The sequence below is a fragment of the Urocitellus parryii genome, chromosome 11, assembly GCF_045843805.1.
Source record: "Urocitellus parryii isolate mUroPar1 chromosome 11, mUroPar1.hap1, whole genome shotgun sequence".
In the NCBI taxonomy this organism is placed as follows: Eukaryota; Metazoa; Chordata; class Mammalia; order Rodentia; family Sciuridae; genus Urocitellus; species Urocitellus parryii.
In genome coordinates this window covers 64405048-64549226 of record NC_135541.1, presented here as the reverse complement: position 1 = coordinate 64549226, position 144179 = coordinate 64405048, and the positions used below count along the sequence as shown (strand labels likewise).

At 37.9% G+C, this 144179-nt stretch overlaps 4 protein-coding genes and 1 pseudogene across 6 annotated transcripts in view; 2 read left to right on the top strand and 3 right to left on the bottom strand.

Annotated features, from left to right (window-relative positions):
* Dnase2b (deoxyribonuclease 2 beta) overlaps positions 1-12207 on the bottom strand; it is a 12834-nt gene extending 627 nt beyond the window's left edge. The window contains exons 1-5 of the mRNA XM_026406173.2: positions 12092-12207; positions 10035-10212; positions 6534-6615; positions 3147-3308; positions 1694-1891 (exon numbers count right to left, since the gene is read on the bottom strand). Of these exons, the coding sequence (XP_026261958.2) occupies positions 1694-1891; positions 3147-3308; positions 6534-6615; positions 10035-10212; positions 12092-12204 (733 nt within the window). The 5' untranslated portion in view covers positions 12205-12207. The remainder of the gene's footprint in view (positions 1-1693; positions 1892-3146; positions 3309-6533; positions 6616-10034; positions 10213-12091) is intronic.
* An 808-nt stretch (positions 12208-13015) lies between these two features.
* Positions 13016-44668, top strand: LOC113194887 (uricase). Of its 2 annotated transcripts, none has more exons than XM_026406170.2 (8): positions 13016-13082; positions 25871-26089; positions 27911-28027; positions 28126-28204; positions 38201-38387; positions 40063-40186; positions 42077-42160; positions 44188-44668. In XM_026406170.2, exons 1-8 carry the CDS (start codon positions 13053-13055, stop codon positions 44260-44262), a joined length of 915 nt encoding a protein of 304 aa, XP_026261955.2. In that variant the 5' UTR covers positions 13016-13052; the 3' UTR covers positions 44263-44668. The 2 variants fall into 2 exon arrangements, with proteins under 2 accessions (XP_026261955.2, XP_026261956.2); XM_026406171.2 differs by lacking the exon at positions 44188-44668 and adding an exon at positions 43552-43602.
* A 13761-nt stretch (positions 44669-58429) lies between these two features.
* On the bottom strand, positions 58430-115840 carry Samd13 (sterile alpha motif domain containing 13). Of its 2 annotated transcripts, none has more exons than XM_026406147.2 (4): positions 115777-115840; positions 110999-111083; positions 75144-75255; positions 58430-59553 (listed from the first exon to the last, which is right to left on the bottom strand). In XM_026406147.2, exons 2-4 carry the CDS (start codon positions 111049-111051, stop codon positions 59410-59412), a joined length of 309 nt encoding a protein of 102 aa, XP_026261932.1. In that variant the 5' UTR covers positions 111052-111083; positions 115777-115840; the 3' UTR covers positions 58430-59409. The 2 variants fall into 2 exon arrangements, with proteins under 2 accessions (XP_026261932.1, XP_026261933.1); XM_026406148.2 differs by lacking the exon at positions 115777-115840 and adding an exon at positions 112591-112676.
* On the bottom strand, positions 63762-64403 carry LOC144249124 (dnaJ homolog subfamily B member 8-like). Its single transcript, XM_077791323.1, has one exon. It carries the CDS (start codon positions 64401-64403, stop codon positions 63762-63764), a length of 642 nt encoding a protein of 213 aa, XP_077647449.1.
* Positions 103617-104116, top strand: LOC113194880 (elongation factor 1-beta pseudogene; annotated as a pseudogene).
* Positions 115841-144179: the final 28339 nt, after the last annotated feature.

The following is a 144179-nucleotide window of genomic DNA, read 5'->3' as shown; positions in this document are numbered from 1 at the left end:
TAAGGCTAGAGAAGTAATCAGAGGCCAGTTCTAGGGATCCTTATAAGCCATGAAAATATATTTGAATTTTCCTGAACTAAAAGCGAAATTTTTAAAGAATGTTAATGGAGAATTAATAAAAACTGATTTATGACGAAAGATATCAATTGAGAGGCTGTGTGCAGGATGACTTGGGAAGAGTGGGTTAGAAAGGAGATAGGAAAAATGTAAGATTGTCATAATAACTACAACAGTAAACACAGGCATGGACTATGGTGGTGGCAGAGGATCAGGTAATTGTGAAAGTTATTAAGGACCTGGAACTGATGGTGGGTTTGATAGAGTAGTTAAGAAAAAGAAGGCATCAAGGAAGCCTAGGTGACTGTGCAGAATGCCAGAGAATGAGTGAGTCTGTGGGGGAATGAATGATGAGCTTGGCATCTTTATTTGGTGTGGTTGTACCACCTCCAGGTAGAACTGTCCCGCTGACTATTGAATATCTCACTCGGTACAGAGGTCTGGGTGGAAATCTAGACTGGGAGTCACGTGAGGACTTGCCGGAAAGGCCTAACATAGAATGTAGACTGAGATAAGGAATGACAGAGGACCACTTGGCCATTTCATCACCTACGGAGTAGTCAGAGGAGGACGATGTGTCAGAAGACACCTAAAAGAAGTGGAAGGAAGACCAAGAGATGTACCCTCACTCCCAATACCAGTGAAGTGTTTCAGGAAGTGTTTCACAAAGTGCCAAATTTGCAGAGACTATTTCTATCCTGTTAATTTTTGCATCTCTAGTGCCTGACATAGGGCTTGGCAAATAGGCGTTCTATACATCGTATGCAATCTATAAAAGAAGGAAGGAAGCAAATAATCAAGGAAGTCAGTGAGGGAATACACCATTTGGCATGGGCCTGATAAGAACTAAAGTAAGAAGTCAGATCACCTAGGGCAGCCACTGTGGCAGGTGGGGTGGGGTGGGGGGGTGATTGGTATCTATAGGCAGAAGAAAGACTACAGTGAGAGAGAGCTTTGAGTAAGTAAAGGCTCTGACCAGAATTTTCAAAGATATGTAGGAGAAAAAGAAAAAAAGAGAGCTGTGGGAAATTTTGAATTGAGAGAGGGTTTCCATCATGTTTGTATGTAAAGAACCTGAGTAGAAGCCTCGAAGTAGTAGAGGCAAAACAGATCAAGGGGACAAATCAAGGTATGTTGAGGCTACAATGTGTTCCAGAGGATAGGGGGTATAAATGCTTCTGTTGGGATGGCAGAAAATGTGCTAAAAAGAAATGAAGACTGGTAAAAATGTTGGGAGGCTAGGGTGTGATACTGAAGTATTTTTTTCCTAGTGAACTTTGTTGTCTTTATGGGTAAAGGGGCTCAGTAGTGTAAAAAACTTGACAATAAGGAAGACTCAAAATAACCGCTTAGGGGATGGAAGAAGGAGAGATGTGTTCAGAGGGAGACTGAATTTTCACTGGCCCCTGGCTGTATGGTTGTGAGATAGCTCTGGGGTCTGTACCAGCAATTCTGCTATTGACGTGATACAGGAATATGTTTAAATTGACCCTTAACTTCCTTTTCCCTTTCCTTCTTCTTTTTTTTCTTTCTCCTTCTTTTCTCCCTGCATAATCAAGTTGTTTTCTCTAGGTAATCCATAGTGAGTCCAACAGCAGAGTTACACAGCATATCATTTGATGATGGTCTTTCATACCATCAAGAAAAGAATCCGATTTTGCAAAATGGAGGAAGTTTTGTCCTCGGGATGACTGAAGTGTGGCGAGGTGCCGGCCAGGAATCTTTGATGAGCTCGACCTGGCACACAGCTGGGGCATGTGGACAAGGTCCCTGTGAAAGGTGGCCGGGATGGAACAGCTATAGACATTTGGGTTGCAGATCAAGAGCTGAGAATCTGAATCAAGAAACAGCAAAGAGAAGTTGAGAACTTAGACACAAAGGCATATGGAGATTATAGATCTTGTTGTAGACAAATAAACAAACAAAAAACCCCATACACAGGCATTCCCCCTTTTGAAGCAATGGCCTTCAAATGGCTTTTGTTTACAGTAACTGGCACCTATTGAGCACTTCATACTTTCCAGACATTGTGCCATGACTTTTATATCATTTTACTCTTCTCATCCTCAGAGCAAACTTACTAGTAGGTAAATTCTGTTGTTATCATTATCCTCATCTTATATATGAATTAACTGAGCCTTTATGTCAAATGTACATGGTTATAGAAGTTAATATTCAAACTCAGATAATCTGGCCTTGAAGGCCATATGCTTTTTCTCCTATATATACATATACAAAAAGTAGAGAACACCTTGTTTCCAGAATAATTAATTCATCAGTGCGTACATCCTGTATCTACAATGTTTAGTTCTCTAATCACCACATGATGCTAGCTAGATTAGGATGTGACTTAGGTGAAAGGCTCAGTGATCCTTATAATAAGATAGAAATTTGATGGGAAACATTTTCTAAACCTGTATCTGAAGGCAAAGATGATGTTGATGTTCACTGCTGTTTAGCCGCTTTCTCAGTAAAAAGTGATTGGTAAAAGCAGTGTTCCTACTTTTTCTCCTCCCACACCATAGTTTGCCAAACGTAAGTATTTTTGGCTATTTGAGCTTGAGATCTTAAAAGAAGTTTATCTGGCTCAGATGTGTCATGTTGGCAGGGTACAGGAAACATTTGGTCTGCAAAGTTTTCTTTCTTTTTTTAAAAAATAAGATTGAACCCATATTTGAAAATCAGGATCTCTCTTTCTCTTTCACACACATATACCACATACCCTAGGTTTCTGGTTCCTCAGGAGAAATTTATAATCTGTGGGCCTGTATTTCCTGAAGAGCCACAATATGATGGCTCTGAGGCCTTTGAAGCTTCCAGGGGAAAGTCAATACCCCAACTTGTCATAGTCCCCAGTGCCATGCAATTCATTTAAATGAATCCCTAAATTCATTTAAAACTACTGCCCCTGATGTCATTGGTAGACCAGGAACTGAGGACTAGTAAGCTTTAGTATGGCAGAGGCAGTATTAGAACACAGGTATCAGAGGGTCTATGAATAGATTAATAAATGAAGTGACATGTTTATTAATACATTTCTCAGTTCCTTCTCCAACAGTGCTATCTCCTTTCACACGTTCTGGTATTACCTATTGCTTCATACTGGTTGTACTTAAAAGTTACACAGATGCCAGTTTGTCCATTTCGTCTCCCAGTGGATGGATAATCATAGCCTTCTTGAGGAATTGGAGGAAACCGGGGAATAGAATGAATCAGCCAGAACCCCTGGATTCTGTTCCACAGCAATAAACCTACCCAAGATACATTTAATAAAGATAAATTAGAAAAAAAAACCACTTCCTTTTAAAGTAGGGTTCAAAGCTGCAACATTTATTCCTGTTTATGTTTTAGTCTAATGTTTTATTAGGCTAATAACACATTTTTTTTAAGGATGTCAGAAGCAAGTTACACACATATCACAATGCGTCATTACTGATGATAAGCCACCAATAAAGGGAGGCAAGGGCAGCCATTCTGTGAAGAGTTAAGAGGAATTTCATGTTGAACTACACGGAAAATTTGTTTTGGCAGAATGCAAATTTGCTAAATTGGAGTTTGACCTTGTTAAACTATATAATCACCTGACAAGCTTCAGATAGTCTTTACTGCTAAGCAGCTAACATTTTTTTTTCCAAAAGCCTGCTAACAAACAGAGGTAAAGGAGACAATATTAAATGAAGAAATGTACTTGTAGTACTTTGTTTTAAGAAACTAATGCTCATTTATTGGAGAAGAGTCACCCAGTTCGACAGACACAATAAAAGGGAAAAGTAAAAAAAGCAAGCCATACTAAAGTATCCTTATTAATTATGTTTAGTAAAAGTCTCTAGAGCTTAATAATATGAATTTATTCATGTTTTCCTTACTAGAGTGGAAACCAAATGCCTGCTAATTATTTCTTTTTCAAAGAGTATACCTTTAAAAAGCTTGCTTTTGGCTAGGTACAGTAGTACATGCCTGTAATCCCAGATACTTGGGAGGCTGAAACAGGAGGATTGAGAGTTTGAGGCCAGTCTCAGAAACTTAGTGAGGAGATCCTGTCTCAAAAAATAAAAAAGGGGATGTGGCTCAGTGGTAAAGCACCCTGGGTTAAGAAAACAAAGCATACCATTGCTCTTTGGGAGGAAAAAAAAATCAATACTTACGTTTTGGTGAAACATGTTGACAGTTCTGTTGCCTAACAGAGCTGGATGGCCTTCAAGTACTCCCCTCTGCCCAGATAAATGTGCTGTTTTGCTGGAATCTCAACCTCCTAGTATGAATGCCACAAATGTTAGGGTATCTGATGGCAAAGAGAATCCCTTGCCTCAAAACTTAACATCAAACCTCATTTTCTTTTTCTCCAAACTCTTGCAGCAACTAATAAGGTGGAGTAGAAATGACAAAAGTTGCTGGAGGAGAGGTTGGAGAATGTGGTGTGTTATAAAAATTGTGGGTTCCATGTAAATAGGGCCTTCAGGAGGGCAACTTGACAAAATTAAGAGCTTTCAATGATCATGAACTTTGAAAACCACTACAAATTATATCCTTAACCAGACATTGCAAATTAGCAGTCCATGGACCAGATACAGACTGAGGATATATTTTATTAGGCTTGCAATGTATCTTTTAAACATTCAAGTCATTGCCAACACTTAAAACCTTTAGGAAACTTCCAAAAAATACTAATTTTCAACATTTCCTAAAAAAACTGCAAGGTGAGAAATAATTACACCCTTTAGTTTGTGTATATACCTCTTGGTTCAGCCCACTACACTTATCTACCTGCTCCCTGAGGGTATTTGAGTTTGTAACCTTCTGAAGAATATTGTCATAGCTAGTTATTCATGACATATTTTTAAAGTAGTCATTATGATAGCTTTATGAAATGGTTTAAAATAAGTATTCTAGAAAGGATTAAGTCTGTTTATCTAATGGGTATTAGGATTACAGATTTTTTTGTTTACTTGCACATTGAATTTTTTTTATAAAAATGTATATGTATAGTTCATCAATAGAAGAATAACAAAAGTCACTAAAACAAAAATCACTATATATAATAACCAAATTATGAGACCAACCTAGGTGTCCATCAATAGATAAGTGTGGTATATATACACAATGGAGCTTTCCATAGCTATAAAGAAGATCAAAATCATGTTATTGGTAGGAAAATAGATGGAACTGGAGAACATCATAGTAAGTAAAATAAGCTAGACTCAGAAAGTCAAGGGCCTATGTGTTCTCTCATATGTGGGAGCCAGAGGAAAAAAGGGGAAAAGAAAAGGGGATCTCATAAACACAGAAGGGAGACCAGTGGGATAGAGGAGGGGGATGCGGTGAGGGAGGGAGAGACAAGGGGGGTACTAAGGGTTAAATTGACCAGGTTATGTTACATATGTATATGAATATATCACAATGAATCCCATTATTATGCATAATTATTATGCAGCAATATGAAATTTTAAAAGGATTGTTTTGAAAAACCCAACTATTAATTAAAATTGTAACAATACAATTATGTCCATTGACTGCATCATAAAGACATATGTTTTTGTTCGTTTGTTTCTTTGACACTGGGGATTTAACCCAGGGCCACTTTACCATTGAGCTACATCCTTAGTCCCCTTTTTATTTCGTATTTTGAGGCAGGGTTTCACTAAGTTGCTGAGGATGGCCTGGAACTTGTGATTCTCTTACATCAGCCTTCTGAGTCAACTATAACACAAATTTTAAGCAATAACAGAGTAGATTTGAAGTTTCATTTGTTCATTTGTTTGTAACAAAAGATGACAAAATACCTTTCAAATTACTATGTATAGTAGCAATATGTAATAAAATATGTTACAAATTACTGTGATGTAAAAACTAAAAATATTTTTTTCAAAAATGTTTATTTCTAATGGGACTATACATTATAAAGAGTGAATTTTACTTGATATGTATTATACTTAATATACCTAACTACAAAGTGTGTGTGTGTGTACACATATTACCCACACACACATAATATAGACTTCTTGGGGTATGTATGTATAAATATAGAGATATAGATGTGTATATAAATACATGTATAGTTATACACTAACTGGTATTCCCAGTGGTCAGCACTTGGATTTTTGCTCTAAAACACACACACACACACACACACACACATATCTATCTATCTATCTATCTATCTATCTATCTATCTATCTATCTATATATCTATATATATCTTAACATATATATATGTTTCTTAACTATATATATATATATATATATATATATATATATATATATATATAATTATATTCCCAAAAAGGATACTGCCAAGTCAGATTATATAATTATATTATAACCTGTTATATGGAAATCATATATTTCAATTAATCAAAATAAACCATTAAAAACAAAGGTTATCTATTTAATATGGAATGTGAGTGCATTCACGATGAAAGGTTTAAGAAAATGTCAATTTCTAATAGGAAAGAGAATCAAGAGCTGTTTCACAATACCTTTGGTGTGTCCATATTTTCTGTCATAATTCACAGATGTAGGGACTCCATCATTGTATATTAGATAGGCGGTGCTGTTACCCTGCAGGAATATATTAGGGTTATAATGGCATAAATGCTCACAATATTTCTACCAGCTAGTCATCCTACAATACAAAGCTTTTGTTAATACACATGAGAAGTCATCCATTCTCTTATTAGGCAGCTCTCGCATCAATATGAATTCTGTGGCATGTGAGACTGTGGGGGTGGAGTCCATTCTGAACTATGCATGGTTTTGACTCACATGACAGGGGTGCTGTGCATTATGATCTGCATGTGAGGGTATATTCCTATTTCTCTTGGTTGTTTTGGAATCAGATTCTTATTAAGGAAGCAGTGTATGATAAAGGAGTGCTGAATTATTTGTTCAGGAAATGAAGTAGGAACAACCAGCCAAGGATTACACCTGTGTTTTGTTTTTTTTTTCCCCCATTGGTATTATAGGCACAGTGCAGAACAGGCTGTCAGGATATGATTTCCTCTGTCTCCTTTGTGCTTCGCTGCCTGGTCATAGCTTTGTATTTAATCAGGATTCCTCATTATCTGCTCCCCTTCTTCTCTGATACAGGAGGCTTTTTTTCTTCAATCCGTTTCTCAGTGTCACTTCACCTTTCTAACTTGATATTTCCCTGCTTCAAGAGAGTGGTGAAATTTAATGTGTGATATTGGATTTCCTCTGGTATGGCAAAATATGAGACAATTCTTAAGTTAGCCAAATCTCTGAATCAAAATAAAGCTACTATTTTGATAGTGTCTCTTCATCACCTTTAAGCTTACTTATTATTGTTCTGTGTGGTTCCATTCCATTTGTGTCGGTGAATTTTATTGAAGCCAATAATGTTGATATTGAAAAAAAAATCTCAGTGACATAATAATAAAAGCAGGAGAAGCCAATTCATCTCCTTTAAAATGCCCTTTCTTTTCTTTCATAAGAAAGGAGTCAATACCGAGTCTCTTGTAGTTATTTAATTATTTTAAGGAATCTAAAAACATTTTTTAAAATGTGCAACATGGGTAGCATTCTTGGCTACTGTACTTAGGCAAATCCAGAAAGTGAGATATTTTCTTACCATCATTTTCCATAATCAACCATAGCTACAGAATGTCATTTGTACCATTCTGTTCTCTGGAGATCTCTGGCAGTTGTTTTATGAGCTGACAGTGAATGTAGTAATGAGGCCATTTGTGTGCCTTTTGGGGTGCAATGTGAGGGACTCTGGGAGGATATGGTGTGAAACTATATTTTTATAGTAGATAAAATTTCTCATTCTAACCAGGAGTGTAACAGCCAGACTAGGTTAAATAAGTTGTAGCTGTGGTGGGAAGAAAGGCTATTGATAACAGGAAAGATCATAGACTTAAGAATAGGTAAACACGGTGTATTTCTTTGGACAGTTTTATTATTTTTTAATATTTTCTTAGTTGTCAATGGACTTTATTTATTTATTTATATGTGGTGCTGAGAATCAAACCCACTGCCTCACGCATGCTAGGCAAATTCTCTACCACTGAGCACCAGCTCCAGTTTTATTCTTTTAATACATACAGAATATGGTTTTGATTACTGAATGTTGAACATCTCTGACCCTAGACTAGCAGGGAATCACTTTAGAAAAGCACAGGCAACCGCAATATAGTTTGATCAGTGTTATTGTGGCATCTGGAGGGTTCTTATTTGCAAAAGCAAAAGAATGGAAAAAATTCCAAATGTAATCCCATTATTGGCTTTGATTACCCTTGACATTTGAGATTTAAAATTATTTGTTTCGATCTTGCATTCCACTCTCGGTTAGAGTTCAGTTCCAGGTCAAGGGACAGGAAAGTTATGTTCTCATAGTCCCTTCTGACACATAGTTCCAGCTTCCAAAGGATACTCAATCTTACCTAGCTATCATCCACTGCTATTGCTCTGTGCCAATCAGACATGGAAACCCGCCCCTTTCCTGTCATTTTCTTCTCAAAACCAATCATTCAAGGCATTGTGCTTGAACAGGTTTTACTGAAGGTAGGAAACATTGAATGGTTTCTTTTATGCCACAATGTCCTATGCAATCTCCCTCTATGTGTCTCACACTTTTTAAATCCTTGCGTTCTTCTACTATTTTTTTTTTTTTTCAAAGCAGTTTAGTTCTTTTTCCCCTCCTAGACTCTAGGCCTGCCTTTGTACCTCCTAAGATCATTATTGGATTCTGCCAAACTAAGTGCCAACTACTCCAACAAAGATGAATGACAGGCTTGACAATGTTACTTTTCCTCTTTCCTGCCCCAGCAATTCCTGTGATGGGGAAAGGAACAATGTAGGCATTTGTTTTGTCTCTGATGGCTTAAGCTCCTGGTCCCTGTCCTCAACCTTGGAAAGCAAAAGCAGCTGCAGGCTGTTTACATTTTGCGTAACCATCTATTTATTCAAAACAGAGTTGTTGTTGAGGTTAAATAATTTTTTAAAACACCTAGAACTGTGGTTGGCACATCACATGTACTCAAACAGCCTACGAAGTGGTATTAACTTTGAGATTTCTCTCTGAAGACTGCTTTTAATGGCAGGTGAATAAAATGAGTATTACTTCAAACAGTGACAGCTCCCTGCTTATTCTGAGTAAATATTCAGACCCACACAGGCAGTAGTGCTAGAGGCGAAAGCAGTCTTGTAGTGAGCATTAAATTACTTGCCATATGTAAAAGCCCAGCACAGAGTCTGGCATATTATAGTTATTGTTAGGAAATGCATACGTGAGTGTAATTGGATGTTAATTATTGCTTGATTTTACTTGTCACCCTTGTTGGAAAGCAATTGCTGTGCAACAGATGGAGCCTGGAATACTGGGAGGCTGCCCACACTGAACCAGTAGGCCTGCTTACCTATGTCTTTGACTGGCTAGCTCATTGCCTGAAGAAGTCCAAACAGTAGATTTAGTCTCCATTTAGGCAAGTTCTAGGACCTTGAAACTTAAATCTTAGCTGTCAGCCTGCCATCTTGAAAATAATTAATTGGAAGAACCAGTGGAAGCCTTTACTTGGATTGTTGCTGCTTATCAGCACCATGGCATGAACAACCCATAACTCATAGCATATTGATCACAGATCTATATTACCTTGTAGCAGAGAGGGCTCTTCTTCCTTCTTCTATTAAATGGATGAGATGGCAAGCACTGAGGGACTGGCAGAGGTTTTGGCAGCCAGAGACTTTAATGAGCAATTAGTTTGATACCATTGGACATGGTACCAAATAAGCCAGCAATTTGGCATAGCTGTTGCATATGATGACTTATTTCCCAAGGTCTTGGTCAGGTTGGTTCATTTAGTTGTTCTGGAATAGTTATGGGCTAGTCTATTTTTAACTACTGGGATTGGGGTTTAGATGTGTAAGTAGGGAAAAAATCTTCACACCTGCTTTTGGAAGCTTTGAATTGTGTTTTATGCATTTTCTGTGATTCAAATAAATGATTAACTGTAACATACCTTTGAGGCATATGCTTCATATAGCTGTTGTAATGTCCTTCCCAATGCACTCTCAGTGGTATTCATTAACTGCTCACTCCTCCTCCAGCTTCTGATTGTGGAGTCTAGGTATAGGTACTCTAGCCCAGTCTCTCCAGTTTCCTTGTCTTGCCTTTTGGGCAATTTATAAAAGACAAACCTAAGGAAGGAAATATTTATGAATTATTATGACTTATTGATGGATTTCCTGGTTGCAATCTGTATCAAATACTTGCTTATGTTTCACAGAAAGCCCCTAAGGAAAGGGATTTGCTCAAGATCTCCACCTTTTCTTCCACCTTTTTCTTTGCTCCTCCTCAGGGAAGAAAATATGAATCTGATCAGATATGTTCTAAGACAATAGCTGGCCTAGTGGATGGAGTCCTTGAAATGAAAGTCCCTGCACATTGAGAGAGGCTCTCTCTGATGTTTGCACAGTGCTTATGACTGCAGTAGGGAGAAGACCAAGGTCCAGGCCTGGACTGGAGAAGTCTTGGGTTCTCTTCTGCTACAAGTGCTTGGCATTCTCATCGCTTTGCAGCTGGCTGGGTATGAGATTTGGAAGTTGGCTTTCAGAGCAGCTGGAGGTTCCTTTGAGACCCTGGCCCAAGTCTCATTCTTCAGCTCATTTTATCTAAATGTTTTACATGGAGGATTTGGGCCCAAGACTAATTATGTAAGCCCTTCTTTTCCTTTTCTATTGTTTCTTGTTGTATATGTCCTTTGGGTATCCCACAGGGAGGACAGGTGGTAGGGCCCACATAGCACTCAGGCAGTCTTAGAACATCTATCCCAGAGTTTGTTAGTGTTCTATCTAGGTTTTGAGCCAGACCATTCTTTGTTATGGGGGCTGTCCTGTGCATTGTAGGATCCCTGGCTTCTACCTGTTAGGCCCCCCAAATTGTGATAATCAAAATCCATGTTGCTTCCTGCTTCTGCATTACCTCATTGCTCCTTTATTGGCCAGAAATGCCCTTGAACAGCCCTAATTTTTTCTAGCTACTCATGACTGTTCTTAAAACAGCTCAAAAACTACTTCCTCACCAGGCACAGTGGCTTGGGAGCTAAGGCAAGAGGATTGCAAGTTCAAAGCCAGTCTCAGCAACTTAGTAGACCCTGTCTCAATAAATAAGTAAATAAGGCTGGAGATGTGACTCTGTGCTTAAGCACTTCTGAGCTCAATCCCTGGTACCAAAACCAAACCAAAACACAACAAAACAAAAAATACCTACTTCTTCAAAGAAGTCCTTTAGGCTCTATGCTACCCAATATCCTACCAATGCCTTTATGTGTGAACTCTTTAAAGGGAGGAAGTATGTTTTGTTTATATTCTATCTTCAAAACTCAGCATGGGGCCTAGTAGGAGCTCGTAATGGAGTTTATCTATGTTCTCTAGCCTGAAGTTATACAAAGTTTGATGTCATCCATAATGGCAAACCTAAACACCTTGACTAAAAAATGAAGAAGTGACCAAAGCTTTAGGAGAATCCAACTATAATGCAATGCTATGTTGTGTCTCTTTTGACACTGTACAAGAAGTCAATGACCTCCCACTCACCCCAACAGTTGCCTAACAAACCAAGGTTAACTGAACAGGGCTGTGTAGAACCAAATCCTCCTTGTCCTCCTAAGGAGAAACACATACTCGAATTTCAGAAAAGGAGTCTTCTGCTTTATCTCCTGTGTCAATTTTCTTTGTCAAAAGAATATTAAAAGGGTTCTGTTAGGAAAAGCCACATGTAATTAAAGAAATTGCCAATTGTCAGAAGTTGTCATCTCAAGCCCACTTCTGCAATGACCAGCTCTCCCTGCTGAGAGCACTGAATTAGTCCAGAGGGGCTGCTCAGCTCTCATTCCAGGATGCTCCAGCTTAAAAGCTGTGTGGGTATTTAGCCCATTAGCACATTTTAAGTGCTTTTCTTTTTAAAGGAAGAGAGTGAGGCGAAAGTTCTCCTTAGGAACATCACAGCCAATCAGTCTGCCTCCTATACTTTGGCTTTCTATTTGCATACACCCATCCTTTCATTTCATTTACCTACCAATCCACAGCTTCACCTTCTTCATTTCTGCATGATATTGTTGATGCCTTCAGGACCCCAAAGAGGCCAAGGGAGAGCAAAGCAAGGGTTGTTCTTAGAAGTCTCGCTGTCATTTTCTTTCTATTCCATGCCACAGCAGGAAACTTTCTCCATAGATGGTGGAGTCTGAGTTTCAAGTCTCTCTCAGGCTGTGCTGACTCTGACATTTGATTCCATTTACCTCTGCTCTTTGCTGCTCAGGCATTTTCAGAATGGGATGAATCCCATGTAATCGTGTGATTCTGTCACAACATCCCAGCGTGACTCTGGATGCTTTTGTGCTGAATTGTTGATGAGTTTGCAAAGTCATCAAAAAGTTCTAGAGAGACAATAAAGGAGATATATATATATATATATATATATATATATATATATATATATATATATATGTGTGTGTGTGTGTGTGTGTGTGTGTGTGTATACATACATATATTTAAAGTGAACATTGTGTATATAAAGTTCGGTGGGCAGGGAACTTCATTTTGATAAGCAGATGTTTAGTTAACATTCTCATGTTTTTCCCATTCTGAATGAGAACAAATGTATAAGCTTCATACGTTAAATAGAAATGACAAAAAACATTACCTTAATAATAATTAGGATTTGTTGCTTATTATAATCTCTATCTTAAGAAAATAATTGCTAGATATCACTTTAAAAGATTGCTCCAAAGTAAGAGCATATTCAGTTTGCTGAATTTCACCGAGTGTTGACATATCTTCTCCACCTCCCTGGTTTTGGCCACTCAGTGTGGTGCTTTGCTTTAAAGAGGCTTTGCTGTCTAATTGACTACTATGCAATCAGGCAAACATATTGACCGCCTATTCTTCAGATTAAATAAAAAATCTTACAAACACTCGTTTTGTCCAAACTATTCTTTCTCATTCTTGAAACTGCATCTGAACTTGAAGGCCAAGGGAAAATGACCCATTACCATAACGACTCTAAAGAGGTGAGACTCATCTATTTTGGGAAGAAAGAAGGAATGAATAGACATCTGAAAAGAATTTCTTTAAATGCATGGTGCTCTTGAATCAATTATTAAAGATGCTGTCATAGTAAATAGCAGTTAATGTCAGTTCTGGAAGTCACAATGGCTCTAATCTGTCTCTCTGATTATGGATCCAGATCAGAGTCATTTAGAGGATCCAGATCAAACAATTCCCTTGCAAATTAGGCTGTTTTTATGGCCCAATGGGCACTGTTGGGGGTTCTCAGAGTTCTTAGGAAAGAGAGGACTTATGGTTCTACTTCTCCCAAGACAATTTTTTGAGGAACACGCTGGGCTACTGACCCACATTATGTGCAGTATCTGCAAAAAGGGCAGAATTCTGAACCTAATCTTCAATCTGCTGAGTCAGAATCCTTCCAGTTGGGCTGAGAAATAGATATTTTTAATGAGCTTGTTGTTGAGGCTGGTGCACCCGCCTCAACAATGGCCCAGCTGTACCATTTCTGGTAGACTAACAGCCTTCTGCATGGAGCAGACTAAATTGGCTAAACCAAGAAACATTTTTCTTACCATTTCTCCATGGATATTGTCTCATTTTATACAGGTTTCTGCTTTGTGCAGAAAAAAAGGATTTCCAAAGAACAGTAAAAAAAAATATGGCATAAAGATAAATTTTCTGTTAAAGTGGAGTGAAATTGAGTTTATTTGTTTATTTTATCTTGCAAAAATTACAATGGTGAGCACCCAGGTATAGGGTGTTAATTAATATATTCAGAAAATATAAGCAACTTATTTTCAGTATGTGGGCTAAAGACTACGTTGAAGTAGTTGAAAAGCATATACACAATTCCTGCTTTCTTTCCCTCGTTACATGCTTGGCACAGGGCCTGGTAATAGTAAATGATACTTAAATGTTAACTAAGGTTATTATTACAGTCTCACAAAGTAGGATGTGGAAAATCTGTGTTAGGATGCTATTTGCTAAATCCAATTTTATTTAAAGATCTGGAAAGACGCTATTAGATTGGTTTCTTTCAGCTGCCATTTTCAATAAACTGTCATCTCCTGCTTTTTCTGACTCAGACATGCTGGTTGTCAGTAAACAACCTTCCTTTTATAGTTGTGATTGTTGAATGCCATAGACACTGAGGGTCTCCAGGGATTTTTAACAAGGCCTGAAGCCTAGATTCCAGTGTGTCCCCATTTTTACTAAAAATAGCGAAGTAATGGTATGGAGAGAAACTCCTGAATTTGGTGAATGAAGAAAATGCGAACAGGAAAGAATATTTTTCTCAATATTATCTGCTTTTGAAGTCCAAGTAGTATAAAAGTATGAAGACAATGGCTCCTTCACAACTCAGTCACTTCTAAAGTAATATAAAATGCTTTAGCTGGATCTTGGCTCCATATGGCCGAAAAGAAAGGATTCTTCACTTTGTAACAGGTTTCTGATTTCATAGGTGAAGGTTTTCATTTACTCATCCAATATGGAAAATTCCTGTGTCGATCTCTTTAAACAGTGCGTCTTCCACTTTTGCTTCATCACATCTTTCTAGTACATTCCATGTCTCTTCTATCTGCTTTAGCTCCTTGTATGACTGTATTAGTCTTTGATTCCTTATTGGGAGCCATCTTCTTGTTCTCTAATTCTCTATTCAGGAACATTAATCCATTGCTTAACTTATCTCTTCCAAATAATATTTTTTTTTTTTTTTGCGGGGGGTACTGGGGATTAAACTCAGGGGCACTCAACCACTGAGCCACATCCCCAGCCCTATTTTATATTTTATTTAGAGACAGGGTCTTACTGAGTTGCTTAGCATGTCACTTTTGCAGAGTCTGGCTTTGAACTTGCAATTCTCCTGCCTCAGCCTCCTGAGCCACTGGGATTATAGGTGTGTGCCACCATGCTCGACCCAAATAACGTTTTTTTGAGTTGTATTTAATCTGTTTATTAAGCCATTCTTAATGCATTTCTACAAGTTTTATTGGTTTTTGTCTTTTCTAGATTTACTTGTCTTTTTATGGTCTCTTGTTTCTTGATCATATACTCAATCTTTTATTTCTATCAAAATATTGAATATATTATTTTATATTTTGTATTTAATTCCAATATCTGAAGTGTTTGCAGATCAGATTTTGTTGTTACTTCTGCAACTCTTTCTCACAATACTTTACTATTGTATGTACTTTTGATTTGGGGCTGTAAATTCATGTTCCTTGAAACTTTATCTGTGAAAGTTGTTTTTTTTTTTTTTTTTAGATTAAGATAAAGTTGGGTTTTTTTCAGTTCCTAGTCTATGCTGTCTTCATCAAAGTACAAACATCCTGTGAGGACTTCCAGGAGTTAGGAGTCAGGCTGCTGGATTTATTTATTCATTCACTTGTTTGTTTATTTTGGCTTTTGAAGTATGATGAACATATCATAAAATTTATCTGTTTAAGTTCAGTTTTCTTTTGCCAGACTTTCACAAGACTGTTGGTGGACCAAGTGAAATCTAAAATGTAACATACTGAAGGAAAAAGTTGATGTACTTATGTTAGGAGGAAGTGGGGAGGACTTAAATTATTTTGATAAATAGAGATAAGAAAGTGTAAAAAAGAAATAGTCCATGAGAAATGTAATTTAAAGAACACAACTAAAACTAAGAAGAGGGAATGATGACTGAAAAATTGTATTTGGTCCATCACTAGCCTCCTCTTGGTTGCCCTGAGAATGCCCATTCTTCCTGGAAGCCATCTTGATCTCCCCCAATCCGACTTAGGTGTCCTTGCGGTATATCCCCAAAGCTCACTGTACTCTCTCAATTAGAATAACTAACAAAATGTGTTACTAGTTAGTTTTGTGTTTTTTCCCCCTGCATCTTCCTTTAGATAGTAGTGGTCAGAACACTCTTGTGAGCCACAGCTTACTTTTAAGATAAAGTTTCATTGGAACATGGCCACACCCGCTCAGTTATGTGTTATATATAGCTACCTTTAGGTTATAATGACAGAGCTGAATTGTTGAAACAGAGGCCCCACAGTCTGAAAGGGCTAAAATATGAACTACCTGTTCTTCACTGGCTGGTCTAGTGTGTAAGCTCAATGAGGGCAGCCTGGTGTCTGCCTCGCCTGCTCTTGCATCTCCAGACCTACCACAGTGCCTCTTACATGAGGTATTGGATGAGAAAGGTTTCAGAGACTTCTATCTGGAGAGATGTGGAATTTAGAATGAATTAAATGGGATCACAGAAATAAACAAATACAGATATGTAGTAGGCAAAACCCATTATAAATAATTTAATTCTGCTGTTTATAAATCAGGGAGGTAGCTGTGAGGACCAGGCAGCCATGTATGTGATTTCTGACTGCACTGAGCTTCAACTTCCTTTGCTGAAGATGGGCCTCCTGTTTTCTACCTTCATAGAGAGCCCACAGGCTCAGTGAAGTGCTCCTGCCTGGCATATAACTGGTGGCACTGAATGCTGGTTCCTTCCCACTTTGTTTCTGTCTCTTCCATGACAAAGTAATTTCCTTTTCCTTGCAGATAGATTTAAAACAGTTTTAAATAACCTCAAATAAATCAAATAAATTTCAGTGTTTTTTTTTTTTTCCAGATGAAAGTCAGTTGTTCAACTCAACCAGGAGTTAGGAGTCAGGCTGCTGAATTTATTTATTTATTCACATATGTATAAATTGTGATATTTATACATATGTGATGGGTCCAAAATAACTAACATTTTTGTATCTCTATTATGGAGGGTAGACATTATCCTTACAGAGACTCTTCTAAGATTTGGGAGAAGATTCTGTTAACAAAGCTTGAAGCTGGACTTTCATCCCAAAGGGCTGAACCCCTCCCTTTTCCTCCTGCTGACAGCACAAACACAACTCACATGAACACAGAATCCACCTGAGCTCAGCCTCCCTTGCAATCACACAAACATGACTATTGTGCTAGCAAATGGGATGGTCTGGGCTGGGGCATGTCTTGTGTTGATGAGTTTCTGCCTATGATAGTGTTTATTTTAGTCTATAGCACTCTCTGCTATGCCAGTCTGCCTGTCCCTGTGTCCCTGTGTGACACTGGGCAACTCATTTAACATCTCTGCACTGCTTTATTTTAAAACAGGGATTTTTTTTTTTTTTTTTTTTTTTTTTTTTTACCAACTCACAGAGTTGTTGTGAGGAATAGATAAAACAATGTAGGTTCCAGTGGGTGGGAGATTAAATGGGAAAAATGGTATATAAATGCAAGTATCTGGTAGAATGATTAATTCTCTCCTTCTGTTGGGATCAGCATATTTTCTTTTTCTCTTTAATGAGTGTGATTCTAGCAGCATTCGTCAAGCGGATCAAAGTGGGTGTAGGGAATGTGTTCCACGGGGAAAGAACGTGTCACTTGGAGGCCCAGGGACTGGGCTCTCATCCAGCCTCTATTACCTAGTATCTTTGTGATCTGGGATGTTACCTAGCCCTAGTGTCTTCCTTTGTTAAGCTTGGATAATAATACTGACTGCACAGGGCTCTCATAAAGGATTAGAGGAAATAATATGTGCACATTTTCTTACATATATCAAACCCTCAATATATGGTTGCTGCTGTTATTTTTAATTTCAGGACTGTACATTTAGAAATAAACATCTTTCAATATAGGCCTTTCAGTAAAATTGTCTTCTACACACATTTCTGGAAGTCTTCATCAATTCCTTGAGTCGGAGTTTCCTGCCCCTCTTCTAGAAGCTTCTGGGGGCCTCTTCAGGGTCCCTGCCCTAAACCTGTTGGTTCAGTGGAGAAGTTGGCAGGAGAATTAGCATCTCTCTTGGCATTTGGTGATGAGTTTCACTTCCTTAGCAATAGTTAGAAGCATTAACACAAACTGAGTACCTAATTGGAGTCTTTTTTTAGGTAATAGGTTATCCTTTCTACCATAATTATGCAGATACATTATTATACTGCTCTTGAAACATCTACATCCCTTCAGAGTTGCATTTTAAACATAATACACTTTCCTCCCAATAACAATAAATCATTCTACAGGTTAAAGCGACATGTCATTTTTTTTTTATTGAATATCAACATTTTCCTATCTAACATTTAGTAGATTCTAGGCAGCCAAAAAATTAAAATAAAAATACCAGCTGTCTCTAAGATTATTACTCATTGTTATTGTCCTTAACATTATTACGCAATTAATTTTTTTTATTGGTTGTTCAAAACATTACAAAGCTCTTGACATATGTTTCATACATTAGATTCAAGTTGGTTATGAACTCCCATTTTTACCCCAAATACAGATTGCAGAATCACATCAGTTACACATTCACCTTTTTACATAATGCCCTATTAGTAACTGTTGTATTCTGCTACCTTTCCTATCCTCTACTATCCTCCCTCCCCTCCCCTCCCATCTTCTCTCTCTACCCCATCTACTGTATTTCATTTCTCTCCTTGTTTATTTGCCCGTTCCCCTCGCAACCTCTCATGCGTGATTTATTATTATGCAATTAAGATCCACCAAACTGATATTAAGATTGCAACAAATATTCCTTTTTCTCATATTAGTTCAGCATGTTTCTCTGAAGTCTTTTTGTTCACAAATGCTCAAGAACACAGTTAGGCAAAGAAGAAACCTAGGCAGAGAATTAGAAGAACCTCTCCAGCACATTCCAAAGATAAAGAGGCCATCTTCATGCACAATTCTTCCCCCTATTCTAGCACATTGCAACTGAATTGTGATATTTATACATGTGTGATGGGTCCAAAATAACTAACATTTTTGTATCTCTCTCTATTATGGAGGATAGAGATAATCCTTACAGAGACTCTTCTAAGATTTGAGAGAAGATTCTAGTCACTTTAAAATTTAAATTTATGAATGTTTCTCCTTATCTGGACTAATATTTTTCCAATACTTTCCCTCTAATTAAAATCTACTTATATGAACACATGCTTGATGAATACACACACACAACAGAACAAAATTTATTTTGTTCTGTTATTATTTGAAAGAGGGGCTGGGGATGTGGCTCAAGTGGTAATGCGCTCAGCCTGGTATGTGTGGGGTGCTGGGTTCGATCCTCAGCACCACATAAAAATAAAATGTTGTGTCCATTGAAAACTGAAAAATAAATATTAAAAAATTCTCTCTCTCTCTCTCTCTCTCTCTCTCTCTCTCAAAAAAAGAGCTAAAATTAACAACAACCTTAACTGAAGTATTTTCCTCTGCCAGCAGAACAGAGAAATTCAATGGTTGGAACATGGCATACTGGAATCAAAAACATAACACCACAGCTAAGAGAAGCCACTAAAATGAAAGAATTCTTTGCAAAAAATAAATGAGTTTGTATAAGAGGTTAAAATAGTTGGAAATTGTGTCATAATATCACTACTTCTGACAAAATATTAAGTTATATAGAAAGGCTCATGGGTGGTTTCACAAGGGTTTTTATTCTTTTAGACTAATTTAAACACACAAGTGACATAAGCAGATCTTGTTTCTTCTCTCTGTAAGAGTTCTTATAGGGTAAATATAGACTAGTGTAGGTTGGTCTCCTTCCACCCTCCACTTCATCCTGTAACTTGAAAATATGAACCTAAAGCAGGATTCATGGAGTGACTTAATACTGGAATAAAAATGTTTTCCCTACTAAAATAAAAATGACTTAAATTTTCTGAAATACTGTGCAAACTGAGGGAGCTTGTTCCTTGGTCAAATAGTCTGTGACAATTTATAAAGCGCTGTCAAGTGACTTGATGGTGCCTTCAGATCATTGCATTGGCAATACTAAGACACGCACATAGATAATAGAGGAAGAAACTGACCTCGATAGCTAGTGCCTGTTCACCCCAGTGCGCTGTAAGGAAAAAGACAAGAGACATGCTTTACAGAGGAGTTCAATGTGAGATGAGCTGCAAGGCCTGGAGAGAGCACCTTCCAGGCAGTGGTACTGATGGGTGGTTAAAATCTCAGACTTGAAGTCAAATCCCAGCTGAATGGCCAGGGAAACATAACTTCTTTCTGTCTTGGTTCTCAACTAGAGAATGAGGAAATTCATTTGGGAATCTGTTACATGTAAGTATGAGTGTGTGAACATTAGTGTTAAAAGGAAGCCTGGATAAATGCTAAAAGGCTAGAAAGCATGGTGCACAGGAGAGAAGAGCACCAGCTCTAGATAAATATTTGCCCCCACTGTGTATAAACAAGTGGGATTCATTCAAAATATGATTTTTTTCTCCCCTGTATTGGGCATTGAACCCAGGGATGCCCTACCACTGAGCTTTATCCCCAGCCCTTTTTTATTTTTATTTTGAGACAAGATCTCAAAATAAATTGCCCAGTTTGGCTTCAAATTTGAAATCTTCCTGCCTCAGCCTCCTGAGTCATTGAAATTATAGTTGTACACTGTAATATAATTCAAAATATGATTTATATTATCAGGTACTGGTTTTGTCAGTATCATACCACTATAACAAAGCAACATGCACCTGTGTGGTATGATATTGTCAGTCCTGTTGATCAAAAGAAAGAAGGCTGTCTCCCTAAATTTAGTGATGGAATTGATATCAAAATGTTCTAGCCACTACTTCTTGTCAAATTGGCAGGCCAGATAATGATGATAGCTGACATTTAGTGACACTTACTAAATGCTAGTCACTGTTCTAAGTACTTACTTTCAACCTCACAACTACTGGTAATAGGTACTACATTATCCTATTTTTCAGATCAAAAAGGGAAGGAATCAAAGGATTCAATAATTTTCACAGGACCACATAGCTAACGGGTGGTGCAGGTCGGCTGACACCAGGGCTCACATACTCTTTTACTCTCTTCTTACAATACTGCTTCACTGCATCCAGGAGGCTGTACACCAAGAATGTTCAAGTCACCTCCTTTGTGCTATCTCATGGCCAGTTGGAGGATGGCAAGTTGACCAAAGTGTTCCCATAATTTGGACCCACCTTACACAGGGCAATGTTTCTTAAACTTTTATGAGTCATGAACTCCTTTGGAACCTAATGAAATATACACGTGCATTCCCCAGAAAAATCCACCATGTGCCCTGCAAATGCATAGTTTTAGTGACAACTTCATAGAGGACATACTTCCACCCAAAATCCATCTTCTGGGCCTTCTGGAAGTTAACAGACCCCAGGCTAAAAACCCCTTGACCTGTCATGACAATCTCATCATTGTAAACATGGCTTAGAGATAAGCAAATGTCGTGTCCCATGACAAACATCCCACAAACATCCTGGGTCATTCCAGGTGAACTGGGCTGGCACGAAATAATCACTCAGAGACAGAGAAATACCTTCTTCTTTGGGTCCTGTGACAGCTCCTCCGACCTTAGGGGTATCCGAGCTGGGACAACACCCAAGTCACCACGAAATCTAGTGATTGGTCAGAGCCCGGTGCTTCAGGACAGGAAAGCGTGGTCATTCGGAGCGACTCCCCACAAATAAATGCTAAATGATCTCATTGCAGAAATGAAAATTGGTGTCATTTCAAATCCTTGAGGTCCCTCCACCATTACTTTGTAGACAAGTATAATTCTCTATCCCTTTATATTTTAAGATATGTGTAGGAGAGGAGATTCTTCTTGTGTAGAGACAGATAAAAGATTTATTCCTGCAGACATTTTGTGCAGAGCATTACTCTAGGAAATTGAGTTTCCTTTTATTTTTTTCTCCTGAGATTGAACCCAGGACCTTATGCATGCTAGGCAAGAGCTCTAGTGCCGAGCTACCCACCAGCCCTTGAATTTCATTTTGTAAGTTGATTTCCTCAAACCACACACTGAGGGCTGAGGAAGGACAACCAAAGGTATGAGTATCAGTGATCATGAAACTTTAAATAAGGCCATTATTACCTGAGTGTAGACAGGTAGAAGTAGCAGCCATTTGATTTTACCTACCCCAGCTTTGGTTTGGTTTGGCATATACTCTACTTATCTCTACAAGTAACTAGAAAGATCCTTTAATGTAAAATTGGACATACAATTATTATTTATCAGTGATAATTATAAAATTTATTGAGCACTTATCTTTTTTTCCCCTACAGCTTTATGTTGTTCTCCTGTACTCCTCACTTCAATCCCAAGAGTTGGACACTACTATTACTCCCTTTTTATAGATGGAGAAATTTGCTTCTATTCAGAGTTAATAGGTGTCAGAACAAGGATTCCATGTGGGCTTCCTGACTTCAAAGCCCAAAGCCCATCCTCTCAGCCTCGTGCTTGTCCAATCCATGATCTATTGTCAAATCTTGCTGAGAGACTCTTTGGGGTGTTCCATCCTGGACTTGTTCCATCCTGCTCCAGGCTCAGATGTTTAGGTCCATTTTATTTTGACTCATTGCTCAGTAAAACTTGCTTACTCGAGCTTTGCTCTGGTCCCAGTTTTTCTTAGCTTCATCCAGGCTCTTGCTAAGAAGTGCTGACCCCTCCCTGATCTCAAACCATCTCTGGCCTGGGATGGCTGCCTTGCACTCAGCAATGGGAACACTTTGCTTCATGGACTCCCTGTGCACTTATTTCTGTCCTTCCTGGGTCTCTGCTCTCTGTTCAGGCTGCAGGAATCAGAAGGCACAGTTCCTATCTCCACTTTCTCAGGAAGAGGAAGTTCCTGATGGGGTCCTGGCTGAAGCAGCTCTTCCTGTATTGAAATCTTTTGTGTATTTTCGTTGACGATTCTGTGTCATCACACAAGCAGCGGAGGTGGTTAGCAGCAACATCCATTCATTCATGACACATTTATCAAGCACCTATTTATGTTCCAGGCACTGTGCTGAGTGTTGGGGTTGCCATGGCGACCAAGAAAGAACTTGTTCCTGCTTTCATAGTTTACTGTTTTGGAATGAATCAGGCACAGGAAAAGGCAATTGCAGTACAATTTGACAAAGATTCTAAGGCAAATAACAAGTATTTTGAGAGCACATAAAAAGAGGTACCTACTCCAGACTTGAAGGACGGGGCAGAATACCTGGAGGAAGTGTTATCTGACATCTGAAGTTCAACTAGAAGAAATGAGGCAGGCGAAGCGGTTGGTGGTTGGGTAGCAAGAAAAAGAAAGAATGTTCTAGAAAAAGGGAATAACAAATTCAAAGGCCAACAGGCAGAGGAAGCTTGCCCAGCCTGGGCAGCACAATTAGCACAGGATTGGGCAGCACAATTAGCACAGGATTGCTGAAGTAGAGTCTGAAGCAGGGTGTGAACAGGCAGGAAGCTGGAGAGGTGTGGATCTGAAGGGTGGCTGTCATGTAATCTCTCTGCGTCACATAGATACCACTTTACAAACTTGTCTACCACAGCGCTTGGATATTCACTGCAGGGGATGGGACTGAAGACTACATTGTGCTGAGTCCTGCTGAATGTCGGAGACAATACTGATTTCAGAGATCTTTGACTCTGGACCCCAGTTCATGCCACTTAGGGGTTCCAAGCAGCCAAGTGCCTTTTCCCCCAGGTAGAACACCTTCTGGCTCAAGACTTGACAGAGTCTTCCTCATACTGCTGCCAGCTGTGCTTTCCTCCCCCCAAATTGGTGCCCCTGATCAATGTGCCTTGGCTGCTGTGGCTTCCACAGGCGGGACTGTCATGGTCAAGGTTGCTGCTCAGAACAGAGTCAGACCCTTATTCGCCAGCAGCCTACAGGTAGAGGTGGTTATCTTCATTGATGCAAATGGGAACACGAAGGCTCAGAGACATTAAATCACTTGTCACAAGCCACCAAGCTATAAGTGGTGAGCAGAATCTGGAACTGGCCTGACACCAAAGCCATTATAATTACACAAGAGTTTCTCCTTCCCTGTCGGCATTAAAATTCTTATTACAATGTCTCAGATATGCTGTCAGGTTCCTTATCTACCCTTTTCTTGATTGCAACTTTCCTGAAGGTTGGATTCGAGGCCTTGGAGGGGCCTTTCCAAGAGTTTCCCTTCAGTTTCCTGGCTGGGAAGGACCAAATCCAGCCACCTCACCTCCACTGCCAGTGTTGTTATAAGACTCACAAGAGCCTGCTTCATCCAGTTCCATCCCCAGAATTTGAAACAGCCTTTCATGCCACAGTTTGATTAAGGGAATAGCAATAATTTCTGTTCCCCTCAGAGGAACCCATAATTTTTTAAGAAAAACAATTTCTTTTTAGGTGACCCATTGTGTATCTGAGCATCTTAACTGTGCTATTTCAGTGAGGTTCCTTGTCTTCCTACCCAGACTCCCACTGTGTGCTGTTTTCTGTTTATATTCATTTCTGTCACTCTCATTACCATTTTAATGCTCAATTTCCATGCTAAATGAAATAGGTTTTTCTCTCTCTCTCTCTCTGTTCCCTCCTTTCAATCACCAGTAAAGCCAGTGACAAGTCTTGTGGATTCTACCAATGGAGATGAACGTGTTCATTAGCTAAAGCTCCAGCTTCAGACTAGCGTCCTAATGAATCACCAGGCTTTTATTACGTCTCTGTGCTAAAAGCATAGTTCTCTCTGCAGCCAGGTGGCTCTGGCTCTGCGCTCCTGAAGGTAATCTGGACCCTGTCACCAATTACTCTTCTCCTTCCTGGCAGCAAATAGAAAAGGCAATTTTCAAATTGTTTCTATTGATCACAGGGCATTTTCTCCAGAATATCACTTTCTATATAAAAGGGCCCAGGATTATTTCCAGTTAACATAGCCAAGAAATTTTAGAGACAGAAGGCAATTTACATAGTGGTCACTTTATAATTTGGAGTCAACAAACTTGAGTGTGAATCCTAACTGTCTTTTACTACTATGAACTAGAGGAAGATGTTAAATCTCTTTGAACCTCAGTTTTTCCCTTTGTAAACCAAAAGGATTAGTGCACAGATCTGTTAAAAGGATTAGATTAGTAGGAATTACCTATACAGAGAAAATTAGCATAGTTTTGACTCAGAAGTTTCTTTTTTTTTCCCTACTTATCATTATCACTAGAAAGGTCATCTACCTGTCTGTCTTCAGGGTAATCTGATATATTTCACTTTCTTTTGGGATTTTTTTTCTATATAAGTTCCCATTCTTCCTCAAAGATAGGATGTGATATTGCTTTCATAACTACTCTGGATCTTTTATAATTGCATGATAAAATTAAAGCTTAACAGTATGGAGATTGTTCAGAAAACTTAGAATGGAAACAAGTTAAACTTGGCTATCCCACTCCTTGGTTTATACCCAAAGGACTTAAAATCAGCATACTACAGTGACACGGCCACATCAGTATCTATAGCAGCTCAATTTACCATAGCTAAACTACGGAACCAACCTAGGTGCCCTTCAGATGAAGGGATAAAGAAAATGTGGTATATATACACAATGGAATATTACTAAGCCTTAAAGAAGAATGAAATTATGGTATTTGCTGATAAATGGATAGAGCTGGAGAATGTCATGCTAAGTGAAATAAGCCAATCTCAAAGAACCGAAGGCTGAATGTTTTCTCCAATATTCGGATGCTAATTTACAATAAGTGGGGTGGGATAGGGAAGAATAGAGGTACTTTGGATTCAGCAGAGAGGAGTGAAGGGAGAAAGGGGGTGTGGGAGTAGGAAGGATAATAGAATGAATTGGGCATTATGATCGTATGTGCATACACGACCAATGTAATTCTACATCATGTACAATCAGAAGAATGTGAAGGTATGCTCCATTTATGTATGATGTATCAAAATGCATTCTACTGTCATGTATAACTATTTAGAACAAATAAAAAAATTAAAGCTTAAAGAAATTTCAGTTGACTTTTTGTTTTCATTTAGCCTTCTTCAATAAGATGATTATGTTTTCATTACAGAACGATGAAGTGGAGTTTGTGCGAACAGGCTATGGGAAGGATATGGTAAAAGTTCTCCACATTCAACGAGACGGAAAATATCACAGCATTAAAGAGGTGGTGACTTCAGTGCAACTTACTCTGAGTTCCAAAAAGGATTACCTTTATGGAGACAATTCAGACATCATTCCTACAGACACCATCAAGAACACAGTTCATGTCATGGCAAAGTTCAAAGGGGTAGGCATCTTCATAGGTGCTGCCAATGTAATGTAGAATTCACTGTGAGACAGCTTGGGGGTGTTGCTTGATTTTTAAAGTTTTCATTACTTTTTCACCTATTTTTTGACATTTAAGCCATTTTTAAGATTTTCCTTTCTACCACAAGATTCTCAGTCTTGCAAAAAAAAACCCCCACTTATATTTGCTTTTTCTTTCTCCCTTTTCCTTCCTTCCTTCCTTCCTTCCTTCCTTCCTTCCTTCCTTCCTTCCTTCCTTCCTTCCTTCCTTCCTTCCTTCTTTCTTTCTTTCTTTCTTTCTTTCTTTCTTTCTTTCTTTCTTTCTTTCTTTCTTTCTTTCTTTCTTTCTTTCTTTCTTTCCTCTCCTCTTTATTGTCTCTTCTTCAATCTTTTAGACTAATAATCTTATAGAACAAATCAACATGTTATTGCTAATTACAGGGAAATCAGAATCCTGGGAGGATTTTAGAATGCAATTTAACACACTTTGTCATCTCTCTCTTTGAGCCCTATCATTTATTGTTTCTTTTAGAATAATGTGAATTTATAGTAGAAGGTAATATTTCTCTTCTTGTTACCCGGAAGAACATCTTGAGAATGAGATACATTCTTTTTTTATTGTTGAAATCTACTTTCCAGATTTTAACGCCTTCCTAGCTTACTCCCTTACCACTTATTTTCCACAAGTGGTGGTTAATTGTACTCTTCAAGAGTGACCTAGATCTGATAGAACATGATACTTTTATACTTCCACCTCCAGTTTCTTCAAATGTGAATGGAGCTGTGCTGGTGGGCAATTCTAAATAAGTATTTATTTGCCAAGAAGTCTAAAAGGCAAGAAATATAGACTCAAAGCTTATTTTTTTGCATGAAATCTATAACACATTAAATGAACATACTAATTGCAATATAATTGCTATAAGGCCTATTTCCACTCTGAACCTTTCTCTTGCAAATCACAATGGCCCAACAAAAGGAAAAGGCTATGGAAAAAGAAATTGCTCTTAAAAATTTTTTTGAATATAGGCCTATATTCTGATATGGAAAAGGGCCAGCTACCAGAGTTTCCTGTATTTTCTGTTCTGGAGAAAAGTGAAGGAATGGACCTGAATGTTAAAGCAATTTAAGTTTATTTATTAGAGATGGAGTGACCATATAATTCCTTATCTAAACCAAGATACTTTTGAATGTGAAATGAGATGCTATTAATAATTATGCTGGGACAAATACAAAACAGGATTATGTTGGGGAAACCTTCAAATAGACAACCTTAATTATATATAAAGCTATTAGTAATTCACAGACCATACTAGCACTTTAAAATATTGTTTGGAGATTAATATAGAGAATTTGTGAGAACATGGTGAACAGATTTCTGGGAGGGCAAAGCTGGGGATTATCAACAGAAGACCCATTTTCAAGGCAAAGCAGGTGAGATATTTCTTCATTGATATTTTTCCATGGGGAACCAGCAGACCCAGTTGCAGTGTTATGGAGGGTGCTGTGATTGGTGTAGGTGATAATTGAGTTTACTATGAGAAAAATCTGAATGACAAGTACCTTTTTGCTCATCCACTGCTATGTCCTCTCCTGAAAGACAGGTTTCTTTAAAAAACAGGTTGGACTCTCAGCTGGGGATGGTAATCTATGAACACTTGGGAGCTTCAGTGAGAACTTGGTATAGGGATCAGTTTGTCTTTCTAATTCTTTTTCTTTTATTCTATAAAGCAACTGACCAGGATAGAGCTCAATGAGTATTTTTTAAAATGTTTTTAAATGGGGAAAGTATTTGTGATCACTAGCATTTTGTTTCTTTTTACAGATCAAAACCATAGAAAACTTTGCTTTGAATATCTGTGAGCATTTCCTTTCTTCTTTTAACCATGTCCTCCGAGCTCATGTCTACGTGGAAGAGATCCCTTGGAAACGTTTTGAAAAGGTTATCTCAGTCATTTATGGTCCTGATTTAATTAAAGAGATTGGCTTTGTTATATATGCTAAAATTTTATTGAAACCAAAATTTTCCCTAATTTTCAGAATGGAGTTAAACATATTCATGCATTTATTCACACTCCCACTGGAACACACTTCTGTGAGGTTGAACAGATGAGGAACGGTAAGAAACCATTTTTTTCTGTTTTAATTCTGTGAAGGCAATAGCATATTATTTTTGGTCGTCTAAACAATTCTGTTTATTAACATGTATAAAAGCTGTAGAGAACATTTAAGAATTTTAAATCTGAAATGGGAATGAACATTGTGACTTTGGATTACATTAAAGAATTATCTACTTTTGCTTGAAAATATAAAAGTGGAACAATTAATTTTGTAACACAATCTGGAGGTTGAGTGAGACAGATGATTTTCGTTATCCAATTTTGAGGTGAGGTGGGGGGGGGGCCCAAACTGACAAAAACCCAAATCTCTGAATTTTCTCATCAATATTTTTTTGAACCATATCATGCTATAATTACAGTAATTTCTATAGGAAATAATTACTAAATAACTGTTAAGTTTTCTTGACACTTTATTTGTATAATAAACTGTTGATAATAATGAATCTTATTTAAAAAACAATAACCATTATATAATTCTAGTTACCAAGAAATTTATAAATTAATGGTAGAACATTATTACAATACAGACCTAATGAGTACTGATAATTAAGTGGAGCAAATATTAAAATCCCCAAATCCATATTCCAATAATTTTTTGAGGATGTCAGAGCAGAGTTAAATAATCCACTATGATTTAGACAAGACGACTTCTAAAACCATGGAGCCAAAGATGGAAGAAATATCTCTATCCCAATTTAAAAAGTAAGCTTCAATGATCATCATAAATTCATAGCATAGGCTCTGAACATTTTTTCTGAAATTCTCTTTCCTTTTTGTCTATGTCTCTGATATCATTCTTCTCTAGCCATCTTCAGTATGAATTTGAGATGGCATCTGAGAGATGTCTGAAATACTATAAGGTCAATAAAATGAAAGGTCTCTTTTCATTCTGAGTTGTATTGGAAAATACCCCTTTTAGAAAGTTCTGGTATACTAGCTATCATTTAATATTTTTAACACAATTCAAAGTCTAGATATAGGTAGGGCCTTCTCAGTGTTTAGTTATGGTTACATGAAAGATTAAACAGCTGTATTAAGTTGAAAGAAATGATTTTTATCCTCTGTGAAGTTGCATCATATAACTCTGTGTGTTGGGTTAAAATGGAAATAACTTCTGTTCTTCCTACCTTCTACTCCTCCTCTTTTTCTTCCTCTTTATCTTCCTTCTTTCCTTCCTTCTTTCTTGCCTTAGGAGGAGAGAGAAGAAACTTTTCTTGACTGTTAGGCCAGTGTTTTCCTACCCAAACCACAGTGACTACCCTCATAAAACAGAAACTGTGAACCAGCTCTGTCTAACTGAAATAGACTTCAAATAACATACATAATTTAAAATTTTTCTAGTAATCACACTAGAAAAACAAAAAAAAAGAGAAAAATTAAATTTGTTGATATATTTCATTTGACCCAAAATATCAAAAATATCTTTATGCAATAAATGTAAAAATAACAAGTGAAATTTTTTACATTCTTTAAAAAAATATTAAATGTTATCTCAGTGGCTTAGGAGGCTGAGGTAGGAAAATCACAAGTTCAAAGCTAGCCTCAGCTAGTTAGTGAGGCCCTAAGCAACTTAGCTAAGACCCAGTCTCAAAAACAAAACAAAACAATTAAGTCTTTGAAATCCTGTGTATATTTTATATGTATAGCACATCTTAACTCATACTCATCATATTTCAAGTGCTTAATAGCCACATGTGGCTAGTGGCTACTTTATGGATCAATGTATCTCTCAACTGGTTTTCAAAGATGTTCAGGACACTGAGCACAGTCCTCATTTCATTTTCAGTTATATAAAAATAACAGCAGGGGATAGAAGTAGACTTCAGGAAAGCTGATTAAAAAATTTTAAAAATTTATGAAATGTTTATGTAAAGAGTTTATGTCATTCATTCCTATATCATTCATTCAGCCATTAGATTTTAGACACATATTACATGCACAAGGGACTGTAGATAAAGAGATGAGCATTGCTGATGCTATTCCTGACCCTTGTAAGTTTACAGGAGATGAAGGGAGCCAGATCTATGAACAGATTCACTGCAATATGAGGGACTAAACACCACAACCTAGGGATTGAAGGAATGGTAAGGGAACAAAAAGCACAAGAAAGTAACTCTGCCCGGGAAAGCCGGGAAGTCTGACAAGGGAGAGGAAATATTCCAAATGACTTTTGAAAAATAATTCAGAACATGCTGGGCATGGAGAAAGGGGCATATAGGGAGAAGAAATGGGACATATACAGGTAGGATTCACAAAGAGGAGTAGAAGAAGAAAATTGAAATGTTTTGAGCACCAGCCTTAGGCAGAGCAGGGTGTTAGGCAAATATTTGATTGTTGAAAAGACAAAACATTTGAGGAACAGGAACAGGTTCAGTGGGTCTGGTTCCTAGAATGGAAGAGGTGGAGATGAGGATGAAGAAGTTGGCCCAGATTGGACTCTGAAGGGCTTTATGGGCTGTATTAACAAGTTTAGTGTAAGTCCAGGGCATTTTCCCCCCACAGTGGTTAAGCCCAGAGATCTTGGGGGCAGGATGAATTCTCTGAGCTCTACTAGCTAATAATTTTGTGGTCAGGAACAAGTGAGTTATACAATTTAAGTGAGTTTTTATTTGCAACATGTGGATGCCAGTGGCTAATCTATAATTGTCCAGAGAAATGAATGAGACAAGTATTAAATTAATTTTATTAATTTTATTAGAGCACTTAGTACAGTGCCTGGCCCACAGGAAGCTCTGCTTAGATAGTAGCCATAATTATTGCTTAGTATGACAACGGAGAACCACAGGAATCTTTAAGGGTCAGATGAGTGAGTGACGGTGCGTGCATGTCTGTGCTTTTGTTCAGTAACTCTGACCAAGTTCTGGTGAACAAGGCTGCCGGAGAAGGAGGTAGCAGTGAGACATTTGGAGAGATGAAGATGTGATGGGGTCTGAACGAAGGCAGTAGAAGTAGAGACGGAAAGATTCAGAGGTTGCTGTGGGCATCCTGTGAAGACGTGTGCAGTGGTAACCAGTGGGTCTCAGTGTTTGGGTAGGGCTGGGAGGTTGGAGGGAAGGAGGAAATAAAGAAGCCCCCAAAGGGGGAGGGCTGAGGAATCAACTAATGATATAGACGAGGAGGATGTTTATGGGGGAGGGTGGTGAGTTTCAGAGTATGAGATAGAGAAATATTTGGGGACCATCAGCACACTGAGAGATCAAACTTAGGAAAAGAGACTTTTCCAGAAAAGCACATTAGGTGAGAAGAGGAAAGATGAGGGCCTGGCAGAAATTCCTTAGGTGAAGGATGGGCCATTCAAAGAGTGAGACAGGAGAATGGTCAGAGAGGAGGTATGGGGCAATGATGTCATGAAAGCAGAAGAAAAAAAATATAATTCAAGAAATCAGGGACAGAAGGCATAACATATTGGTCTGTATGTAATAGCTCATCACAAGAAGCTTCTTTTTTGTATAAGTCAAGTTCAGTGTTCCTTTGTGGGAGCTCTGCTCCATGAAGTTATTCAGAAATCCAGGCTAAGGACAACTTTATATTTTTAGTCTTTACTTTTTGGGGTTACTTGGGAGTTGATTCCTATGCCAGGCAACTAGGGGAGGGAGAGGTGTTGGAGGAGAAAAAGGAAGGGGCAATGCCTCTCCAGCATCAGCACCAGGCCGGAAATGACACAGTGGCACAGAGCACTTTTACCGGGGAGGGTCAAGGTCACATAATCACTCAGATTGCAAGAGAGGCAGCAAAATGCAGTCTATTGTGCCCAGGAAGAAGAGGAAACAATTATGTCTCTGCCACAGGAGGGTTAAGAAGTTTGGAAGTTAAGAAGTTAAAAGAAGACCCAAACAATCTAAAAAACTCTGCTATTAGCAAATAGACATCATTGGTGACTTTTACAAAAAAAGTCGAAGTGAACTGGCCAATGATCTGTTGACCATTAAAAAAAAAAAGCTTTTTTTTTCCCCAGAATTACTTGGAATTATTATCCCCCTGAATTCTAATAACTTAGCTACTGTAGAATGGAAAACCTAACCAGGGCCATCAGGTTAAATCTTTTCTTCCTGCAGAAAGCTATAGAGCTTCTGGGGACTGGGGTCACTATAGCCTTGTTCCCAAAGGCTCCAGATTGAATCATCTAGAGCCTGGCCCTCCTCTGAGGTCATGTAGGGCTGGCAGGGATCAGGGTATGGAGGAGGCATCTTTTGCCCTAAGTATACACAGGTACATGTGTGCACAAGTATGTGAATGTGTGTGTCTTCCGGGGTTGTGATACAAGGAAAATGTTTGTACACGTCCCTCTTTGGAGAGTAGGGATATATTTTTTTTGATAGCCAAGTTTAATTCTTAATTTGCTTATTATCTAAGAGCTAAAACTGCAGGAATTGTGACCATGAGTCAATATTATAAGCATTGTCATAAGAAATGCTGTTGTGTGGGTTTAATAGAAGAAAATAATCATCATCTTAAACACACACACACATCAACTCCAATTGTGAAGGCTGCTGTTACAAACCTGAGTATTGTCTTTTATGGGGGGCTGACTAGATCATGAGAATTCTTCCCCCTCAAACACACACACTTAGTCACTCATTCCACGATTCAACTCCCAAAAGAGATTTTTTTTCCCAGCAGGATATGTCACTGGGCTTCTTCTGATAGAAGGGGTTCACTGCTATCTATCAACGATCAAATAGTTGTAGAAAGCCTACTGAGTCTCTGGTGCCATTTTAGGCCTTGGGAATTGCTCTAAGCCTCTCATTACATGATTTCCTCCTAGGGAATCTTGAAAGCCATGTCATTGAGCTGTATTTTTAGGTATTCCAAAGTCTTCTGGTTCATTGAGTAACTCTTGATGAGAGAAAGAAATTTGTTGACCTGAACAGCTGAGGGCTGCTCTTGGGTTGGTGACTTTCCCAATCTTGAGAGGGGAGCTGGGCTCTGCAGATGTGATGCAATCTGTTGGGTGAGGTGTAACAGAATCTGGATCTTCGACTTTCTCGCAGTGTCTCTGTTGGAACTACAAGCTTAGCTGAGCTTTGACATCACTGGGGTGGTTGAGTCACTAATGAACTTAATCAGCCTGAAACCTCTGCACTGTTTGTCTTAGAATTCATAATTCTTTATGCATCACATTTCTCCTATTCTGACACTAATTATAAAAATTCAGCTAAAGCATAGCTAAATAGAGAAATGGAAGATGGAGTAGGGATCTCAAGTAAGAGATACCGTCTTCTAGTAGTAAAGAAAAAAAATCACGTGATTCTGCAATCTGCATTTGGGGTAAAATTGGGAGTTCATAACCCACTTCAATCTAATGTATGAAATATGATATGTCAAGAGCTTTGTAATGATGTGAACAACCAATAAAAAAAAGAAATAAAAAAAAAGAAATTCTCATACCTTGTGGGTAGGAATGCAAATTCCATCAAACACTTTGGTGACAATGACAGCATCGAAGTTGAATACGTACATATCCTATAACCCTGCAATTCTAATTCTAGGTACACAACCTGTGGCAACACACAATGTGTAAGGAGAAACAAAAGAATGTAAAAAAAAAAAAGAAAAAAGAAAAAAATAGCAACACACGGTTAATTGATGTGAAGGGGTGGTGTTATGGCAGGGGGCTGATGAAATCAAAGTCCAGGAGGAGAACAGATTTAAGAGGTGACAAGCTTGACAGGTGGGGAGGGGAGAACCAGGGTGGAGATGGACTCTGCCAAGGAGCCTATTGATGTCCTTCTGGTATCAAGATGCAAGGTCTTCAGTTTCTCCATGAGAAAAGTTCTTGGCAGACCAAGGTCTTACAATTGCCTTAATTATTTCTTAGTTGTACCAAAGCCTGACTTCCTCCTGTCCAGGTGATGTCATCCCTCCCCATACAGAGTCACAGGGAAGGGGCTTTCATGCACGTTGCATGAGCTAAATGGACTCTCAAAGGCAAATGCAATTTAATTGATCTTCCTTTTTTTCTAGCACTTTACAAGTTTGAAATATTCTAGTAGAATGATTTATATAGTTTTAAAATATCCTCCTTTTAGCTATTTGTGTCCTTTTTGGAGGTGTTAAATGTGGAAGCAATTATCCTCTTCATGACAGTTTTTTTTTTTTTTTCTTTCTTGGCTCAGTAAAGCTTTGTGCTTTGTGACACCTGATGCGTAGGTAAAGGATTGGGCTTATTTTCTATTAATTTGCTGTGAGTTCTTTCCCTTAGAGAGCTAAAGGGTAGATGTATGCTTCTCTAAGAGATAAACTGCAGTCTGTTAAGTGTGTAGGAGGACACTAAGAGCTAGAAAAGATTATGTTCTAGCAAAGTAAAATGTGAAAAATCTTCCTTTCGCATTACTCCATAACCATGGCAGAAAGGAGGACAGAAGAGCTGATTAAGTGGTTTCACAGGAAGTAACCTAGAAAAGGACAGTCTTCTTGGTTGGATTACTTCTTGTTAGTCTAAATTGGAATCTCTTGGAGTGCGTGTGAGGCATCATATTTTTAGTTGATGGCCCCATGAATTTGAAAGCCTCAGGTCCCTACCAGTGTTTTGGAAGCTGGGGCACTGCCAAACAGAGGAGATAAAATAAGCTCTCTGATTTCATCCAGTGTGTCTAATGTGTGCCAAGAAAAAAAATTCTTTTAACTTTGAAGAGAATAGTTTTTTGTTGTTGTTGTTCATGAAACGATGGGAGCACCAGAGGAGATGGTTTGTGCTCTGCCAAAACTTGTGGCAACAGTTAATTGTTTGGGGGAACATGAGATATTTTATGCTGTGGGAAACTGTTGCCAAAACACACTACAAATGCAACCGTTTTCTCCATTTTCAGACTCCAGTGAAAAAACAGTAGATCGTTTTAAAGTGGCCTAGGGAGACTGACACTCCTCTGATATCAATAAATCTCATCTCAGGGCTGGCAGTGGACTGGATGGCACAGGAGAAGTAGTTTTCAGAACCCAGTGAGGCTTTTGAAAAGCATGGGAAACATTTACAGTTGGTTGAAGTCAGTAAGAAAAAGTCAGTTTTGGCAAAATCACCGCAATGACTTACAGAGTACCTTCTATATGCAGCTATCTATTAAGCCCTTCATATGCATTGTATCGACTCCAGGGAACAGGTATGATTGTCATCTCCATTTTACAGGTGAGAAAAATAAGGTAGAAAGAGGTTAGGTAATTTCTTCAAGGTTATAGTGCTCATAAAATGGGAGGTTGAAGAACCAGGAAAAAACTGAGATTTGAATTTAGGGAAATCTGAGTCCCAAAGCTGCAGAATCCACAACCACTTTGCAATGCTGCATTCAGGAATCCTTCTATGAATAAGCCCACTGGACAAGCCAAAGTCTAATTGGATTACCAGATGCAGACAATCAAGGCCATCTATATTGGAAAAGATGATGCAGGTTAAGATTGTCTTTGGTTATTGTTCACCTTTTTATCCCCATCCCATGGTTTCTACTACTTGTTTTAACTCCACTCTCAATTGCAAACCTATGTTTTATTCCTATAGGATTTTTTTTTCTAGGAGGATTTACTACTAGAGGTACATTCTATTTATTTACAAATGCTAAAGACAAATTATTATTATTATTATTATTATTATTATTATTATTATTATTATTTTGTGGTGCTGGGAATTGAATCCAGGGCCTTGTGCATGCGAGACAAGCACCCTGCTTACTGAGCTATATCCCCAGCCCTGAAGACAGAAATTTTTAAGGAATAAGAGCATTTCCAAGATAGAAGCCATTTCTAAAACTGATGCTTCAATCTCCATTTCAGATCAACAAAAATTGTATTTTCAGGCTGGGACCAGAGGCCCTCAAAGAATACAGGAAAATGAGAGGCAGCCACCTTTTCATCTCTTGGAAAGGCCTCTTACAGTACAGAAATGGGGAAAAAGAGTTAAAGGGAAGAGAAAACATTGCACAGATGGAGAGTGATATAAAAAGGGGGCAGAAAAGCATGGAATCTCATATGTGGTGCTGAATTTAAACTCCACCTCTGCCAGCTTCTAGCCATGTGACTATGGGCAGATGAATAAAAATCACCTGCATAAAAATACCTACTTTCTAAACTTCTGAGGATTAAGTAAGATAAAGACTGAAAAAGGCAACAGCCAAAGGCATGATAACTACAGACAGGACATTTTCAGCCAATATTGATCCTCCTCTCCTCTCCCCTTTCCACATGGTGTGTGAGAGTTGAAAGGAATCAGGAAGAGAAACAGGGAAAAATTGAGGGAAGTAAACTGTCTAGAAGAGAAAAAGACTAAGCTGTGAAACTCTTATTTCTTGACATGCATCAATCTTGCTACACTCATTTATTGAACAAATAACTATTGATGACTTCTTCAGTTCTCTTGGGTTTGATATTTAGACTCAACGCATTTAAAATACGCATTCTGTGGGGACCATGTCATTACACATTTAGGTCTGATAAACCCAGCCAACTGAAAGTGTTGAAGCATTGCTATCCTTCTCTTGATCTTTCTTCAGATGTAGCTCCCAATGAGAACTTCAGAAAGTGAAACGCTTATCATTTTATGTTATACCACATTATCCTGGAACACTCTGCACAGAACAGTTTATTTAATCAGAACATATTTAATCATCAGATCTACCACTAATTTCTGGTCATTGTGCCTTCTGGTAGGTGCACCCATATAGCACTAAAAATATCAAAATATGTCATTGTTTACCTATCTCTGAAACCCACACCTCCTTGGGGAACTGCAGTGATTAAATCCACAAAGGTGATATGAACCAATGGATGCTTAAGAACGTCCTAGTCTTATGGCTTCCCCACTGTTAAACTGCTAGACTTGTGCAGGCAAACTCTCTCACCTTCTGGCAGCATCAAAGGGCTGTTTGTCTCATGTGTGCTGAGGAAGAAGTTTGCACCCATTGGGTCAACTGCTACCTCTCTAGCTCTGCCCTGTTCTCTTCAGGCTCCAATAAAACTGCTGGAGCTTTTGTGGGTTCCATATAGAAAGAGAAAGGGAACACTCCTCTCCCTAATTCTGTGTCCCACCTGTCACCTGGGCCCTGAGCTGTAACTTCTTGGCACACAAGTAAAGGGTTTCCTTGGATTATGCCTGTTACCCCTCTACCTGCCCAATCACCTTATGAGAGGACAGTTAAGATGGGGGAGCCATACCATCCCCTCCATTTTTTCAACTCTCCCCTGTCTCCCCAAGGTACCCATGAACAAACCTCAGCCAAAAAAGTAAAGTCTTCTCCATCATCCAAATAAATAAATAAATAAATAAATAAAAAGTCTATGTGGATACAATTTAGGCAGATCCATGCCTGTGAATCACAGCCTCATCTTCCCAGTTTAAATTTAGGCTCAGCCAGGCCCACGCTGCTACCCATTCATGAAGTTGTCTGGATTTGTTGAGCTAATAACCACAGGGGTACTGAAACGTCACCAGGATCTAGTGGTGTTCCAAGTCACCAGCCACTGTAGATAGTCAACATGAGGGCTACCCTCCTCCCCATAAAGGGGTTACAGTACTAGAGAGAAGATCTGCTCCTGAGGAGCTTATTAATTTATTTCAGCATGATTTTTCATCAAATGAGATGGAGCTTAAAACTTATAATTTGAGGTCTTTGATTCTGGAATGAATGACTGGAGATCCTATTTCAAATAGAGAGGTAAGAGAAGATGAAGTCATAAACAGAACATTGCCTTCTTACTGACATCTAGCACCTTGTGTATAGCTGAGAATTATTTCTGTGGCTTTCAACACCATATGAGGGTTTATTCTCAGACTTTCAGTTTTCTTAAAGCAGGAGAAGCAGGGATTCATGGAATCCGGATATAAGGAAAAGCATAACAACCTTATCAATTTGAGGAGACAGGAAGACAGAAAACATGAGCAGAAGATGTAGTTCTTTGTGCAAACACAGTGTGCCACATTTTACTGGCCCGGGTCCACGGTGCTAGATGTCAGTAAGAAGGCAATGTTCTGTTTATGACTTCATCTTCTCTTACCTCTCTATTTGAAATAGGGTCTCCAGTCATTCATTCTGGAATCAAAGACCTCAAGATCTTGAAAACAACCCAGTCTGGATTTGAAGGATTCCTGAAAGACCAGTTCACCACCCTTCCTGAGGTGAAAGACAGATGCTTTGCCACCCAAGTGTACTGCAAGTGGCGCTATCACCAGAGCACATACATGGACTTTGAAGCTACTTGGTATGACTGAGTGTTAGGATGTGAAGTGCAGGCAGGTGATATCTGCCCTTTTCCCAGGGGCCTAGAATTCAGAGTCTTAGATATAAATGGAAAATTTAGAGGCCATTCAACTCAATCTCCCCATTGTTCAGAAATCCCTTCCGTATTTTGCTTAAATCAGAGTCTCTCTAGAGAGCATCAGAATCACCTGAAGGCTTGTTAAAATAAAGATCACTAGGCCTACCCCCACCGGTTCTGATTCTGCAGGTCTTTCGGGGGAGACTAAGAATTTGCCTTAGTTATAAACTCCCAGGTGATGCTGACGCTGCTGGACTTTAAGAAACACTGCATCACATGGAGATAATATCTAGCCTCAGTGCCTCACAGTGATGCTGAGATGGCTGAACCAGGGTGACCAACCTTTCCCAGTTTGCCAGGGACTTTCCTGGTTTCAACACTGAAATTCCCATGTCCCAGGCAACCCTTTGATCCTGGGCAAACTGGGATAATTGGTCAACCTAGGCTAAATGCAAAATAATAGGATATTCAGAGAAGTGCTCTGTAAATGGCAAATTCTTTAAAAAGGTAAAGGTATGATTATTATTATAATATCTTTGACAAGGAGTAATTAGGCTGCTGAACTCCCTGGGCTTGCTTTTTAACTAGGTATCTTATTTCTTCACTGAAGCTCTAATTGTTAGAAATTTCTACCCTGGGTTGAGCCAGAATCTGCTCCTCCCCCATGTAGTTTCCTCCCACTGGTATAGTTTTTCTCTGTTTTTTTTTTTCTTTTTAATTATGTGATAGGTTTTTAAATGCTTGAGGACAACTTCACCTCAGTCTTCTGTTTTCCCTTTTTAATTTCAAGTACTCCTCTAGGCATAGGCAGCAGGAGCCTGCTATATTTATGTTGAAAAGAGCATGAGATTAAACATGCCAAAGTCAGGGTAGTGTTCTGGGTCTTTCACTTAAGACAAAGACTCAGAGTAGATCACAAACTTTTGTACTCAGATTCATCATCTCTAAATTGGGGAGAATAGTAGTGTCTGCTTCAGCTACATTGAGAAGTCAATGACAATGTCCCATAAAATGCTTAAGCTGAAGTTTGGCAGGGAGTAAAACTCCAAAGGCAACAACAGTCAAGGAACCAGCCTATCAGGGCTGTGAGTGGGTTAGAGTATTTGGGTGTTCGCTTCACAGGTTCTTCAAACATGGTGAGAGATTTACTTTAAAAAGTCCATTAGGGGGGCTGGGGGATGTGGCTCAGGCGGTAGCGTGCTCGTCTGGCATGCGTGTGGCCCGGGTTCAATCCTCAGCACCACATACCAACAAAGATGTTGTGTCCGCCGAGAACTAAAAAAAAAATAAATATTAAAAATTCTCTCTCTCTCTCTCTCTCTCTCTCTCTCTCTCTCTCTCTCTCTTTTTTAAAAAAAAAAAAAGTCCAGTAGGCCCTGGTGCCAATCTAGTACATTCAGTGTTTGCTGAGTGGTATGTGTGTGTATGTGTTTGTATATCTGTAGGGAAATGGGAAGTGAGTTTTGTTTTGTTTTGTTTTTTGACTTTATGGGAGAATAATCTCTTATAAAACCATCAATACGATTGTTTTCTGGGGCACAGAAATGTCACTCCTTAAATAATGTGTTCTTATAATGTGTTTCCCTGAGAGTCCTTAGTCTCCTTCCCTGCGTTTCAGGGACACTGTTCGGGACATCATCTTGGAGAAATTTTCTGGGCCTTATGACAAAGGCGAGTACTCACCCTCCGTCCAGAAGACCCTCTATGACATCCAGGTGCTCACGCTGAGCCGGATTCCCGAGGTGTGTTTTGTCACTCGCCATTCTGAGGATTTGGAGAACTTGTGTCTCCTGTCAGCTCTGAGAAAGAGTTGAGAGTTAAAATAGGAAAGTGGAAGACACATGAAAAATGACATCTGTTGTTGTTCAAAAGCTTGTTATAGCAAGTGAGAAGAGAGCAAAAATGGAAAAATCTGCTCAGCCTAAAAACACAGGCCACTGATATAGTTCTTTAGTTTTGTTGAAAATGCTTTGAATCTTTTCAGCCTGCCACTTATTTAAGTCATTCAGGACACTTCAATGCCTTGATGAGATAATTAGATGTAGCTTCTGTGTTTTAGTGGTTCCAGAGAATGAAAGATAGTTGTAAAAGGGATTCATTCTATCAATCCATCTATTTATTTGATGTTATTGGTTATTATGCCTCTGGCAGTACACAAAGGATACAAAGATAAATTAGACAATATCCTACCCCCCAAAGTGGATAATTCAGTGAACAAAGAAAATCTGTAAACACACACTACAATAGAAAGGTAGATTATGATGGAAATACAGAGAATGCATTTAACTCAGGCATTGGAGACAGGGAGAGCCAGATTTTCCAGAGGGAGATGTGAATGTGTTCAGTCTTTAGGGACAAGTAGGGGTAATTTGGGCTTCTATGCTAGGGTGAGGAAGCAGAGTAGGTATGGCAGTTACAACATAATATTATTATTTACTACTAAGAGTCAACAATATATGGAGTGCTAGAACTAAAAATTCCTCCATGTGAGTCCTTCCTTCTACATATATGACAGAAACTAATCAAGAGGGCCTTTGTAGACTTATTTATATAGCCTTTACTTTATCCTGAGAGCCCTTAGGAGCCACTGAAGAGTTTAAGGCAGGTGCGGTGTGGCCTGATTTGCACTCTAGAAAGAATACTATGCCAGCAGTATAGGGCCTCAGGCAAGGGAACCTGTTGGGATGCAGAAATATGCAAGGGGCCAAGCCATGATGGAGTTGGAAAGGAGAAGTACACCCCTTAGACCTGGACAAGAGGGTCTTGTGCCACACGGGTCAGCACTTCAGAGACCCCCTTCAGACCTTCCTCTGGCTATGCCTCCTTCTGTTGGGTAAAGAGTTGGTGGACCCAAGGCAACAAACTCTGCAGAGGCTCACACAGTCTGCCAAACTTCCTGCCCAAATAGCTCGGAGATTCCTTCCAGAACCTGGGCAAATCTCTTCTAGAGACCTAGAGGGCACACGGTGCTATTGGTGTGTCCACCGTTGGACCTGAGAGTGGACAATGGGGCAGATGTTTGCAGGAGGTATTGATGGGACTTGGCATGTGATCTGGAGTATCTGCCCACACGAGTCCAAGAAAAAGGGTGGAGTGGTCAGGAGCAGAGTTGGCTCTTTCCATGTAGTGTGTTTTGAAATGACACGTCAAAGCACTGGAGGATTTGACATTAAAACCTGGCCTTCCATGTTGTTATGAAAGTATATTTGTCAGGTTAGGATAGACATATTTCACTTAACATTTTTAAGCTTGATTTATAACTTTTAAGTCTTTATACACATGGGGACAGGCTTGGAGAGGAGGGAATGGAATGAGGAGGAGTTTAGGATGTTGACTGGTCTGTTCCTGGAGGCCAGTTGGATGCTGAACAGTTCTCCTAGGTTTCTAACTTGAGGAGCACTTATTTTTTCAGAGAAGCAGGTTTTGTATACTGAGGGGAGAGAAGTGGGCTGCCATCTAATAATAGCACTAGCCAGAAAGAACAGAGTTGGGCAGTAGAGGAACACCAGAGGGTGTCTCGAGGACACAGCTAGAAATTGTATAAAGGTCTAGTGGGGGCTGAGGGGAGTGGAGTGACAGAGAGTGTGAGACTCACAGTTGCCCAATGTGATGCATGCTATTGTGGATTCCAGATCGAAGACATGGAAATCAGCTTGCCAAATATTCACTACTTTAACATAGACATGACCAAAATGGGCCTGATCAACAAGGAAGAGGTAAGAGAAGTTTAAAAAGACTTAAAGCACATTTCTGCTATCCCCTCCCCCCACCTTAATGCCTCTTTGTAAACTTGAGATGATAATATCACTGACTAAAACTCTTTAAAAGCTGTTGCTTTGGGGAATATTTATAGTTGCCACTGATTAGAGCCCTCTTAGACTATGGGACTTTCAATGCCTGAGGCTGAAGTACCCCAGAAGTGGACCAGTGATTACAGGGGAGGGTGGGAAGTTGCAGAGAGGACGAGACAAAGAAGGAACAGAGTGTGCCCAAGGAAACAGATCTGCTTCTCAGAAAACTGCCACACAAGGTCGCCGCTTCATTATTCCTCCATCACGAGGCAATGAAGAGAAGAAAAGATTCTATTTTCATTTTCTTTCATCATCTCTACCTTTTGATTAAGTAGTCAATTCAGCAGCACACAATACACCCAGGAAAGATGAAAGCGTATTTGTGTTTCTAGTTGCAATTACAGGAGGCAAGATGAGGAAATTCATCTATTGAAAGGAAAGTTTTGTCTTGGAAAATGCACTGGCCCTAATGTGCTTCAGCTATGGCAGAAGGTTAAACCACTCAGTGTGTCTGACTAGGCAACCCAATGTCCTGACTGGTGGTCTGTGTGGTCAGTTCCTGGGAGATTAGAACTGTCTCTCCCCCATGGGCCACTTTCAAAATGGTAGAATTTCTCCATTGCATTAGTCTGAAAATAGCATTTGGGTCATTTCTTTTAGTATATGATAGGGAGTGAAATAGGAAAGGGGCCATCTATTGGCATGGCTCTGCTGCTATACACTCACACTTCTTGGTAGACAAAGATTAATAAAAGGGTCTCCAGAAGGTCCCCCATTCTGGGCCTGCTAACCAGCTGCAGGTGGATGCTGGAGGATGACATTGAAAAACAAAGGTCACACTTAGGTATGTGTAGAGGTGATCTCAAGCTTGCTGTTGCAGGGGAGGGCAATTTTAGTTCCTTGTATTGTTTGTTCTACTAAAAGGAAAGGCAAAAATGTTTGCCTCAGAGGAAAGAATGGAAGATGATTTCCAGAATTTCATTAGTTAGGATTTAAAGTGTTATTCCTATGGTTATCTGCCAAAGGGCCAGAGGGAGATCTGAGAGGAATCCTGGTCACATCCACCAGAGGCAAAGCAAATCGGCCCAGTCAGAAAAAGCATCAGGTATCATGACTAGAGTTTAGCTCAGGATCCCAGGCAAAGAGAGGAGGGTTTCTTGGGTGCTCCTGAGCCTCAGCCCTGCACTGATCCTTCTAAGGGCTTGCTTGTAGGCTGAGGTCTCAGTCGCCCTCCCTCTGAGAAGTCAGACTCACAACCCCCTTCTAAATCCCAGCTGGGTTTCTGGAGGCCGAAAAGCCCAATTTACTTGGGTCAGGTCTCTGTATAAAGGCATCTGAATGGCTGAAGGAGTTGTCACTATACCTTGGGGATGACTGAAGCCACTCTCAGACCGTCACTCGGGTGTGTACAGAGTGGAGGCAACACACAAGAAGCAGGAAGTCAAGGCCCACGGACAGCAAAGAAAAGTGACAAATGACAGGGTAAGAATAAAAAGGAACTCAGAAATCAGAGCTGCCTGGAGCCCTTAGCACTGAGCTGGCAGTCCTGTGGACCTCAGATGCTCTCGAGGGCATGGCTGGATTGTATCATTGGATCATGATCGATATGCAAAGTGAGTCATCAAGAAAAGGTCAAATTGTATTAACTATACTCTACTTAAAAGCAGGGACATATAATGCATTTTAGAAGCATTTATATCCCAGTGATTACAAATTAAAAAAAAAAAAAAACAACTCTTTAATTTTCTGGGAAACTGACTCATCTCTCAACTAAGGCCAGAAAAAAATAAAGCAATACCATGCTTGAAGTGACTTTACTGTAGGGCATTTTACTGTTTAACAAATTGTTTTTGTTGTTGATTTAAAATTCATAGAAAGGAAAGGGTTATTTTGATGTCTCTGAAGTTACCGTGTGTGTTTCTGTTTTTTTTTTTTTTTTTTTTCCCCTACAGGTCTTGCTGCCATTAGATAATCCATATGGTAAAATTACTGGTACAGTCAAGAGGAAGCTGTCTTCAAGGCTGTGACCTTGTGGTATAGGAATCCATTCTCAGTTGAGAAACTACTTCATTTGCGATGCTGCAGATTGTAGGTGTTAGTCATTTAGTCATGCAACTTTTCAATGTAGTACATTAATTATTCACTTTCCTCCTGTACTTTTCTGATACTTGACTCAGCAAGGCATTTTGTGGATTACCTTATTAGTAATAATAACATGCTCTGTGGATAAAATTTACTGTAAAAACCTTGAACAGTATTAGAACAATCACAAATCAATATTTCTTTTTGGTGGTCTTGTGCCTTCCTGTCTTGGAGATTTAGAATCAATTCATTAATGAAATAATTATGAATTAATGGAGGTGCCACATCAATTAATTTGAGCATGAGTTGAAGAAGCAAATATTGTTTTCATTGTAGCAATGCTTTTGGGGAATGCAGAAAATATAATAAAAGCATATTGAAAAATATCATCATGGGGATGCCAATTAACTGAATATTTGAATTTTTAGAAATTCTTTAGCATAAGAATCATTGGTAGTTTATTTCTACTCTGAGTAGTTTTATGATCTTTTTAAAAATTTTTTGATATTTATTTTATTTTTTTTAGTTTTTAGGTGGTCACAATATCTTTATTTTTATGTGGTGCTGAGAATCGAACCCAGTTCCTCACACATGCTAGGTGAGCGCTCTACCACTTGAGCCACATCCCCAGCCCCTAAATTTTTTATTTGTTTTAATTAGTTATACATGACAATGGAATTTACTTACATACTTTGATATATCATACATAGATGGGATATAATTTCTCATTTTTCTGAGTATACATATTGTAGAATCATATTGGTCATACAGTCACATATATACATAAGGTAATAATGTCTGTTTCATTCTACTTTCTTATCCCCACATCCCCTGCCTTCCCCTCCTTTCACTTCCCTATTAATGTACTGATTTTGTTACTTTTACAATCCTTAGAGAATACTTAGTACACATTCAGATGTTAAAATAAGTATAAGGTTTTTTTTTTGAATAAGCATCCCTTTGGCACAAAGAGCCATATTTAATAAATGTTTAGTCAGTACATGGATGAATGTATATAGATATAGAAAAATGGAGTGTGTGTGTGTATATATATATATATATATATATATATATATATATATATATATATCAGCAGAGATGATTTCTTGATGAGATTGAGTGGACTTTTAATTTTCACCTTGTACTTTTCTGAATCTTCCAAATATTAACATTTATTGCTTTCATCATCAGAGCACTGATGCTCTGTATCTGATTGTACATGATGTAGAATTATACTGGTCTTGTAATCGAATATGCACATGGGGTCAAAATGTCGATTCATCCTACTATCTTTGCTACCCACTTACCCCCTCCCCTCCCTTCACTCCCCTCTGTCGAATCCAAAGTACCTCTATTCTTCCCTAGCCACCACCCCATGCTTATTGTGTAGCATCTCTATAGCTAAGATTGGCTTATTTCACTTAGCATAATATTCTCCATCTCCATCCATTTACTAGCAAATGCCATAATTTCATTCTTCTTTAAGGCTGAGTAATATCCCATCATGCATATATATATATACCACATTTTCCTTATCCATTCATCTGTTGAAGGGCACCTAGGTTGGTTCCGTAGTTTAGCTATTGTGAATTGAGCTATTATAAACACTGATGTGGCTGTGTCACTGTAGTGTGCTAATTTTAAGTTCTGAACAGACACGTCAGAGAAGAAGAAATACGAATAATCAAATGAAAAAATGTAAAATATGAAAAAAATGTTCAATGTCTCTAGCAATTGGAGAAATGCAAATTAAAACTACACTGAGATTTCATCTCCAGTGATAATGGCAAGTATCAAGCATACAAGCAACAATAAATGTTGATGGAGATGTAGGGGGAAAGGTCTACTCATACATTGCTGGGATTGCAAATCGGTGCAACCACTCTGGAAAGCAGTATGGAGATTCCTCAGAAACTTGGAATGGAATGATCATTTGATCCAGCTATCCCACTCCTTGGTTTATACCCAAAGGACTTAAAATCAGCATACTTCAGGTAGTATGGTTTTATTAGTTAACTTTTCATTACTATAGCAAAATACATGAAGCAATTAACTTAAAAACCAAAAGGTTTATTTTGGCTTATGGTTCTAGAGGATCCAGTCCAAGATCAGGTAGCCCTTTGCTTTGGGCCTCTTACAAGACCAGCACATCATGGTGGGAGCACCTGAAGGAGCAAAACCACTCATATCATAGTCAGGAAACAAGAAAGAAGAGGAGGAGACCCAGGTCCCACAATCCTTTAAAGAGTATGCCTCCAGTGATCTAAGGACCTCCCCTTTGGGCTCATCTCTCAAAGATTTCATCACTTCCTAATAGCACCACCCTGGGGACCAAACATGTAACACATGGACCTTTAGAAGCACTCATCCAGTAGTGTAGCAGTTAATCACACAAACTCACTAAGTCCCGACTCCAGCTTTTTCTATATATATGTGGTTCCTCATCTGTGAAGTGGAGGTGAAAATAGAAGTCCACAGGTAGGAATAGTCCACAGGTCTTCTGAGGATTAAATGGGATAGTATTTGTAAAAAAGCTATGGTAGTATATGACAAACAGAAATTTCTGTGTGTTTGTTGAATATAATAAATATCCTGTTTTCTTTTCATTGTTACTATACTCAAATAGGAAGTCATCATTGGCCTCTGTGGGTCCGGCAAGAGGTGGGTGACCTTCAAAGCAGCAAACCCTACCAGATGCGGGGGGCCATTCACAAGCTAGGGCCTGCTTGGAAAGAACATAGGATAAGAAAGATGAAATGATTTGATAAGGCCAGTTTGGGCTGCATTGAATACTCATGTTGCAAAATGTGCTTCTACATCATGTAACTTTCATGGCCAAATGGCTGGTACATTTTATTCCTCTGCTAATTTGATAATTCTGTTCTAGAGGAAAGAGACTAGCATGACTTTTCCTAAAAAAAAAAAAAAAAAAAAAAAAAACAACCAAAAACTGAATTAGGCCTCTCTTATTTGACATTTCCTTGTTCAAGTAAATTTTACAAACACTATTTTTTCATTATCAGAAAAGAAGCCTATATTTGAGCATAATCCTTAGAAATTATGGCCTATTTCTTACATATATGCAATTTTGCTTCTCCTGAACTCTTACTATACTTACTACAATAGATTACAGGTGAGTTATAGGATGTCCCATATGTGCGGAGGGAATGCCTGTCTCTGTCAAACTGTCAAAAACCAAGTTTTTTTTTTTTTTTTTTTTTTTTTTGCGTGTGAATGTTTTCTTGTGGTTAGAGTTTTAAACTGTGAGCTGAAAACGAGCTTTGGGTTTTACCTGCTCCTTTTGGCTCTGGAAGGCCTGAACTGTAAGCATCTACAAGGTAATTTGTATCCAACCCTTGGTAATTTTTGCTCCAGAAAGCTACAGGGATTCTGATAAAATTTCCTGGGAGGCAGAGCTGCTCTCCCAACACTGTCCCCTCTCCTTCCCCCAACCCCATCTCACCATGGAAGAGTAATGCAGGTGATTCCAAGGTCACGATTCCAAGGTCATGTACTTTGCATGGTATCTGAGAAAAACACAGGCTTTTATTTGGGGCTTGTGATTTTGGCAGCCAAGAATCTGGAGGCTTGCTCCATATGCTCTCATCCCATATCTTTCATGATCTCATTCCATAACTGTTCATAGCAACAGTCTCAGAGAATAGAGACCATTACTTACTTTCTTCCATTTTTATTTTGTATCAGGGATTGAACCCAGGGGCACTTAACTTCTGAGCCCACATCCCTTTTTATTTTTTATTTTGTGACAAGATATCACTAAGTTGCTCAGGGTCTCACTAAATTGCTTAGGCTGGCTTTGAACTTGCAATCCTCCTGCCTCAGCTTCCTGAGCGGCTGGGATTACAGGTGTGCGCCAGGGTACCTGGCTCCATTCCTTTCCTTTTTAGAGTCAGGCTTAAATTCATACCATTCTTTATGTTTAGAAGCCAATTTTTTTCTCCCTTAGAAATAAATCTTTTGAGACATGTTTTACTTATTTATCGCTGAAGCAGAATTTATCTTTTTCAATCATCTGTAGGTTTTAACTGCAGAAATCTGAACTTTTTTTCCTAACTTTTTCATGCTTTGTCCAGAGAAAGAAGATTGCCATTCCTTCAGACTCTGAGCTGTTTGAGTTCACCTTTGTAGGAGCCTTTGCAAAACCTAACTTCTGCCTCTGCTCTTGAACTTAGCTTGTTTCTAAAGACATGGATTTTTGAGTTTCCTAACCATATACATCTGCTTCCAAAGGTTTCAAACTCAGTTTTTTTTTTGTCTTTTTCAGTCTTTGCTTTTATTTTTTTTTCCTTCCTTACAGCAAAGTGGCCTCTCATGTTTTCACATGCTCAGACTCCCTTCTCAGAAATTCTGGAAGGGTGTTGGAGGCTATTGAGACAGTATTGAGAATATAGTGGCTATGGACCTGTTCCTAGCACACTGCAGAGAACCATAATTAGACCAAAATCTTACAACTTTTTATTGGGGGGATGAGATGGCAGCATATGACAATATTGTAAGTTTTAACTGAATGGTGAAAGGGAGCAGTGACACATATAACTCAGATCATTGCATTCTTAGAAAAATCATAAATAAACATCTAGTTGAAATAAACATCTAGTTGTTTTATTTTAGATAGGTGGCAACTGAAGAGGAGAAATGAAGAGACATGTGCAAGTTACCTGTCTCTTCACTACTGATTGTTCAGTAGCTAAGTCAGCAGCAGACTGGAGACTAGAACCCAGGTCTTCTGACCCCTACTCTGGAACGCCCTTCCTCCTCCACTGTGGATTCATAGCACCAGTTTTCCTTCTTAACTATGTATGGAATAAGCCTGTGTTAATTTACTCTACGTACTACATACTCACCACACAGAAGGTGTATGAGCAATCTACACTCTGGTGGCTGGGAGAAATCACCTCAGCATTAAAAATTCATTGTAGAAATCGGCCCCAATAGATAATTAAGCAGACTGCCTAACTGGCTGTCAACCTTAAATTAATGAATGCAACTCCACTCAGACTTTGCTAAAAACTTTAATTTTTTATTTTTTTGCTGTCTGTTATTGACCCATACCCATCTTCATTAAAATCACAAAGGTATCACAATCTTCCCTTCCTTAGTTTCACAAAACCACTTTGAATGCCATTGAATATTCATTTAGAATTCACCAGTGCCTCAAACTAACTTCTTTAGGTCTTTAGGGGCCAATAAAAACTTACACGTATTTTTTTTTCAGCATATTTATTTTAACTCAGCATAACAATTTTTTTAGGGGCTTAAATAGAGTAAGGTTTTTTAAATTTTATTTTAGTTTGGCTTTTGTGCCTTTATGAAGATAAAATAGTATGCTGATTTTAAGTCTTTTGTATATAAACGGAGTGGGATAGTTGGGTCAAATGGTGGTTTCATTCCTAGAACTACCTGATAGTGAAGGACCTAAGGAATCAGTACTATTTTATTTTTAGCAATATGAGCATGCATCAAATAAGCAGTGTCTGGGTTCAGCATACACTTGTTAATTTGTGACTGCACCAGACTTGAAGTGGAATGAGATCATAGTAATAAACATTTAAAATTTGATATTTATTAGTGCATTATAATTATACATAACTATGGAGTTCATTTTGACATATTCATAGAAACACATAAGATAGTTTTCTTCATTTCAATCCCTGATACTTTCTTTTCCTTGTCCCCCAACCCCCTTCCTCTACTCTAGTGGTTTTCCTTCTATTTATTGGTTTATTTTTATTTATTTTAAATTGTGCAGTATAGTAACATATAAAATTAGAGTGAATTGTGCTATATTCATACATGCACATAGCATAGGTTGACCAAATTAAAGCCACATTTTTAGTGTTTCTTTTTAGCTGTACCTGACAGTAGAATTCATTTTGATAAAATTATACAAGGATGGAATATATCTTATTCTACTTGGTGTATTCATATAAGTACACAAGAAAATTATTTTAGGTTCATTCCACTATCTTCCCTTTTCCCATTCCTTCTCCCTTCCCTTCATTTCCCTTTGTCTCATCTACTGAATATCTATTCTTTCCCTCTCCTCCTTTGTTGTTAGCTTCCCCATATCAGTGAAAACATTCAACCTTTGGTTTTGGGGACTGGTTTATTTCACTTAGCATGATAGTCTCCAGGTCCATCCATTAAAGGGCATAGTTTGGTTCCATAGCTTAGCTATTGTGAATTGGGCTGCTATAAACATTGATGTGGCTGTGTCACTGTAGTATGCTGATTTTAAGTCTTTTGTATATAAACTGAGTGGGATAGCTGGGTCAAATGGTGGTTCCAGTCTTAGTTTTTTTGAGGAATCTCCTTACCTCTTTTCCATAGTGATTGTACCAATTTGCAATCCCACCAGTATTGTATTAGTGTACCTTTCCCCCCACATCCTCATCAACATTTATTTTTATTAATATTCTTGATAATTGCCATCCTGAACTATAGTGAGATGAAATCTCAGTGTACTTTCAATTTGCATTTCTCTAATTGCTAGAGATGTTGAACATTTTTTCAAATATTTGTTGACCATTTATATTTCTTCTTCTGTTAAGTGTCTGTTCGGTTCCTTTGCTTATTTTTTGATTAGTTGGTTGTTTTTGTGGTGTTAAGTTTTTTGAGTTCTTTATATATCCTAGAAATTAATGTTCTGAGGTGCAGTTGGCAAAGATTTTCTCCCATTTTGTAGGTTCCCTCTTCACATTCTTGTTTCCTTTGCTCTGAAGAAGGTTTTTGATTTAATACCACCCTATTTATTTTATTTTACTTCTTGCACTTCAGGAGTTTTGTTAAGGAAGTCAGTTTCTGAGCATATGTTGGAGTGTTGTGCATACATTTTCTTCTAATATGTGCAGGTTTTCTGTTCTAATTCCTAGGTCTTTGATTCACTTTAAATTTTGTGCAGGGTGAGAGGAGTTAAATTTCATTTTGCTATATATGTATTTCCAGTTTTCCCAGCACCCTTTGTTGAAGAGGTTATCTTTTCTGCAATATATATTTTTGGCAACTTTGTCTAGTATGAGACAACTGTATTTTTGTGGGTTTGTCAGTGTCTTCTATTCTGTTCCATTGGTCTTCTTGCCTGTTGTGGTGTTGATACCATGCCATTTTTGTTACTATAGCTCTGTAGTATAATTTAATGTCTGGATTGTGATGCCTCCTATTTTGCTTTTCTTGCTAAGGATTGCTTTGGCTATTCTGGGACTCTTATTTTTCCAGATGAATTTCATGACTGCTTTTTCTATGTCTATGAAGAATGTCATTGGAATTTTGATGGAAATTGTCTTGAATCTGTAGTGCTTTTGATAGTATAGTCATTTTGATAATATTAATTCTGCCTATCCAAGAACATGGGAAGTCTTTCCATTTTCTAAGGCTTTTCTCTATTTCTTTCTTTAGTGTTCTATAGTTTTCATTGTGGAGTTCTTTAACCTCTTGTGTTAGATTGATTTCCAAGCATTTTTTTTAGATATTGTGAATGAGATGGTTTAAAACTATACTTTATTGCTCTTTTTATGTAATACCAGTGACTGTACCATGCACCCTCATTCAATTCCCTACCAGCCGTATGAGGTTGGCATTATAGAAAGACTGTCAGTTTTTTCAGTATATGTTCATCTGGACATTGGGCTGCCTGAAATAAAAAAGCTCCCAATCTCCTTGCAGCTAAGTGTCACCAAATGACTAAGTCCTTGTTAAAGGGATGTTAGTGGAAATGTTGTCATAGGAAGTGTGCTTCTCTACCTCTTCTTGGTTGGAATATAGCTGTGATAACTGAAGTTCAGGGTGCCATCCTGAGCTACCACAAGGTGGTCAGTGCCTTGCCAGGGTAATTTTTCCTGTTCAGGAGGGAATAAGCCACTTGAGGAAATAAAGCCTGAAATAATTAGTGAAGAAATAAGACAAAGTCAGAATTATAGTTTTCAGAAGCCTGAAGTACCTGATAGGTCCATCCCACACAGAAACTGGACCTGAACAATTATAAAATGGCTCCGGTGGTTTTATTTAAGGGGGTACATCAAAGGCAGAGGTAAAGTTTCAGGGACAGATTCTTATTTCATGATGTCTGGAGTCAATAGGTTGATTGGCATTTTGGCAGGCTACACCCATCTCTGAGAGGTGTGGCTACAGGAGGTCATTCTCTCTCCTGTGCTGTGTGGGACCTGGCAGGGCTGAATAGAAATTCACATGTATCTGGGCTGTCTTTACCAGTAGGATTGCCACTGGAAGTTCCCTGACACCAGATTTTCCTATTCACTGGGTGCGATGCCAGTTTGGTCCATACATAGTTCTTGGGTGGATTCACTGAGCCACATAGGAAGCTATGTATTGAGGGTAACAGAGCAACTCATTGAGAAGGCTGGGACCCAACCATGATGGAGCAGGCATCCCAGCTCTGGACTGCTTACCTTCAGACCTCATATAAACAATCAAGAAGTTCTATCTTCTGTTATCTTTGTTTTCAGCTGAAATTAATCCTAAGTGATACACTTGAGCTACGCTGTCCTGATTGAGATGTGCTATAGGTATAAAATACAGACTGGGTTTCAAAGATAAATTTTAAAAGAAATTGTGAAGTCTACCATTAACATTTTTTACATTAACTTTATATTAAAATTATAATATTTTTATATGTGGGCATAAAACAATATTGTCAGAAAGATTTCTTCTGATCCTCTTTCTTTTATTTTAGCACTAGGGATTGAACTCAGAGGTACTTTACCACTGAGGTACATCCCCAGCCCCCTGCCCCATCCCCCCACCCCCACCTTTTTTTGGGTACCAGGGATTGAACCCAGGGGTGCTGAACCACTGAGCCATATCCCTAGTCTTTTCTTTATTTTTTTAACATTTTATTTTGAGGCAGGTTCTTACTAAAACCTGCCTCAGCCTCCTGTGACAGTGAGAGTACTGGCATGTGCCACGGTGCCCAGCTGTCCAGCCCCTTTTTAAGTAGCTTAGGGTCTTGCTAAATTGCTGAGGCTGGCCTCAAACTTGCAATCCTCCTGCCTCAGCTTACAGTGCTGCTGGGCTCTTTCTTTCTTTCTTTTTTTACTGTGACTACTAGAAAATTTTAAATATAAAGGTCTGTGGTTCACATGATATTTTTATTGGGCTAGTAGTAATCTGCCTTGTCTCTGTATCTGCGTAAAGAATAGAAGAAGTCCTGGAGGTGAACAGGAGCCACACAACTTAACCGGGTTCCTATGTCAGGTCTGTGGTGGGCCTGCATTCCAGATCAGGTCTCCATGGCACGAGCCCAGTGTTCTCACCTCTGCATGTGGTGTCAGCCTCCCGAGTCACTGTGTTCAGGTGGGAAAGAGAGAATGCCACCCAGCGCTGATTCTAAAAGGCAGGAGCTGCTACTGCTTGAAGAGTTTCCCTGACTTTCTCAAATTATGTTTATAATCCGATGAGTTCTACAGTACCATTTCAAGTAGTTATTTCCCTGCATATAAAAATAGCAATGTAACCCACTGAAAATGGATATGAAACACAATTTACTGAATGACTCTGCTGCCTTTGATTCAGAAAGAAGACATTTAACTTGGAACACTTTGCCATAGATATAGTCTACAGATGTCAGAGCCAGAGGCCGCGGTGGCCAGACTGGCCATAGTTGTTTCACCTCACTTGTCTGAAAGCTTATGGTCTCTAATGCTGGTGACTAGGGATGCCCCTTGGGTGGTGTCTGGGTGATAGCACAAACCATCTCACTGCACCTTTCCTCTTATCTGATTCCATGGAGATCTGGCTGCCTTTGCCACAGCCTCCCCAACAGATAGTAGGTATGTTCAGGATTATTTTAACCTGTACTCACCGACCTTACCTCCTCCTCTGCTATGATAGAGTTAATTCAGGAACTAAGGAGGCTCTCTGCATTCTGATTTGAAGGAAGGGGGCCTGTTTTCTATTTGGAGATGGCCTAACATCCCCAGCTTTCCTGATTTCTCTTTAAAGACAACTGCAGACAGGACTACCATGACCTAACTGAGGTGAAGGCCCATCAGCTTCACTGCCTGCTTGGGGAAAGCCCAAAACTCTTCTCACTTCACATGCACGACCTTCCACTGCTGGGCACCAGTGCTAGGCTGCACACCACTCTCCCTCCAGGCTCACTACCTCCAAGTGATTCTAAAACACACAACAGCCACAGTCACAAAATGAACCTGGATGGGACCATTGCAATCTCTTTCTCTCTACTTAATGCTGCCACTATGGGCCAGAAATGGTACCCAGACTACTTAATTGCCTATGGAGCTACAGCACAAGACTAATGAGCTGTTCATTAATGCACCCAGTGCGCTCCCCTCTCCTTCTCGTGGCTTCTGTTCCTGGTTTAGAAGCAGAATTAACAAGTTTTCTCCTAAGAGGCGTATCTGTCCTGCAGCAGTCAGCTCTTTGAACATTTAACTTCATCCTCCAAATCATTACCGAAAACACTTAATGGCTCTGGGCCCAGACCTGACCCCTGCAGATCCCATTTGCAAGGATTGTCAAAGGCAGATGAATCACCACCAGTAAGTACTTTTTGCATTTGGCTTCCAAATACAGGAGTGATTGGGCAACTCTGGGTCATTAGATTTCTGCAAATTAAATTCCCTAAAGATATATGTCACTAATACAATCAAAGGACAATGTGTGTCCCTGACAGGATATGCTAATTTCAAAGGGACAAATTCTATATTCATGTAGGATATTTGTTGAGAATAGAATGAAGACACTACCCCCGATTGGCCTCTTTTGCTTCACATTCATCATCATGTCCACTAAATACCATGAATGATGCTCAAATCTGTTATACATTTTGATGCAATAAGCCAGCTCATTTCAATTAAATCTACCTGCAATCTCCAGTTCCTGGATTAACTTACTCTGAGGATGCTCTCTGTGTTTTTTGCTTTAGATTGGGCAGGGGAAGGGGAGTTTCTAAAACTTAAATGTCTTTATAGAGTGCTGACAGTTACTATAAAAGTATTAAGTTGCTGGTTGTGAGCATTAGAGAAAGGAAGATACTAACTAATTAAATGGAAAATTCAGTTTCCTTAGAAGTGTGTGAATGCCGAATAGAAAGCACACACATACTGCATCAGCCAAAGGAAAATATGTTGTTGGTTTAGATTCCACTGAAGAGTGGCCAGTTTGTGGCTTAGCTTTTAAATCAGTTTATTAGATTTCATACATAGGGTCAGAATCCAAAGTTCAAATGTAGCGTAGGGAGGGAAAAAGTGTAAGAGCAGGTATTTTTTAAAATCCTTTCTGGTTCTGAAATTCTGTCTGCCTCTTGGATTAATAATAATCAAATTCAACATTAATCAGTTCTCACATAAACCTTTGCCATAATATATACTGGCATCCGGTATGCTCTTTCCCACTCACATTCATGAAGTGATTCCCCACTAGGTAATGTAAATAAGATAGATGTCATCTTCTCTCTTATATAAATGTCCAGATCAGCGTATCTAGCACATGTATTTTCTACCAGCTACAGACAAGATCACATTAATAGAAATCCAATGTGATCTGAAAAGGAAGCATGCAACTTGCTTTCACAGCCGTCTGGAGACAAAGGCTGCCTACCTGCAGAATCTCAAGCTTCTCTCTGTGGCCTGTCTTGATTATACTGCTCTCGCCCTGGATAGAGGGGGATAGAAGCACCTTCCTCATTGCCAAGGCTCTCAGGCTGCCTGCTGTAGGCCTTATTCCTGGGTGTAAGAAAGGCAGACAATCTTTAATTTGCTGATTTTACACTAAAAGCTGTCATGAGGCTGAGCAACGATCTTACACTTTTCTGTTGCTTTTCAATTACTTCCCTTTTCCCCTCCAACAAAAACAGAGAGAGAAATCCAGGTCTGAAGTTTGAGTTAATGGAACCCATGTTTAATCTGGAGAAACATACAGTTTAAGACGCGCTTTCAGCATTATGTGCTCTGAGTGCTTAGGAGTCCACTGACAGTGATAACTCTGAATTGTTCCTAAATATCCCTTTGCCCTTATCTACAGTGTTAAAAGGGGAAAAACTGAGACCTGTTACATTTATTAAAGTTTGCTGGCACAAGAAAAAGGTTCCAGAACTGGGTAACATTACAGACCAAAAATGGCTTAGAATGCTTCTTCTTACAATGTGGTGAACTCTTTTTATAACCAGAAAGATAGGAAATGGCATACAGATTATCCAATTAATGGAATTTGGTGTTTACCTTATTTGGGCATAATCTGGCAAACTTCAGTTTGGGACTGGCTGAGAGGTTGGCTGCTGTAATTGACTGAGCCTTGGTTGCTTAGTTACAATGGTATATACTCGGGTTAAGTTGTAATTTGCTTGTATATCAAGCTAGGTTGTAGTTTACTATATATGGAGACTGCTTGGGGCCAAATTTTATCACTCATGTACAGAGGCTGGTTTAGGCCACATTTATTTCAGTTTAAGACCAGTATAAAGAAACTTGGAATTTTAGTTGAGTCAATGGTTTCCAAGTTAAAGAAATAAAGGAATATATCAAGCTTCCCTTGTAGCTCAAGTATGGCAATGAGATTGAATTCTGGTCAGTAAGACAGGAAGAAGTGGTTTGTATGATTTCTTGGAAGTGCCCTTAAACAAAGAAGATCTGTTTTTTTCCCCCTTCTTATTCTTGATTGGAATTCATGTGACGATGTCTATGGCTGAAGCATTCATTTTGGTCTGTGGAATAATTGTGGGAATGGAGGTTAATGCATGAATGGAGCACACAGTCAGCAGAAGCCTGTGTTCCTAATATCATAGAGGTCCATACCATCTTTGATACCCCTTATCTGGACATTTATATAAGAGAGAAGATGACATCTATCTTATTTACATTTCCTAGCAGGGATACACACACACTACTTGGCAAGTTTACAGCATGTCTCCTTAAGGACCAAAGATGCTACACTTTTGGAAGTTAGGAAAGGGTGGTATGGCATTTGAACTCTGTCTTACTTACAGACAAAGCTGATTGATTACTTACAGCCAGAGCTACTACAAACTAATACAAAGGTAGCAGGTAGATGCACAAAAGCAGGGCTTGGCCATTCCTCCTCTTTGCTTTTTGAGTTAGAGAGAGGTCAAGTATCATCATCACTTCACCATGGGAAACTCCTTTTATAAAAGTATGAATCAAGTCCTTCATTCCAGCCTCCTTCTCCTTGTCTTCTTACTTGGTCTTCAGAAGTTACTGCTGTCCTCTTTTGTGCCTGTCACTTCTCACAGCACCTAACTGACTGTGCCTTTGATTTGTTCTGTGTTTGCTGCCTTGGAAAGACTATGGGAATCTGAGGATAGATAATGTTTCTTTTGTTACCACCTTTCCCATTTACAGTTCGAAACAAAGTGTTACTTAAGTTTCAGACACTTCATAAACTTCCTAATTGGAGCAATTTGGAGTGTCTTTTTGAACCCACTCACTATCTATACTATTTCCTATGTCTTTTTATTCTCACCTTCCGATTTTTTTGTTCTCTGGAGAAACTATTTCTACAGGACATTGAATTATGATGCTCTAAAATAGGAACTCTTGAGGAGGAAGAAGAGGGCAACCCAGAGAGTCCATCAATTCTCTGTAAAGATTTAATATGTGGGAATATGAAATTCTGCCTGGAGAGAAAGTCTATTGCTTTTATCAGAATTAAAGAAAATAATCAGGGCTGGGGTTGTGGCTCAGTGGTACAGCACTTACCTAGCATGTGTGAAGCACTGGGTTCGATCCTTAGCGCCATATATAAATAAATAAAATAAAGGTCCATTGACAACTAAAAAAAATATTTAAAGAAAATAATCATGACTCTGGAAGGCAAATAAAAAAATCTTTGGTTAATTTTGATAGCTAAAATTGATTGTTGGGGGTGGGTAAGAGAAGGAATGAGATCTACTTGGATGATTCAGTTTATAAAAAAGACAAATTCACTTATAGATCCATGTATTTTTTATAGCTAAGCATTTTTAAGGCTTAATTTTCATTCTATGGTTTTGAAGAGACTTTAATCTTTAATCCCTAAAGAAGTAACCAGACAGAAGAAATCAAAGGATACACTAGAAATAAACTAAAGCAATGCTTTATTGCAACCACAAAGCACCAATTCAACAAGGCATTGACACACAGGGATTGGACAGTGTCTCTTTGAACAGAGATGTAGCAAGCCCACTTTTTCAATTTTTTAGGACAAGTACTCAAACCAGGAATCAAATAAAGAATCAGACAATTAAAAAAATATTCCAGCATCATGAAGGAATATATATAAAAATATTCTGTACTAATAACAAGGCTTTTATCTATAACTCTTGGCAATTTTTTTCCAGAAACAAATTATTATAAATACTAACCATAAAGTAAAAAAAAAAAGCTTTCGAAATAAAGAATCAATATAAGCAAATCTATGCAGAAAATACCATTACCCATATGACAGCTAGCTGAATACGGATGGATGTCCCCACTACACAACAGAGTTTCTCTATTCAGAGCTGTGACTCTGCTCCCAAAGGGGCCAAGATGCACCTCACTTCAAACATCGCATGTAGCAAATCCCAGTGAAACCTTAATAAGGTCAAGTGGAGGACCCTCTATAAAAAAAGGGTGTTGGCAAATCCATCCAAGTAACACCAGCTCTACAGAGCAGAGGAGTTCAAGGGAGACAGTGATCCCTTTCTATTTTTTCCCCCTCCCCAAGTACATGTGCTTTTACTCTAAGTCTGTAACCCAAAGATGCTTATTCCATTAAAATATTTTTAAAGGAATTTTGGGAAAGCAATCCATGAAGAAATGGAGAAGAAAATCCTTGATTTCAAAACCTTTGTGGGGAGGGGTATCTAACAGTATCAAAGATCATTCTACTTGACGAACTCCATAAGGAAAACCAACTGTGTATACCTTGTCCCTGCTCCTCCTGGCTGGTTTCAGGCCAGCCGATGGATTGCCTAGTCTATCCAATAGGATAACGTTTCATTTGATTGAAATTCTTTACATATACACATGTATGTATTCTGTTTACAAAGTTTCATTACATGAAACCAAATTATGTCACTGTATATTTTTTGAGGTCCAAGACCCCAAATGACTGCACTAGGAAGAGCTATTCTTCAAGTGCTTAGTCTGCAGAGGTTTTACGTGATATTCATAGATTTTCAGAGCAGGCCCCAATTTTAACTGAAGTCCTGTCAGCACATCATTCCTTGTCATCAATAGCAGGGATTTTCCATCAATTTCCTACAATGGAAGCAGAGGATAAAACCAATATGTAAGTCTAAAAGTTCAAGGATAATGAAGAACAAAGGAAGCTCAAACACAAAAGTCATACCAGTTGTCCCCAAGCTAGCAACATTGCTTTTTTTAGTAGTGCCAAATGCAAAAATCATAGGATCTTCTATTTTTATTTTTTCATCCATCACTTTTATTTTGGTATTAAACACAATCCATAGCTGATCTTGTTTTCAAGATTACATAACAAATTTTACATCTTAAAAACTCATGGCAAAACACACACACACACACACACACACACACACACATTTCATGGCAAGTTTACAGCATGTCCCCTTTAAGGACCAAAGATGTTACTTTTGGAAGTTAGGAAAGGGTGGTATGGCATTTGAACTCTGACTTACTTACAGACAAAGCTGATGTTCTTTTAATAACCTCTTTCTGATTCTCTTGATACTGAGAATTAAGTATATACTATCTAACTGGCCCAATGGGGTCTAAAGTCTTAGCTGTCTGGGAATCTTGTCAATTTCAACAATGAGCACTAGTAAAATGACATCTTCTAGGAAGTTGTTTCTACCCATTAAAAGAATCATTCTGTTTTACCCCAAAACCAACCTCTCCATTCTGAGGGTTTCTACCACACTCCAACTCAATAGATCCTCAGGATTCCAAATAATATAGTGAGGGGTGATGTCCTGCCAGCTGAAAATCAGCCCTGTTCTGCTGAGTCTGTTCCTCCCATCCTGTAGTACACAGTTAGGTGCACTCCACTCCAGTCATTCTGGAGACTATGAAGCTTTGGGGTAAAATTAAAATGGCCTTCTCACCAACGAGGAAGCACAGAAAAGTGTCTAAAAGCCCTAAACACAGAAAGTGTCTGGAAGATTCTAGAAAGGAAACATTGAGACTTCTGACTGCCATCTTATATTTGTTATTGTTTACTGTAGAAACCTTAAACTGTTAAGAATCTGAGTTGGTTCTTAACAAGGTAGGGTCAGAAGGTGGACTGGCAGTCTTGGTATTTTTGTTTATGATTTCACTCACATACTCCTGTACTTACCTGGATCAACAGACAAGGGAACACGAGGGGACACAGTATGCAACAGCACTACATGAAACTGTGACTCTGTTTTTACCAACCTCAGGGAAGCCACTCCTCCCAACCCTTTTGTGTACCTTGCCAGGGAGTGAAGAAATGTGCCTTGGATGCTTGAGAGTGTAGGAGTAACAGCTCCAGGTTAGGGGGCTGTAGGAAAACCCACTCTGTGACTTCAGGCAAGACTCCCTTTCTCCTCTTTCTCCTCATGTGGTGATGTGGGAACCCGGGGTTTCTGACAGGTTTCCATGAGACTGCTCTTGAGCACATACCCTGAGCCAGGAGAGACAGAAATGCATGCTGTTCTCCCTTGAACCATGCTCTACAGGGCTGTGGTCCTCTTTTACTTGTCAACTGCCTAGCACGAACTAGAACTGAACAGGGAACTCCTAACTGGTCTACACTGTTTTTGAGTTTGGAAACATTTATTTTGTTAGCTATTAGTAGACAAAATGTCTTGCATTAATTTGTGAGATACAACTATTCAAAACACTACCAAATTAAAAAAAAATTGCTTGCTATGGCAAAAGTGGAAAATCACTAAGGACACAGGAACTGACTCTCATGATTAAGCTCTTTCTCTCTCCCTCTCCCTTTCCATTAGTGAATCCTGTAAGTTTAAGAAGGAATTTACTGTCTTTCAGTTTCTCATACTATTGAGAAGTGATTTTTTTTTCCCCTGGTGCCTCTTATTTGACTTTACATCCTTCTTCCCTCCATCCCTCTATCCATCTCATTATCTTCCACATCTAGAAAAACTTCTTATTTCCTCTCTGGCCCTGGTGTTACCTGTAGAGGAACTCCTGGTGCCTGGAAATCACAGTGGCCAACCTGAAGACATGGTGAGGCCACAGGAACCTGAGTCACAGGTTCCTGCAGAGCTGGTGCTCTGTCCTGGGCACTGATGAACACTGACCTGGAGAAACCCTTCCTGCTCTCCATCTTTTCATTGCTGGTGATTGCTTATACACAACACTTCTACATATTTTAAACAGGCTTCAGGAAAGAGGAAATTTCTTCACTTCTATACAAGAAGAAAACTTCCTTTACTAACAAAGTGAATTTTTGAAAAAATCTTTTGATTAAAAAAAGTCCTTCTACTGCTCAGCATTTCTGTCAAAACCAAGTATGTCTGTGAAAATTGCTGAAATTTGAATTTTACTTAACATAAAATGGAAAACCATGTTTTATGCTCCAACTTGATTATCCCTTTTTTCAGGAAATACACTGCAGTTCACCTCAAACCAGAGCTGGTAGAAGGAAGCTCCATCTGGAGACGTTATTATAAAAAAGTTGAAATGTATATTGTTAATTCATCCGTATGAAAAAAATCTCCCTTCTTAAACCATGACTATGCAGCTCAGATGAATGAGGGTGGAATATAGCATAATGGAAATGTAAGCTTCCTAGTGGGCAAACCACAGCCTGAAGCCTGTCTCGGCAACTTTCTGTGGGCCTGAATCTTCCCTGAGCCTCAGTTTCCTCACTCATAGAATGAAAATAAAACCCTGAATAACACTCTTGTGATTAGAAATGATTGATGTAAAGTGCCTAACACAGTGCCTGTCACGTAGGAGGCTCCCAGTGAGTCCTAAGTAGAGATGTATGGGCTTTGAAAGAAATGAGCTGTGTTCTGAATCCAAATCCATCTTTTGCTTCCTGTCTTCAAGTTATGGGCCCTTTGCCAGAGGGAAGCAGGCATATTCCTGTTCAAGTTCAGAAAATTTATTGCAATTAAAATGCTCAAAAACTACATAAAATATTTTTCTAATAAAAATTGCACACATAGGAAAGTTCTTTAAGAAAACTAATAATTTGTTATATAACTCCTAAAAATGATTATGATTGCAAATGAAATCTAAATTTTGCCAATCATCATGGTGTACTGGAATGAGCTTGGCCCTGGAAATTGGAAGACAGAGATTCTAGTGCAGACTCCATCAGTAATTTTCCATAAGGAACAATTCCTATGGATCAAAATATGGTCATTAATACAAATGGAAGGGGCTGAAGTGCAACCAACTCCAACTGAAAGGATGAGGGCGGGGGAAAAAGATCCCAAGATTTTGCATGTACATACATGATGGTTAAAGGCAAAAACAAAAATATAATTCATATCTTTAGATTCCTGTGTTAATAGATTCTCATCTGTTAGCTTCAGAGACACTTGTTACGGTGATTCTGTCTTCAAGTGAGAGTGATATTCAAGTTCCTGTTAGGCCATAAAATTAAAAATGCTTGCATAGTACTCATGCATTGAAGTAAGGTTTAGAGATGAAAGATTTAAATTTCCAGTTAGGATGAGACCCCAGATTTTAAAATAAATGAGTAGTTATAGCTAAGTAGATAAGAATGTGCTTTAGAGTAGAATCCTATTTTACTTCTTATTAGGTGGGGCCTGGGACATGTTATTTAATCACTACAAGCCTCAAGCCTCATTTCCTTATCTACTTGATGGGGGGAAAGCAGATACTGAATTTCACTGTGGAATGGATTTCTGAGATAACACATGTGAAATAGAATTCCAGACACAGCTGAGATATTAAAACTAAGAAAAAAGCATATAAAAAGCTTAACCCACTTACTTTTCACTCTTTTTCTCTACCAGAATTAACCTATCCCTAGAAAACTCTTTGAATTGAGCCTGAGTGTGATATGGTCCTCAAGAAATGCATAGGAAGAAAGTTGAGGTGGGAAGAGAAGAAGCACAGAGAGAGGATAGGAAAGAAAAAGAACAGCTGTCGAGAAAGTTGACTGGCGGACAGCAAGGTAGAGGAGGAAAAATGTTGAAGATAAAGATGATGGGGCTTGTGAAGGAGGGCCCTGCAGCTGACTCAGAAGCCTCATGTGTGGTAGTGGTTTAGGTACTGTCTCTGATAGTGTGAAGGGAAAGAACCAGAAGTCTGGGCTAGAGTGAAACTGTGCTGCTTACTAGTTTTTTGTATCAACATCTGATCTGTTACCTCCTTCCTTCGAAATGAGAGGTTTGGACTAAGCTGACCTCTGTCCACTCTAGTTTAGCACATGCTCAGATTTTAAGTCTGTCTTTGATAAGCTTCATATGATACACCAGCCTCATATGACATTTCCCATTACAGAATACAAGAGCAATTCCTTACCAATGAGGTCGAGGAATCTGGTGAAAAAATCTTTCTTTTTCCACTTCAGTCTCTCTCCTCACATGTTCTACAACTTTCCGTGTAACAATTCTCTTGCCATTCACCATCTGGCTGCAAGTGGTAACCAGTTTGAAGTTTCCCATTCCACTGCTTACAAAGGGTACAAATGTCTCAGAGGTAAAGGGATTCGATCTGGAGCCCACAGATACAAAAGTGGAAAATCCTGTGTCCAATATGGGGGTCACATCAAAGAGACAGGAGTGAAATCTCCTAGCCCTATCATTGTGGCCAAGAGAAAAATAGTCTGAGAAGTGGTGTTCATCTTCAGAGTCATTCTCAAAGACATGGCGTGGCCTCTCAAAGCGCGGTTCTTCCACCGGATGTTCCTTATATCTGCTGTCTCTTTTGATTTCCTTTTGGAAGCAGTTCTCTCTGGACCTGTCATAGTCACTGCGTTTCCTGGGATCAGACAAGATCTCATAGGCCTCTGCTACTTCTTTGAATCTCTCGGCAGCAGCCTCCTTGTCCTCTAGATTCTTGTCTGGGTGTACCCGCAGAGCCAACTGGTGATAAGCCTTCTTGATTTCAGAGGAGGAAGCATTGGGAGACACCCCTAATACTCTGTAATAATTCACCATGGTTCTTCAAAACAGTCTTTCCCCACCAAAACCCTGGATTCATTTCCCGAAGAATTTCCATATAATTTTGGAAAGGAAGGTGGTGGACTATTCAAGTTTACACCTTTGACTCTTTTCACATAGTTCTTGGGATGAAATCTTCTGGGGAAAAATGTCTCTGGGGTGTAGGGATCCTCTGAATGTCCCACCCTCTCCCTCTGGCCTCCACAGCTCACCATAGTGGGTGACTATGAGCTCAGAATTCTAAGACAGCAACTCTCACTGATGCTGTACTGTGCTGCTTTTCTATTGGTGGGAAATTTAAGATAGATAATACACATATTGGGGAGGCTCTATGTTATTTAAAAGTAAACATACACTCGCCCCAATAAGCACAGAGTGGCTTGTCAGCAGAGAGAAACTATTTGTGTGGCTCAAAAGTCTTTACCTCATTTGTTAGAGAAAGTTACAAGGCAGATGGGTCTTACACTGAAATCAACTCAATGTCTATGTTGCCTCACTGAGGGGCCAATGTCTTCAATGACTTCATGGGTGTCACACTTATTTTTAATATTTACTGCTAGCACAGAGTGGGTGAAAAGGGGGCTGCATTATATTTTTTAAATCTTGTACACATTTCTCAGGAAGGAAAAAAGAATAAAACTCTATCAAATGAAGAACTGGGTCACAAGACTAATCTAGGTAGATATAAAAAAAGATTGAGGGAGTAGAATTGGAAGTGAACACTTCGCATATATTAAATAATGCTTCTTTGGTTGAACTGTTAAAGTGAGCCTTTTTGTAATTTACCTCTGGATGTAAGTAGCAGCATCAAATGGTAAATGCTTTTTAAAAAATTTGCTTTAGAACCCTAATGTAGCAGGAGCTGCTGGTTGTTCTTTTTACAGGGCACACAACTTCACATTTCCCAGACTTGTTTGTTTCTTGGTGTGAGGCCTATGACTAAGTTCTGGCCAATGAAATGTGGTGGTTTGAAGCAAATGTCTTTCAGGCCTGGACCATAAAACCACCTACACAGGCTCCTCCTCCTTCTTCTTCCTCACATCAACTGGTGTTAGTGTACAGATGATCTTGAAAACTGCCAGTTAAAGATGAGAGATCCTCCAGCAGCTTGGCTCTTTGAGTTACGGTGAAGCAGAACATCTCTACTGACTACCTTGGATTATTTATATGAGCAAGAAATAAACTTCTATTAGAGTTACACCATTATACATGTTTTATCTACTTGTGACATCTTGGCCTGTTCTGATACACCAACTATTTCAATAATTTTACCTTCATTTTTAGAATCTACTCCTAATATGTCATCAAGAAAAGTCCTACCTTTGCAACACTAAATGTCCAACATCCTGTCCCACTGCTTCCCCCTGCCTTCTCACTCTCATGAAACCCATCTTCTCATTTCAACCTCCCTGTCTTCAGGGTTATGAGTCCCTTCTTACTTTTGTTTGCATCAGCCCCATGATTCAACATGGGGTCCATTCTTCTACTACCCTCTAAAATATCCCTAATTATACCACAAATACCCCATCCAGGTGGAGTCCAGTGAACCAGTCCCTCTAAATTCTACAGCAAAACAAATAAAACCAAAAAACCCCCAAACCAAAGCAAATAAATATAAAAAACCATGAAGAGAAAACACTGTATATACATTTGCAGTATGCAACTCTCTGCTGTCAGTATGACATATCAACAGTTCTTTTATTTATCCTTTGTCATCTCCCTTTCCCTTTCCACTTGGTGTCCATTCTTAATCTTCACTACCTCCTCTATTTCCTCATTAAACCCCTACCTATCCCTCACCACTCTAAGGAGAGTGCTTTATGTGTAGTAAAAGCAAAACAAAACAACAACAGTAAAAGAGGCTGTCAGCAACTCCCTTAATGTCCCTGAGGACAAGAAGCAAGTAAACAGAACTGAAAGGATACTGGTTAGATATAACCAAGCTGCAAATTGGGAAACAATGGTTGGAGAGAAAGGGTTGGGGTAACTGTATAAGTTCTGGAAAGAATCTGAAGGCCTGAGAAGTAGCATCAATGTCTTAGCATCTAAGGGCAAGAGAAGATGAATGTCCATGGTCAAATGGAGTGAATTCTCCCTTCCTCCACGTTTTTGCATAGTGGGGGCCGATCAGATTGGATGTGCCCACCCACACTTATAGGATAAGTCTTCTTTATTTAGTCTTTTTTACTGATTCAAATGCTAATCACCTCCATAAACATCCTCACAGAAAAGCCATCTGGGCATCCCTTAGCCCAGTGAAGTTGACACATAAAAGTAATCATTATACAAGGGCAATCTTAGATCTGTAAACATATTCACCTATGCTCCCAACTCAGAGGAAGATACTGTTTTGATTAGTACTAATTCCTTCATATTCTTTTTTAAAATAAAATATTTGAATATTTTATTGATCAAATTAACTCATCATGTATATTATGGCTGGCATTACCTACAAAAGAATTTTATAGCAGTAAAATAATATGAAATATATTATTTTATATGAAATATATTATTTTATCATTTTTATAAATAATATGAAATATATATTAGTAAAATAACATGAAATATACCAAGTTAACCATTTCTAAGTATTCAGGAGCATTTATTAACATTTATTATGTTGTATAGTCATCACCACTATCTCTTTTTTAGCTTTTTAAGTTACCCCAATCAGAAACTCTATAACCACTAATCAATAACTCTTTCCTCCCAATAGCTCTTGATACCTCTAATTAGTTTGTGTCTCTAAGAATTTGCCTCTTTTAGATATTTCATATAAGTGGGATTTTATAATATTTGTCTGTCTTATTTAACTTCACATATGTTTTCAAATTTCACCCTTTTATAGCATATATCAGAACTCCATACCATTTTATGGTTGAATGATATTCCATTTTAAGCACATACCACATTTTGCTTACTTATTTGTTCATGGACACCTTTGATTATTGTAAATAATGTTGCAATGGCACAGGTGCAAGTACTTGAGCCATTCTTATAAATTATTTTGGGTGGAATTGCTGAATCATTCAGTAATTCTGTTTAAATTTTTGAAGAACTGCCAAACTGTTTTCCAAAGTGGCTGCATCATTTTATAGTCCCACCAGCAAAGTACAAAGGTTCCAATTTCTCTATATTTTTGCTCCTCATACTCTTTTGATCTCATCCCTTTCCATAGCCTTAGGAGGTTTGCTTCATTTAACTGTCCTCAATTTTCTGTAATTTTAACCTGCCCAATTCTTCTGGCTACTTTCCTGCATGTAAATAAGTCTGGATGTCTCTACTCTTGGAAAAGAGCTCTCACACCCACAGGACCCCACAGCCCCTGCCTCTCCTTCACTCATCTGCATTCCACCCACTTCTCTGCTGGAAGGGATGGGTCCTCTGCACTCCTCCCACCAGCTTCTTGGAATTCCACTGCAAACTTCACCATTGCTCCCAGACCTCACTGTACTTGACTTTTGGGATATATTTTGAACTTGATTGTTTCATTTTTCTTGGAACTGTCCCCTTCAGAGGTTTCTACAAAAACCTTTCATTACTGATTCTCTTCCCACTTCCCTGAAAGTTCTCTCTCAGTTGCTTCTTTACCTTTTCTCCAAACAATGAAAACTGTGGCAGTCCTCAGGTGCTGTCCCTGGCCCTTTTCCCCTCACAAGTGCCTTTCTCCTTTACTCTCTTCCTGTGGCTGACAATGACTCTCATATTTCTGTATCTAGGCTTCACTCTTCCTCTCAGCTGTCTGATAGATAGCTTCACTTAAATATCCTACAGACCCTTGAATTTAACATGCCCCATCCTATCTTCCCTTTAAGAACTTACCATCACAAATATTCAGGTTAATCTCACCACTTTACAACCACCCAATCTGGAGACTTGGCAGTCATCCATGCCTCCTCCTTCTCCCACCTGTGGCACCGGGCTCAGTTCTGTAGCTACCGCAGAGAATGAGACATGACAGCTTTTCACTCTCCATTGGCATGATTAACAAAAAATATTTAACCTTCTTCCCCAAACAGCCACACATCATTTTGGTCATCAGACTGCATACATGATTTAGTCCCCATAAGATTGTATTTAGTTATACTGCCTAGTGATCCTAGTGACCATGGCCATCTTACTTTGTGCAAGTATATTCTATCACGTTCGAATAATGATGAGATTGGCTAATGAGGTATTGCTCAGAACTTATCTCCATCATCAAGTGAAGCATGACTGTACTTTCTAACATTTTTTCTCTTTTGAATTCTAATGGGACCATTCAGCTTCTTTCCTGCCTTCAGGTTCCTTCCTTGTCCTCTGAGCCACTCTGTGAATCTTTAAAAAATGTAAGTCTCAGCACAGAACTCCCCACTTAATATCCTCAGTGATTTACTGAAGCTTCTCAGGTAGTTTTGTGTTAGGCAATCCAAACTCTGTTATCTGCACTGCTTATTTTCAGTCCTACCCATGACATTCTCTGTCCCATGGCTACTACTGCAACTCGGAGTTCTCAAAATAAAACCTGTTGTTTCAGGTCTCCCTGCCTTTGTATTTGGTTCTATCTCTGCTAGAATCTTCTGTGTGTCCCTCATATGGTTCCCATATCTTTAATGATTTTATTAAAGTAAAATAATGCTCAGAGTAACAATGATTAATATGTTAATGACAATGGTTAATATGTTAATATTAACAATGATTAATAGTTTTATATCTATTTTAATGACTATTACAAAAACTATAGCAACTATAAAAACAAGTGAACAAGTAAAAAAGCACCACACACCTGGCTGTCTTACTATGTATTATAGCTGTTTTAATTTCAAATGAATGATTTGAACAACCACTTGGGTAGATTAGTTTATAGGAATCTATTCTATTTCAATAAAAAATTCAAAAGGCTCTTTCCTTATCCATTTTGTTTTCAACTCTTGTAGCTACTTTCTAATTGTTGGCACTACCAATCTGCTTGCTACTTTAACTTTTTTCTAAATATTTATGGGCTGGAAGGGCACATCAGTGGAGTTTGAATCTCCACATTCCCTGTTCATCATGCTATAAAAATATTTTAAGCATTTCGGTAGCCTTCAATTGTTAAGAAATGCCAGGCATCAAAGCACCTTGAGTTAGGCACAGTGGCATACATCTGTAATCCCAGGGGCTTGGGAGGCTGAGACAGGAGGATTGGGGGTTCAAAGCCAGCCTTAGCAAAAGTGAGTCACTAAGCAACTCAGTAAGACCCTGTCTCTAAATAAAATACAAAATAGGGCTGGAAATGTGGCTCAGTTGTTGAGTGCCTCTGAGTTCAATCCCCTGTATCTGCACCCCCTCCCCTTGAATATCTTCAGTACGGGCATTATTAAATGCTGATAAAGCTATTAGAGTTTTCCCCAATGTGTAAGGTTTTAATTGGTCTAATTCAGAGCTAGATTTATCATGAAGCTAATGAAGCTCAAGTTTAATAATTTTTAATTTGAAATTTTGTAATTTATTTTTCAAATTAATTACAGGGCTTTTAGAATCCTATAAACTTAAGGCCCTACAAACAACTTGGCTCTGTCTCTGGTATAATTAGAAATATCCATTTAGAGTCACTACAGTTGAATTCAATCTGGGTATGACCTAGGACACATTGCTCAGTGTTGTTCTGATTGGCTTACTACTTAACTACTCTATTTTGAGGTGCTTAGTGTTACTTGGCAATTTATAATAAGAAGAAATTTTATTTCTCCTTATTAAGTCAATGACTTCAGAAATTTATCTAAAGTTAGCAATAAGCCACTGTAAGGAAACCCCAATCTTAGTGTTTCACATGAACAACCTAAACACTCATTGGGCATTTCAGAGTAAAATACTGTTCTTACTCATGTGGGTTGAGGAAAGTGAGGGTTCAATAGGGTTAAATTAATTTGTCACCTTCAGTTGCATATTATTTTGTTATGATATTCTGAGAATAAAATGATCTCAGAGACACAGATTGTTCTAGAAATAGGATCACTGATGTCATTCACTGGTAAGTACAAGATATTTAACAATCTGAACCATATGACAGTGACTGAATGACAGATCTCTATCTTCCATCTTCACATATATGCTGAGCGTGTGAGTCAGACGGATTGAGGCATAGAAATAAACTGACACTACAGTGGGGAGAATTGTTTTCGTGACTTGCAGTTAGGTTCAATTTAAATGGTGATTACTCTAGAATGCTACAATTCCTCATCTGGTAACTAAAAGCACTGTCAATGTAGATGGCTTTACGCCAGAGAAATTTGCTCATTTAGCTTTCAAAATTTGACAAAGTAAATCTTATCCTAAATTTTCTCTCTGAGGAAGGTAGAGATGCTTTTGGATGAGAATAGTCAAAATGGTCTTTCCCCAAAGCTTTTAGGAAAGTAGGATTCCTGAGGTAGCCTTGTTTATTGAAAACTAGATGACCCATACCCATGAGCAAGTGCCAAATTTTCAAGATCTGTTCACAAAAACTCTACTGTGTCTCAAGTGGGTTTTGTGTCTTATGCTGTGCATTGGAAGCATGCTTCATAAGAGCCAATTCCAAGATTATACCTTTGACTCCTAAAGCAGAAGCTCGAGCAATGTTCCATCTATTTATCTCAATATGCACTTTATAAAAATTTGGATCTTAGAAAGGCAAACTCCTCAGGCAATTGGAAGAAAGTAAGCCATGCATCCTGACTCCCTTCATGCCTTTTTTCCCCTTCAGAAAAGTCTGTCTGCCAGAAGACACTTGGGAAAACAGCTACTGTACCACAGTGTCCATGAGAAAGAGAGATGGTGCTGACCATACTGGTATCATTGCCTTCTCTGGGAAGGGCTCCTGCTGCCTCCTGCTGTTATGGGCCAGTGAACCTTTTGGGGCACTATGTTAGTGAGCCTAGTAGGCCAGAGTCCCCACATGGTGAACAACTACAGCCCTTGGGTTGGTTACAAACCAACCCAAGGGGGAACAACATTACTGGTTATAAAAGGGAACTATCCAAAACGGTAATATAGCTTGAAACAAATATTATTGACACTGGGTCATCAATGGGGAGTTAAGCAGGAACTTATGCCTTCCCTCTTAATAATTCCTTTGGATTGTAACTGTTGTGTATACATAAGGTTCAAACAAAGTTTGCCAGAAAATTTGATAGAGATAATTGTGCCAAAGTAGGAAAATTAATAGACATAATTGTAATGTGGTGGCTGGATGCCTGGACAGGGAAAAGGAAGTCAGGGAAAGATCACCAGCTGAATCTAGCTGCCAGCCTATACAATAGGAACTGGGGACACCATGCATGTCCTTCAGACAAATCTTGCTCAACAGCCTCATATCTTCCAAAGGGACATACTGCTAGAAAGCCATATCTGAGTGTGGTTGTTATGCAACATAGTATCTAATAATATCTGTGAAGCTATATCATTAAGATAGATTCTCTCCTGAAAGTCAGCCTACTTAACAGTGGACATGTTTGACATCAGTGTCAGTATCTTGGTTAGTATGGGATGCTATATCAAGACAGCATAGACTAGATGGCATAAACAACAGAAATTTATTTCCCACAGTTCTGGAGGTTGGAAGTCCAAGATCAGGGTTGCCAGCATGGTTGGGTTCTTGGTGATGGGTCTCTTCCTGGCTTGCAGACGGTCTTTCACCTTTTTATTGTATCTTTACATGGTGAAAAGAGAGAGAATAAGCTCTTCTGCTTTTTTCAGAAGAGCACTATTCCTATCATGGTACTCTACCCTTATGACCTCATCGAGACCTTTTAACCTCCCGAACGCCCCACCTCCGCATACCATCACATGGGGGTTAGGTCAACCACATATGCATTTTGGGGTACACAAACATTAATTCCATTAGAAACTGCCATGAAATAATTAGCGCCCCATATCTCTGGCAACTGTATTGTGCTTTCTGCAACTCCACTTTTCAAATATGGCTTAGTGGCTGCCCTCTATCCCTGCTCCATTTGGGTCAAATGGCAAGGCAAAGCCTTCCCTGAGGGACTGTAGGATATGGCTGTTTTTATGGTTTCCCAGCTGCTGTACCTAGACATCTATCTGGAAGGATCATGCATTTAGGCTGGGGGTGGACTGCAGTCTTCCTGTTGGGATGTGTTTGGTGAGTCCATTGCCAGAAGACCCTCCTTTCCCTCTGTTTCCTTAATGGAAAGAGGGAAAGTAGTGAAAATTTCAGAGCAGGAGAAAGATATGGATTGCTTCTAGAGAATAATTCAAGACTCTTCACCCATTCCACGACCTTTCTATGAGAATGAGGGAACTTGAGCTTCTGGACCATGCATGCTTGTCTTGTATTCTGAAAATTCATTTCTCAGGCTCCTGAGTGGGTAACCTCAACACAGAAGCAAGATGATGTCCATTTACCCCTTGAATGATTCTGAATGAAATGTTTCCTTCTGCATCAGTATACCTGGTGCCAAAATGAGGTCATCCTTGGGAGAAAGGGCATGTTTCTAAGCCAAGCTCAGAGCTCGCCAGATCCATTTCTGAGATCGTGCACAGAATCTGCAAGGCCCAGATAGCACACTGTCTCCTAGTCTGGGATGTCTGCCTCAGAGGAGTCTGAGCAAAATCCCAGCCTGAAGAGGCTTTTGGGCATTTGGGAATCTGACCAAGAGACCTATTAGCTAAATATTTTTTGTTGTCACTGCTAACCTTTTATAATATTATTTAAATTTAATTTTAGAAGAGAGCTACTCAACTGCAATGACATAAAGGATATTATACCATTAAACAACAAACTAAAATTTGTTATAGCTGATCAACTTTCACTTTTCAACCTGAATTGTGATTTTCACCAGAATTTCATTGTAAAGATTTTTAAACATAAAGAAAAATTTTCAGCATTTTATATTGAACACCTATATCACCACCACCTAAATTCTACAATTAATATTTTCTTTACTTACGTTTTCATACATCTATCCATGTAGTCATCACTCTATTTTACTGTCAATCCATATTTTTATGCGTTTCAAGGGAAACTGTATATATCAGTATACTCGTCACTTTTCATACCATTGTTTACTATTTTTAATTTTTTTTACTTTTAAGGTAAATGTACATGCTGTGTAATACAGATATGACCCATTCACATATGTCAGTGCATATGCAGTGACCACAGCATATGCCTGTAATACAAACCCTTATCAAAGTACAGAGCATCACCACCACTCAGAAAGTTCCCTCACAGCCCTTCCCAGTCACTCTCCACTTCACCATTCTTGTCTTCAATTAGAGGCAAACACTTATTTTTTTTCTACTCTTGTATTCCTGTTCTGAAACTTAATCTAAATTAACCCACTCAGCATGCTGTGTCACAAACACTTCTTTCAGTGTTATGTTTTTGAGATTGACCCAAACTGTTGGATGTATCAGTAATTCGTTCCTTTTTGTCACTGGGTAGTATTCCATTGTATGAATATAACACAGTTTGTATGTTCTTTTTTTTTTGGAGTCTTCTAATATTTGAAAATTATGAAAAAAGCTGCTAAGTAAAATTTCTTTACAATCCTTTTTATAGATATATGTTTTCATTTCTCTTGGGTAAATATCCAAGAGTGGAATTCCTAGGTCATGGGGTAGATGCATGGGTGTTTATTTTACACCTTCACTAGCAATGTAGGAGAGTTCTGGTTGCTACACATCCTCATGAAAATTTGGCACTCTCAGTCTTTCTAATTTTAGTTCTTCTGGTGGGCGTAAAGCAATTTAAACTTCTATTTTGTCAAATTTCCAAAATAGCAAAAAAAAAAAATACATATGTAGAAGGATCAGGTTTGAAGACAACCCTAGTTAAAGAGATTGAAGTGTATGTTATTAGCAAAGTCACTTTATTTAAATTCAGGCCATACAATAAATAGCTTGAGAGAATGAGCAATGCTAAAGGGATGCAAAAGAAGCAGGCAGACATATTCTTCAGTGTGTAATTTTCCCAACTATACTATAATACTAGAAAAGTAGTTACTGCCTAGAAAACTGCAGCCTTTGTTGCTAGAGAAATAGGAACTGTGTTTCCTTAGAGCTGGCCTGGATGCACCATGAAGTGTCCTCCAATTAACCTCCTCCTGGTCAAACCTCTAGGAGGACCATCCCTGTAGAGCTGGCTCAGCCCACAAAGTGGAGTCATGAGTCACCCAGACTATTCTAAGAGATGCCTGTTCCTCCATCCCTCTCTCTAACACCAATCCTGGGTCTGAAAGAAAGGAATTAACATTTCTGAGCATCAACACTGTGCCAGAACCTCTTAGGAACTTTACATATCTTGTCTTTTTATCCTTATAACATCCCTACAGAATCCTGCACTATTTGACTCTACCTTGTTAAGCACATGGGAAGCAAATTACAGGAGGCTAAATGGTTCAGGGGGTGTTGAGGCCAGTAGTAAAATGTGCTGCATGTCTCTTGGTCAGATCTCTTGCTCGTCTCTCTCTTTTCAATTTTCTGATTTCTAGTGTTTGTCTGGAGGGTAGATTCCCTCTGCTGAGCCTGATCAGGCTTTCAGAAGATGCAGATACAACAAGCTTTAGCCCTCCTCTCTGCAGCTGCCACATATCTCAGCCTTGGGTTTTCCTCTGAAGGAAAGGAATCATCAGCCTCCCACTTTCACCCTCCTTCCACCTCAGCTTCTTAAAGTCTCACTGTCCCTTTACTGCTCCTTTGGTCCTCTTCCTCATCACTCCCTCTGTCCACTGTGGGGAAGGGCGATAATTGTATTCATCCAGAGTGAGTTACCTGTTCCTGAAAAGCATTAGCTTGCTCCTCAAATCCTGCTGTTCGGAAATAATTGACGACATCCATCACAGCCCAGTCGGCAGGATCAGGTGGTCTTCCATTTTCCATGGAACTGCAGGACACAAACCCAGACAGTTGTCAGGGCACTGGGTACATACAAGGTAGGGCCAGGCTCACTGCTTTTCCTCCCAGTGCTGACCTGGGCCAGCTTGCTGGGACCTTGTCCTTCTCTTCTCTCAGAGGACCAGACAGAGCCCAGTCCCCACCCTACACCCTCCAGAAGGGCTGTGATCATTTTCCATTTCTTGGTGTCAGATGATCACTACTCCTACTGGCTCAGTCACTGCTTTCACAATAAACTATTTAACCTTTAATATAAATTCTTCCTCACATACTGGCTTTTTTTTTTTTAAATCAAAGACATTGAGAGTGATCCAGTGACTTTTAGTGACCTGTAGCTGGATATTCATTCTGTACTTTACACTACAATATTCATTTTACAATGTGACTCCAACGTACCTCTCTTCCCATCTCCTGCCACCTTCCTTCTCCCCATCCCTGCACATCAAGGAATAAAACTATCATAGACCCCGCCCTCTCACATTCTGTCCCAGCCTATTTTAATGCCTCCTCTCCTGTCTCTACCTGACAAATTCCCACCATTCCTACTAGCTCAAAGTTCACCTCTTCCCTATTTTCTGGCACTGCCAGGTAATTATTTTAGTTACACTCTCCTCTGAGTTCTAGCACTCCATTCAAACTCTCATTGCAATATCTTCTATACTAGATCATATTCTCTGTTTATTGGACAGTCTCTCCTACTAGAGTGGGCCTGTGGGCTAGAGATACGCATTTGAGATTAAATCACTTCTCATTTTATTATTCCTAGAGTCAAGTGTGTACTTAGGAACTCAATCAATATTGTTCAAATGACTAAACAGGTGACAGTCAAACATCTGCCTGAGAGATTCCATAGTAACCCTTCTCATTTAATTTAGAAAGGAGGGACAGAAGTAAAATAGAGTAAGAATGGCATTGAGCTGCAATTGCTATAACTCTGCCTCATTTCTATGTTTCAGGAATGTCTATCTGATAATCATCTTATCCAAGGTGATCTTCCCAATCACATTGTTCATCTGCTTAAAAGTCTTCCAAGGCTTTCCTTTTCTCTTAGGATAAATTCCAAACAGTGTAAGTGGGCTTAGGAAGTCATTCAGGACAATGGTCCCCACCTCTCTAAGTTAGGAACACACTAGGAAGCTAAACCTACATATTGCTTATTCTTACAAACCTTATAGTCCCATAGAGGAATATTAACCAATAACCATACAGGTAAACACACAGCTGCAAGTTAGGCAAAATGCTGTAAGGACAGATGCACTGTGCTATGACAGACAGACTTTCCTGTGGAAGTTTCCTTTGAGGTAAGGCCCAAAAGGCAGCCAGAAGTTAACTGTAAGGTTATGAAGTCAGGTGAAGATCCTTCCAGGCTCTGTAGCAGGAATACATATAGCCAAGGCAAACCATGCAGGTCACACTGAGGCTTATGGATTTTTGATAAGAGCAATGGGAAGTTGTTGAATGGCCTCACAGAAAGGGGGTGACCTGACCGGATTCATATTTTGAAAAAAGAAGGTATTAGAGAGGAGCCAGAGAGGAACAATCGGTACATATGAAAACTCTGTTGCATTCATCCAAGCCAGAGATCATGGTGACCCAGACTAGAGTGGTGGCTATAGAAACGAAGATAAGAATGTGGATTTAAAAGCTATTTAATGAATAAGATTTGTATAACTCAGTGGTGGACAAGACACAGAGAAGGAAAGGGATATAAGTGTTATGGAACTGAACAGAAGTTGGTACCTTCACCAAAATGGCATCCCTAGGTTTGGTTGGACACACTGAATCTGGAGCTCAAAGAAACGAGTGAGCTGGAAATACACATTTGGGGGACAGAAATTTAGATGGTGATTGAAACATTGAGAGGATGAGCAGAAAACTAGGCTTCAAATTAAAATTAGTTTAACATTTAGTGAAAGTTGAAAATATTCATGTTACTTTGAATAGAAGTGAAATTACCCAAACTTGGGAGGACTACTAAAGATCTTCAGACATCTAAAAGGTAAGAGTCTAGCTATCTCATTCCCAGCAAAATGTTTTGGTCATAGCAAGAAGCTGAAATAATTGATTAAAAAAAATTTAAACCAACTTCTGCTCTTGTTAAAGAAAAGGGAGAAACTGATTAATGGCATATGTGATTGCTCATTTCTCAACAGCACTAAATTTTAAAACATTTAAAGCCAATGCTTACTAGTTGGAAGTGTTTTCTTTTTTGAGTTCAGAGATTGTGACTCTCTAAGCACTGTGTGCCGTGTATCCATGCACCCATATGTGTGTACACACATTATTTCCTAGCATTTAATAGGCAACATACATTTGGGAAAAAAACCTACTTTCACCCTAATGTTGTCAAACATTAATTATGTACTTTTAAAATCAATGCTAAATGTTTTCTTTTTAAGTATTTATGTGCTGGGATTTTCTGTCACTCTAAGAACATAAGCAATCATGAGCTGACACGAGGGACCCTTTTCAAGGTACCATTTTATTTTTCTATTTTGTTTAAGGTGCGTTTGAAGAAATGTCTGGGCAGGAGTTCTTTGTTCTAGCAATTCTTTTAAGTTTTCTAATCATCTCACTTCTGGCAGTGAGCAGAGTCTCACTGGACACACTTTCAAGTGACTGAAAAGTACCTGAATTCACTTTCCCTATGGATGACTTCAATTAGTCACCTTTCCTTATAAAGAATAGTTATCAATTGTAATAACAAAGTATGTTACATTGTGATTTTAGGATGAGAGGCTTTCCTGATTCTTATTCTGTTGTAACATCACCACTTTCATAATTCTGAAATATCACGAGTACCAACAATACCACAGATAATAAGGACTTCATAAAACTGATGACCATGAAGCACAGGAGTGACATGAAACTGAGAACTCTCACACGTATAAGGTGAGGGAATCTAACTGGAAGAAATAAGGGCTAGAAACCAATCAATACATTTCAAGATTATTCTACATAAGGTTAAGTCTGATGACCCCCAAATCACACTAATTTAGAAAAAAATGACATTAGATAATTCATTTCCTGAGAAGAAAATCCTATCTTCTTGTAGCTTCCCAGCACCTCGCACAGAACTGACTGGTACATAATTTATATATAGCAGAGACACTGTTACATTAAATGAACTAACAACCAGAAAGCACTTACAGTCTATGAAATGCTCTTTAGAAAAGCTCAGAAAGGGTAAGAAACTCACCCAAAGTGTATAATAAGATAAAGCCAGGATTGAATTCTAGACATGCTTGGCTCCAACCTATCCTTTTCCCATTGTACTTCTTTACTGATTCAACAACTACTTACTGAATGCCCATAGTCTGCTCAGTACTGTGCTAGATGCAGGGTTACCAGGATCAAGAATGTATAGTTCCTGCCCTTGAGGAGCTGGCAATCTCGGGAGGGAAAGCAGTTGGAAACGGCTGACCCTAAGAAATACTAGCATTGAGAGGTGAATAAAGTGCAACTGAAGACACATGCAATGGAGGGCATATTAGTTTTGTCTAAATTGAACACTTGAAGATTCTCTATGTCGATTTAAAAGAACACCTATGGCTCCAAACACACCCTGAGCTGGGACTCAGGATTTGCTGAGGCATGTGCACTCACGTGCATATCACAGCTTGTACACTGCTGATAATAAAGCAAGATGGATGATTTCATTGAGCCCTTCCAGGGGTTTTAGTGATGGTTTTAAGGAACTACTAGAGATGGAATGTAGCATGAAGGTGGTGGTGAGGTGGAGGCTGGGGGTAGTCAAAGCCAAAGCCAAATAATATCTGGCATGGGAACATTTTGGGGGATAGATTAAAGTGACACTTATTCCTTCAGGGAAGGCAAAGTCTCTCCTCAAGGAGTGATATTTATAGCCAAACTCAGACTCTTAATCTTGTTCCTTTATAAGTGGTCCATTCTCTCCATATCCTTTCTTATAATGTGTGCATATCAGACTCCAGAAGCAATTTAAATAGCACTTTTTAAAACACCTCCCAGTTGGTGGCTCCATTGTGGCTGCTAATTTTGCACTGAAAATGAGACAACAGATAGGAAAGTTCCATTGTCTTTGGGTATTTATTATTTGCTATCATCATAGCAAAATGTTTCTTAGAAAATAATACATATTAAGATAATAAACCCTGAGTATTTTTCCAGGCATTGGAATTTTTATAAAATATGTATTTTTCCTTATTATAAAAATCAGCAAGAAATGAAGGACATAATTTGTCTTTAATTTCCTCTATTAATCAAATAAATGTTTCCATTTAACCCAGTCACCTTTTAGCCTTTGTGCATATGGTTAGGTACGTCATGCGCTGATAAAATTCTATCATGTGTGAATAATTCACACTAGGAAGTGATTATCCTTTAATTAAACAATCACCTCACTTTGAAAGAGAGCCAAAGAGATGTGATCATGGGGACAGAAATGCCATAAATAACCATTTGGCAGATATAATACAGATTAATTGAAGACTTTTTCACATGGGCACATCATAATTTTAAGTGTTGTCAGCAACATTTAAATGTCTCCATTTCCCTTTACATGAAGGCAGGTGGGAAATAGTTGAAATTTTCTCTAAATCTAGCACATGTGTATTTTATGGTTGGTGCTTATGATATTATAGATTCTGAAGGTTAGTCAGGCTAAAAAGGTACTCTAGATAAATAGAATCCACATGTGATTTTATAACTATTATATTCATTCACTGCATTTCTATTTCAAACTTCAGAGGAAAAAATACTTTAAACACTGGTTAACATATTATGGTGATATTTTTGGCATATTACTCTTTTTTTACAATTTTGAGTGTTACTTATTTTTATACTTAAAAAATGCACTCTAATTTTGTACTGCCTTAATCTTTATACCTTATTTTAAAATTAAATTACCCTGCTCTTTGCCCATGTCTTAAAACAGCCTTTGGCTAAAAGCAATTTAATTCTGATTCTAATAAATTAATATCGATCCCTTTGCCTATAACATATCTAAGAATGAAGAAACTAAATGAGCTTAGTTTTCTCCTCTATTCTTCTTCTCCTCTCCCTTCATACTAACAGGCAGGGATCTGGCTAAAATGCAGGTCCAAAAAGAGAAAGGATGAGTCAAAGGCTCTTGACAGGACATTTTTCATTTAAAAATATTCAGGCAAACAGGAGTTGACTACAGTATGATGAAATGATGAAAGCACTGGAAAAGCAAAGAATTCATCAAGATTTCTATATCTTTTAAATTCTTGAGTTTAGCATTCAGAGTCCTGATTCAAAAGTGGCTTTCTAATTTGTACCAAAATGCAACTGGGCAATAGCCTAGACTTCCCCCTGTCCATGGCTTTGCTTGTGTCACTCGGTCCTTTCTGTTAAACTTTGAGGGATTACAGTCCTACTCATTTTAAAAAGGTTTACCATTTAAATGTTCCCTTCCAATTACCTGCAATTAATATTTTACTCCAAACATTGATAGACAAATGTTAATCTGTTACTATGAGCCAGCTCCTTAATAAGCATTGTAAACTCATAGCCTAATGAAAAGGATAATCTCAAATCAGTTGTGACATGAAGAGAGTCATGTTTGTTCCAAAAATTAGAGAACAGAGTGAATAGATGACAGAGGAAGATGGGAAGGTAACATAGCAGTCTGAGTTAGACCATGCTAAGTGGGTGGACTAGAGGCTCTGGAGCTATGAATCAGCTCCAAGACCAGAAGCAGGAGCTGGGGACAAGAGGGGAAGCTTCTTATATCATTTCTTCCTTCTATGATAGGTATCTTCCCTTGGCTGCTGGTTTTTCTCTGAAGTCACACAGCATTCTGTACTTGGATACCTCTCCCCAGTACCCCATCTCATCTTTCTGAAAATAAGTATCCTATAAACAGCCTTTTTTCTTACCTGTTAACTTCTAGCATAAATAAAATCTTCAACTAAAATAAATACAGATACTTCTTTGAAGAGGACTCATTGAATTTCTAGGGTTTATTTATTACTGGATAAAATTCATGCCAAATACAAACATGAATATTTCATATCCTTATTATTAATGTTTAAAAAGTGGCCTAGACACTGCCTAAAGAACTCTCAATTCCTGCCATGAGCCACAGCACAGTGGTCACTACTCCAAAGAACTTAGGTATAGCTTAATCACTTAGACAAACTTGATTTTCCTTCTATAGGGATTGCAATAGCAAGACAGAAACTGTGTAGAAAACAGCAGCATTCAAAGACATATAGGGCATGTCTATAAATTCTGCTGGCCTTGACTGAAACCCCTGTTGTTTTCACACTGAAAATATGATATCTTAATATGTATAATTTTATACATTTTTACTCTTTTGAAATGTATATTTCATGAAGGCTATTATTTGCTATAGACAAAATGGTATAACTAAAAAAAACAATAAACAGACTCAATTCTTAACTCAAGTTATCACTTAATTGAAAGGTATAGTCAATCACTTATCACAAGGTTATATATCAGAATGAACAGATAGCAATAAAGTATTAACATGTTTATTTTAGCTTTTCTAAGAAAAAAACCCCAAACTGTACCAGCTATAAGTATCATTATTAACTTCTAATTATTATCCACATTCAAGAAATCATTCAACACAGAAACAGTGAACTGGAATGCACTGTAGAACAAATAGACCTAACAGCCCCCTACAAAACATTCATCCCCCAAACAGCAGAACACAATTCTTATCAAGCATGCATGCAACATTCTCCAGGAAAAGCTCATGTTAGTCACAAAACAAGTCTTAACAAATTTAAGAAAACTATAATCATACCAGCTATCTTTTTACCACAATGGAAAAAAAAACCCTAGAAATCAGAAGAAGAAAATCTGGAAATTCACAAATATGAATTTGTGGGACTTAAGAGACACACTCTAAACAACAATGGATCAAATAAGAGATCAAAAGATAAATTAGAAACTGAGATAGGTGAAAATGAAAACACAACATATCAAAACTTAGGCAGGCAGTACAAGCAATACTAGTACTAAGAGATGTTTATAATCATAAATGCCCATCTTAAAAAAGAAAAGCTCAAATAAAACTTTATAAACCAAGGGAATTAGCAGAAGAAAAGAAATAATAAAGATTTGAGGGGAAATAAATAGAGAATGAAAAAACAATAGAAAAAAACACAATGATTCTAAGAGTTGACTCTTGAAGATAAAAGCCAAAGTGACACATCTTTAGTAGACTAAGAAAAGGATAGAAAAGACTCAAACAAAACAAAAATGGAAAAAAGATATTACAACTGATGTTACAGGAATGAGAAGTATCATAAGAGACTACCATAAGCAATTATAAGCCAACAAATTGGGTAAACTAGAAAACATGGATAAATTACTAGGAACATACAACATATCAAGACTTAATTATGAAGAAATAAAAAATAGGAGCAGATGTAACTAGTAAGGAGATTGTGTCAGTAACCGAAAAACCTTCCAGCAAAGAAAAGCCCAGAACCATCTGGTTTCACTGGAGAATTTTATCATTTAAGAAAGAGTTCATTCCAATATTTCTCAAATACTTCCAAGAAGCTAAAAAGAAGGAAATACATTTTTTTTATTTTTTTTTTATGTTTATACCAACTTTATTCATAATTGCCCAAACCTGGAAGCCACCAAGATATCCTTTTTTTTTGTGCCTCTTTTTTTAAAAAAAAAAATGTTATTTTTAGATATGCATAAAAGTAGAGTGTATTTTGATACATTACACATACATGGAGTATAGCTTTTTCTATACTTTTTTTTTCACCTTAAAAGAATAATGCACCATAACCAAATGTGGTTTATTTCTGGGAAACAAGGACAGTTGAACATGAAAAATTAATCGCTATGATGCACCACATTAACAGAATGAAAAATAAAAATTTCCGGAGGCCTAGCGCTCGCTCTGGGAGCAGCCGCCTCACCCGCCCGGTTCCTAACCACGTGGCCGCAGCTACCCGGCTCCACAGGTGGCCCCGCGGCAGGTGCAGAAGTCAAGTCCTGAGGAGGGAAGATGGCGGCGAAGAGAGTGCATCACCCCAGTGCGCCGAGTCACTGAGCGGGAGAAAGGCTATCTTGTTGGGAATTTCCAGTGAAATTGAGGTGCTCCAGAATCTAGGGGTCAGATTTCCATCGTGGGAGGTTCGGCTGTGGGAGCTCCATTTCTCCGCACGGAGGGTCGCATAGCCTGACAGGCAATCGCCCCTCGGCTGGAGTCTGTGGCGCGCGCTGGGGAGCGGCAAGGTGCTGGAGTGGGGGAGCAGCGATATGGGTTCGGGGGGCTCCCGCCAGTGGTACATTGGCAGCGCTGAGTGCTGAGTTCCGGCTTTGAGACAGAGGAGAGAAGTGGGCCAGATTGGTTCCAGACACCGGTCGGACCACAGAGGAGGACAGCAGCCGCCATTTCGGAGAGATGATGTAATCATCCCCATGTTCTACTGATCTCAGCTCATTCAGCTATGGAACAGGTGATTTCAGGCTGGTACTTGCCTGCGTCTAGCAGACAGATTTCTTGATCAGGCTCGGGACTGGGGATCTTGTGGAGAATACTCCTAGAGGCTCGTGCCTGGCAAGGCGTGTGCCGGGCACTGAGCAGCTGGATTCTGGTTCCTGGGGCTAACCTGGCCCAGGTCTGAGGAAACTGCGGAGACTGCCGGGGGAGGCCAGCTCCAACTGGAGTGTGCGCTGAGCTTGGGGAGACTGGGTTCTGACTCCCGGAACAGTTTTGGCCTGGGGCTGGGGAACCCATGGGGGTCGCTCGCTGGAGCCAGCTCCCAGTGGAGAGTGTATCGGGATCCGAGAGGCGGGGTTCTGGCTACCTAAGCTGCTTTGGCCCAAGGCTAGGGAACTGGCTGTGACTGCTTCTCAGTCAGGCTCCTGCTGGGTGCTGTGGGGCAGAGTGGAGCTTCCACCTGCGCCCAGAGCAGGCCAAGTGACCTGCCGGCGTGGTATCATGACACACCAAACGCAGCTGGGGCTGAAGAGAGTAGCCGCCCACGCCTAGAATAGGACCAGCGACCCTGCGGCGCAGTAGCCAAGTAACCTCATTTGGAGTAGGGGCTGTGCAGAGCTGACATCTGAGCAAGCAGGGCAGGCAGATCTGCGGCCCACTGGAAAGACAGGCCAGGTAGCTTGCCAGCGTGGTGGACACGTAACACCAAGGCAGTCGCGTCACACTGGTTGGAGTGGGGGTGGAGCAGGGTCGCCGCCCGGGTCCGGAGGGGGCTCAGTGACCCGTTGGAGAGGTAGTCAGGTACCTCCATTGGGAGTGGGGGCTGTGTAGAACTGCGACCCACTGGCCTAGAGGCCTGCCAGCGTGGTAGACACATCACACCAATTGGAGTGGGGACCCAGCAGAGCCGCCACCCACATCCAGATCAGGACCAACGACCCCAGGGCGTGGTAGTTATGTTACCACAATTGGAGTGGGGGCAGAGCAGAGCCGCCACCCGTGCCCACAGTGGGGGGTAGACCTGCGACCGATCAGCATGGTAGACAGATCACCCTAATTAGAGGAGGAGCAGAGCCACTACCCGCCCTGCAAGGGAGACTTCCCAACTATACAAGAGCAACATAAATAAATAGGGGGTAAATTTCAAAAACACAACAGTTGCACCAAGCAGAAAGAAACGCGAGCAGTATGAAAAGACAAGGAAAGAAAGGACCACAAGCAATGCAGGTCAACTCAACTTTAGAAGAGGTAATAGCTGCAACAGATGGAATGTCAGATAGAGAGGTCAGGATATACATGCTTCAGATGATCTGGAGTCTCAAGGAAGACATGAGACAGCAAAATCAGACAATGAAAGATCACATTGACAAACAAATCCAGGAAGTAAAAGATCAATTTCACAGGGAGATAGAGGTAAAAAAAACAAACAAATAGAAATCCTAGAAATGCAGGAAACAATAAACCAACTTAAAAACTCAATTGAGAATACTACCAGCAGAGTAGATCACTTAGAAGAGAGAACATCAGACAATGAAGACAAAGTATTTCAACTGGAAAAGAACATAGACAGCTCAGCAAGTCTGCTAAGAAACCATGAGCAGAACATCCAAGAATTATGGGACAATATCAAAAGACCAAATTTAAGAGTCATTGGGATACAGGAAGGCACAGAGCTCCATACCAAAGGAATAAACAGTCTATTCAGTGAAATAATACGAGAAAACTTCCCAGACTTGAAGAATGAGACAGAATCCCAAATCGTAGAAGCCTACAGGACGCCAAATGTGCAAAATCATAAGAGATCCACACCTAGACACATTATAATGAAGATGTCCAACATACAGAATAAGGAGAGAATTTTAAAAGCTGCAAGAGAAAGAAAGCAGATTACATTTAGGGGTAAACCAATCAGGATAACAGCTGATCTCTCAACACAGACTCTGAAAGCTAGAAGATCGTGGAATAACATATTTCAAACACTGAACGAAAATGGGTTCCAACCAAGAATCGTGTATCCGGCGAAATTAAGCTTCAGGATAGAAGATGAAATTAAAACCCTCCACGATAAACAAAAGTTAAAAGAATTCGCAGCTAGAAAACCATCTCTTCAAAAAATCCTTGGCAAAACATTACAGGAAGAGGAAATGGAAAATAACATTGAAAACCAACAATGGGAGGTAGGACAGTAAAGGGGGGAAAGTAGTCAAAGAGGATAACAAATCAGGTTTAGTAACATCAATAAACAAATATGGCTAGAAGAACAAACCATATCTCAATAATAACCCTAAATGTTAATGGCTTAAACTCACCAATCAAGAGACACAGGCTAGTAGAATGGATCACAAAACAAGACCCAACAATATGCTGCCTACAGGAGACGCATCTGATAGGAAAAGATATACATAGACTGAAGGTGAAAGGTTGGGAAAAATCATACCACTCATATGGACTGCGGAAACAAGCAGGAGTGTCCATACTCATATCTAATAAAATAGATTTCAAGCCAAAGTTAATCAAAAGGGATAAAGAAGGACACTTCATACTGCTCAAGGGAACCATACACCAACAAGACATAACAATCATAAATATATATGCCCCAAATAATGGTGCAGCTGTGTTCATCAAGCAAACTCTTCCCAAGTTCAAGAGTCTAATAGACCACCATACAATAATCATGGGAGACTTCAACACACCTCTCTCACCACTGGACAGATCTTCCAAACAAAAGTTAAATAAGGAAACTATAGAACTCAATAACACAATTAACAACCTAGACTTAATTGACATATATAGACTATACCACCCAACATCAAGTAGTTACACTTTTTTCTCAGCAGCACATGGAACCTTCTCAAAAATAGACCATATATTATGTCACAGGGCAACTCTTAGACAATATAAAGGGGTAGAGATAATACCATGCATCTTATCTGATCACAATGGAATGAAACTGAAAATCAATGATAAAAGAAGGAAGGAAAAATCAAGCATCACTTGGAGAATGAACAATAGGTTGCTGAATGAACAATGGGTTTTAGAAGACATCAAGGAGGAAATTAAAAACTTCCTAGAGTTAAATGAAAACACAGACACAACATATCGGAATCTATGGGACACATTGAAAGCAGTTCTAAGAGGAAAATTCATTGCTTGGAGTTCATTCCTCAAAAAAAGAAAAAACCAACAAATAAATGATCTCATACTTCATCTCAAAATCCTAGAAAAAGAAGAGCAAAACAACAGCAAAAGAAGTAGAAGGCAAGAAATAATTAAAATCAGAGCTGAAATTAATGAAATTGAAACAAAAGAAACAATTGAAAAAATTGACAAAACTAAAAGTTGGTTCTTTGAAAAAATAAATAAAATTGACAGACCCTTAGCCATGCTAACGAAGAGAAGAAGAGAGAGAACCCAAATTACTAGCATAAGGGATGAAAAAGGCAATATTACAACAGACACTTCAGAAATACAGAAGATAATCAGAAATTATTTTGAATCCTTATATTCCAATAAAATAGAAGATAGTGAAGGCATGGATAAATTCCTTAAGTCTTATGATCTGCCCAGATTGAGTCTGGAGGATATAGACAACATAAACAGACCAATAACAATAGAGGAAATAGAAGAAACCATCAAAAGATTACCATCTAAGAAAAGCCCAGGACCGGATGGGTATACAGCAGAGTTTTACAAAACCTTTAAAGAGGAACTAACACCAATACTTTTCAAGCTATTTCAGGAAATAGAAAAAGAGGGAGAACTTCCAAATTCATTCTACGAGGCCAACATCACCCTGATTCCGAAACCAGACAAAGACACCTCAAAGAAAGAAAACTACAGACCAATATCTCTAATGAACCTTGAAGCAAAAATCCTCAATAAAATTCTGGCGAATCAGATTCAAATACATATCAAAAAAATTATACACCATGATCAAGTAGGATTCATCCCTGGGATGCAAGGCTGGTTCAATATACAGAAATCAATAAATGTTATTCACCACATCAATAGACTTAAAAATAAGAACCATATGATCATCTCGATAGATGCAGAAAAAGCATTCGACAAAGTACAGCATCCCTTTATGTTCAAAACTCTAGAAAAATTAGGGATAACTGGATCATACCTCAACATTGTAAAAGCAATCTATGGTAAGCCACAGGCCAGCATCATTCTGAATGGAGAAAAATTGAAGGCATTCCCTCTAAGATCTGGTACAAGACAGGGATGCCCTCTCTCACCACTTCTGTTCAACATAGTCCTTGAAACACTGGCCAGAGCAATTAGGCAGACGAAAGAAATTAAAGAAATTAAAGGCATAAAAATAGGAAAAGAAGAACTTAAATTATCACTATTTGCAGATGATATGATTCTATACCTAGCAGACCCAAAAGGGTCTACAAAGAAGCTATTAGAGCTAATAAATGAAGTCAGCAAAGTGGCAGGATATAAGATCAACACGCATAAATCAAAGGCATTCCTGTATATCAGCGACAAATCCTCTGAAACGGAAATGAGGACAACTACTCCATTCACAATATCCCCCCAAAAAATAAAATACTTGGGAATCAACCTAACAAAAGAGGTGAAAGATTTATACAATGAAAATTACAGAACCCTAAAGAAAGATATAGAAGAAGACCTTAGAAGATGGAAAAATATACCCTGCTCATGGATAGGCAGAACTAACATCATCAAAATGGCGATATTACCAAAAGTTCTCTATAAGATCAATGCAATGCCAATCAAAATCCCAACAGCATATCTTGTAGAAATAGATAAAAGAATCATGAAATTCATATGGAATAATAAAAGACCCATAATAGCAAAAACAATACTAAGCAGGAAGTGTGAATCAGGCGGTATAGCGATACCAGACTTCAAATTATACTACAGAGCAATAGTAACAAAAACAGCATGGTACTGGTACCAAAACAGGCGGGTGGACCAATGGTACAGAATAGAGGACACAGTAACCAATCCACAAAACTACAACTATCTTATATTTGATAAAGGGGCTAAAAGCATGCAATGGAGGAAGGATAGCATCTTCAACAAATGGTGCTGGGAAAACTGGAAATCCATTTGCATCAAAGTGAATCTGAATCCCTATCTCTCGCCATGCACAAAAGTTAACTCAAAATGGATCAAGGAGCTTGATATTAAATCAGAGACACAGCATCTGATAGAAGAAAAAGTTGGTTATGATCTACATGCTGTGGGATCAGGCTCCAAATTCCTCAATAGGACACCCATAGCGCAAGAGTTAACAACTAGATTCAACAAATGGGACTTACTCAAACTAAAAAGTTTTTTCTCAGCAAAAGAAACAATAAGAGAGATAAACAGGGAGCCTACATCCTGGGAACAACTCTTTACTCCACACACTTCAGATAGAGCCCTAATAACCAGAATATACAAAGAACTCAAAAAAATTAGACAATAAGATAACAAATAACGCAATCAATAAATGGGCCAAGGACCTGAACAGACACTTCTCAGAGGAGGACATACAATCAATCAACAAGTACATGAAAAAATGCTCACCATCGCTAGCAGTCAGAGAAATGCAAATCAAAACTACCCTAAGATACCATCTCACTCCAGTAAGACTGGCAGCCATTAGGAAGTCAAACAACAATAAGTGCTGGAGAGGATGCGGGGAAAAGGGCACTCTTGTTCATTGTTGGTGGAACTGCAAATTGGTGCAGCCAATTTGGAAAGCAGTATGGAGATTTCTTGGAAAGCTGGGAATGGAACCACCATTTGACCCAGCTATTCCCCTTCTCGGTCTATTCCCTAAAGACCTAATAAGAGCATGCTACAGGGACAGTGCTACATCGATGTTCATAGCAGCTCAATTCACGATAGCAAGACTGTGGAATCAGCCTAGATGCCCTTCAATAGATGAATGGATAAAAAAATGTGGCATTTATACACAATGGAGTATTACTCTGCATTAAGAAATGACAAAATCATAGAATTTGGAGGGAAATGGATGGCATTAGAGCAGATTATGCTAAGTGAAGCTAGTCAATCTTTAAAAAACAAATACCAAATAACTCCTTTGATATAAGGGGAGTAAACAAGGACAGGGTAGGGATGAAGAGCTTGAGAAGAAGATTTACATTAAACAGGGATGAGAGGTGGGAGGGAAAGGGAGTGAGAAGGGAAATTGCATGGAAATGGAAGGCGATCCTCAGGGTTATACAAAATGACATATAAGAGGAAAGGAGGGGTAAGACAAGATAATACAAATGGAAGAAATGATTTACAGTAGAAGGGGTAGAGAGAGAAAAGGGGAGGGGAGGGGAGGGGAGGGGGGATAGTAGAGAATAGGACAGACATCAGAATACATCAGACACTAGAAAGGTAATATGTCAATCAATAGAAGGGTAATTGATGTGATACAGCAATCTGTATACAGGGTAAAAGTGGGAGTTCATAACCCACTTGAATCAAACCGTGTAATATGATGTATTAAGAACTATGTAATGTTTTGAACGACCAATAATAAAATAAAAAAAATACAAATTTCATGATCCTCTTGATACAGAAAGTGTTTGATAAAATTCAACACCTTTTTAGATGAAATCATTATACACAATCGATTCTTGCATTCCCATGGTATTACAGCACTATTCACAGAAGCTAAGATAGGGAATCAACCTGGAGGATAGTTTCCTCTCCATCAATGGATAAATAAAGAAAATGTTGTATATAGACACAATGGAATATTACTCAGCCATAAAAAGAATGGAACTAGAAATTATTATGTAAGTGAAAAAAGCCAGACACAGAAATAAAAATACCACATCATGTTGAATAATGTTTTCACTCATTTGTGGAAACTAAATGTCAATCCTACAAAAAATGGAGTAGAATAGTGGTCACTGGAGACTAGGAAGGGATGGGAGTAAGGGAGAATGAAAAGAAATTAAGGGACACTAAAACACAGCGAGAGTTTGTTTTGATTTTTTATAGCACAGTAGGGGTAAAATTACTTGTTAAAAAATCCATGGTATATTTCAAAATGACTAGAAGAGTTTGAAATTCCAAATACATAAGATGATTCACATTTGTAGAGATGGAAGTGCTTATTACTCTGATTTAATTATTATATGGCTATACATATATCAAATTTTAATGAACTCCAAAAAGATGTACAAATGTCTCAAAAAAATTTGATACTCTTTCACAATAAAAACTCTCAACTTTACTTCATCTCAGTAAAGACCATATATCAAAAGACTATAGCTAACACCATATTCAATGGTGAAAACTGAAAGCCTTTCCATGAATTTCAGTAACAAGGCAAGGATGCCATCCTTGCCACTTTTATTCAACATAGTGCTGAAAGTCCCACCAGGAGCCACAGCACTGCAAGTACTACCTCTTGCAAAAAGGCAAGAAAAAGAAATAAAAGCATCCAAATTAGAAAGAAAGAAATGTTCCCATTTACAGCTGATATGATTTTATGTATATAAAATCCTAAACTGTCCACAGAAAAGTTGTTACAACTAATGCATTTTAGTAAAATTGCAGTATACAAATCAGCATATAAAAATTAGTTGTATTTCTATACTGTGGTAATGAACCACCTGAAAATAAAATTAGAGAAACAATTCCATTTATGATAGTATCAAAAAAGCACAAAATATTTAGCAATGTTTTAAGCAATTAAAGAAGTGACCCATTGAAAATCATCAAACATTGATGAAAGAAATTAAAGAAGACACAAACAGAAACAGATCTGATGTTTATAGATCAGAGGACTTAATATTGTTCAAATGTCTAAGTACCCAAAGAAATCTATGGATTCAATGCAATTCCTACCAACATCTCCATAACATTTCTTATAGAAATTAAAAATATAGAAATTAAAATTAAAAATAATTGGTTCACCTAGAACCAAAGCAGACCTTAAACAGTCAAAATTGTCTTGAAAAGGAACAAAGCTGCAGGCATCACACTTTTGGTTTCAAAACACATTACAAAGCTTCAGTATATTTAAGCAGCATGGTACTGGCATAAAGGTAGACATATAGACCAGGGAGAACTGGGGCTGTAGCTCAGTGACAGAGTGCATTAGCACCAAAAAAGAAAGAAAATGGGCACATAGCTCAATGTCACAGAACAGAAAATCTAGAAATAAATTCACACACATATGGTCAAATAATCTTTAACATGGGTGCCATGAAACACAATGGGAAAAGGACACTGTGTTCAACAAATGTCACTGGGAAAACTGGACATTGATATGCAAAATAATGAAATTATCTTGCCCTTAAGTGCATATCAATTAAAAATGGATTAAAGATCTATAAACAGAAGATCTGAAACTATAAAACTCCTAGAAGAAAACACAGGGGGAAAACCTCAAGACATTGTTCTTGGTGAGATTTTGTGGATAAGTTGACCAAAACACAGGCAACAAAAGCAAAAATAGACAAGTGGGACTACACCAAACTAAAAGCTTTCTGCCCAGCAAAGTAAACAATCAATAGACTAAGAGGGTAGTCTGTGGAATGGGGAAAAAATTAGCAAACCATATTTCTGATATATCCAAAATATGTAAGGATCTCCTCAATAGCAAAAATACTAATAACTCTATTGGAAAATAGTCTAAGGACTTGAATATATATATCTCTTCAAAGAAGACACAAATGACCAACAGGTATATGAAAGAAGGCTCAGTGACACTGATCATCAGGAAAGCCACAATGAGATATAATTTCACAATATTTAGGATGCTCCTATCAAAAGAACAATGACAAATGCTGGCAAAATGAGGATAAATTGGAACCCTTGAATTCTGTTTGTGGGAATGCAAAAATGGTACATCTGCTATGGAAAATAATATGTTGGTTCTTCAACAAATTAAAAATAGAACTACCATATGATTCAGCACTTCAACTTCTGGGTGTTATCTGAAAGTATTGAAATTGAGATATCAAAGAGATATTAACACTCCCATGTTCAGGGCAGCACCATTAACAAGAGCCAATATGTGTAACAACTGAAATGCCCATTATTTCATGAATGCCTAAAAAAAAAAAAAAGGAAAATATTTTCATTTGTGGCAACATGGAAGAACCTTGAGGAAATTATGCTACTGAAATAAGCCAACCATAGAAAGACAAATTCTACATGATTCTAATTAAATGAAATATCTAAAATAATCAAACTTAATGAGGCAAATAATAGAATAGTGGCTGATAGGGTTCGGAGGCTCTACCTCTGAATAGCAACAGGCTGTTGCTAATCAACTTGCATAAAACTTTAGTTGTACAAAATGAATAAGTTCTAGAGATCTGCTATACAACACTGTGGCTAAGCATAACAATACTGTATAATACTCTTGAAATTTTAAGAGGGTGAATTCCATAATAAGATTTTTTGGAAAGAAATGAAAGAAGGAAGGGAGGGAGGGAGGGGAGGGAGGAGGAAGAAGTCATAGCACATTCTAACTTATTCTACTGTGTATCTGCAGAAGGGTCACAACATCAAACCCTGATTAAAAAGATCACTTTTCAGGTTTGAATATTGGCTTCAATTTGTTTCCTTACTTTCTATTTAGCTATTTATTATGTGTTGAAAGTTTTATTCTACTTTCCTTTGCTTTCAGTATAAAGCTTTTTAGCATCACGATCACCCTCCACGACAGATTGCCACTCCCTGAGAAGAAGAGTATACCAGGAATCATTATGTAACTGCAGTCAGACAGAGTCAGGGCAGCTCGTGGTTAGGAAGAGACAAAAGTTGACATGATGGAAAGAAAGCACCGGGAACGAGCTAATAAGCTGGATAAAAACTCTTCATTGCTTTCAAAGAACATGCATTCAAGGACTGCTGATTAACGTGATGCTGCTGGAGAAGAGGTTTAAGAGTATGTAAACAAAAGCCGAAGCAGTGATCAGGCACACATTTACTACTTACTTAAGTTTCCCATTCCTCTCTCCCTGAGGAGCCAGAGCAGCCTTCCAGGAAAACAACCAAAACCCCATGAAATAATTTACTCAATTTTTAAAATTTTTTAAAATTTTATTTACTCTTGTTAGTTATATATGACAGCAGAATGCAATTCAATTCATATTACACAAATAGGGCAAAAATTTTCATGATTCTGGCTGAACACAAAGTAGAATCACACCATTCATTTTTTCATATATGTACTTAGGGTAATGATGTCCATCTCATTCCACTGTCTTTCCTACAGTCATTCCCCTTCTCCCCTCCCTCCCCTTTGCCCTATCTAAAGTTCCCTCTATTCCTCCAATGCTCCCTGCCCCATCCATTATGAATCAGCATCCTTTTTTTCAGAGAAGACATTCAGCATTTGTTTTTTGGGGATTGGCTTGCTTCACTTAGCATTATATTCTCCAACTACATCCATTTAACCTGCAAATGCCATGATTTTATATATCCTTTAATGCTGAGTAATATTCCATTGTGTGTGTGTATGTATGTGTATATATATATAGATTTTTTTTTCTTTATCGGTTCATCTACTTAAAGGTATCTAGATTGGATCCACAATTTAGCTATTGTATATTGTGCTGCTATAAACATTGATGTGGCTGTGTCCCTGTAGTATGCTGTTTTTAAGTCCTTTGGTTATAGACCAAGGAGAGGGATAGCTGGGTCAAATTCCCAGATTTCCCAGGAATCTCCATACTGCTTTCCATATTGGCTGCACCAATTTGCAGTCCCACCAGCAATCTAAGAGTGTGCCCTTTTCCCCACGTTCTCGCCAACACTTATTGTTGTTTGTATTCTTAACAGCTGCCAGTCTGACTGGAGTGAGATGAAATCTCAGAGTAGTTTTGACTTGCATTTCTCTAACTGCTAGAGATGTTGAACATTTTTTCATATATTTGTTGGTAGATTGTATATCATCTTCTGAGAAGAGTCTGTTCACTTTCTTGGCCCGTTTATCATTTTTTTTTTGGTATTAAAATTTTTGAGTTCTTTATATACCCTAGAGATTAGTGCTCTATGGGATGTGAAAGTGGTAAAAATTTGCTCCCATTATATAGGCTCTCTGTTCATTTCAATGATTGTTTCTTTTGCTGAGAAGAAAGTTTTGAATTTAAATCCATCCCATTTATTGATTCTTAATTTTACTTCTTGTACTATAGGAGTCTTACTAAAAAGAAGTCGAGGCCTAATCCGACATGATGGAGATTTGGGCCTTTTTCTTCTATTAGATGCAGGGTCTCTGGTTTAATTCCTAGGTCCTTGATCCACTTTGAGTTGAGTTTTGTGCATGGTGAGAGATAGGGGTTTAATTTCATTTTGTTGCATATGGATTTCCAGTTTTCCCAGCACCATTTGTTGAAGAGGCTATATTTTCTCCAATATATGTTTTTGGCACCTTTGTCTAATATAATTGTATTTATGTGGGTTTGTCTCTGTGTCCTCTATTCTGTACCATTGGTCTACATGTCTATTTTGGTGCCCATACCATGCCATTTTTGTTACTGTTACACTGTAGTATAATTTAAGGTCTGGTATAGTGATGCCACTTGCTTCACTCTTCTTGTTAAGGATTGCTTTAGCTATTCTGGGTCTCCTATTTTTCCAGATGAATTTCGTGACTGCTTTTTCTATTTCTATGAGGAATGTCATTAGGATTTTGATTGGAATTGCATTAAATTTGTATAGTGCTTTTGGTAGTATGGCATTTTGACAATGTTAATTCTGCCTATCCAAGAACAAGAGAGATCTTTCCATCTTCTAAGATCTTCTTTAATTTCTTATTTTAATGCTCTGTAGTTTTTGTTATAGAGGACTTTCACCTGTTTTGTTATGTTGACTCCCAAGTATTTTACTTTTTTTGAGGCTATTGTAAATAGGGTAGTTTTCCTTGTTTCTAATTCAGAGGATTTGTCACTTATATACAGAAATGCCTTTGATTTATGAGTGTTGATTTTATATCCTGCTACTTTGCTGAATTCATTCACTAGTTGTAGAAGTTTTCTGGTGGAATTTTTTGGGTCTTCTATGTATAGAGTCATGTCATCAGCAAATAGTGATAATTTGAGTTCTTCTTTTCCTATCTGTATCCCTTTAATTTCTTTCATCTGTCTAATTGCTCTGGCTAGTGTTTCAAGACCTGTGTTAAATAGAAGTGGTCAAAGAGGGCATCCCTGCCTTGTTCCAGTTTTTAGAGGGAATGCTTTCAATTTTTCTCCATTTATAATGATATTGGCCTGTGGCTTAGCATAGATAACTTCTATAATGTTGAGATAAGTACCTATTATTCCTATTATCTTTCCCTGAGAAGGTTTTGAATTTGAATCCATCCCATTTATTGATTATTGATTTTACTTCTTGTACTATAGGAGTCTTATTAAAGAAGTCAGGGCCTAATCTGACATGATGAAGATTTGAGCCTTTTTCTTCTATTAGATGCATAAAGATCATTCGATTCTTACCTTTAAGTCTATTGATTTGATGAATTACATTTATTGATTTCTGTATGCTGAACCAACCCTGCATCCCTGGGATGACTCCCACTTGATTGTGGTGCACCATCTTTTTGATATGTTTTTGTATTTGATTTGCCAGAATTTTACTGAGAATTTTTGCATCTATGTTCATTAGAGATATTGGTCTGAAGTTTTCTTTCTTTGATGTGTCTTTGCCTGGTTTTGGAATCAGGGTGATATTGGTCTCATAGAATGAGTTTGGAAGTGTTCCCTCTTTTTCTATTTCATGAAATAATTTGAGGAGTATTGGTATTAGTTCTTCTTTAAAAGTCTTGTAGAACTCAGCTGTGTATCCATCTGGTCCTGGACTTTTCTTGGTTGGTAGGCTTCTGATGGTGGCTTCTATTTCATTGCTTGAAATTATTCTGTTTTAACTGTGTATGTCATCCTGGTTCCATTTGGGAAAATCATGTGACTCTAGAAATTTGTAGATGCCTTTGATATTTTCTATTTTACTGGAGTACAATTTTTCAAAATAATTTCTAATTATCTTCTGTAATGTCCTTTGTGATATTTCCTTTTTCATCACAGATGTTAGTAATTGAGTTTTCTCTCTCCTCTTTTTAAGCATGGCTAAAGGTTTATCAATTTTATTTATTTTTTCAAAGAATTAGCTTTTTGTTTTGACAATTTTTTCAACTGTTTATTTTGTTTCATTTCATTTCAGCTCTGATTTTAACTATTTCCTGTCTTCTACAACTTTGGTGTTGATTTTTTCTTCTTTTTTGGGGGCTTTGAGATGTAATGTTAGGTCATTTATTTGTTGGCTTTTTCTTCTTTTAAGAAATGAACTCCATGCAATGAGCTTTCCACTTAGTACTGCCTTCATAGTGTCCCAGAGATTTTGATGTTGTATCATTTATCTCTAAGAATTTTAAAATCTATTCTTTGATATCTTTTGCAATCCATTGTTCATTTAATAGCATATTATTTAGTCTCCAGTTGTTGGAATAGCTTTTATTTTTTATTTTATCATTGATGTCTAATTTTATTCCATTATGATCTGATAGAATGCAGGGTAGTATCTCTACTTTTGTATTTGCTAAGAGTTGCTTTGTGGCATAATATATGGTCTATTTTAGAGAAGGATCCACATGCTGCTGAGAAGATAGTGTATTCACTCATTGATCAATGAAATATTCTATATATGTCAGTTAAGTCCAAGTTATTGTTTTATTGAGTTCTACAGTTTCTTCATTCAGCTTTTGTTTGAAAGATCTAAAATAAAAGCTAGAATCATGGCAATAACTATACTTATCTAGTTCAGATGCCCAATCCTAGTCTTGCCACCTGGGATAATCATCTTCCTTAATCTCATGTTTAGTCAACCTTCCCTTAGTGCACATATGCAAGAACTTCTCTTGAATATACACTTGTATCTTTCAATAGCCACTAGTAACATGTTGTTGAGCATTTAACATTTGACAGGAAAACTAAATTTTTAATTTAATTTACATATAATTAAAAACTTGGAAGTGGTACAAAATATGTCTGTTAACACAACTCCATTGTTTTGCTCCACCTACATTTCATTTTAACAACGCCATCTCCATTGTTTTGCTCCACCTACATTTCATTTTAACAACGCCATCCCACAGGATGCTGTTGCCGAATTAAAGTTCACACATCAGGTGTGTGTCCTTCCTAGTACAACACATATACAAATCACCCATCTAGTGGTTTGTGTCAATAGACTGATTCTCTTCAAATGACTCTTTCGTATGCATCCATCTAACATTGTAATGTGTTGGTTGAGTATTTGCAGACAGTATGAGTTATGAAGATTCCCTTCTGTGCTGTAATTGGTAATTAAATTGATAGATGTGTAATTGTTTTCATTATTACATAATTAAATATTTTAATTAAAAATAAAGAGACACATTTTAAAAAGAGGTGTAATTGAGAGAAGATGCAGAAACTAATACTGGGACAATAAAGGAAAAAGGGGCCTGGAATAAGGTATGTTCACAATATTTTGAAGAAGTTATAATTTCTTACAACAAAATGAGCAAATGTTGTTCATTGTGTACAATAAATGGTAAAAATATGAAATGAATATTATTATGAGACATTTTATCAAAAAGAGTGAATTTGATAAGTTTCTTCTCAAAAATCAAAAAAAGAATTAATAAAAGCAATCACCTGAAATAAACATTAAACATCCAAGAAAACACTTTTAGAGATCTAAAACAAAATAGGAGCTTATAACTTCATTTAGTAGAAATGGATGGGAATCTTGTTTAAACAAAACACATTTTTTATCCCAATGGACATCTGGTTATTTTGGTTCTGTTAAAATATTATAAGAAAAGCCTAAAAAAGTACTTCAGAAAAGTGAAAGATTTTCCAAACAAACCATCAAATCATTGTCAAAAGAATACAAGGTCTTCTAGAAACAGAATCCAAGACCAACTGATTAAAACTTGAAAAACCACAAGTGTTTTTCTTTAGCTTTAGATAAAACTAATATAAAAGGCGCTGCCAAGTTAATACCTGAGACATGTTTTATCTCAAAAGACTTCTAACATTATGAAGAAATGGCAATTTACAATCTGAAAAATTGAACTCATGATTTAGGTACTTTTAAATCATTTGCTTCTGCCACAAGAATTTCATCTATATATGAACAAATTAAATTATAAGGCAATGGATGGGTGCTTCGTGTCAGGTTAAAAAAAACACCTAGGCTTACTGTAATTGTGAAACAAGAGATCAATGTTTACTTTATTGTTTCAGTCCACTGTATAATACCTATGTTCAATTTTCTGAAGTGAACCCTTGAATAGTGTTATAGATACCATTATTAAATTGTTCAGCACATATTTGCCAATAGTATTGCTCAATACCAGTAATGTAACTATTAAAAGAAATAGAAGATAATAAATTTAACAATCTGTATTATTTGCCAGGGCTTAATGGTTAAGTTCTGGAAGAGTTTTACAAATATTTGTAGTACTGGTGAAACAAATTAAACATTTGATTAAAATAAAAAGAATGCTATCTAAATATTCAAGAATTAAAGACAAAAATGGAAGAATAATTTGTTTCTTTGTTGATATTACACTGCATACAAATTTGAAAATACAAGAAGGAAAATTGATTTTTGACCTAACTAAATAAGTACAAAGTTTTTATGTTTTTAAATTGCAACTTTACAGAATATAATAAAATAATGACTTTAAACATTCTTCTAACATGGACAAGCTTAAAGAAAAAAAATTAAACAATGGTTTATTGACACTGATAAACTTATAGTTGCTTATCAATCCATATATACCTCTGAATTCAATGATAATAATATTGACATGTGCATTAATAAACTTATTTAACTTGGACAGATGTAGTTTTGGGACAAATACACTTTAGCTTTGAAGTTAAATCAAGATAAATCAGTTGTGTCAATGTGAATGCAAATATGACAAGAAAATTATATTTTGGTGTTTGGTTCAGTTTTTGCAAAACTTTTAAGTATATTTAGAAAATTAGTTGGGGATGTGATTCTACTTTTTCAACTGTAAATTTTATGAAATCTAAATGCAGATCAAGTATTGTCAAATATGTCCAAAGAAATTTTTAGGTCCAACTGGAGTTATACTATAAATCTACTAATCAATGTATTTAGAAAATTTAGGATAAGGGGGATTCAAAATAGACAAGTAGAGAAAGGCTGCATTCCCAGTTGTTCACTGACTCGCTGCTACTCAGCGAGGTGGGTGAAATGGATTTCACTAAAATTCAATATTGGACATTCAGAATATCTTTGAGATTCAGAAATGTGGGTATGTTAAAAAAGAAGAAAGAGTACATTGGAACCAAGCCAGTTGCAGCAGCTGCAGTGGTGCTGGTTCACCAGAGAGGGAGGGAGAACACAGAGAGGAACAGATTTGGTATGGAAAAACCTGAAACCAGAAAAGAAACCCAAACTCAGCACATCCAGAGGCTGCACTGTGCGTGGGTGCTTGAAATGTGCTCTGTTTCCCAACTGGTCATGGAGAGCTGAGGTGGGAGCCATCTTGAGGTGATTGTCACAACACGCGACTGGATCAGGGTCACTCCAGGTGAACTGGGCTGGCAACAAAAAAAAAATCATACAAACACAGAAAATATCTGAAGCCTGATGTTTACTGGGGAGAGCTGTTTGACAAAACATTCCACCCAAATAAGGCAGAGGGGTAATATTACAAGAAAACAAGGAGTCGGTTTGGAGGGTGAAGTCTTGCTTGGTGATGTCTTGGTCAACAGTTTGACTGACATCATGGAAAGCCACACCCGTCTCAGGTGCTGCATGGGGATCATAGAGTGAGAGAAAAGGACACATACGTTGCACAGCCCAGTCAGAGCAAAGTCAGTCCAGTCCCCTCACGTGCTCAAATGCGCATAGCTCACACACACAGCCATGGCTGGCTCACAACAGGTGACCATGCTGCAGCTGCTCCTACGGGAACCAGGAGGTCACTGCAAACATGGCCATACTGTCCCAGCAAGTGCCTACTTTGTGGCCTAGTGTGCACCTAGCAGAAAGTAAGTACATCAGGCACAGAGAAGATTTACCCAGAGGATTTGAGTCAGAAAAGCAAAGGAAGGCCTAAATCCTTTCTCCTTTGAGCCTGGTCACTCAAGTGACCAGTTGATGCGGGTAGGGAATCTGATCAGGCAGGTGTGGAAACATTCAGGGATTAAACCTGAGAAGGCTGTGAACCTGAAGAGCAGAGTGTGTGGAGGACTGGCTCCCCTACCCCATGAGAAGAATTCTTGGGATGCTCCTGAGATCCTGACCCCCAACCAAGATTGGCAACTGCCAGGCCCTAGGGATGTGTTGATCTAATCTCTTCAGGGAAGACACCAACAAAGCCTCTGAGGCCTGATTCCCCAGAAGCTGGAACTCCTCCCATTGATCTCTGCAGCAGCCCCATCCTGGGAGGGCACCCCATCTGATCTCTGCAGACAAAACTCCAACTAATAGTACTTCCCACTCCATCCTACTTCACACTGTTGAGAAAGGAAACTGAGACTTATTTCAAACAGCTTCAGGCTTAGGCCATTCCAACTGACAACTCAGAAAGCAACAAAGAAAGAGGAAGGGGTTAGCAAGCCCAGGCCCTGCTCTTTTTCTGAGTACACAGCTCAAGAAGAACTGGAATGAAAGACAGTAGGGCATAGACAGTGACCATCCATTCTTGTCAACTATTTTGAACACCTCAGTGGTGACTATTCTGTCATTTTTCATTAAAAATCTTTATTTTTTCTTTCTTTGTGTGTGTTCATATGTGTGCATGTGTGCATTCCTGTGGTGGTGATTGGTCCAGGGACATATATGCATACACGTTTGTTTATTTTTTTCTCATTGAGCTTTTTTAATGTACTTATTTTTCTTGCCTTGTCTTTTGAGGGTTAGGGTTTGGGGGCTTGTATAGTTTGGTTTTGTTCTGTAATGTTTTCATTTGTTTGTTTCTCTTGTTTTTCTTTCTGTCTTTTCTTCTCCCACCAACAGCCAATTCTGCTTCTGTGTTCTTTCTCTCTTCTTTGCTTTGTTTCTACTATTTTTCTCCTCCTTCCTGCTACAGCTCTTCTGCATTCTCTATGTTCACTTTTTGAAATTGTAAACTCTTTTCTACCTTGCTAGCACATTTTCTTTTCTCTTCATTAGCTGTAGTTTTACCAACTTTAAGAATAAATTGTTCCATATAATTCCTGGCTCCACCATTAATGCTGATGCAATTATTACTGCTGTGGATGATATAGGTGACACCTACTGTTTCCTATAAAGCCTAGGATCTAGTTCATGGTTATTGTTTTTTACTGGTGACAATTTCTGACCCTGACACTCATGTTTTTTGTGGTAATTAATGTCACACATGTCACAATAGTAAATGGGTATTTATTTTAATGCTGTATGTTATTTGCATCTGTTGTTGCTGTTGTTTATTTTCCCCTGTTCTGGGAGGTGTTTGGAACTAACAAAAACACTACAAGTTTACAGGGTAGACACTCTGTTGTTGAACTACACTCTTCCAAGAAACAGAGTGTAACTTGCTCCCCATACAAATTGATGACACTTAATCTTCAGCTTTACGTTAGTATAAAGAATAGAAGACAGGGGCTGGGGATGTGGCTCAAGCGGTAGCACGCTCGCCTGGCATGCGTGCGGCCGGGGTTCGATCCTCAGCACCACATACAAACAAAGATGTTGTGTCTGGCGAGAACTAAAAAAAATAAATATTAAAATTCTCTCTTTAAAAAAAAAAAAAAGAATAGAAGACAAAACCCCAACTAACAACCAGGCCCCAAGTAGAAACAGATAAGGGGAAGGCTGCATGGGCCCACTTACAGACATCTACTGCTACAGCAAAAACAGAATTAATGCAAAGACTGTGGATACCACAACTACTCGGGTATCTTTATCTAGATTACTCTAGGACACTTTGTCAAGTAAAGACCATGCCCTAAAATGGCCCCCCACATAATAGCAGAAAATAAATACCTACCAACAGATGCATAAACCCAACAAAGGAATATAGAAAATATGGGGAAAAAAAACAAAGTAACACAAAACCTCCTAAAGTTTGTAATCACCAGCAACTGACCCAAAAGATACTGAAGTAGATGAAATATCAGCTAAAGAATTCAAAAGAATCATTATAAAAACAATCAATGAATTCCAAGAGAACACAGAAAAACAAGTGAATGAATTAAGGAAGTCAGTATAGAATATGAATGAGAAACTAAATAAGGAGTTAGAAATATTGAAAAAGAAACAAATGGAAATCTTGGAAATGAAAGACAATAAATCAAATAAAATGTTTAGTTGAAAGTCTCTCTAATAGACTAGACTAAACAAAGAATCTCAGAACTGGAAGACAAACTGGCCAGACTTAAACATTCAGGAAGCACTTAAGAAAAGAAAATAAGTAACTATGATCAGAATATACAAGAACTCTGGAAACCCAGTAAGAGACCAATTTATGAATCACTGGAATTAAGGAGGGTTGTGAGATGCAGGCTAATGAAATTAACAACCTCTTCAGGGAAATAATAACAAAAAAATTTCCAAACCATGAGAATGAGATGGATATCCAGATACAGAAGACATTCAGAATTCCAAATACACAAGATCAAAAAAAGAATCTCTCCACAACATATTATAATTAAGATGCTTAACATGAAGAACAAGGATAAAATTTTTAAAACCTCAAGAGAAAAATGTAAGGTCATATTTAGAGGCAAACCTGTCAGAATTGCTTCCAATTTTTCAGTGCAAACTCTAAAAGCCAGAAGCATTTGGAATGATATGTTCCAAGTACTGAAAGAAAATAACTGCCAACCAAGATTGTTATATCCAGCAAAGTTCTCTTTCAAAATTGAAAAGGAGTTCTTTCCTCCACTGTTATCCAGCTACCAGTAACAGATGAGGCCATGGGTTTCTGAGACCTGGAAAGCCCAGCTGGCTTTCAGATGCTCAATGATTACGTGGTAGACAAGAGCTACATCGAGGGGTATGTGCCATTACAAGCAGATGTGGCAGTATTTGAATCAGTCTCTGGCGGACCACCTGCAGACTTGTGCCATGCCCTATGTTGGTATAATCACATCAAGTCTTATGAAATGGAAAAGCCCAGCCTTCCTGGAGTGAAGAAAGCTTTGGGCAAGTATGGCCCTGCCAAGGTGGAAGATACCACAGGGGGTGGAGCTACAGAGAACAAAGATGATGATGCCATACATCTCTTTTATCTCATGAGGAGGAAAGTGAAGAAGCAAAGGGGCTAAGGGAGGAATGCCTTGCACAGTATGAGTCAAAGAAAGCCAAAAAACCTGCACTTGTCGCCATGTCTTCCATCTTACTAGATGTGAAACCTTGGGATGATGAGTCGAATATAAAAACATTAAAAAATAAGACATTAAAAAACAAGACCTAAGTATATGTTGCTTGGAAGAGATGCACCTTACAGGCAAAGACCGCTATAGGATGAAAATTGACATACAATGCAAATGGAATCCCAAAACAAGCAGGAATAGCTATTCTCATATCTGACAAAGCAGACTTCAAACCAAAATCATGGAGAGAGACAAAGAAGGTCACTTCACACTGATAAAGGGAACAATCCAACAAGAAGATAAAATAATAATAAATATGTATGCTTCAAAAATTGGTGCAAATAATTACACAAAAGAGACACTACTTGAATTGAAGACCCCAGCATAATAATACTGGGTGATTTAAACACACCTCTCTCATCATTAGATAAGTCATGCAGAAAATGAAACTCTTTGGACCTGAGAAATACTATAAATAAAATGAACTTAACAACAGCTGAATACACTTTCTTCTCTGTGGCTCATAAAACCTTCTAAAAAATTGACTATATTCTGGGCCACAAAGCAACTCTTAGCAAGTACAAAAAAATTATGTAATTCCTTGCATCTTATTAGATCATAATGGAATAAAATTAGATATCAACATGACAAAACCCTATGGAAACTATATAAACACATAGAGATTGAACGATAGTTTTGAATGATGAACAGTTGAAAGAAGAAATTAAGGGAGAAATTTAAAAATTCTTAGACTCAAATGAAAACAGTGATACAACATACCAGAACTTTTGGAATGATATAAAGGCAGTTCTAAGGGGAAAGTTTATAACTATGAGTGCCTACATAAGAAAATCAAAAAGATCACCAACAACCCAATTTTGTATCTCATAGCTCTTCGAAAGAGAAGATCCAACCAATTCCAAAATCAGTAGAAAGAAAGAATTAATATCAGAGCTGAAATCAATGAAATTGAGAATAAAAAAACAATAGAAAGTACCAATAAACAAAGAGTTGGTTCTTTGAAAAGATAAATAAGACTTAGCCAAACTAACGAGGGGGGTGGAGGAGAGAGGAGAGAGGAGAGAGGAAGCCAAATTAAAAAATTAGAGACGAAAAAGGAGAAATCACCACAGACATCACAGATATTCAGCAGGTCATTAGGGACTATTTTGAAAATTCTGACTCCATTAAATTAGAAAACCTAGAAGAAATGGATACATTACTAGACAAATATGATCTGCCAAAACTAGATCAAGAGACATAGATATCCTAGACAGATTAATAACTAGCAATGAGATAGAAATAGAAGCAGTAATAAAAAGTCTTTCAACAAAGAAAAGCTCATGACCAGATATGAATTCTCAGCTGAATTCTACCAAAAGTTTAAAGAACAGTTGTTAATACTCCTCAAATTATTCCATGAAATACAAAGGGATGAAGCACTTCCAAACTCATTTTATGCAGCTAGTATTACACTCATACCAAAACCAGATAAGGACACATCAAGAAAAGCATCCCAGGACAAACAAAAACCAAACCAAAACAAAAATCCTAGTATATTTATAAGAATATAAAAAACATCCACCATCCAACAAGGCATGATTATATAGTCTAGCTTTCAATAAAAAAATAACAATACATGCAAAGAAGTATGAAAATACAATCCACAATGGGAAGAAAAATAAGTAAACTAAATTGAGAAATCATCTAAATGATAAAATTAATAGATAGGGACATAGAAACATATTAAGGCTATATTCTATATGTTCATGAAGCTAGAGAAAAGACTGAAAATATTAAGTAGAGATATGGAATAAATCTTTGAAAAAGACCAAGTCTAACTTTTAGAGGTAATAGCTATGCTGTCTGAAATGAAAAATTCCTGGGAGCCGGTACACAACTATAATCCCAGCACCTTCGGAGGCCGAGACAAGAGGATCGCAAGTTCAAAGCCAGCCTCAGCACTGGTGAGGTGCTAAGCAACTCAGTGAGACCCTGTCTCTAATAAAATACAAAATTGGACTGGGGATGTGGCTCAGTGATTGAGTGCTCCTGAATTCAATCCCTGGTACCAAAAAACAAAACAAAACAAAACAAACAAAAAAACATGGAGTCAGATTAACAAGAGATGAAAAAAACTTTTTTGATGTTTTAGGTTGCTATACTTTATGGACACTGTCAAATTTCAAATAGACTAAGGCAGAAACCAGATGATTAAAATGCACATTCAAAGATAACTGATAGTGAAATCCTTATACACACATACATATAAACATAACTTAAGAGAGAATTAACTCTTTTCTTACTGGTTTATATATGATCCAGTAAAGTGCACAAGCCAGCAAGCACATCTGAATAGTTTAATTTAATTATAAATTATGCCTCTAAACAAAGTAACAGATTCCATTTATCCTGCTGTTAATCTAGAAGAATTTAGGCATACTTGAAAGAATTAAATGATAATGATTTTTATGATACTTTCTTATGAGTAGAACAATCATGTCAAAATTCAAAAATTATTTGGTGGATTTTAAGTGCTTATATGATAAATCTACAAATTAATCTGGTGTAATATTCTACTGATAGCATCCTGCCTTCCCATATAAAAGCATAATCTGTTTCTTATACAGAATCTTTTGACAGTGTTCTTCAACTTGTTCATACTCATCTGATGAGATTTTATAAGTGTACTTATTTCATAGTTATTTCAAATTGTTTCTTCATTATGTATTCTACTATCACATATAATTTGCCCTCATATATTAGCTCTGATCTGGTGATATTAACACTATTTATTTACTTATTTATTATTTGTTGTGATTAGTTTATACATGACAATAGAATGCATTTTGACACATCGTACCCAAATGGAGCACAACTTCCCATTCCTCTGCCTGCACATGGTGCTGAGCTGGGATGAAAAATTTTAAAGAAAAGGTTAGTAACTTAAATGCAAAGAAATAGAATCTTATCAGATGAATACAAGACAGACTGAAAAAAAATGAACAGAGCCTCAGTGAATTTTGGAACTATATCAAGTAATTAAATGTAGACATAAGTGGATAAATAGTTGAAAACTTTCTAGACTTGATGAAAACTAAGTCCTCACAGAGACCTAAGACACAAAACAAATCCCAAGCATAAGAAACACAAGTCTCATAATCAAATTGCTTAAAATATAAATGACAAAAAAATGTTAAAGGCAGATGGGGGGGCACATATATACAAGAGAACAAACATAAGAAAAAGACTAAGATGAGCCAGATACAGTAGCTTAAGTGTGTAATTCCAACAACTTGGGAGGCTGAAACAGGAGCATTGCAAATTCCAGGCCAAAATAAAAATATCCTCAGTAACTTAGCAAGACCTTATCTCTAAACTAATTAATATATTAATTATTTAAAAACAGGGCTGGGGATGGGGATGTAGCTTGGTGGTAAAATGCTCCCAGGCTAAATCCCCAGTACCAAAAAAAAAAAAAAAAAAACAAAACTAAGATGAGGATCAAACAAGAATGCCTGCTTTTACCAGGTTTCCCCAATATTTTACTGTTGGTTCTACTTGGTGTGATAAAAATGGAAAATATAAATAAAAGGTATCCATAGTTAAGAGGCAGAAATAAAATATAACTGTCTATGTTTTTAAAACTATAAATTTATTATGAATTACAAATAATAAATGAGTTAGAGGTTATTGAACACAAGATCAAATACAATCAATTGTATTTCTTTATAGTAGCAATAAGCCACTAGAAATTCAAAATAAAAAATCAATACTGCTTATAGTAGCATAAAAAAACATGAAATATGTAGGGATGCATCTGACAAAAATGTGTAACCTCTGTACACTGAAAACTACACAACACTGCTAAGAGAAAGTAAAATATACCTCAATAATTGGAAAAACATACCATGTTCATTTATTGGAAGACACAGTATTGTTAAGATGTCCGCTCTTGCCAAAATGACTGATGCCAATGTCAATTGAAATGCCAGCAGGTATTTTGTTTGTTTGTTTTGTGGAAATTGGCAAGCTGAATATAAAATTACCATGGAAATGTAAAGAGCTAAACAATCTTGAAAAAGAACAACAAAGTTAAGTGGCTTAACACTACTTGATTTCAGACTATAGTTATCAAAGCTATAGTCATCAAAGCAGTGTTGCGTTGGTGCATGTGTGTGTGTGTGTGTGTGCGTGAAAAGCAACAGAATAGAGAGTCTAGAAATAGACCCATGCATGTATGATTGATTATTTTTCAATAAAGTTGAAGGAGCATTGAACGAACGGTGCTGGAAAATTTGGATATCCACAGGCAAAAAAACAGCTACTATCACCAACAAAAAAACTTCAATTCTTATTTCATATTTCACAAAAAATTAACTCAAAAATCACAGTCCTGCTGGGCATGGTGGCCTACATCTGTAATCCCAGCAGCTCTGGAGGCTGAGGCAGGAAGATCACAAGTTCAAAGACAGCCTCAGCAATTTAGTAAGGTGTTAAGCAACTTGGAGCAGAGTTCAAAGCCAGCCTCAGTAACAGCAAGGTGCTATGCAACTCAATGAGACCCTGTCTCTAAATAAAATAGAAAGTAGGGCTGGGGATGTGGCTCAGTGGTCGAGTGCCCCTGAGTTCAATCCCTGTTTACCCCCCACCCCCCAAAAGCCATAGCCCTAAACCCTAAACCCATAAAAAACTTTTATAAGAAAATGGAGAAAATCATTGAGACTTTGTTTAGGCAAAGATTTCTTAAATATGACATGAAAAGCATAATCCATAAAAGGAAAAATTGATAAGTAAGACTTTGTCAGAACTAAAAAAATGTTTGCACTTTCAAGAACATTGTAGAGAATAAAAAGATAAGCCACATGCTGGGAGAAAATATTTTCAAATCTTATATATGATGAAGAACTTGTATTAGCATTATATAAAAACCTTCTATGCAACAAATATGAAAAAATAATAAACCAATAAAAGAGGAAAAAATATCTGAATAATACTACATCTAAGAAGATATACGAAATTCAAATAAGCACATGAAAACATGCTCCACATCACTTGTCACTAGGGAAATAAAAGTTAAACCTATACCAAATATAATGTCTAATATGAAAAAGATTGGTCATACTAAGTTCACAAGGACATAGGACAACTTATGTACTCACAGTCTACTGTAGGAATGTGTATGGAACAACCAGTTTGAAAAATAATCTGTCAGTTTGTTAAAAATTAAATACACACCTGTCATAAACTACCCAATACCATTCCTCTTCCATGGAAGATAAATGAAAGCATATGTCCACAGAATAGACCTGTACTAGATCAAAGCAGCTTAATTTGTAACATCTAAAAAAATGGAAACAACTCAAATATCTATCATCATATAGATGGACAGTTATTAATCTGTTTTATATCCAAATAATGAAATACTAGTAACAAAAAGTAATGAACTATGTAATAACATGAATAAATCACAAAAGAATTATGTCTAGTGAGACACCAGACCATATATACATATATACAAATTTCTAGAAAAATCAAACTAATTTGTAGTGATAACATTTCAATGGTAGCCCAGGGATACAAGGGCAGAAAAGAGAAGGTGAGATTATAAAGGGTTATAAGGTAACTGGGGATAAAGGATACATTCATTATCATAACTGTGGCAGTGGTTTCACAGGTATACACAAATGTCAAAACTTACCAAATTTTACATTTTAAGCACATGTAATTTGTTATATTTCAATAAAGTTATTAGCTTAAATTTATTAAAATTAGGCAAAATTTAGAGCTCAGTATATCAGTTAACACTAGTCCCCTTTCAAGTTCTTAACTGCAATATATAGTGGCTACCATTTTGGCCATCACAAGCACAGAATATTTCCATGACTGCTACAACTACCACTGGACAGCAATCATCTACCTCATAAAGAAGGATCCATTTCTTTCATTCCTCCTCCATCTCTCTATGTTCAACTTTAAGAATGGGAGTAAGCATGGCAGTGTGGCATTAATATACAAATTACATGAGAATTTTAGAAGCAGATTTTATTAAGTTAATTTTAATGTAATTTTGCTGTGAAGCAAAATATGCTTCTATTCATAAACATAGCACACTGTCTCCTAATTTAGATATCACAGTTTCTATGGATTACATTTAATTAGTTTCTTCCAATATTCAAATTGACAATTTTAAACCATATAGATAAAACTGTCTCAGAATTTATTTTCTCTTTGTAATCAAGCTTCAATACAACTCTTAAATATGAATATACAGTTTTAGTATACTCACTGATATCTTTCGAATTAGCTTTGTCCTGATTTAGAATATAATGCTATATAATACAATTGAATTTTCTTAATTAAAAAAAATCAAGCATTTAACCCTTACACAATAAATATAATCAGAAGTTTCAAATGTGGGAACAGATATTAAAATAGAACACCATGGTAGGCACTGAGATATTTCACATTCAAGGAACAGTTTAACAAATCAGGGCAGAGAAGTTGTTCAACTTAGTAGTCTGACTGAAGCATTTCTCTTCTTTAACTACAGCTCTCAGTTTTGAGAGTTGGAGGTTATTTATTTATTTTTTGTTTTAAAAAAAGGAAGAAGAAAAAAGAATCAAACTCCCATTTTCTGCCCCTATCCTAGTAGCCTATAGACTTGGAAGGCAGAGTCTATGTTTATTTTGTTTTTGTTTCTAGGGAATACAGGGCTGAAATCCTCAATCTTCCTGGTTCCATAGCCTGCTACACTGATCTGTGCCCATTTTGATATCTGAGTCATGCCTGCCTTGGAAATGCAATACCGAAAAATGCAACTGAAGTTGGGTAAGAGACCAAGAAGGCTGGTGGCCAGTGTAGAAAAACTAAGACAACCCCCCCAAATGTGTACTGTAGTAAGATAAGCAAGACCTGTAAAAACAGAAACCAAGTCCCTCCGTTGTTTGCAGAAGCAGAACTCAGAAGCCAGCTTCACTTACTTTTTTACACCGACAGAGCCATTTTCCTTGTTTTCCATGTCAACAGATAGCATGGGAAGGCTGCAGGGTTTCTTTACTTCAGCAACTAATCAATAAGGGAGAAAAGCTTGTGTTTAATTCTGAGAAGGTGAGAGTAGAATATATATTCTGAATCAGACATAATGGTTCCTTTTTACAGCTTCACACCAGTTCACGTATGTTTGTTTAAATCTCTAGTTCCCTGGGTGATTGGATAGATGTGATTAAACCTAAACAACTGAAGGAGATAGATGAATTGGGGTGCTTTCATCTGTACTGGCACTCCCAGCCTTGACAATAAGCATTTGCAAATGAAATTGAATCCTCGTTCAAAACAAGTGCTGTGTGACCTGGCACAGCTTCCTCTGGGTGCCAAGCTTTCACTTAAGATATTGCAACTCATAAATGAGTCGAAGTGGAGGAAAAAAAAAAATCCCCCTTTTCCTGCCCCCTCCCACCATAGACTGTGATTTCTTTTATTGCTTTTTCTTTTTTTTTTTTTGTCCACTCCCTCTGCTCCCAGATTTTTTTCATTGTAATGCAGGATCGCACTTACAGCTTTTGTCAGCAAGTATCCCCCTACCTCACATATTCTCAACGAAAGCCTCAAAAACCAGTCTGGGAGATGACCATGCTGTTAGTAAAGCAGGAAGCTCACAAAAAAAAAAAAAAAAAAAAAAAAAAGCCAGATCGTCCTTAGTACAGAAAGGTGGTGCTGGTGCTGGTGTGTGTGTGTGTGTGTGTGTGTGTGTGTGTGTGTGTGTGTAAGCGAGGGTAGGCAGCTCATTCAATTTATATAAAATCACCAAAACATTTAAGAAGATATAGTAACATCTACCACTCTTTTTGTTTGTAGGATGAGGACTGTGAAAAAAAAAATGAAAACCCTCCACAATTAAATAGGCAATTAACACGATGAAAAAGCTAGGAACAAAACTGCTTCAAGAAAAGAAAAACAAAACAAACAAAAACCCAGAAACAAAATAAAACAGAAAAACTAATCCCAGAAACGTGGTTTGTTCTTATTCAGCTGAAGCCATCAATTAAATACATTTCCTTTCAAATCACTTTATACTTCGGCACTCCTTCTCCAGGGATTACTCTGACATGGCAAGTGCATCATTTAGTATATTCACAAGATTTTTATCACTGTTAGAGAAGTAGATGATTAACAAATAACACCGCAAGTGTGGGATGATCTTCACTCCTGAAACACACACACACACACACACACACACACACACACAAACTTCCAGGTGCTAAACCACTTAGATCTCTGCCAAGAAAAGCAACATTTAATCTACACATAGCTATCAGCATACATCCCCACACCGGCACAGAGTAGGCAGGAAGCAGTGCTACTGCTCCAGGCTACCAGAAGGATTTCACTTCAGTTGGAAACTGTTACACATTCACCATTTTCTAAGCATCTCAGAAACAAAACAAAACAAAACACTCACAATGATACTCTGCAACATCACACTACATTGTCTTATTACTATTATTTTCTTTCTTCCCTATTTCTTTTTTTTTTTTTTTTTTTTTTTTGGTGGAAGAGTAAAAAGAAAACCTACCTATAAGCAACTAAAACATATCATATTTTTATAGGCTTATCAAGAACAGCCAAAGAAACCCCAATGTTTTCTTTCACAAAGTAGGCTGGCAAAGGAATTCAATAAGGAGGTACAATTTGACACAGTGAAATAAAACCAGGCTGGCTCTCAGCCAACATGACGTTAGGAATCACACACAAGCTGCACCAACTGCCTTCTGGTTCATGGCTGACTTTTTAAAGCTACAGTGTGCCTGTTCACTTTGGCTAACTACCTTCAGCACAATTAGTGGAAGTGGATGAATCATGGGTCCAAAACCGGCAGAATTTTCCCTGCACCTGTCTTGTACTAAGAAAAACAAGCTGTCTTAATAGGTCTCTTCATTTTCTCCCACCCCTTCACGGTTGCTACATGTCTTTACTGTTGTTCTGAGATTGAATGCCATGTTTCAAAACTATTTCTTTTTTTCTCCCCTGTGGGAAAAATAAGATGAGCCCATGGCTTACAGGCTCTACTCAGGGAACAATCAAAAGCTGGAGTCCTGCCTTACTCGTTTTTCCTAATAGAGAAATGTGGACAAAGTTCCTAGCGCTGGCTTTTAAGTAATCTCTTTGTGAGAATGAGGAACTACTGCCCAGTAGCAAATCCCTTTCCTTCATTATGCAGGAAATAGCATATTTCACAGAGGATGGAAAATAGATGACCAGATCTCCTGAAAACACCCACATTCTTTTATTTTGGCATTCATCTTATCCAGCGAAACCAACAAAAACTCAAACAGAAACAAAGCCTTATTCTACAAAAGGAAAACAACTAGTTCTGTGAGGTTTGATTTCATTTATCCCAGTTACATAAAAAGCATAATCCAACAAATGCAAACTACATTTACAGCCCATGAGAACCTGGTACTGAGTATGAGTCACATAAAAATAAGAAAATATACTGCCAACTCCCAAATACATAGTCTCTCCCACTATCATCCTAAATCCCAATTTAGGAAATGGGAGGTAGACTAGAGAGGCTAGTCTACCTATAAGTTCCATATAAGTTTCCTTGGTCAGTCTCACAGTTCCTTGGTTTGGCTGGGAAACACTTGTGTGTGTATGGGGGTGGAGGAGGGGGAGTCACAAAAACTGTTCTTTACACATATAGAAAATATTCATGATTACTTCTTCATTGAAATAAACACCAATCAACATTTGGATACTTTTAGGTCAAAATAGGCACAAAACCTTTCAGAACACACGCACAACTCCCAGAATTATTCTGGAAAAAAATATCTGCTACTGTGATGTTGTTTAGACTTCAGACAGAATCGAGAAGAAAGTGGCCTGCCTCCAATTTCCTTTAGTAATCTTTAAGGGGCATTAGGAGATCAGTAACTATGATCTAAATTTGGAACCTGAATTGCAAAGTCAAAAATTTTTCCCTTACTTATTCTGGGAATGAGATTACAAATCTTCAATTTCCTGAAAGACCACTGCTGAGAAATACTTTTAGTACTCTCCTCACCCATCTTTTCCATTGCCCTCTTGCAAAAGCAAACAATCATGAAATAGGGACCAATTTTAAGTGTTCAAATATTTCTAGTATTTTTTTTTTTTTGGTGGATGTGTCACCACTGCTGTTCAAAATCATGTACTCTAATGGAAGATAAAGAGCTTTCGACAAAGATTCCATAATGCTTTTGAACTTGATCTGAAATTCCTGAACCATTTTCCAACTAAATCCAAGGACAAGAACTGGACTTTGAGTCCTGTGAGCAGTGGAGCCACAAGGAGGGTATCCTGACAGCACTGCTGAGAACAAAAGTATACTTGGCTCACCATTCTTGAAGGGAAAGAGGCAAATAAAATGTAGTTACACCCAATTCTTCCTTAGATACACTCACAGGAGGAAAGATTCTGTGAAGCTTTTCCAAGCATTTTTTTTTCCCTTACATATAGAAAAGGACATCCCCTCCCACCATGCCTGCTGTGTTCAAAAGTTTGCCAGTTAAACAAAGTGTTAGGTTTCAGAAAGTGCTGTTAGAAATCAGTCCTATTTGATAAAAAAGTGAGCCACAGAGGCATTCTAAACTATGACAACAGGAGGTTTCACTTACCAGTGAGTTTCTAACTTTGGTAATAAACTAACATTTATGAATATAAATATACTAGTACTCACCCACTCTCTCACATGCGCAGGCAAACAGTTTGACATTAACTCTTTTCTCAAATGACAAGAATGATCTGAAGGTACATAGTGTGTATGTATGATGTGTGTACTGCGGTAAATACTGTGTGTTATATGTGTTTGTGATGTGTCCTATGTGTGGATACAGAACTCATGGTATGTAGTGTATGTTTGTGTATGTGTGTGTGGTGGGGGGGCGGCAAACAAATAAGGATTCAGCACATGATACGATGTGCTAAAATAACTTTGGAGGTCCTGGGATTTGGAGCAGAAAATATGAGCCCATTTGGAAGTACACTCAAACGGGGTGGGGGGTGGGAGGGGGATTCGTGCCTCCATTGGCTTCTTTTATTGATCGGCACTCATCCCCCAGGCAGTACAGACTCCTAATGGAAAGCCAGCTATGTACTAAAGAAGCCACCCGCCAGGGCCCCTGTCCCGGATCTCCCCCACGAAGTAGCCAAGGGCAGGGGCGAACTCTAGAGTCCCGAAGGGCGTCTCAAGGGAAAAGGAAGCATATCCTGGAGAAGGGGCAGTGGGTGTGGGGACAGGACACAGCCTCTTGGACCTGCGCCTCCAGCAGAGAGTAAAACGACTCGTGTGGCACGTTCCAAAGAGAGTGGAAAGTTTCTGGCTGAAACTTTCAAAGAGAAATAGTGCCAGGTCTTTGGTCTGGGGACTCCCCGGTGGAGCCCGTTTTGGAAAAGGGGTTTGGGGGTGTGGCGCGAGCTGTGCCTCCACCCTGTCCCGTCCTGCACGCTCGGTCCCGCAGCCCCCGGCTCGCCCCGGTTCTCCGCGGAACTGGGCACGCTTCTGCCCCCAATTCCACTCCAGGACAGAGTGACCAGAGTCCACGCCCGTGAGTGCAACAAGCTGCGGGAGCGCTGGACACACAGAAGACACGAGGGAGGGCGGGGCGCTTTTTTTCTTTTCTTTTTTTCACCAGTGTGGTGATCTTTGCTTCTTTTCATCCTGGAGAGGGGAGAGGGCGGGCGCGTTCCCAGGCCCTCGCCGCACGTGCCCATCACTTACCTCCCGCACTGCCGCGCCGGGAGGTTTGCCCCGCGCAGAGCTCGGCGGCCGCCACGCGCCGAGCCCCGAGCAGCCGGCCGGACGCGCGCGGCACGCCGGGAGTTGTAGTCCACCGTGGGCCGGCGGGGGTCCGAGAGGTGTGGGCTCGGGGAAGCGGAGTGCAGAGTCCAGAGGGAAGGGCCCTGGAAGGGGCCCTGTGAATGTGAGGGAGGACGCTTGCAGAAACTTAAAACTTCCAGAGAGTTGAGGTCAGGGGGAGCATTCTAGAGAGATTTTTTAACGTGGAGGCTTTCAGGTAATCCCATTTGCTTCCTGTTTTACTTGCTCATGATAACCCTGCTGAAGTTTAAGCTGGACTTTAGCAGTAATAATAACTAGAGATTTCCCGGGTCAATATTATTTAGGGTTCTACTCTCCATTCGCCCCATTCAGTCTTTGCTTGAAACACCTATTCAGTTGCTCACAAAATAACCCAGTTGAAGCCCTGGACATGCAAAGGGAGGGTGAGTAATTGCACCTTGCATTTGTAGAATGCTCAACAGCACTCTTTACAAAGCACTTTTACTTCAGCGTTTCATTATGTTAGAACCATAAAGCAACACTGGAATTTAGAGAAAAAGTAAAGTTGCAGAAAGTTTTGTGTATCCACACCTGTGGAGTTGGAACCAACCCATACTATTCATTTCCTTCTGTAGTCCTTCTCTTAGCAGCTGGGAAGAGAGGATGGGGAAAAGGAGGGCTGGGGATAGATGTAATGGATACAATGAAAGAAAAGGGGCCTGTTGTGAAGGATTTTCTTGCAATAGCTAATGAATAATAATAATAATCCTTAGTAAATAAGGAAATAAAAGAAGTACCCATGGATTGGAAGAATACAAGGGGAAGGAAAAGGCAGTTGGATAGGAATACTCAACAGAAGATTGCAAGCAGGCTAGAGGCAATATGAAAAAGTTGTATCAGAAAGAAAAGCACAAACATTTAGAAGCCAAAGAGAACTTGAATCCTGATGTTGTCACTTCTGAGTTAATTCTGTGACCTGAGTTATTTAACCTCTACAAACCACTTTTGCCTGATCTTTAAAGTTTAAGTAAAAATAATTCCTATTTTGTGATGTGATTGGGCAGATTAAAGAAGACCGGAAGCAGTTACAATAGTGCCTGGCATATCATGAGTATTCGGTTAGTACTGGCTACTATTATTATCTACAGAAACTGCTCGTGGGAGTATCAAAAGACGGATTGCAGTGGAAGTGCCAGTTAGGAGGCTTGACAATACTCTAAGCTACAGATAGTGATATCTTGACCTACTGTGACAGAAAGGAAGCAGCTATGAGACACATTGAAGGGGAAAAGAACAGGGCAGTGGAATCAGCTGATTGTGGGGTCTGAGGAACAGGAATCAAAGATGCTTGCCATTTCTAGATGGCGTGAATTGGATGATGCTGCCATTCACACAAATAGGTACAACCAGTGGAATAACAGATTTTGGAGGAAGATGACTAGTTTGATTTTGGATGTGCTTAACTTGAGGATTTCTGTATGTGAATGACCAAATAGCAGTTGGAAATGTGGGCTTAGATACTACATGTAGAAATGATACTTTGAGAGCCATTTATTTAATAGAGGTAGTTTTTAAGAGCCTATGTAAAAAAAAAAAAAAAAAAAAAAAAAAGGAAGGATAGCAGGGGTGGGTAGAGAGAGGAGAGGAATTGAACAGAGTTGCCAGGCTGGAACTGGTGAAAACAGAAAGGGAGTATTTCAGGGGGGCAGTGGCAGGGGAGCCTAGGAGGAAGGAGAGGTGAGGAGTGTGCCAACAGGTCAAAGGCTATTTGACACAGAAAGTCGCCTCTGGGTATGTGGATTGAGAGACTGTTGAAATAGAACTGTTTGTAGGAGTCGTTTTGGAAATTCACTAGAGTGATTTGGCTTTTCCTAGTGATTGGGGAATGGTCAACTGAAATAGAATTGGTGGGCCCAAAAATTCTAGGCATCTTTCATTGCCTGGAAGGTGAAAACCTGTTTATAAGTATCTGAGCCTAGAATCTATATATATAAATGTTTTTCACACAGTTATAGTATGAATTGGTTTTTCCTGGAATGCAATAGGTGAATGGTAATATTCATGGAATTCGAATGACTGATATAATTCCTTTTGTGTCTGTCCTTTTTTTTTTTTCTGGTGATTCTATAAATGGATACAAACATCATTTCACTGGCACTTATTTCTCCTATCTAATGGTAATGGTAACTTAGCATTCATTGACCAACTTTCCCCAACACCCCCTTCCTTCTATACTCCCCAGTGCCTCGCACACTGGCCTTGTGGATTTCTGAGAGAAGACACAGAAAAGATGCCAATGTGACTGGATTGAAGGGACTGGGAGATGAAGAGGAAAGATGGAGAATTAGCCCCGGATGTCAGATTTGTAGGCATTGTAAGGACTTTGGCTTTCTCTCTGAGTGAAATGGCAGCTGCAGTTTTGAGCAGATGAGTGACATGGTTAGGCATATTTATAAAAGATTATATTGGCTAGTTTCTCAATGATAGATTATAGGGATTGATGGTAGAAACAGACGAAGCAAGAAGTTTTTTTCAATGATCCAGGCAAGAAATAATAGTGGCTTCAACCAGAGATAACAAAGAAAAATGATGGATTGCATGTGGAAGAAAAAATTAAGAATCTCTGAGTGTACAGAGAAAGAGTTTTAGGGGTTGGAAAAGGAGAGAAGATGGAGACAGCCTGAAGAATGTGTGGGGTCTTCTGGGAATGAGATTTTTGGGAATGACCTGGGAGTCTCAGATTTCTTGTGTTGACTTACATAAACAGGGATAAAGGAGTTGATGAAATCAGTCCAAGGAGAATCAAGAAATAAAATTGCGGGGAGGCTGTGAGTGGGAAGTATGGATGTTTGGGCTCCCTAACTGTGGATAGATATGAAGAAGTCTAAATATCAAATGGATTCTTTATCCATGTTGGAATGTTGAAGGAAGGGAGAACTCAGTCCCAGGGGCAACCCTCACTCATGACTCCTGCCAGGAGAGAAGCACACTTGATCAGATGGCACGGTCATCCCTGCCTCTGCCTTGGATCTCTTTGATGATCTTGGCCCTCCCTGATGGAGTTGAAGATTGGGGAAAGCTGATAATTCCTTACAGCTGGGCCATAAATAATGATTATTCCATAAGGTATATGTCTAATGCTGGCAGAGAAAGATTTGTAATTGTGGAAATGGAGAAATTTTGAGAATTTAACAAATGGAGAATTTTGGCAAAGAAGCGTTGGAGGAAGCTGGCTGGGCCTTTAAAGTGAAGGGCTACTCTGGGACTGGGAGCAGGAGACAACTAAATAGTGAAGTGAAGAAGCCCTTGGGAGTAGAGATATGAAAATTCAGAACAGAGGGGTAGGTAAGATATAGTAACATTCTAGAGAAGAATCTACGAACTGTTTATACTTGGAAAGAAAGCAATACAGTTTCTCGTATAAGAAAGAACAGAATAATTCAGGAAAATTCTGAAGAGATAAAGGAGTGGAATATTAAAAATTTTTGTTAATGCATTATGAAAAAAATGTGTGGTTAAAAAATTAAAACCCTCAGAAATTAATCATTGAAAGTAAATATTCCCACTAAATGCATTCCTCAAATAATACCTAAGTGTTTATTCTGTGCTGGTGATTTCTTCTTTTGGAAATATTATATGGGCATCTAAGATGTTAGTATTTTTTTCACAGGCTTTAAAATTTAAACAATAAATAAAATTTATTGAGCACTTATTATAAAGTATTCTATACCAATATTTTGACCAAGGTATTTTTAGCCCTCATATCTGTATTTTTAATTTTTTTTAGTTGAAGATGGATACAATCTTTATTTTATTTCATTTATTTTTATGTGGTGCTAAGGATCAAACCCAGTGCATGCACTCTACCACGGAGCTACTACCCTAGCCCCAGCCCCATATCTATGTCTTGATTTTTTTAAGAATCAAAAGAAATTCATCAAAGTACCCCAATATTTCTCTAAGTTTTTCTCTTTTTTTTTTGAAGCTTTGCTTCCCATATTTTAATGTTACATTATTTTGTACATGGAGACTCATAGTAGTAATAACTTCAGTGCAAATTGTACCTTTTGTCATTATAAAGTGATTTTCTTTGTCCCATTTGGTGCATTTAAATAGTCTATTCTATCCCATTTGAAACCATTTTAATTAGATAGTTATGTTTAATCTTGGTCATGTCTATTATTTTTTGAATTTTTATTACATTTTGTTTTCTGATCTATGATTTTCTTTCTTTTCTTTTTGTTTTTATCTTCTGTGCATTTGTGTGAAAGATAAACAAAGTTAGACCCTATTAAGGAGATAAATACGGATTTTAATCAGTAATAACTATTGTAATTGGGAAACAAATCCAGAATGAATTGAACTCAATCTCATTTTGTATAGGGATGACTGGGCTAAAACTAGAAATAGGGAAGGGTCTCTGTAGATCAGAGAAGTGAAATTACAGAGGCTTATCAACATAAGGTGTTAAGTTCAGTTGTGACTGGTAGCTGGAATTGATAAAGGTTTGGCTTTTCTCCTCCCACAAAGGCAGACGAGGAGTCCCTGTCCCTCCTCAGGGTTACATTTCAAAGGAATGTCTTGAGATAGACTCTCCTGAGATTGATGTGAGCATCTCAAAGAGAAAGAGGAAGGGCACAGAGTTGCAAGCCCTTTTCAGCAAATGCTCTGAGAAAAGGTGGGCAGGGGTCTATTGTTTGGTGCTGGCTAAAACAAACAGTAAGTACTTTTGGCAGCTTTGAGCATTCTCAGGCAGGCACTTTAAGGGGGTCTAGAGTCAACCTAGTGATGTGGGCTTAAACAATATTAGTATTTATTGAATTCTTTATAGGCTAAAGTTGAGGGTTCATTAAGAAGAGGACTTAGAGGAACATGGATAGATTTTGATCAAGGAGAAAATTGACATTAGTTATCTATTACTGTGCAACAAACTACCCCAAAATCTCAGTTAAAAACAAACAAAAACAAAACCACCTTTATTACCTTGGGCATTCTGTGGGTCAGGGCTTATGTGTGTCTTAGCTAAATCTCTGCTTCATGACTGCAATCAAGGTGTTGAAAAGGACCCCAGCTTCAGCTGAAGGCTCGACTTGGGGAGAGTCACTTATGTTTGCTGACAGGATTTAGTTCCTTGAGGATTGTTTAAGGGCCTCAGTTTCTTGCCACACAGGCCTCTCCATAGGTAGCTTACAACGTGACTTCTAGCTTTATCAAAGCAAATATGTGAGAAGAGTTAGAATATAAGCAAGACAAGTTGTAGTCTTGTATAGCCTAATTTCAGAAGTGAAATCTCATCACTTTAGTCACATTCTTTTTTGTTAGGGCCAAATTATTAGGTTGGGCCTATACACCAGGCTATGAATAATAGCAGGAGGTGGGAACCACTGGGAGCCATTTTTAAAAATGGCTGCCTGTCACAGTGGCAGCTTAGAAGTTTTAAAGTCTGCTTTAAATGATATCTTTATATTAATATTTCTCAATTAACTTTAGAATGAAATGCATTTTTCTCCACCTCTCAGTTTAGGGAACACATATGATTCTTATTGCAGTCCACGATCATCAAAATATTATTTTTTATATTGTATAATTTTTCTTTTAAGCCTTATCAATTATATATAATTTTATGACAAATGCCAATTATTTAAATATAATTTTATCATAAACAGATTGAAAGCTCATGGTTCAGTCTTTGTACTTCATGAATTCAAATTCAATGAACTTATAAATTCATTATTGTTACTCATCTGTTCATTGTCTTGGTTTTTTTTCCTGATAGATTTTAAATTAGTGCATAAATGCTATGTTTCTTGAATACTTACATATTTGAGAATTTCTTCCTATTACACAGGAAATGTGGTTAGACTAGATATGGAAAGTTTTTCCCCCTTCAGTATTCATTAACCATTGTTCCATTTCTTTCTAGCATTCAACAATTGCTTGAAACATGTCTGATTTGTTTGTGACTATGACCTTTCCCCCTCTGCCTAAATGATCCTAGGATTCTTTTTTTTTTCTAAATTCTTAAACTTTTTTTAAAAGAGAGAGAGAGAGAGAGAGAGAGAGAGAGAATTTTAATATTTATTTTTTAGTTTTTGGCAGACACAACATCTTTGTATGTGGTGCTGAGGATCGAAACCCGGCTGCACGCATGCCAGGCGAGCACACTACCGCTTGAGCCACATCCCCAGCCCTAAATTCTTAAACTTTTAGAAAAAAAAATATTTTATTAAAGTTTCTTGGAATGTGATGAGCTCTTTCAAAATGCAGATTTAAGAGCTTCTTATTTCATAAATTCTTCTATCATGTAAATTTCTTTTATTCCCATTAATTCATTCACATCTTCAAAGATCGGAGTCATTCACATGGTTGCTCTCTTTTGTCTGTGGTCCATATCTTTTATCTTCTTTCTGATCATTCTGTATCATTTTCCACTAAATTCTATATGATTTCTTTTCTTCAGTTCCTTTTCAAATTGTAGATGGATACAATACCTTTATTTATTTATTTTTATGTGGTGTTGATGATCAAACCCAGTACCTCACACATGCTGGGCAAGCGCTCTACCACTGAGCCACAACCACAACCTTGATTTCTTTTTTTAATGGCTTGCTCTCCATGCGTCCAGTTTGGGGGGGAGGTTGTTGTTTTTTGTTTGTTTGTTTAGTTTTTAAGTTCTCCTTGGTGCTTTCAATGTGGTTTTCAGTGGTTTAATTTCTTCTTGTTTTTTTCCTCTGCTTTTCTAGATATCTTTTATTTTTACTATTGTGTGGATCACAGGCTATTTTTTACAACTTTTTTTTTTATTCTTTGAGGGACATCAGCAAAATCTAGTTGATTTGCTCAAGAAAAAAGTGAATGTAAGCCATTCACTTTATTCATTTGCTGGTGGGATTGTAGATTGATGCAACCACTTTGAAAAGCAGTATGGAGACTCCTCAGAAAACTTGGAATGGAAGCACCATTTGATCCAGTTATCCCACTCCTGGGTATATGCCCAAAGGACTTAAAATCAGTGTACTATAGTGATGCAGCCACATCCTATGTTTATAGCATCTCAGTTCAACAATAGCTAAGCTATGGAACCAACTTAGACCTATTGCTCTTCAACAGATGAATGGATAAGAAACTGTGGTATATATACACAATGGACTATTATTACTCAACCATAAAAAAGAATAAAATTATGCCTTTTTGGGTAAATGGACGGAACTGGAGAATATCACGCTAAGTGAAATAAGTCAATCCCCCAAAACCAAAGGCCAAATGTTCTCTCTGATATGTGGATGCTAACTCAAAATGGGGAGGGGGGAGAATAGAAGTTCATTTGATTAGACAAACAGGGATGAAGGGAAGGGAGTGGGAATGGGAAGAGGAAAGACAGTAGAATGAAGCAGACATAACTTTCCTATGTTCATATATGAATGCCTGACCAGTGAAACTTCACATCATGTACAACCACAAAAATGGGAAATTACACTCCACATATATGTAATATATCAAAATACACTCTACTCTCATGTATATCTAAAAAGAATTAAAAGATTTTTTTGAAAAATAAAGTGATTTTCTCACTCTCTCTGTTCACCTGTGTACAGTTTGATCACCCATTTAAAATGTAATATGGAGAACTAATGTTGAGGGCTCATCAAGTTGGATTGGTCATTCAGTGATGAATAATCTGGCGCAAGTGGAAAATTTCCTTGGAATGAGGAAGAAAGAATTAGAAATTCACTTTTTCTTTCTACTTATTTAATCTATTTTTTCACAAAGTATATGGACTTATAATAATATAAGAAGTGACTTATAATAATAATAATATAAGAAGCAACTTAAAAACTATTCAACATCAGAATGAAAATAAAATATTAAAACTAGAGATGTAGAAAAATGCAGTTTGGTAGCTATAGAGCCCTACAAAATCATTACAATTAACTTTTGGCTGAACGCTTAAACTTCCTGGAAATCAAAGCAAGAAAAATCATACAATTAAATATATGATTTTCATTTCAACCTATCAGTTATTCAGGGAAAACAAATTCGTAGCTTTTAGTTCTGGGGAAAATAATCAAATGGAGCAGTGTTCTTAATGATTTTGGTTAGTAAATGCAGTAGTGACATTTGTTAAGCTACTTCTTACAGTATTGCTTAGTGAAAATTAAAAACATGGCATCAAAGCACAGTTCAGAGAAAGTCAATTCCTGTGTTTCTAATATGTGTGTTCCAAGCCTACTGGGAAAATTAAATGTCTTTGGAGGAATAGATCATGTGATGGGTTGAGTTATGTCTCAACCCCCATTACTTCAGAATGTGACCTTATTTGGAAATTGGGTCATTGCAGATGTAATTAGTTAAGATGAGATCATTCTGGAGTATGGGGACCCTATTCCACTATACAGCCACAAACCAAGGAGCTTCAGGAGCTACACGAAGCCGGATAAGCCAAAGACAGGACCTCTCCTGGACACTTCAAAGGAGGTGTGGCCCTGCCAACACCTGATTATAAACTGTGGGAAAATAAATAAACATCTAATTTTGTAGGCACTCAGTCTTTGGTCCTTTTTCATAGCAGCTTTAGGAAAGTAAGATAGGTGCATTTCATCCAATAATGCTTCACCAATATTCTTGGTGTGTGTTGGACAACAGAAAGTTTGATAAGAAACTAAAGGTTTCATGTGTGGAATTAAGAATAGCTCCATATGCTTTCAATTAACATTTGCAAATATTGGTAAGATTGACATCTCTGTGAACATTGTAGCACCTGAGATTCACACTTAGAATGCTAGCCATTACACCTTGTGGGGAAGAGTCAACTGTATATTTTAAAATAAATCCAGAGTTGTTGTTGTTGTAAGAGTGCAGGATCTATTTTATCACATGAAATAAATAAACATTGCTGAAATGATATGGTCTATAACCTTTACAAATTAGTGATTCCTACACTTTTCTGTAAGAATTGGAGTGACACATGATTTTCAGCCACAAGGCAATTAGAAAGGCAGAAGAATTTTAGGATACTTGATAATACAGAATTTATGGCAATGAGGAAATCTAGATTGAATTCTCTGTTGAAACTACCTCCAATCATTGAAAACCTCACCATTGTAGTACATAATACCTCCCTTCATGTTCTCTATCGTGATGGTACATACATACAGATTTTCCAAAAACTATCTTCCTTCCTTCCTTCCTTCCTTCCTTCCTTCCTTCCTTCCTTCCTTCCTTCCTTCCTTCCTTTCCATACAGAGATTTTTATTCCCAGACAGATGGTATTAAGAAGCAAAAGTTTGTACAGTCTCATCCCCCAATCCAAAGGTCAAACTTCTGGACATTCTCCAAAACACAGCAGCAGTCTAGAGATAGGGAAAGGAGGGGGTGGGTCTCAGAGTTAGAAATAATTATAAACTCTCTGAGTTAAAATCATGAATTTTGCAGTAGATAGACATTTTTATAGTCCCTTTCTCTTTCCTGAAATTTTCGCAATCATATACATTTTGGTTTTTTAATTTCGCAATCATATACATTTTGGTTTTAGATTTATTCACGCATTTAAAGCATAATTTCTATATAAGTGTGTGTATATATAGGTACATATATTTATATACATATATATGTATATATTTTGTTTATATATATGTATATATATTTATGTATATATTTTGTTGGTGTTGGTGTTTGTGTTGTTTGGTACCAGGGATTGAACTAAGGGGCACTCAACCACTGAGTCACATCCCCACCCTATTTTGTGTTTTATTTAGAGACAGGGTCTGAGTTGCTAGTGCCTCACCATTGCTGAGGTTTGCTTTGAACTCATAACTCTCCTGCTTTAGCCTCCCAAGCTGCTGGGATTACAGGCATGCAACACTGTGCTTGGCAATATATTTTTATATATTTAATTATGTTAAATGTGTGAATAGGAGAATTCATCTCTCAATATTCTTAATTGTATTATTATTTTAAATTGTTTATACTTTAGGATATAAGGAACTTGCCGCTGGGAATAAAAATCTCCTCATGGAAAGAACTAAAAGAATATCTTTATGTACGTGCTATTACTGGAGAAAATATGAGGGCAGACATTCTGTACTAATCCCTAGATGACTGATTCTGGTCCACAGTAAAACACCCTGGATTTTAAGTAAACCCAAATCACCCTGTGCCCTTTGGTTAGTATGTCTGTCTCCTGTCACTGAGTCTGTCTCCAATTGCTCGTCCTTCTACTGTAGAATTCATGATTTTAATGCAGAGTTTATTTTGCTGGAGTGAATGTGAATAGGTGTGATTACTTTGGAAAATAACTTGTCATTATCAAATAAAGTTAAAGATTTTCATACTCTATTATTCAGCAATTCCCACGTAGGTTTAAATCTGTGGTAGACAAAATAATTCTCCAAAAGATGACCACATGTTGATCCTCAGAATACGCTGGGTTATGTAGCAAAGGAGAATGAAGTTTGCAGGTGCAGTTGAGGTTGTTAATCAGTTGATTTTTAAAGATAAAGTGATTATCCTAGATTATACAAGTAGGCCAAGTAATCTCGAGGATCTCAAAGTAGAAGAAGAAGGCAGAAAACCCAGAACCAGAGATGATTTTATGAGGCAGGCTAGATCAGCCATTACTAGCCTTGAAAATGGAAGGGAGCCATGAGCCAAGGAATGCATGCCCTCTGTAAAATGTAGAAAGGGCCAGAAAATAGATCCTCCCTTAGAGTTTCTAGAAAGGAACATAACTCTGCAGACTCTTTGAATTTAGCCCAGTGAGACCCACCTCAGACTGCTACACCTGCAGAACTATAAGATAGTATATTTGTGTTGTTTTAAACCACTGACTTACCAAGCTTGTAGGAATTTGTATGAAAGAAATAGGAAATTAATATAGTGTTCTAGAGAAACTCTTGCACGATGGCAATAGGAGACACAGGCGAGACTCCACAGGCATATACATCAACATGTTATTGAATGCAAAAGCAACTGACAAATATGTTGGGATATTATGTATATGAAGTTCAAAAATTAAAAATAAAGTGTTTTGCTTAAAGATACATAATGATATCTTGTGAATGAAACAAAAGAAAGGATGAAAACACAGTTCACCTGGTAGTTGCCTCTGGTGGAGAAGACAGGGATGGCAGATTGGGGAGTGGAAGACAGGGATCTCCAAGACATTGGCAGTGCTCTGGAACAGTGACTTCACTGGGTGCACTTCATTATGTTATGTAACATGCATATGTATAGTATACATCATTTTGTAGGTGAGAAATATTTCATATTTTTTTCAAAAGAGAAAAATAAAAAAGAAGAAAACTAGGTGTGGCCAGAATATAGCTTTGTTATGGTGTTTTAAATAATTAACAGAACTAAGGCCTTTTAATATTCATGCAAGTACTAAAAATGCAATTTTTTTTGTTAATTTTGGTATCTGGGAATTCCTATGAGCCCATGTGGTTTAACTGACAGCTGATTCCTGCTCATAGAGTCAAAGCCAAGAAGTCAATGAAAATGGTCATCTGGACAATGTTTAAGGTCCAACAGCCTTTCTGGCACCAACTCCCCTACTCCAGACTGGTCAACAGCAATGAGTGTTGTTCTGTCCAGGATCTGTTCTAACCACATACAGTCCTCATAACAACTTGTTGATACAGGTGCTACTATTATTATTGTTGTTATTTTACAGATGGTCAAATGGAATTCGTCTTCAGTGATTAAAAATCTTGCCTAAGATCATACAGGTAGGAAATAGCTAGGAAGGAGCAGTCTTTGCTCTGAATAGAGTCTGAGTCCAGAGCTTAAGCTCTTGTGTGTCACCCTACACGTAAACTCAATTACTCTCCAACTGTACTATAAATAAGATTTATACTGAGGCCCTGGTTTAAAATGTAGATTCTTTTGACATAGTTGCTAGAAAATTGGTCTTCAAATGAGCTGTGGAATTCACAATGTCAGCAGACGTTTAAGTATTTGCCATTAGTTCAATTTATCCCTCCTGCAAATCTGATCATACCCCTCCTTTTTAAAAAAATTTCCATGCTTTTCCTAAACATTAAGATTCAGATCGAGTCTTCTTCTGATTCAGTCTCTTCATACTCTGGCCCCTAATCATGCCTTTAGTGTCACATCCATCCAGACCCCAAGACTCCTTCTTTACTACCATCTTATGGAAATTCTTCCAAAACCAAGCATAATGACTTCACACCTCCACTCCTTAGTAGACATTGTTTTCTGTTACTCAGAAATGTAACAAAATAAAGGATGAAAACACAGTTCACTTGCCTACTTTCTTCATTTAGGTAACTCCTATGCATCCTTCAAAATTATGGATCGTTATTTTATACCTTCCTTCAGTATTGATTTAGAAACCTTGTCTTCTTCTACAGTACTGCATGCTTTCTTCTTTTATGGCACTAACTACACTATAAACTTAGTGTTCTCAACTGTCTTCTCCTCTGGTAGTTTTTAATAATAGCAATAAATGATATGTATTGAGCAATTTTTGGCAGTTTACATTATATTACTTCTAATTTCCAACACAGCTCCAAAAGATAGTTATTTTGAGCTGCATTTTGAAGTTGAGACTCAGAGAGTGAGATAATGTATCCATGGTCATATCATCATAATGGCAGTATCACATTCACATTTGGCTCTATAATGTCTTTGACTCTGTCTTCCCAGCCTGAAACAATGAATGATACTCTCCTGGTCAGACAGACAGGGATGGATGGATGACTTGAGTTGAAATAAATCCTAGTTTTAAAGAAAAGGAAAAAAGGCCAAATTTGAAGTCATAACAAGTACTCATCCTTGAGTTTTGCCTCTCCTTCCAACAGCTGTGAAGGGTAAGAGAGCTACACTTTCCAGAGGTGATTATTATGGCAGGTGGGTTTTCTGAGAGGAGGAAGATTTTGTCACTAGAGGCTTTGGATCAAAAGAGAGGACAGAAAGGGCCAGATGCTTGTTGGTACAAATTTTCTTGGTAGAAGAACTATTGTTGTCATGCAATTTTTATCTTAGTTCCTCAGATGGGAAGATAGTGATTTGTTATCTCTGTGTGCAGCTGTGACCAAAGAGATTGATGTGGGGGTTTGGTCTCCGGGCCAATGTGTGCACACTGCCTGCCTTTTAGTTCGTGTCTGAACCTGAACCTCATATTGCCTCTGACTCAGTCCATTTTAACAATAAGCCCATCTCGGATTGCTTGCTACATGCCAATATTTTGCAAAAATTTGAATTTGCAAGTTATCACCAAGAAATTTAAATTTTGTTTTATTAACTCCCAGAAGTTGGCAGTTAGAGAGTGATGGTCTACCTCTGTGTTAGTCTTTTAACTTGCCATGACTTGCTGACCACTTTTCTCCTCTCCAGGAGCCCCTTTCCTTTAATAGCTTCCTTTTAAGTGACAGTTTAATGGAGGTTTTCTGCAACCCATTGAACTGAAAGTGGTAATGCTGCAAGTTGTTCTGAGCACCACACCTCCATTCTCCTCCGCAGAGAAGCCCTGAGTAGGATTCTGCACCTCTCATCCCACCACTCCCAAACCATGATGTTCAAACACTATTGCTTTTAAGCTGTTTTCAGAATTTTACTAAATGTTTAGGCTTTGGGCATTCAGTTTACCATGATACAAATTCTTTCATTTGTACATAAGTACATCGGTCTGTTTCTCACTGACTTACCATCTCAGTCAATATAGTGCTGGTTGGCTCAACAATGGATCCTATTCTGCCTCTGACTCCCTTTACTCTCTGACAAGAAAATCAGGGAGGTAGGAGTGGGCGGGTATCTGACACATAAAGTGACTAGCTTTCTTTTCTTCCTTTTTTTATAGTTACTGTTTTTATTATGAAAATACTACTTCCTCCTCATCAGTAAATAGTCCAGAATTCCCAGCCCCATCTCTTGCTAACAGTGTGGTGATATTCTTTCAGTTATTCTCTAGGCATTTACTAAAAGTGAAGTCAGAGGAAATGAAATGACGTAAAATAAAAATCACACAAAATATACTACATATAGTATATTTTGTATACATATAAAGTATGTATATAATATATGTGATATATATTGCATACACATATAGCATGTATGCAATATAAATCATATATATCATATATTACTACTAATGGTCTATTCTGCAACTGACCTTTTTTCATTTAATAATCATTGTGAACATTTTCTATGGCTGTATATTGTTTTTTTTAATACTCACAGAATACTATTATTACTTACAATGTTCTGGTGCAAGTTAAAACAACTCAACTCACAATATCTCAGGCTAAAAACAGAATTTACTGGTTCAGAAGACTGGGGAGAAAAGTAGTGAGACTGTCCTTGGAAAGAACTGGGTCCAGGTATCCTGGTACTGTGGGGAATGTTTTCTCTTTCAATTTCCCAGCACTGACATGATTAGTCTCCTTTTCTAGAAGAAAGCAAACTTATTCCATGTGATAGGGACATGAAGGGTCACTCCTGCTGATATCTTCTCTTACATGATTCCAGACTTAACAGTATACTGGTTGTATAACCCTAAACTAATTTCTTCACCAGTCTATTCTGCAACTCTATCATACTAGTCATACTAGGAAGTGTTTGAGGCTTACTTTCCCCAGTTTCTTCCTGTTATCCAACCAGAATCATGCCAAGTGTGGAAATCAGAAGTCCAGGAAACAAAGTTGCCAATTACTTTAATTACTTTTGTATAGGTACAAAAAGCAGTATTTCTAAAAGAGAGACAGAGAGAGATAGAGAAAGGGAGAGAGAGGGAGGAGGGAGGGGGGAGAGAGGGAGGAGGGAGGGGGGGAGAGAGGGAGGAGGGGGGGGAGAGAGGGAGGAGGGAGGGGGGAGAGAGAGAGAGAGCATGTAACATGTCAAAGGCTACCTTGAGGACAGCATCTCTAGATCCATCTCCTCTTGCCTAGGCCTGGCCTTGGGGATTTAAGAAAATACTAGGCCGATAAATGCCAGAAAAACATACCTAGAAATATGATCAAATCACAGAAAATCAAAGTTAAATGAAAAAAATTCCTGAAAAAAACAGAGGAATTTAACTATACAGAGATATAAGAATTATATCCAATTTCTCTACAAAAAGCATGCAAGCTGGATGACAGTGGAATGACATATTTGAAAAGTTAAGAGAAAAAAATCCACCTAAAACTTTGTATCCTGTGAAATTATCTTTCAAAAGTGAAATAGAAATAGAGACTTTCCCAGAGAAGCAAAAATGGAGGAAAATTGTTGCCAGTAGCCATTCCTTGAAAGAAATATTAAAAAAAAAAAAAAACTTCTTTAGAAAGAAGAAAAATAGTATAGGTCATAAACCTGGTACTATGATTTAGATATTAGGTGTCCCTCAAAAGCTCATGTGTGAGATAATGAAATAAAGTTTAGAGGTGAGATGATTAGGTTATGAGAGTTTAATCTAATCAGTGGGTTAAGCCACTGATAGGGATTAACTGTGTGATAACTGCAGACAGGTAGGGTGTGGCTGGAAGAGGCGGGTCTCTGAGGGTGTGTCTTTGGGGTTCACCTTTTGTCCTGGTTGAACAGAGCTCATTCTCTCTGCTTCCTGACACTATGTCCTGAGCCTCTTTCCTCTACCCGACTCTTCTGCTGTGATGTTCTGTCTCCCCTCCAGCCCAGAGCAACAGAGTTGACCATCTATAGACTGAGACCTCTGAAACTGTGATTTCCCCCAAATAAAGTTTTCCTCTAAAATTGTTCTTGTTGGGCCTTTCGGATGCAGTAATGGAAAAGCAAAACACCTGAATATATGTAAAGAAAATAAGAATATCAGAAAAGGAATAAATAAAGATAAAATAAAATTTATTTTTTCTGTTCTTTATTGAACTAGCAGATAACGTTTGTTCAAAATAATAACAGCAACAATTGATTTGAATATATGGGCACATACTTATGTATTCTTATGTATAAATGGAATGAATAAAAGCAATGATATAAGCATAAGAAAAATGAATTAAGATTATTTTTTAAGGTTCTTGCACTTCCATTGAAGTGGCATAGTGTTATTTGAAAGTGAACTTGAATTAATTATAAATGTGTATTATAAACTGTAGTGCAGTTACCAGGTTAAAAAAGAAAGCAACTCAACTAATATTCTAAGAAAGTATAGAAAATGACATCCTATAAAATATTCCATTTAAACAACAAATACAGAAAAAGAGTAGGAGACAAAAATAGAACAAAGGAAATAAACAGAAAATAATAATAACTATCGTAAATATTAATCCAACTCCTTCAATAAGTATTTTGAACATCAGTGATTTAAGTGTACCAATTAAAAGGCAAAGGTTTCCAGAGTGAATCAAAAACAAAACCTAATTATATGTTGTTTACATGAATCCAACATTAAATATGAAGACACATGTACATTGTATAAATAAAAATTAAATAAATGGACATATAAAGATATACCATGCTAATATTAATCCAAAAAAATTGGAAGCAGCTATGTTAATTTTAGGCAAAGCAGAATTCACAGCAAGAGAAAATAATAGGGACAAAAAGGGACATTATATAATGAAGACATAACAACCCTAACCACAGATCATCATAATACATGAGGCAAAAACCAATGGAGCTGCAAGGAGAAATGGATGAACCCAATACTATAGCTGGAAATTTCAATATCCCCTATCAGAAATGGGCAGAATCAGCAGGCAAAACAAAAAAAGCCAGTAAGGACATAGTTGAACTCAATACCACCTCCCATCAACTGGTTATAATGGACATTTATAGACTACTTCATCCAATCACAGCAGAATATACATTTTTCTCAAGCTTACATGAGACATTCACCAAGATAGATCATATCCTGAGCCACCAAACACACCTTAACAAATTTAAAGGAAATCATGAATTTCTATTCTCAACCACAAGGAAATTAAATTAGAACTCAATCATTAAAATGTAGCAGAAAAAAGTTATGAATAACACATGAGTATTATTGATAATAAACAGGTCATCTCAAGTATAATTTTAAACACTGTATTCTGAACTGACTGAGAATGAAAACACAATGTCAACTTCTGCAAGATGCAGTGAAAGCAGTGTTTAGAGGGTGTAATGGTTTGAATATAGGGGTCCCTCTAAAAAGCTCATGTATTAATAAGAGAGGTGAAATTATTATAAGATCTATAACCTAAGTAGTGAATCAATTCATTTGATAGATTGATAATTTGAATGGATTACTGAGTGGCCACTATAGGCAGGTGTGGCACAGCTCTAGGAAATAGGCTACAGGCAACACACTTTGGGGATTGTATATTTGGTTCTGGCTCCTTCTATTCTCTTTCTGCTTCCTATTTGTCACAAGTTGATCCTCTTTCCTTCATCATGCTCTTCTGCCATGATATTCTGCCTCACCTCAACCTCAGAACAATGGGGCTGGCCAGACATGGACTGAACCTCTGAAATATGAGCCCAAATAAGTTTTCCTCCTCTAAGTCAAGTATTTTGATCACAGCAGGGAAAAGCTGACTAACACACAGATTTGTACTGAGAAGTGAGGTTACTGCTGTGACTAACCTGACCATGTGGTTCAGAAGCCTTTGGAACTAGGTGATGTAAGAAGTTTTGAAAAGTTTGGACAGGTAGGCTAGGGAAGCCTGAGAATGTTGTAAGCAGAGCTTAATGGGTGATTCTGATGGAAATCAGAGAACCAGAATGCCTATAGCAATGTGGATAGAAAAGATTGTGCTTATGAGGTTTTGTTTTTGTGGTTATTGTTTGTTTCTTTGCAGGAAAATAGGTTTTATTCAAAGTCAGCTTTGAAGAAGATAGAAGAAATTCAATTGTTTCAAAATTTCTGTTCTCTGGAATCCCTGAAAAATAGCAGAAATTTTAAAGGAGAAGAGGCAGGGAAATTACAAAGGGCAAGAAATGTCCATGTGGAGATTTAGTTAGCCTACAGTCTTAGGGAGCAATCTCCAATTTGGATCCCATCTTTAGTGGATGTCATGGTAGGGAAGGAAGACACGGCCCTTCTCTCATGTGCTCATGAGGTTTCAGAAAGGAACCCAGACTGGAATTGGAGTAGAGGCCATTTCTGTTACATTCTGGCAAAGAATTTATCTACAATTTGCCCATGTACTGGGACTTTGTGTGAAGTCAAATTTAAAGGTGATGTACTAATTAATCTGGCAGAGGAAATTTAAAAGGAGCACAATATTTAAGTGGTGGCATGGGTTTTGTTGGCAGTTTTTAGCCCAGAAAGCAAAGTGGTAAGATTTGAAAAAACTGCAGTTTGGCCAGAGAAGAAGCACATGTAAATTGGGCCCAAAGAAGTTGAAGAGATTACTGCCACTAAAGAGAAGCTAAGTACTTTGTGCAGAGAAAATGGTGAAGATGTAAGGCATCTCAGGAATCATCAAAGGCTCAAGGGTATAAAATAAAAACTCTTTTGTGAAGAACCGTGGGGACACTGTGCTTGCATAACATTGAATGCATATGTTTAAAGAGAAGAAAAAAATTAAAAGTCAATCCTTTATGAGCTTCCAGTTACAAAACTAGAAAAAAGAACATATTAAGCCCAAAATAAGATAAAGAAAAAATAACAAAAGTTAGAGAAGAAATCAATAAAATTAAAAATAGAAGTTAATATAGAAAATCAGCCAAACTAAATGCTGATTCTTTTAAAAGATTGTTAAAGCAATAAATTTCTGATCAAGCTAATTACAAAAAAAAATGATAAAGAGGACGCAAATCATTACTTTCAGAAATGAGAGACACATCTCTGCAAATCCTTAATAATTAAAAGGTTAATAAATGATTACTATTAACAAACCTATATCTATTAAATAAATTTGATAACCTAGATGAAACTGATCTTGAAAGATACAATGTGTTAAAACTCACCCAAGAAAAAAAAATCTGAGTAGGTCTATATCTATTTAAGAATTGTTTTGTGGGGGTTACTGGAGGTTGAACTCAGGGACACTTGACCACTGAGCCATATTCCCAGACCAATTTTGTATTTTATTTAGAGACAGGGTCTCACTGAATTCCTTAGATCCTCACTGTTGCTAAGGCTGGCATTGAACTCACAATCCTCCTACCTCAGCCTCCTGAGCTGCTAGGATAATGGATATGTACCACCATGCCTGGCTCATTTAAGAAATTTTTTTTTTGCATTTTTAAATTGTTCTAATTAGTTATACATGACAGTAGGATGCATTTTGACACATCATATATAAATGGAGTATAATTTCTCATTCTTCTGATAGTACATGATGTAAAATCACACAGGTCACATAGTCATATTTGTACATAGTGTAATAATGTCAGATTCAGTCTACTATCCTTTCTACCTCATACCCTTCCCCTTTCTTCACTCCCCTCTACCTAATCCAATAATGAAAAATCTATCAAAATAGAAAGCACAAGGCCAAGATGAGTTTACTGTCATATTCTGCTAAACAGTTATGTAAGAAATTGGACCCATTTCTCTACTAATTTCTTCTAAGAGGATAAAGCACAGAGAATATTTCTAAACCTAATTTAATCTGGCCAGTATTACTCTAGTACTAAAACCATAAAAAGACATTGCAGGACAAGAAAATCACACACAAATATCTCCTATAGGAGGAAAATCCTCAACAAAATATTAGCAAAATTAGGCCAACATTGTATAAAAAGAATTATATACCATGACTAAGTGAGATTTATCCCAGGAATGAAAGATTAATTCAATGATTAATTAATGTAATCCATTATATCAACTGACTAAAGAAGAAAAATCACATGGTTTTATCAATAGATGTGGATCTAAAAGAATTTGACAAAATTTATCACCCATTCGTGATAAAAAGTCTTAATAAGCTAGAAATATAAGGAAGCTTCTTCAACTTTAATAAAGGATATCTACAAAACTTATAACTAGCATTATATTTAATGGTGATAAACTCATAGGTTTCCCAAAAGATCAGGAATGAGGCAAGATTTTCTCTCTCTCTATGGTTATCCAACTGTGTGAAAAGTCCTAGATAATGCCATAAGACAAAAAAGGAAATAAAAAGACATACAGACTGGGAAGGAAATAATAAAAATTGTATATGTTTTCAGATGACATGATTACTTATGCAACAATTTTGAATGGATTGTAGCAAAGTTTCAGGATACAAGGTTAACATACAAATTCAATTGCTTTCCTATATGCCATCAATTAAGAAGTAGAATTTGAAATTAAAAATACAATACCATATTTATTAGCACTCAGAAAAATGGATATTTAAGTTTAAATGCAACAAAATAAGCATAAGATCTATGAGAAAAACTACAAGAATATTATAAGAGAAATCAAAGAACTAACTAAATAAATATATATTCCAAGTTCATGGATTGGAATCAATATTGTCATAATGTCAGCTCTTCAAAGCTTGATATGTAAATTCAGTGCAATTCCAAATAAAATTCTGTGATGGTTAATCTGAACTGTTAAATTGATTGGATGAAGAGGTACCTAAGATTAAGAGGCTTCTGGGTGTCTCAAGGAAGGTGTTTCTAGAATAACTGGCATGTGGGACAGCAAACTGAAACAGAGACTCACTCTAAGTGTGGGCAGCACCATTCAATAGGTTGAGGCTTGGATGGAACAAAAAATCGGAAGAATAAGGAATCAGCAACAGTGACAAGCTTGACTCTTCTTGAACAGGTTTTTGATTGCTGCTGCAATCACTTGAGGACATGAGATACAGCTCCTTCACTCTTCCAAAGTGAATTATGCCCAGTGACTCTCCAGGGAGTTGTCAGGCCTTTGGTCTGGGACTGGGGCTGCGTCATTGATCTCTCTTGCTCTGCAGCTCCAGCTTCTGGGACTGAGCAGCTACTGGTTCCCCTATTCTCCAACCTGCAGACAGCCTTTGTGGACCTATCCAGCTTCTGGTTATGTAAGCCAACTTCATAAGTCCCCTTTTTATTTTGGTGGGGGGGTACCAGGGATTAAACTCAGGGCACTCAATGATTGAGCCACATCTCCAGCACTATTTTGTATTTTATTTAGAGACAGGGTCTCACTGAGTTGCTCAGTGCCTCGATTTTGCTGAGGCTAACTTTAAACTCATGATTCTCCTGCCTCAGCCTCCCTAGCAGCTGGGATTACAGGCATGTACCATCATGCCTGGCATAAATCCCCTTTTTATAATCATTCACATATATATATGACATATAGATATAGATATAGATATGTGTATATTATATAGTATATATGTGCATATATGACATATATAGAGATATAGATATATAGAGAGACATATATGCTCCTGTTGGTTCTGTTCTTCTAGAGAACCCTAATACAAATTTCAACATGCTATTACACTATTTGAGGATATCAACAAACTGATTGTAAAGTTGAAATGCACAAGCCAAAGACCTACAATAGCCAACATAATATTTAGGAATAACAACAAATTTGAAAAAATGATACTGATTGGCTTCAAGTTTTACTCTAAAACTACAGCAAGCAAGACAGGGTGGTATTGGTTAAAAAAAATAACATACAAATAGATCAAAGGATTAAAATAGAATGCCCAGGATCAGGTCTACATAAATATAGTCAACTGATCTTTGACAAAGGAGCAAAGGCAGAACACTGAGTGAAGATGATCTTTTCAACAAATGATCCTGGAGAAACTGGACATCTACATGAAAAAAAAAATCTAGATAGAGACCTATTCCTTTCTAAAAAATGAACTTGCCATGGATCACAGAACTCAATCTAAAACATAAAACCACAAAACTCCAAGAGGATAATGTAGGAGAAAATCCAGATGACTTTGTGTATAGTTATGTTTTTTTTAGATTCAACTTCGGGCATGAAATAAATAATTGATAATGTGGACTTCATTAAAATTAAAACTTTTTTTCTGCAAAAGACAATTTCAGAATGAAAAGGTATGCCAGAGACTGAGAAACTATTTACAAAAGATACATCTTATAATGTACTATTATCCAAAGAATTCTTAAAATTCAACAAGGAAAAAAAAACCCAATTAAAATATTGGCCAAAGACCCCAACAAACAATCACTTAGTAAGGTACAGAGATGACAAATAAACATATGAAGAGTCTTACTCTAAAACTACAGCAAGCAAGACAGGGTGGTATTGGTAAAAAAAAAAAATATATAAATAGGTCAAAGATTAAAATAGAATATATTATCAGAGAAATGTGAATTAAAACAACAATAAGATACCTTTATTACATATATTAGAATGGCCAAAATCTGGAACACTAACAACAAATGGTAACCAAAAATGTGGAGCAACATGAACTCTCATTCATTGCTGGTGGGAATGCAAAACTTGGAAGACAGCTTGGTAAACATACTTATAATACAATTCTGCAATCACACTTCCCTGGCATTTACCCAAAGGAGTTGAAAACTTATGTCTTCACAAAAATATGTACATGGATGTTTCTAGCAGCTTTATTCAAAATCGCCCAGACTTTGAAACAACCAGGATATTCTTCAGTAGGTGAGCAGATAAATAAACTGTGATACAGCCAGACAATAGGATATCATTCAGTGCTAAAAATAAATGAGTTATCAAGCCACAAAAAGACATGGAGGAAATTTCCATGCATATTACTAAGTGAAAGAGGCCAGTCTGAAAAGGCTGCACACTGAATCACCCCAACTATGTGACACTCTGGGAAAGGAAAACTACAGAAAAATCTTAAAAGATCAGGGGTTGCCAGGATTTAGGAGGCAGAGAGGGATGAATAGATGGAGTACAGAGGATTTTAAGGCAGTATCATACAAACTACTCGGTATGATATACCATAGTAATGGATCCATGTCATTATGAATTTGTCCAAACCCATAGAAATTACAACACCAAGTGTGACCCTAATATAAACTCTGACTTTTGTTAATGTGGTTTTAATCAGCTGTAATAGTCATACCATTCTGGTGGGGGATATTGAACATGCATATTTGAGGGCAGAGAATTTACAGGAAATCTCTGTTTCCACTCAAAATTTTGCTCTAAAAAATAAAGTCAATTAAAAAAAAAGGCAACACCTGATTTTATGAGCAGCCAGGTTGGGAAGGACAAACATATAAATCTACTGGTACAATCCTCTTTGTTGAACTTCACCTTTCTAAAGAGCAGCAGCTGGGGTGGGGGGGCGGTGTTGGTTCCTTTTCCCGCTGCAGAGATGACTGGCTCCAGTCAGGTGCTTAACACAAAGGTGTGGCAAAACCTCTCCCATACTTTTATTGACGTCAGTCATTTTTATTCTTAGGATAGGTTTAAAATGTGTTCTTCCTACATAAAGGGACTTCTAGGTTTTATTACTCCTGAATCTTTTACAATTTGGGGAATTTCTTCTTAAGGAAAATAAAATCAAGTATTAATTCAAAACTAAGTGGAAAGAGGCCCTTGCAAATAAAGAATCCTAAAGCTTTTTCCTTACTTTTGTGGCAGACTATGTGCGTCAGTACAACTTTCTTATGTTAGAACAATTCAAACTAACTCTGTTTCTCAAATTGTCTACACCTTCTACATTTATTAGATAAATGGAATTTGTGGAAGTAAAAACAAAAACCCACACAGAAATAGTTTGTTTTGTTGAGAAACGCAAACACTCAGAAAGAACATGTCATTCAAGCCCCAGTGTTAGAGACTGGACCCTACTTTAGCATGGCTTCCAGCAAGCAGCCTGAGCCTTATCCCTGGAAAGATCCCAGACCCCTTTTGAATTCTTGTCTGAAAAAGCTCAGCCCTAATCTTGCTTCCTTAGAGCATTTGCTGTAAAGGGTCAGCAATTGCCTATTCTTCCTCTGTTTCTTCAAGATAGACATGTATCTCCTACAGCTCAGGATTGTGTACATCAAGGAACTGAAAGCCATTCCTTTGAAATTTAATCACCAGGAAGGACAGGGGCCCTGTCCCTCCACCTGTGGGAGGAGAGAATTCTAACTTCAGTAATTGCCAAATGGCAGGCACAGCTGTCTTAATCATATTTACATTGAGGGACACTATAATTTTTCTCTTCCTGGATCCTACTGAGCACTCACCCAGCCCCTCCCTGTTACTCCAATCTCCCTTTTAAACACCCAGTCACCTCTGTGCAAATCGGGATCGAGTAAAGGCCTCTCCCTCACCTTCCGTAGTTACTGAATAAAATCTGATTTTGGTGTTTTAAACAGTATCTGGCTTTGTTTTAACCAGTATCTTGCCTAGAAGAGTCTGAAGCTTATTTTTTAACCACAATCAATAACATAGCTTTGTTGGTGAGGGTATTCATCATCCTCAATGTTCCCTGCAGTTGTAGAAAGAGAAGTCTGGTTCCTTTAACCCATCTTCCAACTCTAATCTCACTCATCTCCTGCCACTTTCTTCTTCACTCCATGCTCTTCAGCTACACTGGTCTCCTTGTTTGTCCTCAACAGATCTGGCTCGCTCTTGCCTTAGGGTCTCTGGACTTGAGATTTCTCTTCCTTAAATTTAATTGGTGTTAAGTGCTGTAACCAAGTGACTAAAACCTGAGAAACCACCCATGTTTTTCCATTGGCTTCAATCTAGCTGCCCTTTCTTCCTCTCTGGAAACATTGTTGGCTCCACCTTCCAAATATGCTCTCAATTCAGCCACCTCTTCCATCTCCACTGCTGCTCTCTGCCACCTTTTAGCTGCATCTCCATAGCTCCCCACTTGCTCTACTTCCTCCCTCACCCTGTAGTCTATCTCAACACAGTATCAGAGTGGTTCTTTTCGTATAGGTTAGTGGTTCTTTCGTATAGGTTATAGGTTATGTCGCTCCTTTGCTCAAACGCCCCTAAGGCTCTATTTCCTCCACAATAAAAGCCAAAGGTCTTACAAAAGCCCATAGAGCTCTACCCTTATACTGTCTAAGTGGTAATCACTGGCCCATGTGGAATAGATCATTTGAAATGTAGTAAATCAGAATTGAGATGTAAAATACACACTGGATTTTAAAGGCGTAGTTTGAAAATAAGAATGTTAAATAGCTTGTTAACTGTTTTATATCAATTGAATATTGAAATTATAATATTTTGGATAAATGAAATGTTATTAAATATATGCCACCTGTTTCTTTTTGCTTTTCTGAAAACTAGAAAATTTTAAATTACGTATGTCATTCGCATTTGTAGCATGAATTATATTCCTATTGGACAGAGCTGGTCTATAGTATCTAGTCCCTTCCTAAAACCTCCTCTGACCTTGTCTCTTATTTCCTTCTTGCTTCTCTTCTTTTCTCTTTTCTCCTCTCCTTTCCTCCTCTATCCTCTCCTCTCTTTACTTCTCCTCTTTTCTTCTCTCGTCTCTCTCTCTTTGCTGGACACACACACACACACACACACACACACACACACAGACGCTAGGCAAGCACTCTACCATTGCGCTATACCCCAGCCGTTCACTTCTGTCTTTGCTTACAACAGACAGATTGGCTTTCTTTTTTTAATTTTTTTAAATATTTATTTATTTTTAGTTCTCGGCAGACACAACATCTTTGTTTGTATGTGGTGCTGAGGATCGAACCCCGGCCGCACGCATGCCAGGCGAGCGCGCTACCACTTGAGCCACATCCCCAGTCCCCAGATTGGCTTTCTTGCTGTTCCTCAAGCATACAAACATACAGTGTGTGCTCTTGACTGCTGTTTCCAGTCTTGAAAAATTCCTCCCAATTATTGAGGGCTCCTTCATCTTCCCCGATTTTATTCTGACTTCATCTTCTCAGTGAAGACTTTCTGGAGACCCCACTAAAGACCAAATTCCTCACTCACTTCAATTTATATATTCACTGATTCCCCTCTCAATTTTATTTTTCTTTATAGAACTTGTTACCATACATGCTGTTTATTTTTCTAATTTATTTTGTTTATAGTAAAACTTCCCCTCTACAATCCATAAGGGCAAGTTTTGTTTAAAGCTGTGCTCCCACCATCTACAACTTAACCTATAATGTAGTAGATACTCAGTAAATATTTGTTGAATGTGATACTGGAATGAATCTTCATCAACCACTTGAGTCTGCAGGTGAGGAAACTGAGGAGCGTGGCTTTTTCAGGGTCTCACAGTGAGGTAGGAGTGAAGTGGACACACCCTCGGTGTGATCAGATGCTACTGACCACATGTTGAGATGCCACTTACATGATCCCACTACTTTACGTGTATTTGTATTTCTTTATTGGACTCTGCTCACATTTTCATGCCTCTTTTAAGCTTTGCACTTCAGGAAAGAAAGATCTACTCCTTAGTCACACGGAGGTGACTGCCAACATTCTTACTCCAGGTATAAGCCTTGAGAATTCTGTCCCTACATAGGAATTCTGGATCTGTTCAGACGTAAGAGAACTAATGATATTTCAACAGGGGAAAAAATGCTTGAATGAGGCTATTAACTCTGATTATATGATGAAATATAGTCATGTGCTACACAAAGATATTTTTATCAATGATGTATGTGGTGGTTGTCCCAGAAGATTATATTGTCTTGTGACATCATAGCTATTTTAGTCTGTGTAAATACACACCTAACAGTGCGTCAGAAAATATCCTTATCGTTAAATGATACATGACTTAATTTAAACTAGAGCCAGGAGAATTTAAAGTGTTTCATTTATTTGACTGACACATTTTTACTAAGCACTGATGTATACCAGATATTGTTTTAGGTGCTGGTAATATAGGAATGAGACATGGTTTTCAAGAAGCTAACACTTTAGTAGATATGTATGGGAGAGGGTAGGTAAACAAAGACAGGATGTATGAGTTTTCTATTGTTGCTATAACAAATTATAATGAATTTAGTGATTTAAAACAACACACTATAAATTTATTCTTTTATAGTTCTGGAAATTAGAAATCCAAAATACATCTTATTTGATGAAATCAAAGTGCCAGGAGGCTATGTCCTATTATTTGCTCTAGGAGAATATCCATTTTTGTTGGTTTTTAACTTCTAGTGAGTACCTGTATTATTGATTTGTAGTGCCTTCCTTCATCTTCAAAGCTCATAATTCAAATCTCTGTTTTTGTCATCACATAGCCTTCTCTTCTCACTGCCTCCTTCTGAAGATCTCTGTGATGATATTGGACCTACCTAGATAATTCAGGATCATCTCCCTACCTTAAGATCCTTAACTTAATTACTTTATATGGCAAAGTCCCTTTTGCCATATAAAGAAATAGTCACATGTTTGGAGATTAGGATGTGGACATCTTGCAGGGCTTTTATTCAGCTTAACACACAGGACAATGTGACAAGGGCTACGTTGGACATGAGTGACAAAATACTATGCAAACACAGATGACCTACCAGACAGAGTGTGGAGGACGATTGGGGCAGCTTTACAGAGTAAGTGACTTTGTAGCTGAGGCTACATGGTGCCAATGGAAGATAAGTAGGCACCATGTATACAGGATTGTCCTTGGAAAAAAAAAGGTGGAAGTGAAGATGACATTTGCATTAGTTATCTACTTCAGTGTCATAAATTACCTCCTAATTTAGCAGATTAAAATTAATAAATGTCTAGGATCTCACACAGTTTCTGGAGCCATGAGTCTAAGAGTCTCAACTGGATGAACCTGACTTATACTCTCTGGTGAAGTTGCAGTCAAATCGTTGGCCAGAGCTACCATCATCTCAAGGGCCCAGAGAAGCAGTGTCTAAATTCACTCAGTGATGGTTGGAAGAAATGTCTATTTCTCACCACATGGGCCTCACCATGGAGGTACTTACATGGCATAGCAGCTGGCCATCATCTGAGAGAGAGAGAGAGAGCCCAACATACAAGACACAAGCCACAGTCATTTATAACCTGATTTCAGAAATATCATACTCTCTCTTCCGCCATTTTATTGGTCATAAAAACCAACTCTTGCATAATGTGGAGGGAACCATGCCAAGTAGTGAATACTAGGAGGCAGGGATCACTGGATGCCATCTTAGAACCTGACTACCACAACATTCTTGAGATTACAAGTGTTCCTTATGGCTGGCATGTAGGGAAAACCATGAGAGATTGCCAAGAGTGAAGCTGGCATGGGCAGGAATGTCAAAAACACCTGCAGTCTGTACACTTGACCATGGAGACTAGAGATAATCCTTTTATGGATAGGGAGGTGTTGTAGGGACTTATTCATAGGAGTGAGAAGACCAAATTGCTTTTCAGAATGATTACTGTGGCATGGGCATGTGGAAAGTGGAGCAAAGGGCTAAGACAGAAAAAACACGATTAAAGAGCTATTGAAACTATGCAGGAGGAAAAGAAAAGTCTTGGTCTAAGGCAAGGATGGTGAAGGAGTGGTGAGGACATTAGGCTCAGAACATTTTCAGTAGGTGGAATTGTGGGGAGGGCAGAGGAT

Excerpts from the sequence above, each read along its gene's own strand:
- LOC113194887 (XM_026406170.2), top strand. The coding sequence starts at position 13,053 with ATGACCCATTACCATAACGACTCTAAAGAG. Across the intron at positions 28,205-38,200 it reads GGTTGAACAGATGAGGAACG|GGTCTCCAGTCATTCATTCT; the intron begins GTAAGAAACCAT and ends TATTTGAAATAG. Across the intron at positions 42,161-44,187 it reads GCCTGATCAACAAGGAAGAG|GTCTTGCTGCCATTAGATAA; the intron begins GTAAGAGAAGTT and ends TTTCCCCTACAG.
- Samd13 (XM_026406147.2), bottom strand. The coding sequence starts at position 111,051 with ATGCTATCTGTTGACATGGAAAACAAGGAAAATGGCTCTGTCGGTGTA. Across the intron at positions 75,256-110,998 it reads GGCTCTGTCGGTGTAAAAAA|TTCCATGGAAAATGGAAGAC; the intron begins GTAAGTGAAGCT and ends TGTGTCCTGCAG. Across the intron at positions 59,554-75,143 it reads CTAATGCTTTTCAGGAACAG|GAAATTGATGGAAAATCCCT; the intron begins GTAACTCACTCT and ends CTTCCATTGTAG.
- LOC144249124 (XM_077791323.1), bottom strand. The coding sequence starts at position 64,403 with ATGGTGAATTATTACAGAGTATTAGGGGTGTCTCCCAATGCTTCCTCC.